The sequence below is a fragment of the Aquarana catesbeiana genome, linkage group LG06 (assembly GCF_042186555.1).
Source record: "Aquarana catesbeiana isolate 2022-GZ linkage group LG06, ASM4218655v1, whole genome shotgun sequence".
Lineage (NCBI taxonomy): Eukaryota > Metazoa > Chordata > Amphibia > Anura > Ranidae > Aquarana > Aquarana catesbeiana.
This window is the reverse complement of record NC_133329.1, coordinates 55,243,590-55,365,485: the sequence shown is the minus strand read 5'-3', so window position 1 is coordinate 55,365,485 and position 121,896 is coordinate 55,243,590. Positions and strand designations below refer to the sequence as shown.

The following is a 121,896-nucleotide window of genomic DNA, read 5'->3' as shown; positions in this document are numbered from 1 at the left end:
GTGGACCCTGATATAAGGGTGGACTCTTAAGGGAACCCTGATGTAAGGGGGACTCTAATAAGGATTCTGATGTAAGGGGGAGTCTAATAGGGACCCTGATGTAAGGGGGGACTCTAATTGGGGCCCCGATGTAAGGGGGGTCTAATGGGGACCCTGATGTAAGGGAGGACTCTAATTGGGGCCCCGATGTAAGGGGGGGTCTAATGGGGATCCTGATGTAAAAGGAAATCTAATGGGGATTAGACATCCTCAAAAGGTCCCTCAAAATATTTGGGGGACCTTTTCAGGGGTCTGTGTGCCATTTCTTTATTTTAAATAGAAGCCATATGGGAAATGTCATTTGCCATCAGTTAAAAAACATTTTTCCTTTGTACCAGTCACTTCTCCCGGCCCAGTGGAAGTTTTACATGTTGTTCTGCACTGGTACACGTTCCCAGGGCAGTGCCCTGAGCCAGAGCCGGTACAAGGCGGATGCCCTGGGTGGTACAATTTGCAGGAGGGAGGGGGGCACAGGTTAAGTGTCGGCAGTGTGTTTCACAGAAAGCACTAGCCGGTGATGCTAATAGCTGTGCCTGTACTGTAGTCATCTATACCTGTCTCTGTAACAATGTGCCAAGTACGCTCGTACACCCAGCACAAGCCTAGACAGAGACAGACCGCACCAGCCCTTCCCTGTCAGCACTTCACTCCCCTATGAAGATGATTCGTAGTCCCCTCCCGGCGGCGTGACGTCACTCACGGCCAGAGGTGGGATGGGAGGAGCATAGAGAGCTGCTGCTGAAGCTGCGACCTGGAGGTGGAGGTGCTGCCGAGGGGGAACCAGGTCAGCAAAGTGTGTATATGATTGCACCAAATTAAGCACCAAACATAATGATTGCCAAATGCCATCTGCAGATTAATAAATGAACTGTCTGGTTCAGATGAGGGGAGGAGGCTGAGGGGGGATAATTACCAATGCTACCTATTTTTAATTTCGGTAATATACAGCATGGGGGGGTTAATGTACTGCCACTGGTCACTGATGCATTAGTGGCTGACCGGTGGCAGTACATTAACCCCCCCATGCTTCATATTACAGAAATTAAAAATAGCAATGGTAATTCACCCCCCCAGCCTCCTTCCCTCCCCCATTCAGATCCAGACAGTTAATTTATTAATCTGCAGCAGGTTCATAAACAAACTGTCTGGATCCGATTGGGTTTGAGGAGAAGGCATCTGGCAGCAGGTAACGATGGCAAATGACACATGGCATCTGGAAATGGGTGACAGTGGTAAGTGACATGTTGCATCTAAGGGCAGGTGATGGTGGTGAATGACACGTTGCATCTCGCAGCAGGTGATGTTGGCAAATGACACGTGGTATCTACCAGCAGGTGATGATGGCAAATGACACGTGGCATCTACCAGCAGGTGACGATGGCAAATGTCACATGACATCTAGCAGCAGGTGACAGTGGTAAGTGACATGTTGCATCTGGCAGCAGGTGATGTTGGAAAGTGACATCTGGTTAGAAGCTAAACAGTGTGGACCTTGAGTGGAGAGTGAACAAGTCTTGCTTTTTGACTGCTGGTGATTGCTGGGTTGCATTTTTAGGTTCTTTTTGTGGATTTTCCTTGTAGCTTTTTAACACCCTTTTCTGATACTTTTAAACAGTTTTTTTTCCTTTGCTTCCTGCAGCCTACTATTCAAGGGGAGTGGTTAATTGGTCACAGGTCCTTGAGGCCTATATAACCTTGTGTAGAACTCATTGTGAGCCTGCTCATCTTTGAGTCTGCTGGAACTGTGTCCAAGTGGAACTGGTCTAAGTGGTGCGTTAAAACCAGAGTTGGTGGAACTGGTCTAAAGCCGCGTACACACGAGCGGACTTTCCGGCATACTTGGTCCGGCAGACCAGAGTCCGCCAAACAATCCAATCTTGTGTAGGCTCCGGCGAACTTTTTTTTCCCAAAAGTCCGCCGTACCTAGATTTGAAACATGTTTCAAATCTTAGTCCGCCGGACTCTGTTCCTGACGGAAAGTCTGTTCGTCTGTATGCTGGTCCGACGGACAGGGTATTGCATCTCGCGCTTGCTGCAATAGAAAAAACTAATTTTCCTATTGCGGCAAACGCGGGGCATCCCAGGCCCTTAGGTCTGGTATGGATTTTAAGGGGAACCCCCAACACCGAAAAAACTGCGTGGGGTCCCCCCTAAAATCCATACCAGAGCCTGATCCGAGAACGCAGCCCGGCCGATCAGGAAAGGGGGTGGGGACAAGCCCCCCCTCCTGAACGGTACCAGGCAGCATGCCCTCAACATGGGGCTGGGTGCTTTGGGGGAGGGGGTGCCCTGCAGGGCCTCCCCACCCCAAAGCACCTTGTCCCCATGTTGATGAGGAAAAGGGCCTCTTCCCGACAACCCTGGCTGTTGGTTGTCAGGGTCTGCGGGTGGGGGGCTTATCGGAATCCGGGAGCCCCCTATAATAAGAGGGCCCCCAGATCCCAGCCCCCCACCCTATGTGAATGAGTATGGGGTACATGGTACCCCTACCCATTTACCTAGGGAAAAAGTGTCAATAATAAAACACACTACACAGGTTTTTAAAATAATTTATTAGATTAGGGGTTAATTTATTAGGGGTCTTCTTCCAGCTTCGGTGGTCCCTCCGGTTCCTCTTCTCCCGGTGTCCGGTTGGTTCTTCTGCGCTCTCGCTGGTCTCTTCTTCCGGTATTCCAGTTCTCCTGCCGGCTCCTCCGCTGTGTTCATGCCACTCTTTTGCCAGCGGAGGCCCTGACTTTTGGCTTCTTGTCTTCTTGGCTTCTTCCCTCTTCTCCAGATGTTGACACGACGGTCTCTCTGGCTGGACTGCTCTCTGAGCGCTCCGCTGTGACTTATATAGGTGGAGACCCCGCCCCCTTATGCCGTCACAGTCCCTGGGCATGCTGGGATTGTGACGTTTTAGGGGGTGTGGTCAACATCACCCGGTGACCACGCCCCCTAAAACGTCACAGTCCCAGCATGCTCAGGGACTGTGAAGGCATAAGGGGGCGGGGTCTCCGCCTATATAAGTCACAGCGGAGCGCTCAGAGAGCAGTCCAGCCGGAGAGACCGTTGTGTCAACATCTGGAGAAGAGAAGAGGGAAGAAGCCAAGAAGACAAGAAGCCAAAAGTCCGGGCCTCCGCTGGCAAAAGAGCGGCATGAAGACAGCGGAGGAGCCGGCAGAAGAACTGGAACACCGGGAGAAAAAAACCTGTGTAGTGTGTTTTATTATTGACACTTTTTCCCTAGGTAAATGGGTAGGGGTACCATGTGTAGTAAGAATATTCCTGCGCTACTCAATTGGAAAAAGAAAAAAAGAAAAAGCAGAGAAAACAAAAAATGCAGGAAAAAGGCTGGAGCGCACGTATGCGACTAGACAGCTGCATGTACCAAAAAAGGGCCAAACATAAACCCAAAATAAGACAGAAATGTAAGAGGGGAGGGGTGCTGCGCTAACCAGAAAAATGCTGCAAATTTCCGTATGTGGTCAATTCATAGTGCTGACTACCCATAACACATAGAATCGCATAATAAAGAAAACGCATAAATTGGTGTTGGCACTAAAACACTAATAGAACTATTTCACTATTTCATATTGCTGGATACACAACGAGCTCCCTGCTCGTAGGAGACAGGCTCTCTCTTCACAGTTTTTATGTGAGTACATGAAGCGCTATCTGGTTGTAGCATACTTCACTATCAAGTACCTTTGTACTGCATATTTCTGTTTATATACACCTGAGATGTGGAGGCTGAGCTAGGACCCGCGCTGGTCCAGGACTCCAGCTAGGACCATAGCCACTTGTAACCAGTTGCCATTAGGATTATTCAACGCCGGCAAGCATGGACATAGGGACGCGATTGAGGCTCAGGACCTGGCGGTTTAGCTACATTTTTGCGGTTGACCTAGCACCGCTAGGTAAGGGGCCACTACTTACATGAGTGTTTTATGCACGAAGAGGACACAGAGTGAATTGCATCCCAGACACCCCACTGTCGTTTGATTGAAACACCAAGAACCTGTTTATGCACCTTAAATGACTTTTACACTGGCACTTTAATTTACTGCACTTATTGGCATGTTATTTACAATTTTTTTGCAGACTAGCACAGTATTCTAATATCACCATTGTTGGGATATTTTACTATATTGATTTACACCATTCATTATTTATATATTGTTTTGGATTAATTTGTTTGAATGGAGATATCCAGATCACCTTAAAGCACTGGCACTATATATTTTGCACAATTTATAAGGACACGTTTCTGATTTTTATATGTATTTAATGTATTTTGTAGATTTTCACATATAGATATCTTTACTTATTTCTTCTCACTAATATGTGATGCTGATTATCACGATTTTAATAGTTCTATTAGTGTTTTAGTGCCAACACCAATTTATGCGATTTATTTATTATGCGATTCTATGTGTTATGGGTAGTCAGCACTATGAATTGACCACATACGGAAATTTACAGGGGTACCATTTACCCCATACTCATTCACATAGGTGGGGGGCCAGGATCTGGGGGCCCTCTTATTATAGGGGGCTCCCGGATTCCGATAAGCCCCCCCCCCGCAGACCCTGACAACCAACAGCCAGGGTTGTCGGGAAGACGCCCTTGTCCTCATCAACATGGGGACAAGATGCTATGGGGTGGGGGGCCCTGCAGGGTGCCCCCCCTCCCCCAAAGCACCCACCCCCATGTTAAGGGCATGCGGCCTGGTACAGTTCAGGGGGGTCGCTCGCTTGTCCCCACCCCCTTTCCTGACCGGCCGGGCTGCGTGCTCAGATCGGGGTCTGGTATGGATTTTAGGGGGGACCCCATGCTGTTTTTTTGGTGTTGGGGGTTCCCGTTAAAATCCATACCAGACCTAACGGCCTGGGATGCCCCGCGACGGGGCTCGCAAGGTGTCAATCTCACCAATAAATGCGGCGAGATTCACTTCCTTTTCGAGTCCCGTCGTACCCGAGTCACATTCAAAATGAACAGACTTGTGTGGGCAAGTCCGTTCATTCTGAAAGTCCGCCGTAACTCCGGCGAAAGTCCGTCGGAAAGACGGGCGGACCTAGCCTGCTGGAAAGTCCGGTCGTGTGTAGGCAAGTCCGTCCGTTCAGGTAGTCCGGCGGAAAGACTGTCGGACCAAGTCTGCTGGAAAGTCCGGTCGTGTGTACGAGGCAAACGTGGTGAGTTAAAATCAGAGTTGGTGGAACTGGTCTAAGTGGTGAGTTAAAACCAGAGTTGGTGGAACTGGTCTAAGTGGTGAGTTAAAACCAGATTTTAAAACAGGAGGTTATAACAGGGGTCATAGTACCTGTGTAGTTTGAGTACCTGAGTAGTGTGTGTGGATCTTTAGTACTTGTGTATTGTGTACTGTATACTTGTGTGTTGTGAGTAGGGATGAGTTTCGTGTTCGAATCGAACGCATGTTCAACTCGAACATCGCCTGTTCAATCGTTCGCCGAATTACAAGCGATATGGGCCGTTCACGCCAAATTCGAGTGGCGCGCCACGGCCCATAATTCACTGTGGCATCGCAGTGCATTGCTGGCTGGTGATTGGCTAAGTATGCACTATGACCCACATGCTTGGCCAATCACAGCGCCGTCTGTACAGAGAGCCGTAATTGGCCAAAGCCAGGGTAGCTTTGGCCAATTATGGCTCAGGGGGTTTAGTACACACCCCACACTATATAAGGCCGCCTGCACGGCCGCCCTGTGTAGTGTGTTCCGGCATTGAGAAAAAGATAGACAGTGTCATTAGATTTAAGTTAGATAGAGTAGGCAGGCGAGTCAGTTAGCTGCACTTACAGTGTATTGTGTGTATATATATATATATATATATATATATATATATATATATATATATATACACATCCTAGGTGTTATATATATTACACACACACTGTATTCAGTTTAGCTAGATCCGTTCCTGTTATTCTCTTCCTACTACTGACAGGCATGCAGGTGTTTTCACAGTATTTACAGCTACCTGAAGAAAATTGCTGGTGTTCTTCTGATCCTATCAGTCCTATTAGCTACAGTATTTATAGTTAGTGTAGTGCGTCCTCTGCACAGTGTGCATCTAAAGCTACCTGAAGAAAATTAGTGTTCTTCTGATCCTATTAGTACAGTACCGCAGGCAGCTGCAGTATTTACAAGTTAGTTTAGTGCGTCCTCTGCACAGTGTGCACCTAAAGCTACCTAAACAAAATTAGTGGTGTTCTTCTGATCCTATTAGTACAGTACCGCAGACAGCTGCAGTATTTACAAGTTAGTTTAGTGCGTCCTCTGCACAGTGTGCACCTAAAGCTACCTAAACAAAATTAGTGGTGTTCTTCTGATCCTATTAGTACAGTACCGCAGGCAGCTGCAGTATTTACAAGTTAGTGTAGTGCGTCCTCTGCACAGTGTGCACCTAAAGCTACCTGAGGAAATGAGTGGTGTTCTTCTGATCCTTTTAGTACAGTACCGCAGGCAGCTGCAGTATTTACAATTTAGTGTAGTGCGTCCCCTGCACAGTGTGCACCTAAAGCTACCTAAAGAAAATTAGTGGTGTTCTTCTGATCCTATTAATACCACAGGCAGGCAGCTACAGTATTTACAGTTAGTGTACTGTGTCCTCTGCACAGTGTGCACCTAAGGCTACCTTAGGGAAATTAGTGGTGTTCTTCTGATCCTGTTAATACCACAGGCAGGCAGCTAGAGCATTTACAGTTAGTGTAGTGCATGCTCTGCACAGTGTGCTCCTAAAGCTACCTGGAGACAATTGCTGTTGTTCTGCTCCTATTAATACTACAGGCAGGCAGCTACAGTATTTACAGTTAGTGTACTGTGTCCTCTGCCATAGTGTGCACCTAAAGCTACCTGAATGAAATTGGTGGTATTCTTCTGATCCTATATTAATACCACAGGCAGCTACAGTATTTACAGTTATTGTACTGTGTCCTCTGCACAGTGTGCACCTAAAGCTACCTGAATAAAATTGGTGGTGTTCTTCTGATCCTATATTAATTCCACAGGCAGGCAGCTACAGTATTTACAGTTATTGTACTGTGTCCTCTGCACAGTGTGCACCTAAAGCTACCTGAATAAAATAGGTGGTGTTCTTCTGATCCTATTAATACCACAGGCAGGCAGTTACAGTATTGCAGTTAGTGTACTGTGTCCTCCGCACAGTGTGCACCTAAAGCTACCTGAAGACAATTGCTGGTGTTCTCATACTAATACTACAGGCAGGCAGTTGATTCTGCTAGCTGCAGTATCAGTATATATATAGTGTACTGCTTTGCTCAGCTACATCGCACTGCAGGCCATTAGTAGGGATGAGCTTCGCGTTTGAGTCGAACCCATGTTCGACTCGAACATCGTCTGTTCAATCGTTCGCCGAATTGCGAACAATATGGGCCGTTCGCGCCAAATTCGTGTGGCATGTCATGGCCCATAATTCACTGCAGCATCGCAGTGCATTGCTGGCTGATGACTGGCCAAACATGCACTATGACCCGCATGCTTGGCCAATCACAGCGCTGTCAGTAGAGAGAGCTGTAATTGGCCAAAGGCCAAAGTGTTCCGGCGTGCTTAGAGAGAGAGAGAGAGAGAGAGACAGTGTCATTTCATTTGAGATAGCTAGATTAGGCAGGACAGTCAGTGAGTTAGCTGCACTTACAGTGTATTGTGTATATATATGCAACCCAGGTGTTGTGTGTATATATATATATATATATATATATATATATATATATATATATATATATACACATATATACACACTGTATTCAGTTTACTGACAGGCAGTCTTGTCTTGTTACAGTGTTTACAGCTACCTGAAGAAAATTGCCGGTGTTCTTTTGATCCTATTAGTACCACAGTCAGGCAGCTAGACTATTTACAGTTAGTGTAGTGCGTCCTCCTCACAGTGTTCAGCTAAAGCTACAAGTTAGTTTAGTGTGACCTCTGCACAGTGTTCAGCTAAAACTACAAGTTAGTGTAGTGCGTCCTCCTCACAGTGTTCAGCTAAAGCTACAAGTTAGTTTAGTGTGACCTCTGCACAGTGTTCAGCTAAAACTACAAGTTAGTGTAGTGCGACCTCTGCACAGTGTTCAGCTAAAGCTACAAATTAGTGTAGTGCGTCCTCACAGACAGTGTTCAGCTAAAACTACAAGTTAGTTTAGTGTGACCTCTGCACAGTGTTCAGCTAAAGCTACAAGTTAGGGTAGTGCGTCCTCCTCACAGTATTCCGCTAAAGCTTCAAGTTAGTGTAGTGCGTCCTCCTCACAGTGTTCAGCTAAAACTACAAGTTAGTGTAGTGCGACCTCTGCACAGTGTTCAGCTAAAGCTACAAGTTAGTGTAGTGCGTCCTCCTCACAGTGTTCAGCTAAAGCTGCAAGTTAGTTTAGTGTGACCTCTGCACAGTATTCAGCTAAAGCTACAAGTTAGGGTAGTGCATCCTTCTCACAGTGTTCAGCTAAAGCTACAAGTTAGTGTAGTGCGTCCTCCTCACAGTGTTCAGCTAAAACTACAAGTTAGTGTAGTGTGTCCTCTGAACAGTGTTCAGCTAAAGCTACAAGTTAGTGTAGTGCGTCCTCCCCACAGTGTTCAGCTAAAACTACAGGTTAGTGTAGTGCGACCTCTGCACAGTGTTCAGCTAAAGCTACAAGTTAGGGTAGTGCATCCTCCTCACAGTGTTCAGCTAAAGCTACAAGTTAGTGTAGTGCGTCCTCCTCACAGTGTTCAGCTAAAACTACAAGTTAGTGTAGTGCGACCTCTGTACAGTGTTCAGCTAAAGCTACAAGTTATGGTAGTGCATCCTCCTCACAGTGTTCTGCTAAAGCTACAAGTTAGTGTAGTGCGTCCTCCTCACAGTGTTCAGCTAAAACTACAAGTTAGTTTTTTGCGAGCTCTGCATAGTGTTCAGCTAAAGATACCTGTAGAAGGTTGGTGGTGTTTTCCTGATCCTATCACTACCGCAGGCAGCTAAATAAGCTACAAGTTAGTATTTTGCAAGCTCTGCACAGTGTTCAGCTAAAGCTACAAGTTAGTGTAGTGCATCCTCCTCACAGTGTTCAGCTAAAACTACAAGTTAGTGTAGTGCGACCTCTGCACAGTGTTCAGCTAAAGCTACAAGTTAGTGTAGTGCGTCCTCCTCACAGTGTTCAGCTAAAACTACAAGTTAGTGTAGTGCGACCTCTGCACAGTGTTCAGCTAAAGCTACAAGTTAGTGTAGTGCGTCCTCCTCACAGTGTTCAGCTAAAACTACAAATTAGTGTAGTGCGACCTCTGCATAGTGTTCAGCTAAAGCTACAAGTTAGTGTAGGGCGTCCTCCTCACAGTGTTCAGCTAAAGCTACAAGTTAGGATAGTGCGTCCTCCTCACAGTGTTCAGCTAAAACTACAAGTTAGTGTAGTGCGACCTCTGCACAGTGTTCAGCTAAAGCTACAAGTTAGTGTAGTGCGTCCTTCTCACAGTGTTCAGCTAAAGCTACAAGTTAGTGTAGTGCGTCTTCTGAACAGTGTTCAGCTAAAGCTACAAGTTAGGGTAGTGCGTCCTCCTCACAGTGTTCAGCTAAAACTACAAGTTAGTGTAGTGCGTCCTCCTCTCAGTGTTTAGCTAAAACTACAAGTTATTTTTTTGCGAGCTCTGCACAGTGTTCAGCTAAAGCTACAAGTTAGTGTAGTTCAGCTAAAACTACAAGTTAGTGTAGTGCGACCTCTGCACAGTGTTCAGCTAAAGCTACAAGTTAGTGTAGTGCGTCATCTGAATAGTGTTCAGCTAAAGCTACAAGTTAGTGTAGTGCACCCTCCTCTCCGTGTTTAGCTAAAACTACAAGTTAGTTTTTTGCGAGCTCTGCACAGTGTTCAGCTAAAGCTACCTGTAGAAGGTTGGTGGTGTTTTCCTGATCCTATCACGACCGCAGGCAGCTAAATAAGCTTCAAGTTAGTTTTTTGCAAGTTCTGCACAGTGTTCAGCTAAAGCTACAAGTTAGTGTAGTGCGTACTCTGAACAGTGTTCAGCTAAAACTCCAATTTAGTGTAGTGCGACCTCTGCACAGTGTTCAGCTAAAGCTACAAGTTAGTGTAGTGCGCCCTCGTCACAGTGTTCAGCTAAAACTATAAGTTAGTGTAGTGCGACCTCTGAACAGTGTTCAGCTAAAGCTACAAGTTAGTGTAGTGCGTCCTCTGAACAGTGTTCAGCTAAAGCTACAAGTTAGTGTAGTGCGTCCTCCTCACAGTGTTCAGCTAAAACTACAAGTTAGTTTTTTGCGAGCTCTGCACAGTGTTCAGCTAAAGCTACCTGTAGAAGGTTGGTGATGTTTTCCTGATCCTATCACTACCGCAGGCAGCTAAATAAGCTACAAGTTATTTTTTTGCGAGCTCTGCACAGTGTTCACCTAAAGCTACCTGTAGAAGGTTGGTGGTGTTTTCCTGATCCTATCACTACCGCAGGCAGCTAAATAAGCTACAAGTTAGTTTTTTGCGAGCTCTGCACAGTGTTCAGCTAAAGCTACCTGTAGAAGGTTGGTGGTGTTCTCATACTATAGGCAGGCAGTTGATTTTGCTAGATGCAGTATCAGTATATATATATACATATACACACACACACACACACACACACACACACACACACACACACACACATATATATATATATATATATATATATATATATCCCAGCTTAGAAGGTCAACAAAGAGAGGCAGACAGTCACAAGCCAATAAAAGAGGGCAAGCAGGCTCTGCTTCTAGAGGCAACAGTGCTGGTCATCGAGAAGGTGCATCCTCATCAACACATGGCTGTGGAATACGCTTGGCCTTTTTTTCGACAGCTGGCCGTGTTGAGCCGCAACATGCGGAAGACTTGGTCGAGTGGATGACCAAGATGTCCTCATCCTCCTCATCCTCTCTCACCCATGCTCAGGGTACTTTGTCTGGCAAAGCAGCTGCAAACGCGGCCTCTTCCCTCGGCTCAATGGCATCAGTGACTCCTTCCCTAGCCCCACCATGTCCTCCTGAGGAGTCCTTCGAACTGTTTGACCAGAGTGTTGGGTATATGCTCCAGGAGGATGCCCAGCATTTAGAAGGCTCTAATGATGATACTGAGCTAGATGAAGGCAGTAACGTGAGCACGGACAGAGGGGGTGCCCAAGAAGGACAGCAATCTGGCAGTCATGCTCTGCCTGCTGCAGCATACTGCCAGGTTTGCTCCAGTGATGAGGAGGGAGGGGATGTTGAGGTCACTGACTCAACGTGGGTGCCTGATAGGAGAGAGGAGGAGGAGGAGGCACATCACCAACGAGGCAGGATGACCTCCAGGGGCCAGCCTAAGGGCAACACACTGACTGCATCACACCCCAAAGCTCCGCAAGTGCAGGGCGCTGCTGTCTCTGTGCGTTATTCCAATAGTTCTTTGGTGTGGGCCTTTTTTGAGAAGAGTGCATCAGATCACACCGCTGCTATTTGCAACATATGTCTCAAGCGTATCTCGCGTGGCCAAAACATCTCCCGCTTGGGCACCACATGCTTGACCAGACATATGTTGACCTGCTATGCAGTTCTGAAAGATTGGAGGGTTATTAGATCTCATCACAGGATGGACTGTGGAGGTCTCATATGTAGAGCAGTGCCAACGTCCTATTTTAAGTCTTAGAAAAAAGGAAGGGGGGTAAAAATACCCAGGAGAACGAAACAGATGGACTTTGTAGGCACCAATCATAAAAATCAACGTAAACTTTTATTTATACACAAATTTAAAAGGAATTACATAAACGTAAACATTTTTTAAAAAACACAGTACATTGCGGAAATTGGTATTATATGTCACTACATAAATGTATGAGAACGGATCGGGGAATAGCCCCTATACCAGAGGGGGGGATAAACCCCTTCCCTTCCCATTAAATAACCTCAAACTGATATAGCTCGGTATGGCTCTACATGTTTCGCAAATTTGAATGCTTCTTCAGGAGAATGTTTGGGTTACCTGTAATGGGAAATAGAGAAGGACATACACCAAAAAACAAAAAAACAAACATACAGTAGCATATTAATATTATTTTTGCATAAAGACTTTTCAATAGTGCGTCTCAATCAGAACCACTGAGTACCGTGAGGAAGCGATCCCAAAGGCCCAAGATTCAACTCGCATATGGTGACCTGTGATAACATGCGGGGGACGTGTCTGGTAAAGAGATTTATATCACCAGTAGACTCAAGGGGGGTAGTGAGCTAGAAAATCCCAACTGTCCAAAAAAGGGGGGTAATAATAACCAATGTACATCTGTGGTAAAACCGGAACATTCATATGTAGAAGAGAGCATAAAGGCACAACTAGATGGGGGGTGGGGGTCAGGGAGGGAAGGAAAGAGAGAGAGGCAAGGAAAGGGGGGGAGGGGGGAAGGGAGAGAGAAAGGAGAAACCAAAAAGGGGGAATAGACAGAGGAACTGGGATATAGCAAGTAATGTACCAGCCAGAGTAAATGGCTCCGTCTTCAGATCAGATAGAGGTTATGGATAATTGAAAAGCCATGCATTCAGAGACAAAGCCTCCAATGACCAAGGTGCATAAGGGAATCCAGAAACTGTAATCTGAAGATGTAGATAATATCTAATTAGCCAATATTGAGACCAGCTCCTTATAGTGTGCCGTTATACCGATAAATCAAATGGCATAAACAGATCCTCATATACATGCTAAGTACAGGTATGCCTATAGGGTTAAATAATTGCACATGAAGGACTGCTCCTACCTTGTAGGGTAATACAGGTGAGCAGGTCTTGTAAACAGCATAAATCAGCTACTTGCTTGTAAACCTGGCACAAAATAGATCTTGACTAACATGGCTGCAATAGAGCTCTGATCCTATCCCAGCAATAGGGATGAGCCGAACACCCCCCTGTTCGGTTCGCACCAGAACATGCGAACAGGAAAAAAGTTCGTTCGAACATGCGAACACCGTTAAAGTCTATGGGACACGAACATGAATAATCAAAAGTGCTAATTTTCAAGGCTTATATGCAAGTTATTGTCATAAAAAGTGTTTGGGGACCTGGGTCCTGCCCCAGGGGACATGGATCAATGCAAAAAAAAGTTTTAAAAACGGCCGTTTTTTCAGGAGCAGTGATTTTAATAATGCTTAAAGTCAAACAATAAAAGTGTAATATCCCTTTAAATTTCGTACCTGGGGGGTGTCTATAGTGTGCCTGTAAAGGGGCGCATGTTTCCTGTGTTTAGAACAGTCTGACAGCAAAATGACATTTTGAAGGAAAAAACTCATTTAAAACTACCCGCGGCTATTGCATTGCCGACAATACACATAGAAGTTCATTGATAAAAACGGCATGGGAATTCCCCAAAGGGGAACCCCGAACCAAAATTTAAAAAAAAAATGACGTGGGGGTCCCCCTAAATTCCATACCAGGCCCTTCAGGTCTGGTATGGATATTAAGGGGAACCCCGGCCAAAATTTAAAAAAAAAAATGACGTGGGGTTCCCCCTAAATTCCATACCAGACCCTTCAGGTCTGGTATGGATTTTAAGGGGAACCCCGCGCCAAAAAAAAAAAAAAAACGGCGTGGGGTCCCCCCAAAAATCCATACCAGACCCTTATCCGAGCACGCAACCTGGCAGGCCGCAGGAAAAGAGGGGGGGACGAGAGTGCGGCCCCCCCTCCCTCCTGAACCGTACCAGGCCACATGCCCTCAACATTGGGAGGGTGCTTTGGGGTAGCCCCCCAAAACACCTTGTCCCCATGTTGATGAGGACAAGGGCCTCATCCCCACAACCGTGGCCGGTGGTTGTGGGGGTCTGCGGGCGGGGGGCTTATCGGAATCTGGAAGCCCCCTTTAACAAGGTGACCCCCAGATCCCGGCCCCCCCCCTGTGTGAAATGGTAAGGGGGTACATAAGTACCCCTACCATTTCACGAAAAAAGTGTCAAAAATGTTAAAAATGACAAGAGACAGTTTTTGACAATTCCTTTATTTAAATGCTTCTTCTTTCTTCTATCTTGCTTCATCTTCTGGTTCTTCTGGCTCTTCTGGTTCTTCTGGTTCTTCCTCCGGCGTTCTCGTCCAGCATCTCCTCCGCGGCGTCTTCTGTCTTCTTCTCCTCGGGCCGCTCCGCACCCATGGCATGGGGGGGAGGCTCCCGCTCTTCTCTTCTTCTCTTCTTCTTTTCTTCTCTTCTTCTCTTCTTCTCTTCTTCTTCATTTTCTTCTCCGGGCCGCTCCGCAATCCATGCTGGCATGGAGGGAGGCTCCCGCTGTGTGACGGCGCTCCTCGTCTGACAGTTCTTAAATAACGGGGGGGCGGGGCCACCCGATGACCCCGCCCCCCTCTGACGCACGGTGACTTGACGGGACTTCCCTGTGACGTCACGGGGAATGCCACAGGGAAGTCCCATCAAGTCACCGTGCGTCAGAGGGGGGCGGGGTCACCGGGTGGCCCCGCCCCCCCCCCGTTATTTAAGAACTGTCAGACGAGGAGCACCGTCACACAGCGGGAGCCTCCCTCCATGCCAGCATGGATTGCGGAGCGGCCCGGAAAAGAAAATGAAGAAGAAGAGAAGAAGAGAAGAAAAGAAGAAAAGAAGAAGAGAAGAAGAGAAGAGCGGGAGCCTCCCCCCCATGCCATGGGTGCGGAGCGGCCCGAGGAGAAGAAGACAGAAGACGCCGCGGAGGAGATGCTGGACGAGAACGCCGGAGGAAGAACCAGAAGAACCAGAAGAGCCAGAAGAACCAGAAGATGAAGCAAGATAGAAGAAAGAAGAAGCATTTAAATAAAGGAATTGTCAAAAACTGTCTCTTGTCATTTTTAACATTTTTGACACTTTTTTCGTGAAATGGTAGGGGTACTTATGTACCCCCTTACCATTTCACACAGGGGGGGGGCCGGGATCTGGGGGTCACCTTGTTAAAGGGGGCTTCCAGATTCCGATAAGCCCCCCGCCCGCAGACCCCCACAACCACCGGCCAGGGTTGTGGGGATGAGGCCCTTGTCCTCATCAACATGGGGACAAGGTGTTTTGGGGGGCTACCCCAAAGCACCCTCCCAATGTTGAGGGCATGTGGCCTGGTACGGTTCAGGAGGGAGGGGGGGCCGCACTCTTGTCCCCCCCTCTTTTCCTGCGGCCTGCCAGGTTGCGTGCTCGGATAAGGGTCTGGTATGGATTTTTGGGGGGACCCCACGCCGTTTTTTTTTTTTTTTTTGGCGCGGGGTTCCCCTTAAAATCCATACCAGACCTGAAGGGTCTGGTATGGAATTTAGGGGGAACCCCACGTCATTTTTTTTTTTTAATTTTGGCCGGGGTTCCCCTTAATATCCATACCAGACCTGAAGGGCCTGGTATGGAATTTAGGGGGACCCCCACGTCATTTTTTTTTTTTTAATTTTGGTTCGGGGTTCCCCTTTGGGGAATTCCCATGCCGTTTTTATCAATGAACTTCTATGTGTATTGTCGGCAATGCAATAGCCGCGGGTAGTTTTAAATGAGTTTTTTCCTTCAAAATGTCATTTTGCTGTCAGACTGTTCTAAACACAGGAAACATGCGCCCCTTTACAGGCACACTATAGACACCCCCCAGGTACGAAATTTAAAGGGATATTACACTTTTATTGATTGACTTTAAGTATTATTAAAATCACTGCTCCTGAAAAAACGGCCGTTTTTAAAACTTTTTTTTGCATTGATCCATGTCCCCTGGGGCAGGACCCAGGTCCCCAAACACTTTTTATGACAATAACTTGCATATTAGCCTTTAAAATTAGCACTTTTGATTTCTCCCATAGACTTTTAAAGGGTGTTCCGCGGCATTCGAATTTGCCGCGAACACCCCAAATTGTTCGCTGTTCGGTGAACTTGCGAACAGCCAATGTTCGAGTCGAACATGAGTTCGACTCGAACTCGAAGCTCATCCCTACCCAGCAAGGAGCTATCTAATAAGCTCCCAGGACCGCCATCTATATCAGGGAGTAAGAGAAACATCAGGTTTCATCTAGTTGCACAAACAGAGTACAGCTACAGAGCATTTAGTTTAGATTTGTATAAATCCAGCATACTCTTACCAGACAGCTTGTTTTGTTCAACAGGTGACACCCAGGCATCAGAGCGCCATGGAGGGTAGTGGCGTGGTATAAGGCTGTTACTGACAGCCTTAAATACACGTCCCAATCAGGTGTGTAGGACATGCATCACCTGATTCGGCTGAACGGAGCTGCGCACGCACTCACATCCCATCGCACATGCTCAGTGGTCAGACAGGCCTCTGTCATGGAAAACGATGTGAGGAGGGAGAGCAGTCCTATAGGTAATAGATCTATGAGCTCCCCCTAGTGGTTCCTCCTAGATACAGCGTGTAAAGCGCTGTAAAGGCTGGGACCAACAGATGGAAAGTCTGGAGATATCAACGCACACATCATGGAGTGTGCATTGTAAATCCAGGGGGAGAGGGGTAGATCTACACCGAACACCGCAGACACCATCCCCCAAAGAGCAAGGGGAGGGCAGAATGCGGCTTACCAACGAGCAACTTAGCAGCCACACCATGAGGTGTTGGTATGGCTAAGATACATCGATGACATTTTCATCATATGGACCGGGTCCCAACAAACACTGGCTTCTTTTGTAGATCATCTAAATAACAATACGTTTAATTTAAAGTTCACTTACAATAGCGACTTACACAAAATTTTGTTTTTAGATCTAACGATCTACAAGGACGCCAATCTATGTCTGGCCACTACACTTTACCGCAAAGAGACGGCAGGGAATATGATACTTCATGCCTCTAGCGCCCACCCGTCCACCCTGGTACGAAGTATCCCCTATGCACAGTACATCCGCCTTAGGAGGAATTGTACTACTGATAATGATTTCAAACACCATGCGGACTTACTGAGGGAACGTCTCCTTAAACGGGGATACTCCAAGTCCCTACTCCGCAAAGCCTTTAATAAAGCCTGTGACCAATCTAGAAATGCACTCCTTTTCTCCAAGGAACCCAGGGGGAGGAACATTCAACGACGAAATTCATCACACAATACTCGCACCAACAGTACCAATTACGCAATATACTACAGCAACACTGGCATATTTTATCTGAGGACCCCATCCTAAAGAAATATATCAGTGACCACCCTGAGATCATTTTTAAAAAAGCACCATCCTTGCGTGATAAGCTGACTAGGAGCCATTTTGCATCCTCACAGGCTCAAACGACCAATAGAATGGGTATATACACTTGCGGACACTGCTCTTTTTGCCCCTGGGTATCCACAGGCCACAAATTCCAATTGCCCAACGGTGAGACATTCTGTCCACGTTTTCGGGCAGACTGTAACACCCAAGGTGTAATATACTTGATGACGTGTAGATGTGGGATATTCTATGTGGGTAAGACCATCCGCCACTTATGGCAAAGGATACGTGACCACGTATATTACTCAACAAATGGGAAAATGCTTAGTCCCATTAGTAGACATCTCGATTTATGCCACAGATTCGACACCTCTGTTGCGACTTTTATTGTCCTAGCAGTAATTCCTCAAGACCCAAGGGGGGGTGATTGGGACAGGAGGATACTCCAACAAGAGGCCAAGTGGATTGAACGCCTGAATGCCACACGGTGGCCAGGCATTAATGAAGTACAATCCTATAAATCCTTTCTTGGATAAAAATTTAGGGTTGACCTATATGACAACCAACTAAGGCCGAATGATTTATAGCAATTAGGTAACACGCAGTTTACCATAGTCTATAGTCCCTAGAAATTTGCACTATCAATCCACTGGCCCCTCCCTCTTCAGGACAGGAGATCCCCCTGTCCACTGCTCTGTCCATCACGGGCACTTCTGCAGCTAAACACAGTCTATTATACCCCTTGCTAGTGTTGTGTATGGATATTAGTGGTCTTACCGAGTTTAAGTATTATTTAATTGCAGGAAATCGCAAACTTGTAATCACACTGTTATTTGCAAAATGTATATGCGTATTGTATTTCTTCTATCAGCATTAACTATTAGTATGCATTTGTAAGTTGTATCACCATGAATGGAGTCATTCCCTTCATGGTAACGAATATTTTAATCATGTAGACTGGCCTTGCGTCTCAGGCCAGTTACAAGTACTGAGGTAAGCTGACCCCGGTCCCTATCAACTTGCTGGTGTCTGGATCACATGTGCGGCCGGTAAGCCGCATTCTGCCAACCCCTTGCTCTTTGGGGGATGGTGTCTGCGGCGTTCGGTGTAGATCTACCCCTCTCCCCCTGGATTTACAATGCACACTCCATGATGTGTGCGTTGATATCTCCAGACTTTCCATCTGTTGGTCCCAGCCTTTACAGCGCTTTACACGCTGTATCTAGGAGGAACCACTAGGGGGAGCTCATAGATCTATTACCTATAGGACTGCTCTCCCTCCTCACATCGTTTTCCATGACAGAGGCCTGTCTGACCACTGAGCATGTGCGATGGGATGTGAGTGCGTGCGCAGCTCCGTTCGGCCGAATCAGGTGATGCATGTCCTACACACCTGATTGGGACGTGTATTTAAGGCTGTCAGTAACAGCCTTATACCATGCCACTACCCTCCATGGTGCTCTGATGCCTGGGTGTCACCTGTTGAACAAAACAAGCTGTCTGGTAAGAGTATGCTGGATTTATACAAATCTAAACTAAATGCTCTGTAGCTGTACTCTGTTTGTGCAACTAGATGAAACCTGATGTTTCTCTCACTCCCTGATATAGATGGCGGTCCTGGGAGCTTATTAGATAGCTCCTTGCCGGGATAGGATCAGAGCTCTATTGCAGCCATGTTAGTCAAGATCTATTTTGTGCCATGTTTACAAGCAAGTAGCTGATTTATGCTGTTTACAAGACCTGCTCACCTGTATTACCCTACAAGGTAGGAGCAGTCCTTCATGTGCAATTATTTAACCCTATAGGCATACCTGTACTTAGCATGTATATGAGGATCTGTTTATGCCATTTGATTTATTGGTATAACGGCACACTATAAGGAGCTGGTTTCAATATTGGCTAATTAGATATTATCTACATCTTCAGATTACAGTTTCTGGATTCCCTTATGCACCTTGGTCATTGGAGGCTTTGTCTCTGAATGCATGGCTTTTCAATTATCCATAACCTCTACCTGATCTGAAGACGGATCCATTTACTCTGGCTGGTACATTACTTGCTATATCCCAGTTCCTCTGTCTATTCCCCTTTTTGGTTTCTCCTTTCTCTCTCCCTTCCCCCCCTTCCCTCCCCCCCTTTTTCTTTCCCCCCTCAACCCCTTTCCTTGCCTCTCTCTCTTTCCTTCCCTCCCTGACCCCCACCCCCCATCTAGTTGTGCCTTATGCTCTCTTCTACATATGAATGTTCCGGTTTTACCACAGATGTACATTGGTTATTATTACCCCCCTTTTTTGGACAGTTGGGATTCTCTAGCTCACTACCCCCCTTGAGTCTACTGGTGATATAAATCTCTTTACCAGACATGTCCCCGCATGTTATCACAGGTCACCATATGCGAGTTGAATCTTGGGCCTTTGGGATCGCTTCCTCACGGTACTCAGTGGTTCTGATTGAGACGCACTATTGAAAAGTCTTTATGCAAAAATAATATTAATATGCTACTGTATGTTTTTTTTGTTTTTTGGTGTATGTCCTTCTCTATTATTTCCCATTACAGGTAACCCAAACAAGCTCCTGAAGAAGCATTCAAATTTGCGAAACATGTAGAGCCATACTGAGCTATATCAGTTTGAGGTTATTTAATGGGAACGGAAGGAGTTTATCCCCCCCTCTGGTATAGGGGCTATTCCCCGATCCGTTCTCATACATTTATGTAGTGACATATAATACCAATTTCCGCAATGTACTGTGTTTTTTAAAAAATGTTTACGTTTATATGATTCTTTTTAAATTTGTGTATAAATAAAAGTTTACATTGATTTTTATGATTGGTGCCTACAAAGTCCATCTGTTTCGTTCTCCTGGGTATTTTTACCCCCCCCTTCCTTTTTTATAAGACTGCTATCCAGTTCGTTGGTAAGCCTATCTAAAAGACCCACCCCTTCCGTGAGTTTGTGGAATGTGCGGTTCCTCAGTGGCAGGTACCCAAACGCCACTTTTTCTCACGGAAGGCGATTCCGGCTCTCTACCGGCATGTGGAAGGCAATGTCTTGGCCTCGCTGGACAGGGCGGTCAGCGGTAAGGTGCATATTACCGCTGACTCATGGTCCAGCAGGCATGGACAGGGACGTTACCTAAGTTTCACCATGCATTTGGTGACTCTGCTGGCAGCTGGGAAGGATGCAGGACAAGGTGCAGTAGTGTTGGAGGTTGTTCCGCCACCACGCCTCCAAAATGCCACTACTAATGATTTTGACACACCTCTCTCCTCCACCCCCTCCTCTTCTTCTTCCTCCATGGCCTCTTCATGTGCTTTGTCCTCAGAACCAGCAGTGCTCCGTAGCCATTCAAGGGGCTACGCAAGTATGCAGGCCAAAATATGCCATGCGATGCTTGAGCTGATGTGCTTGGGGGACAGGAGCCACACTGGGGCAGAGGTTCTGTCAGCTCTGCAGGGGCAGGTTCAGAGGTGGTTGACGCCACGCCAACTTAAGGCAGGAATGGTGGTTTGCGACAATGGCACCAACCTCCTCTCTGCCCTCCGACAGGGACAAATGACCCATGTGCCCTGTTTGGCTCACGTCCTTAACTTGGTGGTGCAGCGGTTCTTGGGCAGGTATCCGGGCTTACAGGATGTCCTGAGGCAGGCCAGGAAAGTCTGTGTGCATTTCCACAGATTTTTCATATAATGCCAGTGCTCGGCTGGCAGACCTCCAAAAGGAGTTTAACCTGCCCAAGAACCGCCTAATCTATGACATGCCCAACAGGTGGAACTTAACGTTGGCCATGCTGCAGCGGCTGCACATGCAGCAGAGGGCCATCAATGAGTACCTCTGCGACTATGGCACCAGGACAGGGTCAGGGGATCTTGTTTTTTTTTTCCCCACGCCAGTGGGCCATGATCAGGGATGCATGCACTGTCCTGTCACCATTTGAAGAGGCCAGGAGGATGGTGAGCAGTGACAGTGCATGCATCAGTGACACTGTCCCCCCTTGTCCACCTGTTGGAGCACATGCTGCATGGAATAATGGACAGGGCACTTGAGGCAGAACAGAGGCAGGAAGAGGAGGACTTCCTTAGCTCTCAAGGCCCCCTTTATTCAGACAGTGTTCCTGCATGCCCGCCGATCACACAGGAAGAGGAGGAGGATTGTGTCAGTATGGAGGTGGAGCCTGGCACTCAGCATCAGCAGCAGTCTTTAAGGGATAAGTCCCAAGAAACACATGGACTTGTACGTGGCTGGGAGGAGGTGGCTGCGGACCATGTCGTCCTTAGTGACCCAGAGGACTCCGGACTGAATGCCTCAGCAAACCTACGCTGCATGGCCTCCCTGATCCTGCAAAGCCTGCGTAAGGATCCTCATATTCGTGGTATCAAGGAGAAGGACCAATACTGGCTGGCAACCCTCCTTGATCCATGTTACAAGGATAAGGTTGCGGACCTTATCTTGCCATCGCAAGAGGGAGCAGAGGATGATACATCTTCGGGAGGCCTTGCAGAAAGGTCTGTGCAACACGTTCCCAGAGACTGGGAGGTTACAAACTCCTGTTTCTGGACAACGTGTTGCTGAGGCTTCGGTCAGTCAAAGAAGGAGCAGTGGAGAAGGTGGCCGTATGACCGATGCGTTCAGACAATTTTTTAGTCCGCTGGAACCAAGGTATGATCGGTTCCAGCAACCATCGCCAGCGTCTGTTTTACATGGTGCAGGAATACCTAGGGGCAAGATCTGACTTGGACACCTTTCCCCCCCGAAAATCCTCTGGGATATTGGGTCTTGAGGATGGATCACTGGCCAGAGCATGCACAGTATGCAATTGAGCTACTGGCCTGTCTTGCGTCCAGTGTTCTTTCGGAACGCACATTCAGTGCTGCTGGAGGCTTTGTAACCTATCACAGGGTGCGTCTGTCCACCGACTCGGTCGATCGACTGACCTTCATAAAAATGAATCAGTCTTGGATCACCACCAGCTACCAAGCACCTGATGCTCATGTAACCAAATATTTTTTTTGAATTGTAAATTCCCATTAAGACTGCCTATGCTGATGCTGAGTGACTATCCTGTTATGCCGAGTGACTATCCCCATCCTCCTCAATGATCATGCTGATAGCTTGTAAGAATATTTTTGGTTCTGGGCGCCGCCACCAGTGGCTAAGGCCCAATTTTTCAGCCCCTGTTTATCAGGGGCATGTAATTGCAATTTTTGATGCAATACTTTGCAGAGGGGCTCGTTCCTGCGTTCCAACTAGAGTATCTGTGAGGGATTGCAGTGTTGTGGCACCAGCACCAGTGTCTAAGGCCCAATTTTTCTGCCCCTGTTCAACAGGTGCATGTAATTACAATTCTTGATCTAATATTTCACAGCAGGGCCCGTTCCAGCTCCCACCAAGAGTAACTGTGAGGGCTTACAGTTCTGTTGCAACACCACCACCACTAGGGATGAGCCGAACACCCCCCTGTTCGGTTCGCACCAGAACATGCGAACAGGAAAAAAGTTTGTTCGAACACGTGAACACCGTTAAAGTCTATGGGACACGAACATGAATAATCAAAAGTGCTAATTTTTAAAGGCTTATATGCAAGTTATTGTCATAAAAAGTGTTTGGGGACCTGGGTCCTGCCCCAGGGGACATGGATCAATGCAAAAAAAAGTTTTAAAAACGGACGTTTTTTCAGGAACAGTGATTTTAATAATGCTTAAAGTCAAACAATAAAAGTGTAATATCCCTTTAAATTTTGTAGCTGGGGGGGTGTCTATAGTATGCCTGTAAAGGGGCGCATGTTCCTCGTGTTTAGAACAGTCTGACAGCAAAATTACATTTCGAAGGAAAAAAGCCATTTAAAACTACTCGCGGCTATTGCATTGCCGGTCCGACAATACACATAGAAGTTCATTGATAAAAACGGCATGGGAATTCCCCAAAGGGGAACCCCGAAGCAAAAAAAAAAAAAAAAAAATGACGTGGGGTCCCCCTAAATTCCATACCAGACCCTTCAGGTCTGGTACGGATTTTAAGGGGAACCCCGCTCAAAAAAAAAAAAAAACGGTGTGGGGTCCCCCCAAAAATCCATACTAGACCCTTATCCGAGCACACAACCTGGCAGGCCGCAGGAAAAGAGGGGGGGACAAGAGAGTGTCCCCCCTCCTGAACCGTACCAGGCCACATGCCCTCAACATTGGGAGGGTGCTTTGGGGTAGCCCCCCAAAACACCTTGTCCCCATGTTGATGAGGACAAGGGCCTCATCCCCACAACCCTGGCCGGTGGTTGTGGGGATCTGCGGGCGGGGGGCTTATCGGAATCTGGAAGCCCCCTTTAACAAGGGGACCCTCAGATCCCGCCCCCCCTGTGTGAAATGGTAAGGGGGTACAAAAGTACCCCTACCATTTCACTAAAAAACTGTCAAAATTGTTAAAAGTGACAAGAGACAGTTTTTGACAGTTCCTTTCTTCTATCTTCCTTCATCTTCTTCTGGTTCTTCCTCCCGCGTTCTCATCCAGCATCTCCTCCACGGCGTCTTCTATCTTCTTCTCCTCGGGCCGCTCCGCACCCATGGCATGGGGGGAAGCTCCTGCTCTTCTCTTCATCTTCTTCCTCTTCTTCTTCTCTTCTTCATTTTCTTCTCCGGGCCGTTCCGCATCCATGCTGGCATGGAGGGAGGCTACCGCTGTGTGACGGCGTCTCCTCGTCTGACGGTTCTTAAATAATGAGGGATGGGGCCACCCGGTGACCCCGCCCCCCTCTGACGCACGGTGACTTGATGGGACTTCCCTGTGACGTCACGGGGAATGCCACAGGGAAGTCCCGCCATGTCCCGTGCGTCAGAGGGGGGCGGGGTCACCGGGTGGCCCTGCCCCCCGTTATTTAAGAACCGTCAGACGAGGAGACGCCGTCACACAGCGGGAGCCTCCCTCCATGCCAGCATGGATGCGGAGCGGCCCGGAGAAAAAGAGAAGAAGATAAGATGATAAGAAGATGAAGAGAAGAGCGGGAACCTCCCCCCCATGCCATGGGTGTGGAGCCGCTCAAGGAGAAGAAGATGGAAGACGCCACGGAGGAGATGCTGGACGAGAATGCCAGGGGAAGAACCAGAAGAGCCAGAAGAAGAAGATGAAGGAAGATAGAAGAAAGAAGAATAAATAAAGGAATTGTCAAAAACTGTCTCTTGTCATTTTTAACATTTTTTGACAGTTTTTTAGTGAAATGGTAGGGTACCCCCTTACCATTTCACACGGGGGGGCGGGATCTGGGGGTCCCCTTGTTAAAGGGGGCTTCCAGATTCCGATAAGCCTCCCCACCCGCAGACCCCCACAACCACCAGCCAGGGTTGTGGGGATGAGGCCCTTGTCCTCCTCAACACGGGGACAAAGTGTTTTGGGGGGCTACCCCAAAGCACCCTCCCAATGTTGAGGGCATGTGGCCTGGTACGGTTCAGGAGGGGGACGCTCTCTTGTCCCCCCCCTCTTTTCCTGCGGCCTGCCAGGTTGCGTGCTCAGATAAGGGTCTGGTATTGAATCTTTGGGGGGACCCCACACCTTTTTTTTTTTTTTTTTTTTTTTTTTTTTTTTTTTTTTGGCGCGGGGTTCCCCTTAAAATCCGGTATGGAATTTAGGGGGACCCCCACGTCATTTTTTTAAAAATCTTGGTTCGGGGTTCCCCTGTGGGGAATTCCCATGCCGTTTTTATCAATGAACTTCTATGTGTATTGTCGGACCGGCAATGCAATAGCCGCGAGTAGTTTTAAATGGCTTTTTTCCTTCGAAATGTAATTTTGCTGTCAGACTGTTCTAAACACGGGAAACATGCGCCCCTTTACAGGCATACTATAGACACCCCCCAGCTACGAAATTTAAAGGGATATTACACTTTTATTGTTTGACTTTAAGCCTTATTAAAATCACTGTTCCTGAAAAAACGTCCGTTTTTAAAACTTTTTTTTGCATTGATCCATGTCCCCTGGGGCAGGACCCAGGTCCCCAAACACTTTTTATGACAATAACTTGCATATAAGCCTTTAAAATTAGCACTTTTGATTTCTCCCATATACTTTTAAAGGGTGTTCCGCGGCATTCGAATTTGCCGCGAACACCCCAAATTGTTCGCTGTTCGGCAAACTTGCGAACAGCCAATGTTCGACTCAAAGCTCATCCCTAACCACCACCACCAAAGGCCCAATTTTTCTGACCCTGTTCAACAGGGGCATGTAATTACAATTCTTGATCTAATACGTTCCTGCACCCACCAAGAATAACTGAGAGGGCTTGTGGCAACACCAACACCTAAGGCCCCAATTTCTGCAGAGTATATAGGGCAGGCCCCTACTTTCAAGCATCCAACTTACAAACGACTCCTACTTGCAAATGGAAGGAGACAACAGGAAGTGAGATGAAGTCTACCCCTAGGAAGGGAAATTCTCTCCTGTAATGCCCCGTACACACGGTCGGATTTTCCGACGGAAAATATGTGATAGGACCTTGTTGTCGGAAATTCCGACCGTGTGTAAGCTCCAACACACATTTTTCATCGGATTTTCCGACACACAAAGTTTGAGAGCAGGATATAAAATTTTCCGACAACAAAATCCGTTGTCGGAAATTCCGATCGTGTGTACACAAATCCGATGGACAAAGTGCCACGCATGCTCAGAATAAATAAAGAGATGAAAGCTATTGGCCACTGCCCCATTTTTAGTCCCGACGTACGTGTTTTACGTCACCGCGTTTAGAACGATCGGATTTTCCGACAACTTTGTGTGACCGTATGTATGCAAGACAAGTTTGAGCCACCATCCGTCGGAAAAAATTCTAGGATTTTGTTGTCGGAATGTCCGAACAAAGTCCGACCGTGTGTACGGGGCATAAGAGTTAATATGGGAAAAACGTGTCTCCTTTCCACTGATGCTTTATCACCAATCCTTGTTTCACTAAAAACCCCAAATTTTCAAAAAACATTTGTCATTGGGACAGAAAGTGAGGTAAAATCTTCTGAAGAGGAGCACAGACAGCAAAACAAATGTCACAGTATTATAATAACCCTTCCCTATGTTTTCCAAAAAGCTTAAAAATAGATTTTTTGGCTGGAGCTACACTTTAAAAATGTGCCAGTTCAAAATTAAAAACAGATTCTACTTAACAACAAACCTACAGTCCCTGTCTTGTTTGCACCGCCTGTATACTGCTGTTCAGGGGGCCTGGGGCCCCACGCCTTTCTTTTTTTTTAGTTTGGGTGCAGGGTTCCCCTTTAATATCCATACAAGACCCAAAGGGCCTGGTAATGGACTGGGGGGGTACCCATGCCATTTGTCTCACTGATTTTCATCCATATTACCGGGACCGGACATTAAATTAAGGCCGTAAGCAGTTTTAACTGACTTTTATTACTTTAAAAATGTAATTTTGTGCAGGGACTGTTCTAAGCACGGGAAACATGTGCCACTTTACAGGCATACTATAGTCACCCCCCAGGTACGATATTTAAAGGAATATTTCACTTTTTTTTTCTCACTTTAAGCATCATTAAAATCACTGCTCCCGAAAAAACATCAGTTTTTAAAACTTTTGTTTGCATTGATACATGTCCCCTGGGGCAGGACCCGGGTCCCCAAACACTTTTTAGGACAATACCATGCAAATTAGCATTTAAAATTAGTACTTTTGATTTCGAACGTTCGAGTCCCATAGACTTCAATGGGGTTCTAACGTTTGCGGGTTCTGGTGCGAACCGAACCGGGGGGTGTTCGGCTCATCCCTAGTTGTGAGTGCACGTAGGTCTGCGTGTGCACGTAGGTCTGCGTGTGCACTTAGGTCTGTGAGTGCACATAGTTCTGCGAGTGGATGTAGTTCTGCGAGTGGACGTAGTTCTGTGAGTGGTCTGTGAGTGCACGTAGGTCTGCGAGTACCTGTGTATTGTCTTGTTGAGTACCTGTGTATTGTCTTGAGTATTGGTGTCAGGAAGCTAGTTGTTAGGTAATATGGACAGGGTATAATCCCCAATCCTCATTAAATTTAATAGGTACGATGCCCAGCGGGTGTGGAGAGGCGACTTGTTGTACATCTTGCGGCATGTATGCGTTCCTTGATCATCCGATCAAGGGTGAATACTGCTGTGCAAAATGTAAGCACATTGTTTCCCTGGAAGCCCAGGTTCTGAATCTGGGGAAACAACTGTCAGCACTGAGAAGTCCCTCCACACTAAAGGAGAGCCAGGAACGTACACGGCAGGTGCCAGCACAGAGGTGGGTGGAGACAAAGAGGTGCAGGCAATAGCAAAGAGTAGATGAGTGACAGTCAGGAAGGGTAGAGGGGGAAGTCTAAGGAAGGCTGATCAAGGGCTGGAGCATCCCAATAAGTACGTTCCATTGAGTGACATTGGTGAAACCAGTCAGGGATCTGCACTGCTGGAACTGAGGGACTCTCCTAGCTGACGGGGAAAGAACTCCTCCAGTGAGAATGGGGGGAAGCGAAGGGGAAGGAAAGACAGATTCTGGTGGTAGGGGACTCAATTCTTAGACGGACAGAGAGGCCAATCTGTAACAAAGACCTGAAGCGCCGAAAGGTATGTTGTCTACCGGGCGCTCGGGTTCTGCACATCATGGATCTGGTGGACAGATTACTGGGAGGGGGAAGACCCAGCTGTCATGGTGCACGTTGGCACCAATGACAAGGTCAGAGGCAGATGAAGTGTCCTAAAGAACGATTTTAGGGACTTAGGAGCTAAATTGAGGAAAAGGACCTCCAAGGTAGTATTCTCAGGAATACTACCAGTACATTGAGCCACACCAGAAAGGCAGAGGGAGATTAGGGAAGTAAACAAGTGGCTAAGGAGCTGGTGTAGTAAGGAGGGGTTTGGGTTCCTGGAGAACTGGGCTGACTTTTCAGTCGATAACCAGTACAGTACTATAGAAGGGACGGACTGCACCTAAATGAGGAGGGTGCAGGTCAGCTGGGAATAAAGATGGCCAAAAAGTTAGAGGAGTTTTTAAACTAGGTGATAGGGGGAGGGTCCAGAGGTAGAGCTAGTCAGTGTGGAACATATTCCAGAGGGTAGTATTGGGGGCATTAGTGGTAGGTTGACCAAAGCGCATAAACCCAAGGTAAGTATAGTAGCAAGTCCTAGTTGCAATCTCGGAACACCCAATAAGAGGATAATATGTGACCGCTCGAAACTACGTGGCATGTTCACCAATGCCAGGAGCCTGGCGGACAAGATGGGCTAACTAGAGATACTGTTGCACGAAGAGGATTTGGATTTTGTGGGAATTTCAGAGACCTGGTTCAACAGCTCTCATAATTGGCTGGCAAACATTCAAGGGTATACCCTTTATCGCAAGGATAGAGAGGGTAAAAAAAGGGGGGTATGCCTATATATCAAGAATAATATATAAGTGAATGTGAGAGATGCCATCACTAAGGGAGCTAGGGAGGAGGTGGAATCTTTATGGGTAGAGCTCCAAATGGATGAAGCTAAGGGGGAAATAATACTGGGAGTATGCTATAGGCCCCCTAACCTGAGGGAGGAAGTGGAGACAGATCTCCTATCACAATTTGGATTAGCAGCAAGGATGGGAAGTTTTATCATAATGGGGGATTTTAATTATCCAGACATAGACCGGGCGGAGGGAACCGCGCATTCATCTAACACTTGCCAGTTCCTAAATGTCTTGCAGGACAATTGTATTGGTCAGATGGTAGACGCACCAACTAGAAATAAAGCGTTACTGGATCTACTGATTACCAACAATACAGACCTGATCACGGATGTGGAAATTTAGGTAACCGCAATCACAGGTCGATTGGCTTCAGTATAAATCACACAAATAGGAAACATAAGGGGAATACAAAGACACTGAATTTCAAAAGAGACAACTTCCCTAAACTTCAAACCTTGCTAGGACAAAATCTTAGGATCAAAGAATAAGGAGGAGAGATGGGTTTGCTTTAAAAGCATATTAAATAAGAGGCATTAGCCAATGCATCCCATTGGGTAATAAATGTAAAAGAGCGAACAAAAGTCCTGGATGACATAACTCCAATGTAAAAATGCATATAAAAGCAAAGGAGAAGGCCTTCAAAAAATACAAGGTTGAGGGATCATCATCAGTATTCAGACTTTATAAAGAATGCAACAAGAAATGTAAGGGTGCAATAAGGATGGCTAAGATAGAACAGGAAAGATACAAAGCGGAGGAGAGCAAAAAAAAATTCTTTAAGTATGTAAACAGCAAAAAAGGGAGGACAGACCATATTGGCCCCATAAAGATTGAAGAAGGACATCTGGTTACAAAGGTAGGGGAGATGGCGAAGGTTTTGAATTTGTTCTTCTCCTCAGGCTTCACGAAAGAATCAGGGGGGCTTCAGTAACCAAAAGTGCAGTGTTTATCCTCTAGACACATCACAGGAAGCACCTCCATGGTTAACAGAGGACAGAATTAAAATTAAGACTTGGGAAACTTAACATTAATAAATCACCGGGACCAGATGGCTTGCATCCGAGGGTACTTAGGGAACTCAGTCAAGTAATTGCCAGACCATTGTTCCTAATTTTACTGACAGTCTACTGACTGGAATGGTACCAGAAAAGCCAATGTAGCACCAATTTTTAAAAAGGGCCCAAAATACATCCCTGGGAATAGTATGTAAACTCTTGGAGGGGATGATAAGGGACTATATACAAGATTTTAGTAATGAGAACGGTATCATTCGCAGTAATCAGCATGTATTCATGAAGAATCGTTCTTGCCAAACCAATCTATTAACCTTCTATGAGGAGGTGAGTTGCCATCTAGATAAAGGAAGGCCTGTAGACGTGGTGTATCTGGATTTTGCAAAAGCATTTGACACAGTTCCCCATAAACGTTTACTGTACAAAATAAGGTCCATTGGCATGGACCATAGGGTGAGTACATGGATTGAAAACTGGCTACAAGGGCGAGTTCAGAGGGTGGTGATAAATGGGGAGTACTCGGAATGATCAGGGGTGGGTAGTGGGGTACCCCAGAGTTCTGTACTGGGACCAATCCTATTTAAATTGTTCATAAATGACCTGGAGGATGGGGTAAACAGTTCAATCTCTGTATTTGCGGACGGTACTAAGCTAAGCAGGGCAATCACTTCTCCGCAGGATGTGGAAACCTTGCAAGAAGATCTGAACAAATGAATGGGGTGGGCAACTACATGTCAAATGAGGTTCAATGTAGAAAAATGTAAAATAATGCATTTGGGTGGCAAAAATATTAATGCAATCTATACACTGGGGGGGAGAACCTCTGGGGGAATCTAGGATGGAAAAGGACCTGGGGGTCCTAGTTCCATGCAATGCCAAGCTGCTGCTAACAAAGCAACCAGAATATTGGGATGCATGAAAAAGGGGATTAACTCCAGAGATAAAACAATAATTCTCCCCCTCTACAAGACTCTGGTCCGGCCGCACCTAGAGTATGCTGTCCAGTTCTGGGCAACAGTCCTCAGGAAGGATGTACTGGAAATGGAGCGAGTACAAAGAAGGGCAACAAGGCTGATAAAGGGTCTGGAGGATAATAGTTATGAGGAAAAGTTGCGAGCGCTGAACTTATTCTCTCTAGAGAAGAGACCCTTGAGAGGGGATATGATTTCAATTTACAAATACTGTACTGGTGACCCCACAATAGGGATAAAACTTTTTTGCAGAAGGGAGTTTAACAAGACTCGTGGCAAGTCATTAAAATTAGAAGAAAAGAGGTTTAACCTTAAACTACGTAGAGGGTTCTTTACTGTAAGAGCGGGAAGGATGTGGAATTCCCTTCCACAGGCGGTGGTCTCAGCGGGGAGCATTGATCGTTTCAAGAAACTATTAGATAAGCACCTGAACGACCGCAACATACAGGGATATACAACGTAATACTGACATATAATCACACACATAGGTTGGACTTGTGTCTTTTTTCAACCTCACCTACTATGTAACATGCCGAATCTGGCAACAAGTGCTGGTGGCAAATGACAAATGGCATCTGGCAGCAGGTGACAGTGATAAGTGACATGCTGAGTCTGGCAGCAGGTGACAGTGATAAGTGACACGTGGCATCTGGCAGCAGGTGACAGTGATAAGTGACATGTTAAAAACTGTAGGTGAACAAATATAAACCGCCCAAGAAATCTGTCCTACCACCACTGCGCTGTAAATGGAAAGAAATGAAGATAAATGAAACAAATAAAACTAAAAAGCTGCCACTTAAAATAGAAAATATATAAAGACTGAATTTCCCCCTACGGTGGAGATGGAAAAGTGGCGCTGGCCCTACTACTTGTGGGATGAATCCTAGTGACGTTTATAGTGCTAAGATTATACTTTAAGCAATACAAAAAATGCAACAATAGGTATAATGGATAACACCTCTACAGTCGCATCTTAGTGTGAATAATGAAAAAAACTGAAGAAAAAAACTGAAAAAACAAAATATAGTGAGTCAATATATAATGTGCAAAAAATACAAAAAATATATAAAAAGTGAGAAGTGAAAGTTCACACATAATGTGAAAAATAAGAGAGCAATTCCAAAGATAAAAGTGTCTCCACTTGATAGTGCTGCAAATCCAAGTGTCCACCACACCTCAGTGATGTGATTCCACTCCCTTGTGAATTTCCAACTCACCAGCTGTAAAGGCCTCCCACTCTCGTGTTTGGCCAAAATAAGCCTCAACCCACTCTTATAGGGTTTAAACAGCGCCACTGTTATCCACCGTTATATATTACAGACTCTCTCCTTAGGATGAAGTTTTCACATAAAGGATGAGAAGAAATGCTCCAATAGTGTAGTACCGTTTTAAAAGAATTTATTCAAAACCAAAACAAACGCCAATACACTCACATGGTGAATAAAATCAATGGGCAAATCGATACATGGCAGCCAGATAACATCACAGCGAAACATGCAGCAGTGATTCAACAATACATGGCCATGGCGGATCCAGGGAGTATGAACGCCGATGACAGTCTCACCAGCCCGCAGCAGACAATCCTCCGCGTCCATACACTGACCCTCGCTCCGTGCCCATCTCTCCTTCCTCCTTCACTCTCCCTTCTAACTCACATATAAGATTGCCGTGTAGCCACGCCCCGACATGTTTTGTCACTGGGACTTAGTCATGGGGTTGGCTACTCGGCATGGCAATCACAAATTTATGTTAATTGACAGCTCAGGTGGGCGGGCGTCAATCGCTATGCGTCTACACGCTCCCTGTGTCCCCGTGTTCATGATTCAACACAGAACAATTCCTCATTAAACTCAGGTGGATAAATGTAATTCTAATCTCTATAAAAACAACAAAAGAGCCAAGATCTTTGTGGCTTCAAATTGCCAATGCATATAATACAATAAAAAACCTACAGATAGATAAATAAAATTAAAAGATTCAATGCAAGAGCCAATCATAGTGAACTCAGATGCGACTAAAGCACTGAATCCCAAATGATCAGATAAATATAATTCTAATCTTTATGAGACTTTATGGCTACACAATGCCAATGCATGTAATCTAATTAAAAAAGCATACAAATAAATCAATGGAAATAGAAAAAATGAAAAAAATATATACATATAAAAATAATTTTTTATATATATGCAAGAACAATTCATAATGGATCCAGATGCAACTATAACACTGGGTCCCATATGAACAGAATCAATAAGCTGCAGTCTCAAAGACTACGGATTGATTAGAAATAGAAAAAATAAAAACTAAAATAATTAATAAATAAATTACAATATCATTGTCAATCCCAAAATAGAACTTACATCGGCTAAACATTGTAACTTAGGGCAGGACTCTCGTCTCTACACCTAAAAAACAGTTCCCAGAACGGGTAAATTTAGTTAATAACTGTCCTTAAGTAGGTTCAACAGCTGGATCTGAACTGAACCATATCAAACTAACTAAAAATTACTAATAAAGCAATTCAAATCCAGCTCAATGTTCATTCCTCTAGGAAATAAGCTTTTGAGGAGGAAGATCCATCGGGTTTCTCTCTGGGAGAGATCCCTAACCCGATTTGAGCCTCTGCATGATTGATGAACCACATCAAGACCATAAAACTGTAAAAGGCTTGAATCCTGATTGTGCTTCTCCTTAAAATGGAGAGACACACTATGATACTGGAAACCTTTTGTAATATTCGCTTAATGCTTAGCAATTCGCACCTTTAGTAATCTCTTAGTGCGTCCCACATAGAACAATCCACAGGGACACCACAAGAGATACACTACAAACAGGAATTGCGCGATATGAACTCCCTGATCTTAAATGTTTAATTCTCAGCATTAGTAATTTGAGTGGTACCTCTATTGATCACCCGTACTGTTCTACAGCAGATACATTTCTACATGCATAAAACCCCCTTAGGTCGATTCTAAAGGTTTGATGGTCTGGTTGGTTCAAAATTTTCTTAACTACCCTATGGCCGAAGTTCGGTGCCTGTCTATATATAAATTTCAGGCAGTTGGGCAGAACCTCCCCCAAATGCCTATCTTTGCACAAAATGTGCCAATGTTTCTTAAAGATGATTTCAACATCTCTATACTGGTGATGGAAATTCAAAATAAACCCCAACTGATGCTGACTCGTTGGTGGTCCAGTGTCCCTCCCCTTCAAACACTGTTCTCTAGAAGTATTTGCAACTTCCTGGATGATGCCATTAATCGTGTTATTATCATAACCTTTTTGGTGAAATCTCTCTTTGAGTATATGGGCTTGAGAAATATATGTGCTCAAATTCGAACAATTCCGTCGGACTCTAAGCATTTGTCCTTTCAGTATGTTTTTTATCCAGGTGGGATGGTGCCCACTCCTGATAGAGAGATAACTATTACAGTCTGTGACCTTGAAAAAACTTTTGTACTTATGATACTATTAGTCTTAAGTATGGTGACATCTAAAAAATTGACCATAGTATCGCTAATGACATAGTCCAATCGGATATTGTTGGAGTTGTCATTCAGGTGGGTTATAAAGTCTATTCCAGATTCCCTCGACCCCTCCCAAATGAACAGGAGGTAATTTATGAACCTGCGGTAGAAAAGCAATTGTGGTTGTCTCCAATTGAATACTTGTCTTTCCTCCCATTCAGCGAGAAATAAGTGGCGAGGCTGGGAGCATACTTCGCTCCCATAGCCACGCCAACTCGTTGTGAAAAGAAGTCTCAATTATACCAGAAATAATTATGTGTCATGCAGAAGTCTAAAGCATGACCTACAAAGACCTTCTGCATGTGTGGGATGTCATCTCTCTTACTAAGCGCCCAGTTAAGTGCTAGTGCCGCATCCTCATGCTGAATAACGGTGTATAACGAGGCCACAGCAGCCGTTACCAAGTATGAGTCTGAGGATAGGTTTAATCTGACCTTTTGTAGGGAAAGGAGAAGGTCAGTGGTATCCTTCAAATAAGCTTTAGTAGCTTTCATGCTAGGTTGGAGGAACTTGTCTAAAAATTCTCCCAATCTAGCAGTAACTGACTGTATCCCATTCACAATGGGCCGTGCTGGTGGCACTCTGCTGTCTTTGTGAATTTTGGGCAGAGTATAAATTATAGGAATCTGACATGAACTAGGAACAAGATAACATTTCCCCTTCAAATTTAGAGCATTAATGCCAAACCTCCACTCAACCAAAGCGCTTAATTGCGTTCTATAGCTATTGGTAGGATCTGATGGTAATTTACAGTAAGTGATTTGATCACTCAACATCTTCAACAATTGGTTATGATAAAAGTCTTTTTCCAAAATAATAACCCCTCCCCCTTATCCGCTGGTCGGATGATTATGTCATTTCTCTCTTCTAATGCCCCGTACACACGGTCGGATTTTCCGATGGAAAATATCCGATCGGAGCGTGTTGTCGGAAATTCCGACCGTGTGTGGGCTCTATCGGACATTTTCCATTGGATTTTCCGACACACAAAGTTGGACAGCAGGAGATAAAATTTTCCGACAACAAAATCCGATCGCGTCAATTCCGACCGTGTGTGGCCTGTTCCGACGCACAAAGTGCCACGCATGCTCAGAAGAAATTCCAAGACGGAACAGCTCGTTCTGGTAAACTTAGCGTTCGCAATGGATACAGCACTTTCGTCACGCTGCAATGTTAAAAATGGTTTAATACAGCGCACTCTCTTCTTCTTTATAATGTGACAAGAATTAAGTAGTTTTGCTGTTCATTTTCACACACACTTCTCACAAAGTTTTATTTTGTTTTTTTTATTGGGATTCCCTGAATATATTGTTATTAGTTGTCACATCTGACAGTATTTTGTTTTTTTTATTTAATTTTTTGGGGGATTTTAAGCCTTTTTTTTGGATTTAATGTTTGTATTTTTTCAAAGGCTGATCTTTGTTCAATGTTATTTTTATTTTTACTCCAGAATATGTTTGTGTGTGTTTTGTGTGTCAAGTTACCCCAACACCATTGATATCTTTTATTATTTAATCTCCAGGAGATTGTTTGTTGTTGATGTCCCTTGTTCATTTCACATTTTATATTTGAAATGTACCTGAATCCTCACAAACTGTCCTTTTTGAAGTAAAACACATAGGAGAGTATAATTCAAAACAAAAATCCTTTATTAAGGGCTCAGAACCAAACAAAGAGGGAGGCAACACTGGATCAACAGGAGAAATTAGCGAAGCCTGGGACCCCCATGGCAGACATCAATTCTTGAACATCAAAATTGGTGGCCTGAGGAGTCCATATGTAAGGGAGGGCAGTCTGGTTCAGAATTCGCAGAGATCCGGATAGCAGCAGATGACATGTGTGTCCCCAGGCTGTGGTACCACAAGAGGCTGCATTTTTTGGCCGACCAGACTGGATCCAGGGTCCTCACTTTCTGGTCTTCCTTTCACGCTTCATTCCCGGCTGTGGCTGTGCAGTTGGAGATGTGGCAGGAGGAGGAGTAGGACCTGGAGGAGGACTGGGAGGACGAGGAGGAGGACCTGCAGGAGGAGGAGGAGGACCATTGCAAAGGTGTGTCTGAGCTGTCATTTGGCCCTTCATACCTTTGTTAAGAGCCTTCAATATGAGCGCCTCACACAAGACTTGTTGGCCCTCCTCCATCCTCTGCATTTTATATGCAATGACGGCAGCAATGTCCTCCTCCACGGTCTGTTGTGCTCCCAGGACCTCTGTAGCCCTCCAAAAGAGTCCTCCGGTAGCCTCCTCTAGGGCACTCCTCCTACTGCCACTTTCTCTTTCCAGGGGGAGTGGAGGGACCTGCAGATCAGCCAGCCAGCTCGGCCCGGTCACCTCCTGGCTGAGACTTCCCTGTGTATGAAAAAGGGACATGGTTGTAATGTTTTGCTTCATCAATCACAATCCTAAATTAGTACTCCCAACTAACATCTAGTTAACATCATTGATTGGACAAGCAGAAATATTTAGAGGAATGCTATACCTGGCTCAATCTGGGCTCCTCCACATGTGGCCTGGAAGGCCCAGGTTGGGCGTCAGAAGCCTCAGCCGGGGGGGAAGGAAGCATGGTAGGAAGACTGGAGAGGGATGGCCTGGGTTCAGTCTGGCCTGCCAGAAAATGCAGCCTGTCGTAGTACAACATCCTGGGGACATAGATGTCATCTGCTGCTCCGGATCTCTGTGAATTGAGGACTTTCTTGTGCTCCCTCAGATATGTGCTCCTCAGGCCACCAATTAATATCTTTAAATAGGTGATGTCTGCCGTGGGGATCACCTGCTTCACAATTTCACACAATTGCACCAGTGCTGCCTTCCTCTTTGTTTGGTTCTTGAAATGGGGGTGTTTAATCTCCCACAGACAGGGCAGCTCCCTTAAGATATCTATGAATACTGACATGAAGTCATTGTCTTTCAGTAAGATATCCATGTTCACTGCAAGACACAACACAAGACAAAGCCTAATGTCAGACAAAACTCTCCTAATCTTGTTACAATATAGGCTTCAATGTAGAAGCAGTATAGGCACAAGTTTGTCTCTTACCTTCGTTCTTACGATCGGCGCGTCCAATGCTCCTTCCTCCGCTCACAGAGCGTACGTAATACGCACGCGTGTTACGCTTTATACACACTGCGCATGCGTGTAACTCCGCCCGCCGCTGACGTTCTTTCTAATCTATTCCCCGCCCCTTTTCGTTCGGCGCAGTGGGTGAAGAGCACATGGCGGAGTTACAGCAGGTGTGTACTAATTATAGCAACGAGGAGGAGGAAAGCCCGGATCCGGACACGTCCCGATCCAGAAGGAGACGTTTTAAGGCCACAAATATGTCCTTTGGGGAGATGTTGGAGATGGTCGACATCATGAAGAAGTCCGACTATGACGGAAAGTATGGGTCTTACCCCAACCCCAACATCAGAAAGGCAAAGATCATGGCGAAAGTGGTCAAAAGCCTTCACAAGAATTTCGGGGTACGAAGATCGAAAGATCAGCTCAGGAAGCGGTGGTCGGACCTGAAGTTAAGAGAGCCAGAGCAGTACCGAAAGATCCGGAGAGTGCTGCAAAAAAGTAAGTAGTTGTGCTGTGTTCCTATTCTTTCTGTCTTTATTCCGTGCTGCTCCATATGCTTCTCTTAATTGTAACGTTTAAAAGGGCAACTTTAATGTTCATGGGCCCATTAATCGTTCGTATCAAACATTTTTCTTTCGGGCCTCTAAAACACCATTGTTTAGGCCATATGCATTTTCCCACATTTTTTTTGGCCTACTTGGATGCCAAATATTTGTTTGTGTAGATGGGTTTGTTACTAGAATGAAATGCAAACTAGATTGTGTGTAAGGAGAGGACACTGAGCAGCTGTTTTCACATCTGGACACTGGAGCACTAGTGTGGGACACCAGAACACCATTTTTATTAGGGGGCCACACAGGTGTTCCAGTGTATACTATAGGGGGGGCTCCATCTGTGAAGCTTGTACTAAACAGGTAAAGTATTGCAGCTTGACAAAGGGCAATAAAAAAAATACATCTTGGAACTCTGCTAAAATAGACAATTGTACCCCACTTTCAAGCAATGTTTCCTATTTCTAGTTCTGCCATCAAATATCTGTGTGCTAATTATACCATTTTTGTTTTACATAGGGGAGAAAAGACTCGGAGGACACCCCTCATCCGAGGAGACCAGAGACCCCCCACCTCTGGAAGAAGGTGAAATACCCCAAAACCAAGCGGAGCAGGAGGAAGAAGAAGATGTGGTGGAGATTGGCACCACAACAGGTGAGTGTCTGCGACCACAGGCTCAGGTAAAAGAGATGGATGCTGGCAGATTTTTGAGACATGTTTTTTTTTCTTTCTCTCTTTTTAGGTGATTGTGATGTTGTGGATCCAGAACGTTTCACATCAGAAAGTGCCCAGATCCTGATCGGGGAGATCATGGGGTGTAATGCCGAACTGCAAAACATACAGCAAAAAATCAATGATGTTATTAAAAAAAAATAATAACATCATTGATGTTTTGGGGCGAATTTAAAATCACTTTTTGTATTGTGGTCCAATCTTTTAAATTTTTTTTGCAATGTTTTGAAAAGCCAAATTTGGAGGATGCACACAGTGTGCCAACATGTGCTATCTGCCATCACGGGAGATCAATGGACGCGTTTTGGGGAAGCAACCCCTTCCTCAATTATAAAGTCGTGTTGAGGAAGGGCTTGCTCCCCCAAAACACGTCCCTTGATCCCCCCTGATGGCAGATAGCACATGTTGACATTCGTAAATTGGTGTGCATCTTTCAAATTTGGCTTTTCCAGGGGTGATTTCCCCCCATCTGAACGCTATATCAAACCCAGTTCCTAAATACTGATGTCTGATATAGCCTTCAGGTTTTACCTAATGTGAACTTTGTAAGTTCAAGTTTTTTGTCTTTCTTGTTGGTTTTAACCAGGCCTGTTTTATCTGAAATGGACATTTCTATTTTTGATAATGCTACTGCAAAAATTGTTATACAACAAACATGTTGGTTTGTTTTAAAAACCTTTGGTAAATGCACATGTGATTGTGCAGGTATAAAAAAGTTGCTTACTCAAGAATGTGTGGATTATTGTGTCAACACTACAATACAACACTTTTGGGGTGATGTAATTGTTGTTTTCTGAGAAAATGGGGGTTATTTCCTAAGGGCAAATCCTCTTTGCACTACAAGTGCAGGTTCCGTGCAGTTGCAAGTGCACTTGTAGTGAAATGTGTTTTTGCATTTAGGAAATAACAGCCAACAGTGCTTTGTATAAGGTTACACAATCACGACATTTTCTGGACTCAACACATTTCTGTCAGGGTCAGCTAAAACAAACACAAGCAGTAAATGTCCACCAAGAATTTATTTTTTTTTTTATTATAAAAAGGCATCACATATTGTCTGGCATATTGATAGCCCCCCTACCCGCAAAGAACTCCAGGTAGCGTAACCGGACATCACGGGCACTCAGGGAGGGCAAGCCAGGACGGCCACTTTCAAGCGCCGTCAGTGTGGTTTGATGTAGGATTCCGGCCTCAGGCCCAACTGAGCCAGCATAGTTGGCCGAATGTTTCCTTAAAAAGTTATGGAGAACACAGCACGTCAGTATAATATGGTTCAGTTTACACTCCGCCATATGGATGGGTGTCAGAAATAGTCGGAACCGGCTGGCCAGGATTCCAAATGTGTTCTTCACCACTCTTCGGGCTCTGGCCAGCCGGTAATTAAAAACCCTCTGTTCCGGGGTGAGGGTCTTCATTGGGAATGGCCGCATCAGGTGGTCCCCCAGCGCAAACGCTTCATCAGCAACAAACACGAATGGGAGTCCTTCCACATTGTCCTCTGGAGCTGGCAAGTCCAAGCTGCCATTCTGGAGACGCCTGTAGAACTCCGTCTGGGCGATGACTCCACCATCGGACATCCGGCCATTCTTCCCCACGTCCACATACAAGAAGTCGTAATTAGCCGACACCACCGCCAACATCACTATACTATTAAACCCCTTGTAATTATAATAGTACTTCCCCGAGTTGGGTGGTGGGATGATGTGGACGTGTTTCCCCATCAATTGCCCCTCCGCAGTTAGGAAAGTCCCACCGCTCGGCAAAGTGGGAGGCCACAGTCTGCCATTCCTGTGGTATGGAAGGAAACTGTTGAGGAAAAAACAATAAACATTACTATTTTTACTCTGAAACATGGCAAGCAGATTAGACACAAACATTACGGGGCAACCTCCAGATAGCATTTATTAAGGGGAATTTACCAACACCAAAGTATAAGGTACACCTATCATACCCCCCCCTCTCATGGGCCATTTCTAACATTATAGGGGGGTTGAAATCTTGGACAGGTAACCCTCTTCACTTCATTGAGAGATGAATGCCTAAATAATGTGTATTACTTGGAACAGCCCCTCCTTAGTTACACTATTGGCAGACCACTGGACAGGTAAGAAGTGTCATAATACAAAGATATAAATACACACTGTACACATTTGAGGACATTTGGACATTCTGCTATTACCTATCAAGATAATAATAGGATACAAAAACTTGAAACAGTACCATTGGAAAGTATACAGGCAGGCCCTTGCACTACATGCTTTGGGGAATTCATCCATAAATCTGAGCACTAAAGAGGTGGGTATAGTGTGTATGGGTTTGGCAAAGTCAGCAGATAGATGATTGAGGATACATAGAGAATTGGGATCAGCTGACTTAGCAGTTGGGGGAGGGAGGGTTACTAAAAATTATTTAGAGACACCACAAAAAAAACCTCTGGCACTCTGCCTGAATTTAAAACTAAAATAACATTTCCAAACATTTTAGGGGGTGTTTGGGGTAAAGCACTACTATGGAGCTGATAAAATACATTGTTAAGTGACTACATGAGGTGAATATAGGGCAGGAGACACCATGCTGGGGAGGTTATTGAAGGGCAAATATGTATGAAGGACATAAAATAATAATGACATAAAAATCCAGCATGCATGAGGACAAAGGGGACATTCACAGCATATTACAATCATGGTAATTAGGGAATGAGGAAAGAAATACAATATATTAGCAAACATTCAATACAAAAAAATGTGATATTAAAGGATAAAAATCTTACCTTCATATACTCCTTCTGCAGGACCTGTATGATGGCAGAACAGGTCTCTGGGATGATGATACCCAGAGCCTGGGGGGAGATGCCTGTCGAGAACTTCAAGTCCTGCAGACTTCTCCCTGTCGCCAAATACCGCAGGGTAGCGACCAGCCTCTGCTCCGGAGTGATGGCTTGCCTCATGGAGGTATCCTGCCTGCTGATATAGGGGGTCAGCGAAGTGAAACACGGGGTCCGTCTTCCTGAGAAAGTTCCTGAAATCATCAGGATTATTCTCACGGATCTCACGGAGCAAAGGCATATGAGAGAACTGGTCACGCTGAAGCAACCAATTCTTGGTCCATGAACTCCTCCCCACCCTGTTCATGGACTGGACTTGTGTCAAGGTCAGGACCCCAACACCAAGCCCCCACACAGCACGAACTCTACGAGGAGTACGCATACGAAACATGGCTAGAAAACGGTCGGCTGCTCAGAACGAAGTAACAGAACGCACTGAAGAACAGCAAGGCCTGTGAAGAGCGACCTGAAAACCAGTAACGAACGAACAAGAATACAATGACTACCTAAAGTCACGCGGAACTTGCTTGCACGCACTGAAGAGCAGATACAAATCCACAAGCACAAACTGAACGGCAGAAAACGATCTGAAAGCCACGAGTCTGAAAAAGCGCGAATCGTCTCTCACCAAACTTTTACTAACACGAGATTAGCAAAAGGAGCCCAAAGGGTGCCGCGCTTGGTTCTGAACCGGCCTTTTCTAGTCTCGTTGTATGTGGTGTACGTGACCGCGTGGTTGGCGATCGTAAATTCCGACAACTTTGTGCGACCGTGTGTAGACAAAATAAGTTTGAGCCAACATCCGTCGGAAAAAATCCTAGGATTTTGTTGTCGGAATGTCCGAACAAAGTCCGACCATGTGTACACCCTATAATGCTTTAATACTATTCATAATATAGTCAGGATTGACTCTTTTAATTGGGTTCAATTGTTCTAAATCACTTAAAACGAAATTCTTAAACACTTCAATGAAGTGGTTATTCGAGTTTTGGGGGTTGAATAATGATTTATTCTTCAGACCTGTATCTAATCTGGTAGAATTGGTACTAGATCCCCCTCTCGGGGCTGTTGGGTGACTGAGAAAATGTTTTTTAATATTTAAAGTGCGGATAAATTTATGGGTGTCTATAACTTGTTAATAGGTTTCCTTGGTGCACATTTCAGACCTAAACTTAAAATATTTATTTCATTATTGTTGAGTTGTACCTTACTTAAATTGAAGATCCCATCCTTCAAGTGTCCCTCAATCTCTTTCTTGGGTTGTTTGCGTCTGCCTGCTCTACAGCCCCTTCTTCTCTTGGGAACGGTATAGGATCTCTGTTTGGATACTGATCCATTCCATTCCTCCCTCCCTTGTTGCTGAACGGGTGGGTGTTCCCTCTCGGGGTCCCACCACCCCTACCCCGATGTCCTAAAAAAGGTGCCGGACCCGATGTTGGATAATTATAATATTGCCCATTGGGGTCATAATCCATCAAGGGGGCATACCTATTCTGAGTAGAAATATGATCTCCCCTATCTGAGTAGTAGTCATGGGGTGGAGTGGGATACCCCTCTTGATAGGGTTGGGGGTATTGATGAGTATTGTAATTGGCAGACTCGTTGGTTCTGTGTGGTTGTCCCTGGCGCAATTGAGGATATTGATAATGTTGTTGTCGATATCCACCCCTGGCTCCATTCAGAGGCCTTGGTGAGCGGTATCCCTCCCCTTGTTGGTGGCCAACAAATTGACAGCCACCCCCATATTGCGACCGTGGGACTCCACGATTATATCCCAGTGTGTTCTGCTCGACTTTACCCTTCCCACTCCTAGTACCTGAAGATTTCTCATGTGGGTTCACATGTGAGGAATTGGGGACTGTAATCTCTTTGTTGGATTCCATGGGCTCATTGCTCCCCGAGATGGAGTTCTGCCACAGGTAAATTTTATTATTTTTGAAATCTGAAGAGTCTCTAATATATTTTTTAACTTTTTTCTTTTGTACCTCACGATCTAACTTTTCCATTTTTTTATTCATACTGTTATTAAATTCAATGATGGGATTAGTATCTTTAATAGGTTCTAATTTCCTTTCTATAATATTAATCTGTTCATTAATTTTCGCTAATTTGAACTTTTTCCTAGTTAAAACTAGATCCTGCACCGCCCCCCAGTCCTGCAGAGCATCGCACCTCAAACACTGCACAGCACCGCCCCCAGTCCTGCAGAGCATCGCACCTCAAACACCGCACAGCACCGCCGCCAGTCCTGCAGAGCATCGCACCTCAAACACCGCACAGCACCGCCCCCAGTCCTGCAGAGCATCACACCTCAAACACCGCACAGCACCGCCCCCAGTATGAAGAAGAAGAAAAAGATTGAGGTAATGCCAGGAGTTTTCTGGTACGACTTCTTGAAGTTTAGCACTTGGAGGCAAAAGTGCTTCTTTGCAAGCGGATCTCACAAGATTCATCACTGTAATTATGGACTTTTAAAGTGAAGTTGTTGTTTTATTCATCTGAAACACTGAAAGCTCATTATACAGTTTTAATTAGCGCTACACCATTTATTACATCAATTACTGTGCAATCCTCGCATGTTGTGTTAGCTGCTTTTACATTAATCTTTCCTATTTTTATGATTCCAGTGCAACAAAATTGTGTCCTTTCTATTCTGGGTCTATGCTAAGGAGCTAATGAGCGGAGCAAGTTGTTTTGGGGGGGAAAAAACAATTTCCTTCAATGATATGTTCATCCCTGCTGAGCATTACACCCAGCCATAATTATCAGTGGACTGTCCCTTTAAATCATCTTGTATAACGTTCATTTATCAGATCACTGCAGAATATTACTGCTCATGCAGATTATCTCATGCTCCATACAATACATTATACCCTGTGCTACATTTAGACATCACACCGCTCTAGGCAGGTCTCAATATTAATGCCCTTTTGTACAAGCTCCGCCCCCTGCTTCATGAGATGAGTCCAATCAAATTTTATAATGCCCTCATGTTGTAAATCACTGCGCAAATTGTTGGCGCTATATAAATCTGGTATATTAATAAAAATAATAATAATGTGCTATTGGAGACATCATGGGGTCTGTCCCATATACAGAAATATTTGTTAAACTATAGAGACCACCAAATCGGAAAGAAAAAATAGATTTATGTTTCCCAAACTTCAGTGAGTCTCCTGACTCCTCTCAGCACCCCCTTTCCCTGAACAGTTTACTGACTGAATGCAATCACAAATGTCCAAAATCAGCCAAAAAAGAGAAACAAAACATTTCAACTGCATATTTAAAGGATTGAGCTGTAGATATAATTTTTTTTTTTTTTTCAAATATGTAAAATGGGGGCAAAATTGAATGTTATTATGAGGCAATTTACTCTCCATGTCAAATGTTATTCATTTGTTAACAATAGAGTTTTAGGGGAACATATCGCATTATGGCCACTAGATGGCGCTGATGATCATAGTAAATAAGTAGCTAGTTGAATATGGGGATAGGGGATTATAACGGTGCTAGGGTCAAAATAATACAAAGAGGAAGAGAGAGTTTAAAATGGCAAAATTACAAAAATTATTTTTATTCGTAGAAATGTAACAAACATGAAAACACATTCGAATGATTGACAATAAAAACAGACTTATATATTGCGTACGACCCAAGATGCAGTGAAGTAGGCCAGATGGAGAAGGCTTAACGAAATGGGGGCTCGGTTTCCTACATGTTTCGCCAAGGCATTGGCTTCCTCAGGGAACAAGAGCTCAAATTAGGTATGGGAAAGTCTGTACATAAGGGTAAAGAAAACGATATATAGACAAAAATATTAACAATATGATATTAAATGCACAACTGAATAATATAATAATCAAATATTGTGGCTGGGCAATCACACAGAGAGGTGGCTCCAGTATCCCCTGTAACGCAAACGTACCTGAGAGACTGACAACCAGGGGGGGCACGAAAAGCGCCGCCACAACGGGGAAGGGCAAGCTGCGCCGTATATTGTGCCTGCAGGGGGTACGCAGTAAACCTGGCAAGGGAATGCATTGGGAATAGGTGAGTGGATGTTAAATATATATTGAACGTTGCGTTTAAGAATACTGGGGGTGATGCAGTTATGCATCGATTGCAAAAAACAAAAAAGTTTTTAATGATAAGTAACTCACGCTATAGATTAAAAACAGTTGATTGAGGGAAGGGAGAGGTGCCTGTAGGAAAAGGCGCACACACAGCAGGGCAGTTGGGAGAGTTGGCAATCAATAGGCCTCTATGGAAAAATAAATGGATTTGCTTAACCGATGGGCCTGGTATCACTCACCGAAATGGGGGAAAAAAATGCACAGAAAAAAAGCTTACCTAGTAAGATATATAGCCAACCAAATAACTCATTTGGATGTTTTTATATATTGTATTCATAAAACAAGGTCTTTTTTTGAACATGCAGTTTCCGGGGTGCCGCACTGCGCACATGCGCGGACGCCCTTTACTTGCGTCCGCACACCTGATCACTATCTGATCAGGTGTGGGGGGTACTTTAGGAACCGGCCAGTCCCTCGGTTTACACGCTGGACGAGGGACGTGCCTGTACTTGCTCTCACACACATGAATCAGGTAACTGCAATTTTCATCATACTAATAATACTTTCAACTCCACTCTTTGCTTAGCCCTGAATTATTCCTCTTTAGGTGCTATCATCTTGGAGCTACCATCCATCTCCTGGATAATCATTAATATTGACCCCTTTGGAGTTATATACTTTGCTACACGGCCTATCAGGTAATTATTCCTGGTTTTTCCAACTAGTTTTTCAGTCCCCTTCAGCACAGTCCCTTAATCCTTAATACATTTTCTTTGATCTATTCCCCTTTAGGACTCACTGCCTCTGTTTTCTCTTCAAAAAAAGACCTTGTTTTATGAATACAATATATAAAAACATCCAAATGAGTTATTTGGTTGGCTATATATCTTACTAGGTAAGCTTTTTTTCTGTGCATTTTTTTCCCCCACTTCGGTGAGTAATACCAGGCCCATCGATTAAGCAAATCCATTTATTTTTCCATAGAGGCCTATTGATTGCCAACTCTCCCAACTGCCCTGCTGTGTGTGCGCCTTTTCCTACAGGAACCTCTCCCTTCCTTCAATCAACTGTTTTTAATCTATAGCGTGAGTTACTTATCATTAAAAACTTTTTTGTTTTTTGCAATCGATGCATAACTGCATCACCCCCAGTATTCTTAAACGCAACGTTAAATATATATTTAACATCCACTCACCTATTCCCAATGCATTCCCTTGCCAGGTTTACTGCGTACCCCCTGCAGGCACAATATACGGCGCAGCTTGCCCTTCCCCGTTGTGGCGGCGCTTTTCGTGCCCCCCCTGGTTGTCGGTCTCTCAGGTACGTTTGCGTTACAGGGGATACTGGAGCCATCTCTCTGTGTGATTGCCCAGCCACAATATTTGATTATTATATTATTCAGTTGTGCATTTAATATCATATTGTTAATATTTTTGTCTATATATATCGTTTTCTTTACCCTTATGTACAGACTTTCCCATATCTAATTTGAGCTCTTGTTCCCTGAGGAAGCCAATGCCTTGGCGAAACATGTAGGAAACCGAGCCCCCATTTCGTTAAGCCTTCTCCATCTGGCCTACTTCACTGCATCTTGGGTCGTACGCAATATATAAGTCTGTTTTTATTGTCAATCATTCGAATGTGTTTTCATGTTTGTTACATTTCTACGAATAAAAATAATTTTTGTAATTTTGCCATTTTAAACTCTCTCTTCCTCTTTGTATTATTTTGACCCTAGCACCGTTATAATCCCCTATCCCCATATTCAACTAGCTATTTAATCATTTTGGGATGAGGTGCTGCATCCAATTGTACCATCTAGCCACAACCATATTTTTCTAACCATAAAAGCTTCAATGCTTATTGTTCTCGTGGCTAGATTAGGTCCTCCGTATTCATATTGAGTATATTTTTTTGTCTTTTGTTATTTTTCTCATTTTGCATTGTTGTTCATTTACGTATACTTTTTCAAGTATCTGATCTACCTAGCAATTCAGTAAATCACTACCTATTGCTACTTTTACTCATTGTTTTCAAACCCTATTTCCACCCATTTAGTGCGGTTCAGGGATCTATCGATTGTTGCCATGGCAGACTTCTGTGGAGAGGCCTGGGAAGGTCTCATGACGCGTATCCAGGCATCTCAAAATGCTTCTACCATCACTGATGCTGAACTGGACAGGGCATTCATTCGACTACAACGCCTTCTAGAAAAAAAAGTCAGAATTTATTGGCACAAAATTTATTTTGAAAAATATGCAGAACACAAGATCATCCCTTGGGGACTAAGAATTCAGTTATTCCCTAACATCAAAAAAATCAATGACTCACTGAAAGCATCTTGGGAGAGCAATCTACAGTTATGCTCCCTCAATATGCTTTCCATACTATGTAACGAATATACCAGCGAGTTGGAACAACTTGATGTTGCGATAAATCGGTGGTATACAGATCATGCACAAGGCATGTCTTCCCCCAGATACAGTAAACGGGATAAGGCCCTGCGAGCTCACCTGGAGGAATATACACTTACAACAATCAACGATAAGGAGAGCAAATTTCTAAGAGACCTAGCTGCCCACGAAAACGGCTACGCCTATAAGTGGGAAAATACTAAGGAAACCAAACCCAGAAGTAAGCCTTTCTCCTCCAATGTACCCACCTCTAATAATCCTCTATCTAACACTCTGTCTGCTTCCTTTTCTTCCAGCACCTCCACCGTATACCATGATCTGACACAGGAACAACTGGCTAAGAGAAGAAAAGGTGACCCATCGGCCACGTCCTCGGAATCACTGCACCGCACGCTTGGACCCACTCCTCTTTCTCATCCACCCACGGTTCACTCTAAGATTTCTCATGTATCTACTCCCTTCACAAAAGCACAATCCAAGATGTCAGTGATACCAAAATCATCCACTATTAAGGCACCTTCGGTCACACTGGCACTTTCTCACTCTCAAACGTACACTGCCACCAGGAGGGTAAGTGAACCCACAATCACTTCTATGTTTCCAGCCAATGCACCACTGGCTGATCCAAAACTTGCACCTATTTTTTTAGGACAGGGCCAGGATTCCCCCTCGAGTCCAACCCCCAACCCACAAACACAAACTCTGGGGACTCACGAAGATCATCCACCCCTGATGTAATTAACTTATCATCAGTCCCACTTAACACAGATCAAATACACGTACTTCAACTCGGTCTTACTTTCTGTCCATCCAACGATTTTGATAAATTTGCCCTTATCAAAGATATTCATCTCTTTGCACGCAAATTGCTGTACAAAGTGATTTATGATAAATCTCCTTCCAGTACATCGTCTTTCCAAGCTACAAGGCCCTCCCAACAGGTCCCCACTTTGGCTGAAATTCAAGCCCTTGAGGAGCTCATGTCACTCTGGGAGGAGGGGGACACTGACGGCGACGATTTTCCGGACTCCCTTGACTCCGGCGTCGCCGCCCTTGGTGTCCCCTTCCCCCCTCCCACTTCCTTCAAACCCAAATCAAGCAACTTCCCTAATTTAGCCACGAACCCCAATATTTGGGCTTTTGTCCAACAAGTTACCACTACCAGCCAAGGATTCAATTCCATCTCCCCTGCCTCCTCTAATCTAACTCCGGCCCTGACCAAAGCTATGAAATCTCTCCAAAATCATCCTGAATTAATCATCAAGCCAGCCGACAAGGGCGGCAACGTGGTGGTGATGGATGTGATCTTTTACGAACAAATGTGTCTTGACATCCTTAATAACTGTGATTGGTATAGACCAATCTCTAAATCCCTTATCGATCACTATATATCCGAATACCAACAGTTGATATTTGGAGCTTATCAAAAGGGTACCATTGATTCCAACACATGGAAATTTCTAAATGTCAGCCAACCCACAACTCCCACTTTCTATTCCCTCCCCAAACTTCATAAGTCTCTTGATCACCCCCCAGGCCGTCCCATTGTGTCTGGATGGCAATGCCTCACCGAACCTGCTAGTGCTTTGGTTGACAAATACCTGGCACCCCATGTAGTTGCGTTGCCTTCATACATAAAAGATACCATCCATCTTCTCCGCTTATTAGATAGCCAATCCTTACCAAAAAACACATGGCTGGTAGCTCTAGACGTGGAAAGTCTATATAACATCATTCCACACAATAGAGGCGTTGCAGTGATTGAAAAATTAATTAGAGAAAGAGGCCCCAAATACGATGCATACGGGGACTTCGTTCTAGAATTATTGAGGTTCATACTAACACGCAACTACTTTATGTTCGGCCCCTCCCACTACCTCCAGGTGCAGGGTGTGGCTATGGGGACCAAGTGTGCCCCTGCCTATGCCAACCTGTACCTGGGGGGGTGGGAGAGGGAACCATTCGATGCGGCTCATCCCATTCCTTACCTGTCCAAGGTCTTATCTTGGTACAGGTATATAGACGATATACTGTTGTTTTGGTCCGGTACCAAAGATGAACTCGTTTCGTTTGTTCAGCACCTCACCCAGAATACTTTCAATCTTAAATTCACCATGGAGTGCAGCCAGTCGCAGATCCATTTTTTGGATCTGGAGATTGGTTTGCGCCCCAATGGTCAAATTTACACTGTTCTTTATCGCAAGCCCTCTTCGGGCAACACTATACTGCATGCCCACAGTGGCCACCCCAGACCCCTCCTCAGAAGCATCCCGTTCAGCCAATATCTTAGAATAAAAAGGAACTGCACTTTTGAGGAAGATTTCCTTAAAGCAGCACATGAACTCTACAATAGACTCTTAGCCAGAGGCTACAGCCATTCTCTTTTGAAAAAAGCCTTTAACAAGGCGAGGAAATTAAATAGAAAGGACCTTGTCTTCTCTGACAAACCGCCTGATACCAGACAACCGATACGTTTAATTACTCAATACTCAAATCAGCACGCCCAAATCAAATATATCCTTAATCAATTTTGGCCTTTACTAACGGCAGATCCCGTAATCGCCAAATATATCAAAACATACCCTGATATTACATATCGTCGATCCCCTTCACTTCGCGATCGCCTTATCAAAAGTCATCACGCAACGGACACTTCATGTGTGCCCACTGCCACAGGTACATATCAATGTGGCAGGTGCGACGTTTGTGCCTTTGTTACCAACTCCAGAACAGTGACCCTGCCTGATGGAAACGTTCACACCATCAGACATCGGGTCACTTGTGCCACCGTAGGTGTCGTTTATTTGGCTCAATGCCAATGCGGCTCGTACTACGTTGGCAAAACTAAGCGTCCTTTCCAGATTCGGATCCGAGATCACATAAAACCATTATACAAATACACTACCACCACTGCCATTAACCGGCACATTGCTGCTCAGCACAATTTTGATCCCCACGTTATTCTGTTTTCCGCACTCGAACATGTGCCCTTACATGTCAGAGGTGGAAGCATAGATAACAAATTACTACAGCTCGAAACCAAATGGATTCACACATTAAATGCCACTAATTTCCCCGGGCTTAATGAACATATAAGTTTTAAACCTTTCTTATGAACCTGTATATATATATATATATTTTTTTTTCAGCCACATCTACAAATACGCTGTGCATCTTAATTTTTCATTTTTGTTTTCAAGCCCATGTCGCTCAGTCGGCATCTCGGCCCTTCTTCGCTCCTTCTTTTCCCATTCTTCTTTCCCTTTCTCTTGGTCCCTTTTTCCTTACACCCTCCCCTCCCCTTCCCCCTCTTTTGCTTTTCCCACTTTTCTGCCATGGCTACTTTTGTGTTTTCCCTTGCACAGTGCCCTCCATATCATTTTCATTTTATCAGTATTTAAGCCCTTGCCAGAAAAGATTTGTTATAGACTGGACTCAAATATGCTTTTTTTGCTATTTGGACTTTTGGTAATATTGTTATCTGTTGATGCTTGAATTGTATGATTTATATATCAATATATCTTTTTGTATTCATCTGTACCATTTTTTTCAGTTATATTCAAAAAAATCTTTTTTATTATAGGCTCTCAGTGCAACTAGGACCCTGTGGTTCTCTATGTCCAGTATGTACTTTGTGGCTGGACACTGTGGGCCGACGCGCAAGCATGTTCCCGCTATCCCCATTGACCCTTGGGGACCGTCGGGCTAGTGGGGGTCTCGTCCCCTCTTTCATGTGCCTCCGCCCACATTTTAATTCCGCACTGAGGTGAATCCATCCCTGGATTGTTTCTGATGCCTGGCTCTCCTGCATCCCGCGGGGGGATGCGATCATGCCCCCCCCCGGTGGGTGTCTCGTTAGCGCTGTTCGTGCCTGTACGGATGCCCGGAACCTTTCTGTCTGCCTCGGGTGTCCGCGCTTTGCTCACACCTTCTGGCCCCCCCATTCCATCGGCAGATGAGTTTCTATGGCGCCTTGGGACCACCCATTCCATGGCGTCATGCCTTCTCATTGGCCACGTGTTGGCCGTAGTGTCTGCGCATGCGCGTGCGGTGCACGCCGGAACATGTAGTTTCCAGGGCGCCGCACTGCGCACATGCGCGGACGCCCTTTACTTGCATCCGCACACCTGATCACTATCTGATCAGGTGTGGGGGGTACTTTAGGAACCGGCCAGTCCCTCGGTTTACACGCTGGACGAGGGACGTGCCTGTACTTGCTCTCACACACATGAATCAGGTAACTGGAATTTTCCTTGTCAAAAGAAGTTTATTGAGTATACAATATTATAAAGATACATAAAGTAAGTTTACACGGATCTATAAAGTAAGCTCATTGTTTTACAGTAGGGTTTATATAGGTAAATATCATGAAATTTCAAATATTAAACATTGGGTTCACGTAAACCTAAATTAAAGATATATATCATTTCCTTAGTTACTTTTGTAGGTATTTAAATGATTTATACCTACTATACATATTGTTTACAGGTAGAGTGTATATTGGTCAAATAAATTCTGATAATGAGCTTTAATCGTAAGGTGGAGAAAAGGAAAGAGAAAGAAGAAAAAGGGTAGAAAGGTAGAGGTATGGTCCACAAGGTTGTCCCGCTCGTCAGTTTATTATTCTTTTTAGTTCTCTTTGAAGCCTTAGAATGGGTGTCTCTGTAAGTCATTTAATCTGTTACTGGAATTTTCATCATACTAATAATACTTTCAACTCCACTCTTTGCTTAGCCCTGAATTATTCCTCTTTAGGTGCTATCATCTTGGAGCTACCATCCATCTCCTGGATAATCATTAATATTGACCCCTTTGGAGTTATATACTTTGCTACACGGCCTATCAGGTAATTATTCCTGGTTTTTCCAACTAGTTTTTCAGTCCCCTTCAGCACAGTCCCTTAATCCTTAATACATTTTCTTTGATCTATTCCCCTTTAGGACTCACTGCCTCTGTTTTCTCTTCAAAAAAAGACCTTGTTTTATGAATACAATATATAAAAACATCCAAATGAGTTATTTGGTTGGCTTTATATCTTACTAGGTAAGCTTTTTTTCTGTGCATTTTTTTCCCCCATTTCGGTGAGTAATACCAGGCCCATCGATTAAGCAAATCCATTTATTTTTCCATAAAGGCCTATTGATTGCCAACTCTCCCAACTGCCCTGCTGTGTGTGCACCTTTTCCTACAGGCACCTCTCCCTTCCTTCAATCAACTGTTTTTAATCTATAGCGTGAGTTACTTATCATTAAAAACTTTTTTGTTTTTTGCAATCGATGCATAACTGCATCACCCCCAGTATTCTTAAACGCAACGTTCAATATATATTTAACATCCACTCACCTATTCCCAATGCATTCCCTTGCCAGGTTTACTGCGTACCCCCTGCAGGCACAATATACGGCGCAGCTTGCCCTTCCCCGTTGTGGCAGCGCTTTTCGTGCCCCCCCTGGTTGTCGGTCTCTCAGGTACGTTTGCGTTACAGGGGATACTGGAGCCACCTCTCTGTGTGATTGCCCAGCCACAATATTTGATTAATATATTATTCAGTTGTGCATTTAATATCATATTGTTAATATTTTTGTCTATATATCGTTTTCTTTACCCTTATGTACAGACTTTCCCATACCTAATTTGAGCTCTTGTTCCCTGAGGAAGCCAATGCCTTGGCGAAACATGTAGGAAACCGAGCCCCCATTTCGTTAAGCCTTCTCCATCTGGCCTACTTCACTGCATCTTGGGTCGTACGCAATATATAAGTCTGTTTTTATTGTCAATCATTCGAATGTGTTTTCATGTTTGTTACATTTCTACGAATAAAAATAATTTTTGTAATTTTGCCATTTTAAACTCTCTCTTCCTCTTTGTATTATTTTGACCCTAGCACCATTATAATCCCCTATCCCCATATTCAACTAGCTATTTAATCATTTTGGGATGAGGTGCTGCATCCAATTGTACCACCTAGCCACAACCATATATTTCATAGTAAATAAGTGTTTAAAGCCGAACTGCAGTCTGCTCACATAATTTGTAAAAATCTTTGCCATTCTGAAGCTTCCCCCTGAACCACTTTGCATATTATTTCATATATACTGTGATTCTGTACTTGCCAAATATGCTGCAGAAATCTCCTTCCACTGAGTCTGACTGCAACCATTTTAACTTGGGGCAGCTGAAGCTGCTGCCTGTTCACTTCCTGTAGTTACACAGAGGCACACCTCCAGCTCTGAAGTTCTCATTGGTCCTCTTATGACTCATGCCCCCTCCATTCTTTGGAAAACTCCCTCTCTCTCTCGAGAGAGAGAGAGAGAGCTGTGCATGATGTCCTAAGCCTAGGCTAATGACCAGACAAGAAACAGGAAGTATATAAGAGATTTACTGGCAGAAAAAAAATGTTTTACTATCTAAGTCGGCTTCATCAGGAAAAGGACGAAGGCGTTCAGGTATTAAAAATTAAAACCAATGGCTTGTAAAGAGCCTTAGGTGTATAAACAGAAAACAAAAAATTAAAATTAATTAACATATCACAATACACAGAAAAAAAAATCAATTTTAACACGATATAGCATTGTAAGTGCATGATTCACGTTGGTATGAAATAATAAAATTTGAAAAACCATAGAGGCCCTGTATAACTCAATCCCACATGCTAGAGGGGTTGGAGTTGTGCGGGACTTTCTCTGTGAACGTGACCTTGACTCTTGGAAATATAACAAATTTGTTATTGAGTTGTTGGAATTTATCTTATCACACAATGTTTTTGTATTTAAAGGTTCCCACTACCTCCAGGTGCAGGGTGTTGCTATGGGGGCCAAGTGTACCCCCTCTTAGGCAAACCTGTACCTGGGGGGTGGGAACGTGACCTGTTTTCGGATGAGTCAACGTCGGTGGATATTGGTCAAATTATTTCATGGCATCGTTACATCGACGATGTATTCATTGTATGGGCAGGATCAAAAGAAATCTTGCAAAAATTCTTGGAAAGTCTACAAGTAAATACATACAGTGGGGACAGAAAGTATTCAGACCCCCTTTAAATTTTTCTCTCTGTTATATTGCAGCCATTTGCTAAAATCATTTAAGTTAATTTTTTTTCCTCATTAATGTACACACAGCACCCCATATTGACAGAAAAAAACAGAATTGTTGACATTTTTGCAGATTTATTAAAAAAGAAAAACTGAAATATCACATGGTCCTAAGTATTCAGACCCTTTGCTCGGTATTTAGTAGAAGCACCCTTTTGATCTAATACAGCCATGAGTCTTTTTGGGAAAGATGCAACAAGTTTTTCACACCTGGATTAGGGGATCCTCTTCAGTTCTGTCAGGTTGGATGGTAAACATTGGTGGACGGCCATTTTTAGGTCTCTCCAGAGATGTTCAATTGGATTTAAGTCAGAGCTCTGGCTGGGCCATTCAAGATCAGTCACGGAGTTGTTGTGAAGCCACTCCTTCGTTATTTTAGCTGTGTGCTTAGGGTCATTGTCTTGTTGGAAGGTAAACCTTCGGTCCAGAGCACTCTGGAGAAGGTTTTCGTCCAGGATATCCCTGTACTTGGCCGCATTCATCTTTCCCTCGATTGCAACCAGTCGTCCTGTCCCTGCAGCTGAAAAACACCCTCACAGCATTATGCTGCCATCACCATGCTTCACTGTTGGGACTGTATTGGACAACTGATGAGCAGTGCCTGGTTTTCTCCACACATACCACTTAGAATTAAGGCCAAAAAGTTCTATCTTTATCTCATCAGACCAGAGAATCTTATTTCTCACCATCTTGGAGTCCTTCGGGTGTTTTTTAGCAAACTCCATGCAGGCTTTCATGTGTCTTGCACTGAGGAGAGGCTTCCGTCGGGCCACTCTGCCATAAAGCCCCAACTGGTGGAGGGCTGCAGTGATGGTTGACTTTCTACAACTTTCTCCCATCTCCTGACGGCATCTCTGGAGCTCAGCCACAGTGATCTTTGGGTTGTTCTTTACCTCTCTCACCAAGGCTCTTCTCCCCCGATAGCTCAGTTTGGCTGGACGGCCAGCTCTTGGAAGGGTTCTAGTCATCCCAAACATCTTCTATTTAAGGATTATGGAGGTCACTGTGCTCTTAGGAACCTTAAGTGCAGCAGACATTTTTTTGTAACCTTGGCCAGATTGTGGCCTTGCCACAATTCTGTCTCTGAGCTCTTCAGGCAGTTCCTTTGACCTCATGATTCTCATTTGCTCTGACATGCACTGTAAACTGTAAGGTCTTACATAGACAGGTGTGTGGCTTTCCTAATCAAGTCCAATCAGTATAATCAAACACAGCTGGACTCAAATGAAGGTGTAGAACCTTATCAAGGATGATCAGAAGAAATGGACAGCACCTGAGTTAAATATATGAGTGTCACAGCAAAGGGTCTGAATACTTAGGACCATGTGATATTTCAGTTTTATTTTGATAATAAATCTGCAAAAATGTCAACAATTCTGTGTTTTTCTGTCAATATGGGGTGCTGTGTGTATATTAATGAGGAAAAAAATGAACTTAAATGGTTTTAGCAAATGGCTGCAATATAACAAAGAGTGAACAATTTAAGGGGGTCTGAATTCTTTCCATCTCCATTGTATAATTTAAAATTCACATACACATTTGACCAATCAAGAATAACCTTGCTGGATGTGGAAATCTTTACAGACGATACAGGGATGAATTGTTCTACCCTGTTTAGGAAACCATCGGCAGGAAATAGTTTGCTACACGCTAGTAGTTCACATCCTGAAAAACTGATCAAAAGCATACCGTACAGTAAATTCTTAAGACTTGAACATAACTGCACACATGATGCAGATTTTCAAAGGGAAGCCAAAGCTTTATGCGATCGCCTTTTGATTAGGGGTTATAGCAGCACATGCCTAAGGAAAGCGTTCAATCGAGTGAGAAATCTTACTAGACATAGGCTGCTGTACAAACCCAGGCAAGACAAATCCTCTACATCAACACGAATCATTATGAAATATAACCGACAACATGCTAAGATACGCAAAATTTATAACAAATACTGGTATCTATTGACTGCTGATCAAAAAGTCTGTAAATTTATTAAACCTTATCCATAAATAACCTATAGGAGATCCCGTTGACTTAGAGACACTCTGGTCACTAGCCACTAAAGCAGTACAAATATGGTTAAAAATAAGTCCCCCGGGACTTACCCATGCGGCAAATATAACTTTTGCTGATTTATCACTGCAGGAAGGAGCATTGAGCTCCCCAACGGAAATCTATGGACTCCAAAACACAGAACCAACCGTCAGTCGGTTGGCTCTGTGTATTTAATGCAATGCCATTGTGGAGCCTTTTACATGGGTAAAATGAAGCGCCCACTGTTTTGTAGAATCAGGGACCATGTATCCCTGATTTCAAAACATAAAATGGAGACATCCATAAGCCGCCATGTTGGATTGTATCATAACTTCAATCTCAAGTCAATTGGCTTTTTCAGCCTGGAACATCTACCTCAACATGAACATGGGGGGGACATTGACAACAAGCTTCTCCAGCTGGAGACCAGGTGGATCTACACGCTACAGGCCACCCACTCTCCAGGTTTGAATGAGGGGATTAGTTACAAGCCTTTTCTGTGAATTGTGTCCCCCCTTTTTTTTTCTTGGTAGCAGCCATGTTTGCATCTTGAGCCCTCCTGACCACAGTTTCTCTGTCATTCATGGTTTTTCTTTTCCTTTATGCCATCTTTTTGGGTCCTCTGGTGATCCTGTGTACCTGTGCCCTGGCATTGGCCTAGCTGCTACATACTAGATGGTGTTGTTGGCCACTAACTCGCCGGGTAGCAAATGGAAATCTAATTTATCAAATGATACATGTGATACAATTGTGTATAGATTTTTATCACTTGTCTACTTTGATTGAGTATTGATAAATGGAAAGTATATGCATGGCCTTGTTGGGTTTGGATGTTATTTTGAGGGGTTGGTGGGTGGGTTTTTTTTTTTATCTGTCACATCGTTCCTCTGGCTGGGGCCTGTCCTGTCCCTGTCTTTTGACTCCCGTACGGACGCCCAAGGGTGTGCATTGGGAGTAGTAATGCACCTGTATGGGTGACACTGTCCCGATGCATGCCCGCCCCGAGGTGCATTTTCTTTCACGGCATCCCAGCTGTATATTACATCTGCAGGACAGCTTTCCTGTCCTGCACTGTCTGCAGGGTCTGTCTTTCACCCTGCTAGATGGAAACTGGATGCAGTCATCGTTTCCGGTTTCTGGATGTCAGTCCGTGCTGCATGCACCTCCTCCTTTGCGTCCGTGGGGCGTACGTGCGGCGGGGCGTCACACGCCCGCTTTTGCACTGGGGGGGATATTTTAACCACAGATTACGCAGATGCATGTTGACACAGCCCGGGAGCTCATGGTACTTGACAGCGGGGTTTTTGTAAGGTAATCTTTTCATTTTGGCTCTGTGACTGCCTGTGTTCCCACTTGGAAATCTGAGGGATTCCATATTGATCCTGATACACTCTTTATGTTGCAGAGATCGCCTCCAGCCTTCTTTCCTTTTTGGCAATTTGGCTTTGTGCTTCTCTGCCACCCCCATGCATTTTCTCATTTTTTGTGCCTATTGAGGACGGGATTAGCTTAAGCATCAGTCATTTTGAGGTGAGAATACCTCTTATTCTATGTACACTTTTTGCATTATGAGATGGGGGTTGGGTGTTTTCGTAGAAGACAATGTCAGATAGATGCCTATATGTCTTAGTTGTGTAGATGATGTGAAGCTTACCATACGAAGTGAATCTATTGATGTCGTTAATGACTGCCCTGTTCGCATGAGCTCTGGGCGTGTACACTATTATACTTATAGAGATATGGGAGTGTGGTGAGTACGGTTCATTTACTATTGGTCATGGACTGGTGCTTCCCCTACCCTCAAGCTGTTTTATAATTACTTATACTTTGATGTATAATTCGTTGCAGATATTGCTGCACTGCTTACCTGTTTGATCTAAGTGAAAACCAAATCCCCCCTACGGGAAGTCTGACACTATAGGGACTGGTCTGGGGTCCAGGCGGTGGGGGCATGTGACTCCCCTTCTCCCCCCCTCCTCCCGGCGGTGCTCACTCCGGGACCCATCAGGGTACGGGGCAAGGGTTCCGGGTTGTGGGGGTTGGGTTGTTTTATTTTATTTTTTTTATTTTATTATTTCATACCAACGTGGATCATGCACTTACAATGCTATATCATGTTAAAATTGAATTTTTTTCTCTGTGTATTGTGATATGTTAATTAATTTCAATTTTTTGTTTTCTGCTTATACACCTAAGTCATTGGTTTTAATTTTTAATACATGAATGCGTTCATCCTTTTCCTGATGAAGCCGACTTGGCGAAACATGTCGTAATTTAAGGACGCAGGAACTCTGTATTTGCAACTCCAGTTTTTTCATTAGGTCAGGACCAAGACTGTAACTGTGGTTGCATATTTTATTGTGTCTTAAATGTGTATATTTTTTCTTTGAATAAATGATTTATACTTTTATTAAATTGTTTTTCTGTGTATACATGAAGTACCTTTAACCACTTCCGGACCGCCGCACGCCAATGTATGTCCAAACTTTGAAGGGGGATATCGTTGTTATGGCAGCAGCTAGCTGCCATAACCCCGGTATCCTCGTTTTCGTGCGGCGGCTGGCTTTCTGATAAAAGTGGTCCCTGCAGTGGATTCGCAGCGAGATCACTTTTATCGGTGGCGGGAGAGGGACACCCCCTCCCGCCGCAATCTGGTGCCCTCCGCCGCTTACCGGAGCCGTCGGTAGCGGTGGAGGCGATCGCGTCCTACTCCGTCCTGTGCCTGGAGACAAGTGAAGCTAAGATGGTGCCCACTCGTCTCCATGACACTGCTGGGTGGAAGCGACGTCAAAATTAAAGGCATATTTTTTCAATGTAATTTTTTTACATGACTTTTTTTTTTTTTATTGCATTTTAGTGTAAATATGAGATCTGAGGTCTTTTTGACCCCAGATCTCATATTTAAGAGGTCCTGTCATGCTTTTTCTATTACAAGGGATGTTTACATTCCTTGTAATAGGAATAAAAGTGACACAATTTTATTTTAAAAAACAGTGTAAAAATAAATAAAATATTGTAAAATAAATAATAAAAATAAAAAAAAAAAAATTTAAAAACCCCCCGTCCCGACGAGCTTGTGCGCAGAAGCGAATGGATATGCGAGTAGCTCCCGTATATGAAAACGGTGGTCAAACCACACATGTGAGGAATCGCCGCGACCGGTAGAGCGAGAGCAATAATTCTAGCCCTAGACCTCCTCTGTAATGCAAAACATGCAACCTGTAGAATTTTTTAAACGTCGCCTATGGAGATTTTTGAGGGTAAAAGTTTGACGCCATTCCACGAGTGGGCGCAATTTTGAAGCCTGACATGTTGGGTATCAATTTACTTGGCGTAACATTATATTTCACAATATTAAAAAAAATGGGCTAACTTAACTGTTGTCTTATTTTTTTTTTTTTCAAAAAAGTGAATTTTTTCCAAAAAAGTATGACCGCTGCACAAATACGGTGCAAAAAAAAAGTTTTGCAATGACTGCCAGTCTATTCTCTAGGGTGTTAGAAAAAAAACATATATAATGTTTGGGGTTCTAAGTAATTTTCTAGCTAAAAAAAAAAAACCTGTTTTAAACATGTAAACATCTAACATCCAATACGAGTTTGGTCCTTAAGTGGTTAAAGTCCCATTCAGAATAAATTTTCTCTTTACCACTATAATCTGCTAGTTAGTTTAAGTTCTGTATTCTCAGACTGTGACAGACTGTAACAGTTTTTGCAAGGCACACATATAAGAAAATATAGCTTACAGCAGCATCTTTGCTCTGTACCTTTCTATATAAAGCTTATGTGGTGTAGAGCAGTCTGGGACATTGTCCTTTGTAAAGGGGAACACCAAAGGCATGACTAGGAGTCATGGAAGCAGATGGCATGGTTACTATAGTTGCTATGTCAGCCATGTTTAAGGGGTTGGGCATTTGAGTATTAATAATATGTAATGATATGTAATGATATGAAATGTACACCCCTCTATTGACCACCCCCTTGTTCCCTATTATGATTGGCTAATAATAACGTATATAAGTGGTATACCCGCCCAGAATGAAATCAGATAGCTTTGAACATTTAGACTTTGCAGTCATCTCTTTTGTGTTCACCAAGAAGCTATCTCCTCAGTACTGAGAGGGTCTTGTGGGTGTGGTAATTGCTGTGAATATACCCAGCTGGTCTTGTCAGGTATATAGAAATACCGTTTGATTCCACTTCACTTTACATTGTAGCAAAGTGTCATTTCTTCAGTGTTGTCACATGAAAAGATAGAAGAAAATATTTACAGAAATGTGAGGGGTGTACTTACTTTTGTGAGATACTGTATGTTAAGTCTATGAATGGTAAGTAATGTCAGTGTAATATTTTCAGGCATTTATTAGCTCTCACAGAGATCACAGGACACCTCCTGACAACCTTTAATCTGCTTTTCTCTCCAGAAGGATGACGCCATGTTTATTCAGGCACCCTTCAGGGTCACCATCTACTTCTTGGGCTGAGATGCCAGCTTAGAGATGACACAATCATGTAAATCCTGGTGCCTGTGCAGTTCCTGGCTGTGTTCACAAATGTCTTGGGACAGATCAGCCACTTCTACGAATTCTTGTGAGTCTTCCAAGTCTTCCTTGTGACTTGCTACAAAGTTACAATGTTTGCTTTTTTTGAAAAACAATACTGTTGCTGTCTATTATGTCCTCTCAGGAATTTCTTCATGCAGACTTATGAAGTTACCAAAAGCTGTATAATATGGAAGTAAACCATATAAGAGAGGCGATGTACCCTAAAGACCCTCTAATTTCTCTTGTCCAGCATTATATTAACCCCTCCAGTCCAGGTTTGAAGAGGTATATTGGATCTGAAAACAAATTTATTCTCTCTCCTATTTTTAGTTAGAAACTCTGCCACATCGATCCAGCCACAAGATTCGGAGAAGACATTCGCCCCCCAAGCAGCCCCGGCTATCTTTAGAGCCATTTCTTTAGAAAATAATACTTTTGCTAAAATCTTTAGGTGACTCTCTGTGTGCTGCACTCATTGGACTGTGGAGACCCCTCCTTGCCACATCCTGTATTGCAGGTAATCATACGCATCCCATCGTTAGCCGCTTGACCTCTGGAAGATTTACCCCCCCCCTTCCTTACCAAGCCATTTTTTGCAATACTGCACTGCGCTACTTTAACTGACAACTGCGCGGCCGTACGACGCTGTACCTAGATAAAATTGATGTCTGTTTTTTACCCACAAATAGAGCTTTCTTTTGGAAGTATTTAATCACCTCTGCGTTTTGTTTTGTTTTTGGATTATAAACAAAGAAAGACTGACAATTTTGAAAAAAAAAAATTATATTTTTCACTTTCTGCTATAAAACACATCCAATTAAAAAAAAATGTAAAAAAATCTAATTTCTTAAATTTTTCAATCAATTTAGGCTAATATGTATTCTGCTACATATTTTTGGTAAAAAAAAAAAATCCCAATAAGCTTATAATGATGTTATAACGTCTACAAACTATTGCTACGTACACACGATCGGATTTTCTGACAACAAATGTTCGATGGGAGCATTTTGTTAGAAATTCCGACCGTGTGTAGTTTCCATCGGACATTTTTTGTCAGAATTTCCGACAACAAAAATTTGAGAGCTGGTTCTCAAATTTTACGACAACAATATCCGAATCCGTTGTTGGAAATTCACAAAGTACACAATTCTGACGCACAAAGTTCCACGCATGCTCAGAATCAAACAGAAGAGCCGCACTAGCTATTGAACTTCATTTTTCTCGGCTTATTGTACGTGTTGTAGGTCACCGCATGACGTTCGGAATTTCCGACAACATTTGTGTGACCGTGTGTATACAAGACAAGCTTGAGCCAACATCCATCGGAAAAAAAATCCCAGGATTTTGTTTTCGGAATGTCCGATCATGTGTACGCAGCATATGGGTTATTTTTCTTTATATTTTTTTCTTTCTTTTTTTTTTACTAGTAATGGTGGCGATCAGAAACTTATAGCGGGCCTGCGATATTGCAGCGGACAAATCTGACACTTTTTTGGGAACAATGACACTAATACAGAGATCAGTGCTACAAAATATGCACTGTCACTGTACTAATGACACTGGCTTGGAAGGGGTTAATATCAGGGGCAACCAAAGGGTTAAATGTGGGCCTAGCCAGTGTTTCAGTGTAGTGGGGGAGGTGCTTTTTACTAGGGGAAGGCATGGATCAGTGTTTCTGCTTTACAGGAACACAGGATCCGTGTCCTCTGTACTGACAGAATGACAATCTGCCTTGTTTACATAAGCAGACTGCTGTTCTGGCTGTGTACAGAGTGATCAGCGGGTGACAGGGGACGTTGGGTCCGGGGGACCTGCTGATCAGCTCCTGCTGTGAACACGTCATCATTTTTCTAGGTAAATATGTTTCTAAAGGTGCTGTTGACATGAAATTTTCACCACATGTCAGTAACAACCCATGCAATCCATACATACAAAGCAGTGGTGGCCTGTCCATTAGGGGCCCCTATGCCTGCGTCCGGGACCCTAATCTACATGCGGGGCACTGGACGCATGGATTCTAATCAAGTTTTTTTTTTTTAGAAGCATATGATTAGAGCCTGAGGCTCTAATGGGCTTCAAAAAAGGATGGGCTTGTGCGCAAAGCATTGCGCCCTGAGCCCACCCGGTTGTGAGACCCGTTTCCCAATTGGTGGAAAGGAGAAGCAAGTCCATTGACCTAGGAGGAGGAGGAGGAGGAGGAAGGGGAAGGTATGGCGGCAGGCTCTTGCCGCTCTGTCCTTGGAAAATGTGTACAGCATGGCCAAGAGCCTGGGCTCCAAGCTGCAGAGCCTCACCGAGCAGCAGTGGCATCGCTAGGGGGTGGCTATTGATGTAACAGCCCTGAATCTGGGTCCCGTAGTCCCGAGTCTCTTGCCGCAGGGTCCCTGCCTAACCAGCGGGTCATGGCTGTGGTGGGTGGGCAGGCGGTTTGCATTAGAGGCAAGTGGGCGGACGAGCAGAGATGATATCATCTCTCACTGCCGTTCCCCCCAAAAAAAATTGCAACCAGGAGCAAGTGGTATGGGATCCTGATTACATGACCACATGACAACCAATCACAGGGTTCATATGATGGAGAATTTTCTTCCATTACCATGCACTTAAAGGGCCACCAGGTGGCAGCAGCAAGGAGTTATGGGTTCATTTACATTTCTGGATTGCGGTCACAAGTGTACAGTATGTTATGAATGGCACCCAGCACACTAGAGCAGTGGTCTCCAAATTGTGGGCCCTTTGCTTTCCTTTATCTGGCCCTTGGGGCACTATTGCTCCTACTGACACCAACAATGGGGGCATAATTCTTGCCACTGACACAAACAACAGAGCACTATTCCACTGACACCAATGATGGGCATCCTTCCACCTACTGACACCAATGATGGGTCACTATTCCTTCCACTGACACTAACGATCGGGAATTATTTTTCCCACTTGCACAAATAATGGCAACAATGATGGGGCACTATTGATCTTTTATTAAAAGAATCAAGCAACCAATTTTATACAAAAGTAAAAAACAAAACCATAGTACAAAACGTCAACAGAAATCCAAGGAATACACATCCATGTTCAGAATATATACAATATATACATAATCCACTACCAAAACATTTTTAGAAAACTATTTACATAAAGCAGCAGAGAGGGCCTAAGAGGCACAACCCATCACCTATGTACGCAGCCATTTATCAAAAATTAATCCAAAATAATAATCTAGGGTGATAAGAGACAGACAGCCACACCCGGGAAAGAGACTCCTGGCAGTCAGGGAGGCCTGAAACCCCTCCACGCCTTCAACCAAGCCCCCTGACTCCGCTTGTCTCTCTCAAGCACCCGAATCTTCTCCACCTCATGCAAAATGTCATACACCACCACCTGAACAGGAAGGATTTTACGCCGAATGCTGACCTGACACCGTGCATTCCAAGTGAAAAAACGGACTACTAGGCTAACTAAAAAAAGTGTATCCAAACAAAAAACACCACCGGTATTGAATGCTCCATACACCCACTCAGCATAACCCAGCCTGGAGAGGAAAGGGACACAGAGGGCCCGCCCCACCTGTTTGTACACCTCTATGTTAAAAGGGCAATGAAGCAGAAAATGGTCCATAGTCTCCTCCTCACCTGCACACTCCTCCCGAGGACAGCTACGATCCATCCCACTGCGGAATTTCAATTTGCCCCTAACATAGAGCCTCCCATGGAAGCACAACCAGGCCAGATCCCTAAATTTAGGGGGTACTCTGTCCAAATTAATAAGTCTTAACCCTGCCCTCAAAACTGGGCCTGGGCAATCCCTTAAGGCCAGTGGGTCATGAAAGACTTCGCTCAAGACTCGACTCATAAGGACTTTCCTCGGAACCGATCTGAGATCTTCAGCCGACAATCGCCGCTGCCGTAATAACTTCAGGCACGGAGCGACATAGGCTGGTAGCTGACCACGATAACCCCTGAGATTCTTCACTTGGCCACCTTCTTCCCAAAGTCGCAGAAAAGGCCTAAACCAAGATCTAAATATGCCTACCCATCCAGGAGGTTCCACTGCAAGCATATTACCAATATTAAGCTTGAGAAAAAGCAGTGAAAAGAAAAGAACTGGGTTGACCATACCTAAGCCACCCTCCCTCCTGGATAGATAGGTGACATTCCTCTTGATGGGGTTCAGTCTGTTCCCCCACAACATCTGGAAGAACACACTACAGACCCTAGCATAGAGAGACACTGGCAAGATGCAGACTAGGGATGAGCCGAACACCCCCCTGTTCGGTTCGCACCAGAACATGCGAACAGGAAAAAAGTTCGCTCGAACACGCGAACACCGTTAAAGTCTATGGGACACGAACATGAATAATCAAAAGTGCTAATTTTAAAGGCTTATATGCAAGTTATTGTCATAAAAAGTGTTTGGGGACCTGGGTCCTGCCCCAGGGGACATGGATCAATGCAAAAAAAAGTTTTAAAAACGGCCGTTTTTTCAGGAGCAGTGATTTTAATAATGCTTAAAGTCAAACAATAAAAGTGTAATATCCCTTTAAATTTCGTACCTGGGGGGTGTCTATAGTATGCCTGTAAAGGGGCGCATGTTTCCCGTGTTTAGAACAGTCTGACAGCAAAATGACATTTGGAAGGAAAAAACACATTTAAAACTACCCGCGGCTATTGCATTGCCGACAATACACATAGAAGTTCATTGATAAAAACGGCATGGGAATTCCCCCCAGGGAAACCCCGAACCAAAATTAAAAAAAAAAAAAATGACGTGGGGGGGTCCCCCTAAATTCCATACCAGGCCCTTCAGGTCTGGTATGGATATTAAGGGGAACCCCGGCCAAAATTTAAAAAAAAAATGACGTGGGGTTCCCCCTAAATTCCATACCAGACCCTTATCCGAGCACGCAACCTGGCAGGCCGCAGGAAAAGAGGGGGGGACGAGAGTGCGGCCCCCCCCCTCCTGAACCGTACCAGGCCACATGCCCTCAACATTGGGAGGGTGCTTTGGGGTAGCCCCCCAAAACACCTTGTCCCCATGTTGATGAGGACAAGGGCCTCATCCCCACAACCGTGGCCGGTGGTTGTGGGGGTCTGCGGGCGGGGGGCTTATCGGAATCTGGAAGCCCCCTTTAACAAGGGGACCCCCAGATCCCGGCCCCCCCCCTGTGTGAAATGGTAAGGGGGTACTTACCCCTACCATTTCACTAAAAAACTGTCAAAATAGTTAAAAATGACAAGAGACAGTTTTTGACAATTCCTTTATTTAAATGCTTCTTCTATCTTCCTTCATCTTCTTCTTCTTCTGGTTCTTCTGACTCTTCTGGTTCTTCCTCCGGCGTTCTCGTCCAGCATCTTCTCCGCGGCGTCTTCTATCTTCTTCTCCTCGGGCCGCTCCGCACCCATGGCATGAGGGGAGGCTCCCGCTCTTCTCTTCATCTTCTTCTTCATCCTCTTCTCTTCTTCATCTTCTTCATCTTCTTCATCTTCATCTTCTCTTCTTTTCTTCTCCGGGCCGCTCCGCATCCATGCATGGAGGGAGGCTCCCGCTGTGTGACGGCGTCTCCTCGTCTGACGGTTCTTAAATAACGGGGGGCGGGGCCACCCGGTGACCCCGCCCCCCTCTGACGCACGGTGACTTGACGGGACTTCCCTGTGACGTCACGGGGAATGCCACAGGGAAGTCCCGTCATGTCCCGTGCGTCAGAGGGGGGCGGGGTCACCGGGTGGCCCCGCCCCCCGTTATTTAAGAACCGTCAGACGAGGAGACGCCGTCACACAGCGGGAGCCTCCCTCCATGCATGGATGCGGAGCGGCCCGCAGAAGAAAAGAAGAGAAGATGAAGATGAAGAAGATGAAGATGAAGAAGAGAAGAGGATGAAGAAGAAGATGAAGAGAAGAGCGGGAGCCTCCCCTCATGCCATGGGTGCGGAGCGGCCCGAGGAGAAGAAGATAGAAGACGCCGCGGAGAAGATGCTGGACGAGAACGCCGGAGGAAGAACCAGAAGAGCCAGAAGAACCAGAAGAAGAAGAAGATGAAGGAAGATAGAAGAAGCATTTAAATAAATGAATTGTCAAAAACTGTCTCTTGTCATTTTTAACTATTTTGACAGTTTTTTAGTGAAATGGTAGGGGTAAGTACCCCCTTAACATTTCACACAGGGGGGGGCCGGGATCTGGGGGTCCCCTTGTTAAAGGGGGCTTCCAGATTCCGATAAGCCCCCCGCCCGCAGACCCCCACAACCACCGGCCACGGTTGTGGGGATGAGGCCCTTGTCCTCATCAACATAGGGACAAGGTGTTTTGGGGGGCTACCCCAAAGCACCCTCCCAATGTTGAGGGCATGTGGCCTGGTACGGTTCAGGAGGGGGGGGGCCGCACTCTCGTCCCCCCTCTTTTCCTGCAGCCTGCCAGGTTGCGTGCTCGGATAAGGGTCTGGTATGGATTTTTGGGGGAACCCCACGCCGTTTTTTTTTTTTTTTTTGGCGCGGGGTTCCCCTTAATATCCATACCAGACCTGAAGGGCCTGGTATGAAATTTAGGGGGACCCCCCACGTCATTTATTTTTTTTTTAATTTTGGTTCGGGGTTTCCCTGGGGGGAATTCCCATGCCGTTTTTATCAATGAACTTCTAAGTGTATTGTCGGCAATGCAATAGCCGCGGGTAGTTTTAAATGTGTTTTTTCCTTCCAAATGTCATTTTGCTGTCAGACTGTTCTAAACACGGGAAACATGCGCCCCTTTACAGGCATACTATAGACACCCCCCAGGTACGAAATTTAAAGGGATATTACACTTTTATTGATTGACTTTAAGCATTATTAAAATCACTGCTCCTGAAAAAACGGCCGTTTTTAAAACTTTTTTTTGCATTGATCCATGTCCCCTGGGGCAGGACCCAGGTCCCCCAAACACTTTTTATGACAATAACTTGCATATAAGCCTTTAAAATTAGCACTTTTGATTTCTCCCATAGACTTTTAAAGGGTGTTCCGCGGCATTCGAATTTGCCGCGAACACCCCAAATTGTTCGGTGTTCGGCGAACTTGCGAACAGCTAATGTTCGAGTCGAACATGAGTTCGACTCGAACTCGAAGCTCATCCCTAATGCAGACAAAGCTGACATACAAGAAGATCGGAATCAGGTAAGTCTTAATCAGATCAACCCTTTCCCTCATAGATAACTTCCATCTCTTCCAGCTGACCACCTTAGTATTGGCAATTTCCAGTCTGCCTTCCCAGTTTTTGAGGCCATAATCGCCGGGTCCAAATTCAATGCCTAGAATCTTAATTCTTTCCTGGGGCACTGGAAAGGTATCCGGGAGATCAAAACCCTCACCTTCCTTTCCCATCCAGAAAACTTCACTCTTTTCCTGATTGATCTTGGAGCCTGATGCTTCAGAATACCGTGATGTCAGAGAGACCACCTCCTCTACTTCATCCGCCCCAGTGACAATCACGGACACATCGTCCGCATAGGCAACAACCCTCAAAGGCGGCTCACCCGGTAGCCCCACTGGCACCACACACAACATGATGCTCTCTAGTCTCCTGATGAAGGGGTCGATTGCAAACACATAGAGCGGGGGACTCAGGGGACAACCCTGGCGCACCCCGGAGCCAACCTCAAAGGACTGCCCAACCCAACCATTAACAAGAGGAAAGCTTTCTGCCCCCTTATACAAGACTTTTAACCAATCGACAAAACCACCCGGCAGACCATACTTACTAAGGAGCAACCACAGGTACTCATGGTTAACACGATCAAAAGCTTTTGCCTGATCCAATGTCAGCAAATACTTTCCCCAGCCTGCAGCCCTGCATCGCTCCAAGGCCTCCCGGACAGCTAAAACTGCTGTGAAGGTGCACCTACCCTGGACCGAACAGTGCTGATGGCGAGAAAGCAAAGACTCTGCTACTGACGATAGGCGCCAGAAAAATATCTTTGCCAGTATCTTCCTATCGACATTAAGAAGGCTGATGGGGCGCCAATTCTCAATCATCGAAGGATCTTTACCCTTTGATAGAAGAATCACAGCTGAGTGCCTCATGGAAGGGGGAAGTACCCCCTCAGCAAGGCAACTGTTAAAAACCTCTACCAAATGTGGGGCCAGAATAGACTTAAAAACTTTGTAAAACTCAGCCGTCAACCATCCGGTCCAGGTGACTTTTTGATGGCAAGCTGTTCAATTGCCCTTATCACCTCTTCAACTGTGATCTCCTCTGTCAAATTCATCAATGGGACATCTTCATCATTTAGACCTGGAGTAGAGTCCAAAAAGCTTTCCATCTTGTCATGGTCAAGCTCTTTCCTCCCAAGAAGGTCAGCATAAAAGGACCTCACGACCTCCAGAATCCCTGACCTGGACTTTGTCAAGGAACCTGTACTATCCTTAAGGCCAACGACCGTTTTAACAGCTACACCTTGCTTGCAGTTCTGGTAAGGGTCAGGCGAGTGGTACTTCCCATAGTCCCTCTCCAGAACCAAAGAGGCATGCCGGTCATATTGACACTTCCTGAGAAGGAGTTTAACTTCGGAGATTTCCCCAGGATCTCCTCCTCTCGAGACAAGAATATCCAGCTTCCTCCGTAAACGTTGGTAGGTCATGTATTTATTAAACTGTTTTCTATTGGCTAGGCCCCTGAAGAATCCAGCGTTCCTCTTTTTGGTCAGCTCCCACCACTCAACCTTGCTGCTACAAAAGTCCAGGATGGTCACCTGTGCCTGAAAGAATTCCTCAAAGGATTGTCTAACATGTTCTTCCTTGAGTAGAGTCGAATTCAATCTCCAGATGCCCTTGCCCCTCTGAGGGGCGTCTGAAGCATTCAGGACCACAGATAGCATACAGTGATCAGAGAACTCTACTGCCTGCACCACTGGGGGCGAGAAAGCTGAGGTCTCCTTCAAAAAACCTATCTATCCTACTCTGACTATTACCTCGATGAAAGGTGAACCCAGTGTCATCCGGGAGGTGCTTAATGTGCACATCCACAAGACCAGCATCCCTAACCATACTATTTAAAAAAACGCTATCATATCCCAGCCTGTCCTTGAAGTCCTATCTGTCCTTGGGCCTAGTTACTGTATTAAAGTCACCTCCAAAGACCACTTGCCGGGATGTAAAAAGAAATGGCTTGATCCTTGTAAAAAGGCACTTCCTGTCCCACTTTGTGTGCGCCCCATAGACATTAATTAGGCGCAGGTCCTGCCCTCCCACGAGGACGTCTAAGACCATACATCTCCCAATCTCCACCTCAATAACCCGCCAGACAGTTACCATGCCGGTTTTAAACAACACCGCCACACCGCCGTAACGCTCAGCCGCAAGAGACCAGTAAGATGGACCATACCTCCACTCTCTCTTGGCCATATGAATATCTGCCAAGGAGGTGAGCCTAGTCTCTTGCAAAAATAAAATTTCAGCGTCTAATTGGCTGAACAAAAAGAAGGCCATAGAACGAGCTCTTACTGACTTAATGCTGCCGACATTTATTGTCACCACCTTTAACGGAGGGGGAACCGCCATTTGGGTTATTGGGTGGATTGCTTCTTAGCTTCCCTCTGCTGCTCATCACCAGAAGCCTCTCTCTTTCTTGAGGCCGCCTCAAACTCCATCTCAGAATCGGAACTTCACTCTGAAGAAGCTCCAGATGAAGAAATATCCCACTTAGAGGGCCGATGACAGTTGGAGACAGGCACTGGAGCCTGTTCCGTCCTCACCACCTGCTTCTTCCGCTTTCCAACCTTCCTTCTCTCCTCCAGGTACTGCAAGTCTGCTTCAGAGATGCCCTCATCTCTTGTTTTTTTCTTTGAAGTCTTTACAGAAGACTCCTTTAGAGAGGAAGAAGCGACCTTTTTAGTACCCACTACCACTCCTTGTGGGGGGGTGCTCCCTTTGAATCAGACTTAGGAGGGGTAGACTCCTGGGGGGAACTGACTTGGGGGGCACAGACTTGGAAGGTTCTGACACATGAGGAGAGGGTACAGTAGGCTGGGGGGGACACAGAGACAGATACAGAAGGAATACTTACAGACACAGGTGGGGTGGCTACAGGAACTGGGGAGGGATCCTGAGCAGGACCAGGAGAGTCAGTCACCGCAGAGGAGGATGGTACACCAGGGGCCTCACCCTCCATCCTGTCCAGCCTTGACATGTCATCAATTACCTCCTTCTCCATATTGTGCCAGGCTTCAGGACATCTGCTGTAGGGGTGGCCAAGGCGCAGGCACAGGTTGCACCTGATCATCTCGGTGCAGTCCTTAGCCATATGACTCTGACCCCAACACACTGAACATATCAAGGCTGAACAGGAAGAGCACAAATACCACTTTTCTCCACAGCGGTGACACAGCTTCGGCTGACCAGGGTAGAAAATAGTCATCCTATCCCTCCCTATAAAAGCTGAGGAGGGCAGGTGACGGACAACATTCCCATCCCTGGCCAACCTGACTGTTACTGACCAACCCCCAGTCCAGATGTTACGCTCATCAAGGATTTTGCTGGGCTTAGTCAAAACCTCACCATAGTTCCTTAACCAGACCTCTAGGTCCCGAGCAGGAACACTCTCATTGGTGAGTATGATGGTTATCTTTTTCACCGTTGACCTTTGCGAAACCGAAACTGGGGCCAGACCTTCCCATTCAGGTCTTGACCTGCACCAAGCCTCATATCGCTCCCAGAACAGGTCAAGACCCTCTGGCCTGGTGAAACTAATGGTATAATCCCGTGTCCCAGCTACATGTATTAGAGCATACAGGTCATTTGCCCCAAAACCCATCTCTAAAATCAAATCCACCACTGCACGCCGTGCTGGAGGGATTGCACCACCTTCCCATTTGAGAATTACCACATTTCTTCTCGGACCCCCAGCAGAAGCCAGAGACCCAAGACCAGATCCTGGGGTGCCCAAAGTGGTAGGCTGCAGGGGGAAAACCCGCTTGGGAGGCGGAGCTACCAGGAGCAGAGCGTACCACCTGAACAAATGTAGGTTTATCAGGGCCAAGGCCCCACATTGAAGTCACAGTAGTCTGTTCATTATTATTATTTGCTTGGACTGAGATGGGACGATTGTCCATCACACTTGCACAATTGCTATCAGTCACACACACATTCAATTTCCCATCAGGAATGGTCACAGTTGCTGCAATACCAGCTGTCTCCTGATGCTGCACTGTAGAGTCTCCAGCAGCTGTGGGGCAAACAGCTTTAGACTCAGCCAAAGGAGAGTTAATAGGCTCTGCTGACACCTGTAATTCCTTTTCAGAAATGTCATTTTTTAAATGCAGCTCTTGCTGCGCTGCAGCATTAGCAGGTACAACATTGCTACACATTGCATTAGAAACTTGATTGTCACTGGGCACACTTTCAACATTGCTCATGGTGTTAGATGACACAAAAACAGATTCATTCCCTGCTTGGGGCTTGACATTATCAGGCACATTATCAGTTATGTCCTCATCACCGCCAGCTGATCCCCCCGCATAGGAGACTCCATTACCTGGATGGCCCTGAGCATGCCTCCTGAGTCCTGGGAAGGCATGGGGCTGCTTACCTCTCCCTGAGGGGGCAGGGGGTCAGAACTGGGGGTCTCCTCCTCCACCTCCATCTTTGTCATCCTCGCAAACCTTTTATCATTGTAAAACTTTTCCTTAAATGGCCCATCTCTTCCTTCCATGATGGACACAATGGTCTCCTGATGTTCCACCCGGACCTTGGCCAGTTGGATCCCCGGATCCATGGATCCACGTTTCTGGCTGTGTAAGCCCTCACGCTGCCTTCTCATGCGCTTCAGCTTTGCTCTCAGTTTATACAGCTTGTCTCTCTCCCTATTCAGGACCTTAATCCCGGCCACCACTCGCTCCTGAATTGCCTCTGAGCCTTCATGCTTACCAGGGGCAGAAAGATCACAAGCCATGGTTTGTACAGAGGAAGGCATGTCACCCGATGGCCCAGGAGATGGCTGAGAGCTTCCAGCAGGAGAGGCCCCGCTGTCCACCATGGCTTCCCCAGAAAGGGGCCAGGAGGGCTGGGAGAGATTTCACCACCACTCCCCTCTCACACGGATCACCTGGAGCAGCTCCAGAGACACCTTCCTCCTGACACACCTGTGCTCCAATGATGGGTGAGGCCAGTGGTGTATTTAGGTTTTGTGCTGCCCTAGGCCTGACTAAGCTCGCGCACCCCCCTAATTTAACTATGACCCACCCCTTCCTGTCAAGGCCACACCCCTTCCTTTTTAAGATCCGCCCTGTCATCTTCATGGGAGGACAGAGGGATGCCACGGGAAGAGGACAAAGGGACGCCGCGGGAGGAGGACAGTGAGCGATACAGCATCTTTTCATTTGGGGGTAAGGGGATATGTGCTGGGTGCTTTGGGAGGTTCTTGCACTGAAGTCGTGTCCCTCCTCTGTGGCTCCTCCTCCTCCTGGCTGTGTACTGAGTGTGTGTGGCTGACAGTGGGGAGAGAGGTGTGGGCTGCTACTGAAAGCCCATCGACGCTTGTGGGACTCAGGGCGGCAGATGTCCTGGGTGTCCACGCTGGCGCATCCCTGTCTGGCCAGTTACCGAAACTCAGTGCCGTAACTTGTTTTGGGCTCTGGGACAGTGGTGTCACTAGGGTTGGCCTAGAGGATATCAGATTAGGTACTTCCTAATGGCTCAGTTCCTGGGAACAGTAATGTATAATGGCCAACAGGCTCTCTTACCAGATCTGGTGAAACTGCAACAGTGATTCCTCCGGCTGGACGTTCACTCACTCTGGGTTGCCCAGGCCAACTCTAGTCAGTAGTGTAGCATCTCTACCCTGGCAGTGGCTTTATCTTTCTCCCCCTCTGGTGGTGCGGGTACAGCGTGGCTCTCTGGTGGTGCGGGTACAGCGTGGCTCTCTGGTGGTGCGGGTACAGCGTGGCTCTCTGGTGGTGCGGGTACAGCGTGGCTCTCTGGTGGTGCGGGTACAGCGTGGCTCTCTGGTGGTGCGGGTACAGCGTGGCTCTCTGGTGGTGCGGGTACAGCGTGGCTCTCTGGTGGTGCGGGTACAGCGTGGCTCTCTGGTGGTGCGGGTACAGCATGGCTCTCTGGTGGTGCGGGTACAGCTTGGCTCTCTGGTGGTGCGGGTACAGCATGGCTCTGGGGTTGTGGGAACAACGTCTCTCTGGTGATGCGGGAACAACGTGGCTCTCTCTCTGGTGGTGCGGGAACAGCGTGGCTCTCTCTCTGGTGGTGCGGGTACAGCGTGGCTCTCTGGTGGTGCAGGTACAGTGTGGCTCTGGTGGTGCAGGTACAGTGTGGCTCTGGTGGTGCAGGTACAGTGTGGCTCTGGTGGTGCGGGTACAGTGTGGCTCTGGTGGTGCGGGTACAGCGTGGCTTTCTGGTGGTGCGGGTACAGCGTGGCTCCCTATCTGGCTTCCCCAGCACAGTACTCTCTTTTTCTCCTCCTGTAACCCCCCCCCCAGCAGAGTGCATTCATGCTGGGGGCTGTAGCATGATGTCTGTGGACACACAGGGCTGCCATTCTTCAGGGATTACTCTTCCCATGATGCCCCCCAGAGTCTTCTGATTGGCCCTCTGCTGTGGCCAATTATGGGGTGAGAAACAGCAGTCAGGAAGCTGGGCAGCGGCACAGGGAAACCAATTAGAGCCGCTCTCTCTCTTCTCTCTTCGGCTGACAGAAAGAGGAGGGGGCGAGCGGGGGAGATACACAGACAGCCCGCGTCTCTCCTCTCCCTGTCACAGCGCTGCTCCATTTACCAGAGAACTCCCCCGCTCGCCCCCCCTCCCCTTTCTGTCAGCTGAACAGAGAAGAGAGAAGAAAGAGAGAGAGCGGCTCTAATTGGTTTTGCCGTGCCGCCGCCCAGCTTCCTCCCTGCTGTTTCCCTCCCCATGATTGGCCACATCAGAGAGAGAGAATCACAGCTTTACAGGGGCGGCTTGACAGCTCCTGATTTAACTGCTTCCTGGCCCCATCTGCAGCCGCTGCACTCCCAAGCTGTACTCTCTTGATGTGCCCTGCTGTGCGGGAGGAGAGCGGGTGCCGTTTTGGGGGGGGGGCGGCTTTTTGCCGCCCCCCACAAAGTGCCGCCCTAGGCCTGGGCCTTGTTGGCCTAGGCCAGGGGTGTCCAATCTTTTTTCCAAGAGGGCCAGATTTGATGAATAGAACATGCTTGAGGGCCGACCATTTTGCCTGACATTCTTAAACCATTAAAATTTGGTCTAAGTGTGTCCATCCGAGCACTAATACACGGCCCAACAAGAATTCTCTTGCCTTTGTGCTGTGTGTGGTGAATAGATGAGCTTGGGCGTGTTATTTGGATATACCGGATTTAATCTGCTTATAACACGCACCTTCACTTTAAAAATGAAGTTTCAGGAAAAAAAATCTTAAATTTTAAATAAAGAACTGTGAAGCAAAATAAGGGTCAGTGCCCATCAATGCAGCCTAATCAGTGCCCATCTGCGGCCCCCACTCCATTGCCATGAATGTGGCCCCCACTGTATTGACATGAATGCAGCCCCCACCGTATTGACATGAATGCAGCCCCCACCACATTAACATGAATGCAGCCCCCACCACATTAACATGAATGCAGCCCCCACCGTATTGACATGAATGCAGCCCCCACCGTATTGACATGAATGCAGCCCCCACCACATTCACATGAATGCAGCCCCCACCACATTCACATGAATGCAGCCCCCACCGTATTGACATGAATGCAGCCCCCACCGTATTGACATGAATGCAGCCCCCACCGTATTGACATGAATGCAGCCCCCACCGTATTGACATGAATGCAGCCCCCACCACATTGACATGAATGCAGCCCCCACCGTATTGACATGAATGCAGCCCCCACCGTATTGACATGAATGCAGCCCCCACCACATTCACATGAATGCAGCCCCCACCACATTCACATGAATGCAGCCCCCACCACATTCACATGAATGCAGCCCCCACATTGACATGAATGCAGCCCCCACCACATTCACATGAATGCAGCCCCCACCACATTGACATAAATACGGCAGCCCCCACCACATTGACATGAATGCAGACTCACCATTGCTGTCAGTGCAGCCTGATTCATGTCCATCTGCAGCCTTGGAGGAGACAGGGAGGGGGCGGGACGAGCGCCAACAGATATACAGGAGAAATTCCTGTTTACACGGCGGCCTCTTTAATTGAAAGTCCCGCCTCCTATGATGGACAAAACAATTGTCCAATGGCAGCGCAGGAGACGGGACTTCCTTTTACACAGGACGCCGTGTAAACAGGAAATTCTCCTGTATCCTGTACGGCGCTTGTCCCGCCCCCTCCAAGGCAGCCAGCATATCTATCTTTTATGGCCCCCGGCGCTCGGGGATTCGTTGGGGGCCACAAAAGATATATATGTCAAAATTACCAGGCGGGCCGTCCGAAACCGGACCGCGGGCCGCGATTGGCCCGCGGGCCGGACTTTGGACATGCCTGGCCTAGGCCAAAACACAGCACTGGGTGGGACACTATTCCTCCCACTGACACTAATTATTGGGCACAATTCCTCCCACTGAGACAAAAGATGGGGCACAATTCCTCCCACTGACACCAATGATGGGGCCCTATTCCTCCCACTAACACCAATGATGGAGCCCTATTCCTCCCACTGACACCAATGATGGGGCACTATTCCTCCCACTGACACCAATGATGGGGCCCTATTCCTCCCACTGACACTAATTATTGGGCACTATTCCTCCCACTGAGACCAAAGATGGGGAGCTATTCCTCCCATTGACACCAATGATGGGGCTCTATTCCTTCCACTGACACCAATGATGGGGCTCTATTCTTCCCACTAAAGATTTGGCATTATTTACGACCACTGACACCAGGATATTTTCTACTACCAATGGCCACAGTCCGGCCCCCCTTAAGTCTGAAGGACAGTAAACTGACCCTTTGTTTAGACAGTTTGGAGATTCCTGTACTAGAGGCAACACACCTGTGTTGAAATGATTCGCAGCGCACACTGGTGCCTTGTGGAGTTTTAAAAATGGGTCGTGTTTTTTTTAGTAAGTTGAGGTGTGTTGACAGCATGCAAGGAAACACATGTTAACGTGCCACAAAAAAGAAAATGGGCCCTTTATATATACTATGTTGTCAAAAGTATTGGGACACCTGCCTTTACACGCAAATGAACTTTAATGGTATCCCAGTCTTAGTCCGGAGGGTTCAATATTGAGTTGGCCCACCCTTTGCAGCTATAATAGCAAATAACAAATAGCAAATAACGCAATCTGCACTCTAATTCTTCCCAAAGGTGTTCTTTTGGGTTGAGGTCAGGAGTCTGTGCAGGCCAGATAAGTTCCTCCACCCCAAACTCGCTCATCCATGTCTCTATGGACCTTGCTTTGTGCACTGGTGGGCAGTCATGTTGGAACAGGAAGGAGCCATTCTTCAGACTAAGACTGGGATGCTATTAAAGTTCTTGTGTGTGTAAAGGCAGGTGTCCCAATACTTTTGGTAATGTAGTGTAGTCTATCATTTTTGTTTTAATATAAAAGAATCAGACAGGCATTGTAGCTGCAGATTTTATTATGAGGAGAGGATACACAGAATATTGGGTGCTGATACAGATGGGGGGTAAGGTAGACAAATGACAGACGGGGGGCGATACTCTGCAGCTCAGGTCGGCACAGCGGTCTGGAAATTACTTGTTGCAGTGGACGCAGTTGCTGGATAGTCCCAGTGGAAGCCGATGGCGTTGATGGCGGAGTTGGAGCGTCCGCTGATGTATCTCAGGAAGGTGCCGGGCAACACAGGGGAGCTGCTGAAGGCAGTTCCGATATCTTTGCCGAAACTGGACAAACACCTCTTGTTGGTGAAAAATACCAGCTGGCGGACGGTGGAGGTATAGCTTCCATTTACCCGGCTAATGTGCTCTCCGGGGGAAAGGAGAATTTCCTCCAGATCACCCGATGTGCCCCCGCGGTACTCTGACCACGTCGTCCCATATCGCATCTGGATCCTGTGGAGGGAACAAACCCATGTCATTCTTCAGAAGAGAAATAGAGAAAGAATATCTAAAATCGTAACATAAGATAAATAATATGAATAAAACTGACATAAGCAGGACAGGACTTAGGGTGGTCGGGCCCCCTGGGCTTGAGTCACTTTCGGGCCCTACCCTTCTATACATATGCACAGCTCTATAAAACAGAAATAGAAAAGGACAAGGTGCGCCAGACTCAGTGCAGTATTAAAGAACTTCTGTTTAATTGGACAAGACAAAACAGGAAAATGGCTACTCACAAAAGTAGATAATATATAAGCGTATAAGTGGGGGATACTGTACTGGTATTCGTCCTGGGTCCATGATTAATAAAAGCAATAAAAATGGATAAAATGATCATTACCGTATTTATCAGCGTATGACACGCACCGGCATTTAATACGCACCCCAAGTTTAGGAGGGAATTTTAAGGAAAAAACTTTTAGGAGGGAAGTTTAAGGAAAAAAACTTACATTTAAATGCCCATCAATGCAGCCTTGTCAGTGTCCATCTGCGGACTTGTCAGTGTAGCCTTTCATGTCCAGTGTATCTCAGTGGCTTTCGGCCACACTCGGCGGCTTTCGAAAAGGGCCGGGGCCCACGAGCTTGAGCCAAGTCAAGCCCAATGGTAAGTCCGGCTCTGGCCATAAGCCCAACGCCAGCCTTAGATTACCTGGCAAAAAAAAAACAAATGCCATGGCATCCGATTCCCATTGCTGCCAGTGCCGCAGCTATTTCCCCCAAAAATCACAAGATTTATGCATTGGTTTAACCACTTCAATACTGGTCGATATTACCCCCTTTCACTGATGGGCACAGATAAGGCACCACTGATGGGCGCTGATAGGAGGCACTAATATGCTGCACTGATGAATACTGATTGTTACTGATGAGGTGGCACAAATAGGCACTGATGAGGCAGCACTGATGAGCATTGATAAGGCTGCACTGATGGGCACTGATGAGGCGGCACTAATAGGCACCAATGAGACCGTACTGATGAGGCTGCACTAATAGGCACTGATGAGGCGGCACTGATGGGGTGGCACTGATGAGGCAGCACTGATGAGCACTGATGAGGAAGCACTGGTGGACACTAATTAGCACGAATGAGGTTGCACTGATTGTCACTGAAGAGGTTGCATGGATGGGCACTGATGAGGCAGCACTGGTGGGCAATGATTAGCACTGCACTGATGGGGCAGCACTGATGGGCACTAATGAGGTGGCATTGATTGTTACTGAAGAGGCTGCACTGATAGGCACTGATGAGGTGGCACTGGTGGGCACCAATGATACTGCACTGATAGGCACTGATGAGGCTGCACTGATGGGCACTGATGAGGCGGCACTAAAAATGACTTTACACATGTAACAATGAAATACAATGAAATAACAATGAAATACACGAAATAAAACACAAATGCAAAAATCAAAAAATTACAGAGCAGTTCCTCTATCGAAATTGCATGTACTGTACATTCATCCTGTGTGAATGGGGCAAGATCAAATGTTCTTCAGTCTATTTTCTCTGCAATTCGAATGTGTGAATGGGGAAAATACCACATTATGGCCACAAGATGGTGATGAGGAGCACAATTATTTCTCAATAGTCATGTCATAGTCCTAAATCAGGGATCTCCAAACTACACCACATCTGGCCCTCTGCAAGGTCTTATCCAGCCCACTGCTAGGGTCAGTGAGGTATACTCAGTGTGCACTGATTGAGGATTCAGGTCAGCAGAGGTCACCCATGGTCTCCACTTTAACCCCCCCAACGCGCACCCAGACTTTGTAAAGGGTGACTCTAATGGGGACCCTGATGTAAGGGGCATTATGATGGGGACTCTGATAGGGACTCAGGTGTAAAGGGGGTCTCTGATGTAAGAAGGGCCCCAATGTAACAGGGAACCCTGACTTATGGGAGGACTCTAATGGGGACCCTGATGTAACAGGGAATTCTAACGGGTACCCTGACTTAAGGGTGGGCTCTAATATAATCCCTCATGTAAGGGGGACTCTAATGAAGACCCTGGGGTAAAGGTGGACTCTGACAGGGACCCTGATGTAAGGGGCACTCTAATGGGGACCCTGATGTAAGGGTAGACTCCAATAGGGACCCTGATGTAAGGGGGGACTGTAATAGAGATCCTGATGTAAGGGGTGAGTCTCAGGGCTTTTTTCAGCGGGAACGCAGTTCCGGCACCTCCTGTACTAACTGTATGTAATGGTAAGGGGTGCTGGGGTGTGTTGCAGGGTATTGACGCTCACTGCTGGGGGATCTATTCTAGCTGGAGGGGATATATTTTGCAGGGCGGGTCTATTGTTGCTAAGGGGGTCTATTGTTGCTGGTGGGGGACCTATTGTTGCTGGGGGTGGGTCTAATGTTGCTGGGGGGTCAGTTGTTGCTGAAAGAGATCTACTGTTGGGGGGGAAGGGTCTATTGTTGATGGCTGCCAGAGAGTCTTTTAATGCTGGGTGTGCGGAGATCTGTTCATGCTGTTGGGAGTCTATTGTTTTTTTTTTTTTTTCTTCCCACTTCAGTGACTTCATTAGGGAGGGTTATTTCAACTTCCCAGTTCAAATTTTTATCTCTTCCCATTTTCACATCATTGTGGGATTTTCCATTATTTTATACATTTATTTAGAAAAGAAAGAAAAATATTTATTTTAAGTTTTATAAACTACGAAAAGACCTCCTTTCCCCAATCGAACTTTTCACCCTCCCTCCCCCCACAGGTTTGTTTCAGTCTATCCCCCGTCTTCCTGCCTCAGGGCCCTGTGCCTTCTAACATCTTCCCCCAGTATTTGTCCGAGGTTTTGAATTTATTCCATACACCCCAGATGTTATTACATTTTTCGATTTGGTCTTTGTCTCTACTCCTAGGAAATTCCACTTTGCTATAATAATCCACTTGTTTGAACCAATCTCTTATATCTGGTCCTTCGCTGCCTAGCCACCTCTTTGGGATCAGTCCCTTTGCAGCATGCAACAACTTTGGAATTATTGTTTTTATGTATTGTTTCCTTGGGGTTTTAGAGATGTGGAATAAACATGTCAACACATTAGACATAGGCATTCGTTTTCGTCCGAATGCATTTTCGTCCGAATTTCAGGTATTTACGTTATCGTTTTAACAAACGATAACGAAAGTGCAGAATCCGAAAAACGAAAGATCCGACATAAACAAATTTATTTATTTTCATTTTCGTGGCTACAACAGTTCGATATAGATAGGAGATTTGACATGATAATGACAATAACAATCTGTGTCCATCAAACCTTTGGTCGAATGTGCCTAACCTTAACTCTATTAGTCCAAGATTATTCTACATAGAGAGAAACGATTCAACGTAGGGAAGAAAAGATTCAACGTAGGGGAGAAAAGATAAAGAAAAATAATGATGATGATGAATGTTATTGGCTGATTGTAACCAAAGAGGAGGAGCAGTAAAATAGCTAGAACTAAGTACACACGTACTTTGGCTTATGGTGTCTGTTGAAAGTTCTAAGAAGATTCGACGGAGCAGGTAAACTATACGGCGTCGTACAGTTTAGCTGCTCCGTCGAATCTTCTTTGAACATTCGTCAGACACCATAAGCCTTCAATGACAGATTCGACCTTAATTTGGATTTTTGGAAGAATGCAATTTTTAACGAAAAACAAAATAAGTAAAAACGAATTTCGGGAGTAACTAAATCAATTTATTTTTCGGACGAAAACAAATCCTGAAACAAAATATTTCAGTGTGCACATGTCTACAACACATTATAGTCTATCTTCTCTTCTGTTATCTCATTTATAAGATCGACTATTTCCAGCCAATATTTCTTTATTTTTGGACATTCCCACCAAATATGTGTCATCGTAGCTCTCCCTCCACAGTTTCTCCAACAACATGGCGAGCTATCCGGTTGGTATTTCTGAATTCTCACTGGGGTTAGATACCACCTCGCCAGGAATTTATAGTTCATCTCGATGGTGTTCATGTCCCAGGCGTGGTCGTATCCGGCCCCGATCATCCTCTCGACCTGCTGTTCTTCAAATTTAATATCCAGTTCTTTTTCCCATCTTTCTATATAGGAGGGTCTTCCTAATCCTTCAAGGTCTGTCAGTATTCCATAGATTTTTGAGATTCCATTTTTCAGTGGAATTTGTGTGGCGCACAGTTTTTCCAATGGGTTTAGCTCTCCTCTGTCTCCAATTGGTTGCGGCAACGAATTTACAAAGTGATGTAATTGAAATAGTTCCCATTCTCTCATCTTCCACCCATTCGTGACTTCTAATTCTAGTGCTGTTTTCTTCTTCCCTTTTACAGTGATGTCTTTAACTTGTGGATTTTTTGTTTCAAATTTAAAAATATTTCTTTTCCGGGTATAAAAAAATTTGTTCCTGTGAGCGAGATCAAGGGTGAGTTGTATACCCATTTTTCCTTCCGATGAAGTGCGTCCCATACTTTAAATATGTTTTTAGTCAGTTCGTGTGATTCTAAATCCAGTGTTCTAAACTTACTTGGTGTCCAAATATTTTTGTGCAATGTGGTTCTATTAAAGTGTTTTCTATCTCACCCCACTTTTTTTCCCTATTTTCTTTTGTCCACTGTACCATACGTGCTAATATTACCGCCTTATATTACCTTATTATATCTGGAGAAGCTAAACCACCGTGCTTTCTCTTCCTGATCATTAGTGTATAATTTACTCTTGGCTTTTTATTATGCCATATATATTTTATCTGCATTTTTTTTATTATATTGAAAAAGCTCTGAGGGATCGCAATAGGTAACATCTGGAAGTTGTACATTATTTTCGGTAATATCACCATTTTGTACATATTTAATCTACCCATCCAGGATGTTGCTTGTAGACTTATCTTTTTTATTTCTTCCTTTATCTTGTTTATTAATGGGATGTAATTTGCCGGGTATATTCTCTCATAGTTTGATGTTATTTTGATTCCCAGATATGATAGTTCGCCTTTTACCCACGTAAATGGATATTCTCTTTGAAGAGCAAGAACTTCATTTTTTCCCAATCCAATATTTAGTATTTCTGTTTTTATAGGGTTAATTTTGAAATTAGAGAGTTCTCCATAATCTTTTATTTCTTTAATTATATTCGCCAGCGTTGCCTTAGGGTTTGTTACGTAGATTAAAATATCATCAGCATACGCCGCAATTTTATATTCTTTATCCCCCACTCTTGCTCCCCCTATCCCCTGGTTGTTTCGCAGGGTCACCAAAAAAGGGTTCCAATGACAGGACATTTAGGAGTGGCGAGAGCGTGCAGCCTTGGCGCGTTCCATTGTACATCTCAAAAATTGGTGAGAGTCTCCCGTTAACCTTAACCATTGCCGTGGGCCCATTATATAAATTTTTGATCCACTTCATGATTTTAGGACCCAGTCCGAGATGCTGCATCCTATCCATCATAAATCCCCAGTCTACCCTGTCGAATGCTTTCTCTGCATCAATCGACAGGAGTAGTACTGGGGATCCAGTCTTCTTCTTTCGCAGCATCAATAATGTTTTAATACTGTTGTCTCTGCCTTCTCTGCCCGGAATAAATCAGGTCTGGTCCGGGTCTATCCAAAGTGTCATGAGTTTTTTTAATCTACTGCCTAAGATTTTTGCGTAAATTTTTGTATCCGCATTTAATAAGGCTATGGGCCTGTAGCTAGAGCAATTGGTTTTATCTTTTCCCTCCTTGGGGATTATTGTTATATATGCTAGTAATGTTTCTCTTCTTACCTCTTCATCTTCTCCAATTTTGTTCAAATACTCGCAGAACCTTGGTATCAACTGTTCCTGGAATTTTTTATAATATTTAATCGTGAACCCGTCTGGCCCAGGACTTTTTCCTGAAGGTGTATCTTTTATGGCCGTCCTGATTTCATCTTGCGTTATCTTTTTTTCCAACTCTCTCAGTTGTTCAGATGTGGTTTGTGGTAAATTAGCTCTTTTTAAATAGGTTTGAATCTTCTTCCTTCTTGCTTCTTTTTCGGATTGTGGTTCTTGTTTTTTTATTGAATAAAGTGAACTATAATATTGCGAAAAGGCTTGCGCGATATCTGTTGTCGTGTGTTTTATTTCTCCCTTATCGTTTTTTATTTTCTCTATATAATTTAGAGTCTTCCATCCTTATATCTATTTTGCAATACCCTGTTATGTTCTTTTCTCTCTTCGTGTTCCATTAGTTCTTTTAATTGATCTCTTTTTAGGGTCAAAGCCCTATATGTTTCTTTTTCAACTTGGTTTTTGTGTCTTTGTTCCAGGTTATGAATTTCTTTTATCAATCGCATCATGTTTTTGTTTCTTTCTTTCTTTTTTTCTACCCCAATCGATATTAGTTTGCCCCTAATAACTGATTTATGTGCTTCCCATATAGTTGCTCTTGACAAATCAGGGGTGTCATTCTCCGCAAAGTAATTTTCAATCTCTTCCGTTATAATTTTTTCGGTTTCGCTGTCGTCTAATAGAGCTTCATTAATTCTCCATGTGCCTCGCCCCATGGATTCCCAAAGTATTTTCATCTTCAACCTTACAGGGGAATGATCTGATATTGTTGTGACTCCTATTGTTGTTTCTATTACCTCCTCTGAGCTTCTGTGTTCCACCATGATGTAATCCAATCTGGAGTACGTTCCATGGACTGTAGAGTAATATGTGTAGTCTGTTATGCTCGGATGTTGCACCCGCCATGCGTCCACTAATTGATATTCAAACAATTTCTTTTTGATCTTCCCTAGTTGTGATGCTTCTCTTTCCTGTGCTTCTGACGTACTGTCTAATTTGTGGTCCATGGGGAAGTTGAAGTCTCCAGCCAGTATCAGTTTACCCTGTTTGAACTCTGTCAGATCTTTCAATACTTCCTTTAGATAATTTTTGGGGTTTTTGTTGGGGCAATAGACATTGGCTAGTGTAAATCTCATACCCAGTATTGTCCCTATGAGGAAGAGAAAGCGTCCTGGTCAGTTTTTCTCTTCTCTGTTACAAAACAGATGTTATTCCTAAATCCTATTGTGACTCCTTTTGCCTTTCTGATTGGTGAAGCTCCATAATACCACGTTGGGATATTTTTAGAACATTTGACATTTGATTCCTGAGTGATATGTGTTTCCTGTAGAAAAATTATTCCGGCCATACTTCTTTATAGTTCTTGTAGTATTATCCGTCTCTTTTTAGGTGAATTCAAAGCTGGGAGTCTATTGTTGCTGGGGGGGGATTTTGTTGTGGGTTGCTCCATTGTTGTTAGGGGGATCTATTGTTGCTGGCTGCAGGGGATCCATTTTACTGCTTTTCTTGATATCATTACAAAATTCCATACAAATTACTTAGCAACACAAAATGATACTTGGTTCTGTATTGTCTAAAAGGGGCGGTACTGGGAGGTGGGTAGGGGATTGAACCAAGAGATGGTGCTCGGAGGTGGGTAGGGATGGAGAAAAGGGGTGCCTCGGAAAGGGGGAGTTCCTGCATTTATTGTCTGAGAAAAAAAGCCCTGGTGAGTCTAATGCAGACTCTGATGTAAGGGATACTCTAATGGGTACCCTGGTGTAAGGTAGGGACTCCAATGGGGATCCTGATGTAAATGGGGGAGTCTAATGGGGATCCTGTTGTAAGGAGGGAGTCTAATGGGGATCCTGATGTAAGGTAGGGACTCTAATGGGGATCCTGATGTAAAGGGGGAGTCTAATGGGGATCCTGGTGTAAGGGGGAGTCTAATGGGGATCCTGATGTAAGGTAGGGACTCTAATAGAGATCTTGATGTAAAAGGGGGAGTCTAATGGGGATCCTGATGTAAAGGGGGAGTCTAATGGGGATGCTGATGTAAATGGGGGAGTCTAATGGGGATCCTGTTGTAAGGGGGGAGTCTAATGGGGATCCTGATGTAAGGTAGGGACTCTAATAGGGATCCTGATGTAAAGGGGGAGTCTAATGGGGATCCTGTTGTAAGGGGGAGTCTAATGGGGATCCTGATGTAAGGTAGGGACTCTAATAGGGATCTTGATGTAAAAGGGGGAGTCTAATGGGGATCCTGATGTAAAGGGGGAGTCTAATGGGGATCCTGGTGTAAGGGGGGAGTCTAATGGGGATCCTGATGTAAGGTAGGTACTCTAATAGGGACCCTGACGTAAAAGGGGAGTCTAATGGGGATTCTGATGTAAAGGGGGAGTCTAATGGGGATCCTGATGTAAAGGGGGGAGTCTAATGGGGATCCTGGTGTAAGGGGGGGGTCTAATGGGGATCCTGATGTAAAAGGGGGAGTCTAATGGGGATCCTGATGTAAAGGGGGAGTCTAATGGGGATCCTGATGTAAGGGTGGAGTCTGATGTGGACCCTGATATAAGGGTGGACTCTTAAGGTTACCCTGATGTAAGGGGGACTCTAATAAGGATTCGGATGTAAGGGGGAGTCTAATGGGGACCCTGATGTAAGGGGGAACTCTAATTGGGGCCCCGATGTAAGGGGGGTCTAATGGGGACCCTGATGTAAGGGAGGTCTAATGGGGACCCTGATGTAATGGAGGTCTAATGGGGACCCTGATGTAAGGGGGGAGTCCAATAGGGATCCTGATGTGAAAGGCAATCTAATGGGGATTAGACATCCTCCAAAGGTCCCTCAAAAATTTTGGGGGACCTTTTCAGGGGTTTGTGTGCCATTTCTTTATTTTAAATAGAAGCCATATGGGAAATGCCATTTGCCATCAGTTAAAAAACATTTTTCCTTTGTACCAGTCACTGCTCCTGGCCCAGTGGAAGTTTTAAATGTTGTTCTGCACTGTTACACGTTCCCAGGGCAGTGCCCCGAGCCAGAGCCGGTACAAGGCAGGGGCGGAAGGGGCGGATGCCCTGGGCGGTACAATTTGCAGGAGGGAGGGGGGCGCAGGTGAAGTGTCAGCAGTGTGTTTCACAGAAAGCACTAGCCGGTGCCGCTAATAGCTGTGCTAGGTACCTTCCTGCACCCGGCACAAGCCTAGACAGAGACAGACCCCACCAGCCCTTCCCTGTCAGCACTTCACTCCCCTATGAAGACGATTCATAGTCCCATCCCGGCGGCGTGATGTCACTCACGGCCAGAGGCAGGATGGGAGGAGCATAGAGAGCTGCTGCTGAAGCTGCGACCTGGAGGTGGAGGTGCCGCTGAGGAGGAACCAGGTCAGCAAAGTGTGTATATGATTGCACCAAACTAAGCACTAAACAGATAATGATTTCCAAATGCCATCTGCAGATTAATACATGAACTGTCTGGATCAGATGAGGGGAGGAGGCTGAGGGGGGGATAATTACCAATGCTACCTATTTTTAATTTCGGTAATATGCAGTATGGGGGGTTAATGTACTGCCACTGGTCACTGACGCATTAGTGGCTGACCAGTGGCAGTACATCAACCCCCCTCCATGCTGCATATTACAGAAATGAAAAATAGCAATGGTAATTAACCCCCCCAGCCTCCTTCCCTCCCCCATTTGGATCCAGACAGTTAATTTATTAATCTGCAGGAGGTTCATAAACAAACTCTCTGGATCCAATTGGGGGAGGGGAGGAGGCATCTGGCAACAGGTGACAGTGGTAAGTGACATGTTGCATCTAGCAGCAGGTGACGGTGCTTCCTTCAGCCTGCTAATTAAGGGGAGTGGTTAATTGGTCACAGGTGCTTGAGGCTTATATAACCTTGTGTAGAACTCATTGTGAGCCTGCTCATTTTTGAGTCTGCTGGAACTCTGTCCAAGTGGAACTGGTCTAAGTGGTGAGTTAAAACCAAAGTTGGTGGAACTGGTCTAAGTGGCGAGTTAAAACCAAAGTTGGTGGAACTGGTCTAAGTGGTGAGTTAAAACTAAAGCTGGTGCAACTGGTCTAAGTGGTGAGTTAAAACCAGAGTTTAAAACAGGATATTATAACAGGGGTCATAGTACCTGTGTAGTGTAAGTACCTGAGTGTTGTCTGAGTAGTGTGTGTGGATCGTTAGTACTTGTGTATTGTGTACTGTATACTTGTGTGTTGCGAGTGGTCTGCGAGTGCACGTAGTTCTGCGAGTGCACGTAGGTCTGCGAGTGCACGTAGGTCTGCGAGTACCTGTGTATTGTCTTGCGTATTAGTGTCAGGAAGCTAGTTGTTAGGTAATTTGGACAGGGTATAATCCCCAATCCTCATTAAATTTAATAGGTACGATGTCCGGCGGGTGTGGAGAAACAACTCTTTGTACATCTTGCGGCATGTATGCGTTCCTTAATCATCCGATCGAGGGTGAATACTGCTGTGCAAAATGTAAGAGCATTGTTTCCCTGGAAGCCCAGGTTCTGAATCTGAGGAAGCAACTGTCAGCACTGAGAAGTCCCTCCATACTAAAGGAGAGCCAGGAACGTACACGGCATGTGTCGGCAGGGGCCAGCACAGAGGTGGGTGGAGACAAAGAGGTGCAGGCACTAGCAAAGAGTAGATGGGTGACAGTCAGGAAGGGTAGAGGGGGGAGTCTAAGGGAGGCCAACCCAGGGCTGGAGCATCCCAATAAATACACCCCATTGAGTGACATTGGTGAAACCAGTCAGGGACCAGCACTGCTGAGGTGAGGTGCTCTCCTAGCTGCAGGGGAAAGAACTCCTCCAGTGAGAATGGGGGGAAAGGAAGTGAAAGGAAAGACAGATTCTGGTGGTAGGGGATTCAATTCTTAGAAGGACAGAGAGGACGATCTGTAACAAAGACCTGAAGTGCCGAACAGTATGTTGTCTACCGGGCGCTCGGGTTCGGCACATCATGGATCTGGTGGACAGGTTACTGGGAGGGGCTGGGGAAGACCCGGCTGTCATGGTGCACGTTGGCACCAATGACAAGGTCAGAGGCAGATGGAGTGTCCTAAAGAACAATTTTAGGAACTTAGGAGCTAAATTGAGGAAAAGGACCTCCAAGGTAGTATCCTCGGGAATACTACCGGTACAGTGAGCCACACCAGAAAGGCAGAGGGAGATTAGGGAAGTAAACAATTGGCTGAAGAGCTGGTGTAGTAAGGAGGGGTTTGGGTTCCTGGAGAACTGGGCTGACTTCTCGATAACCAGTACTGTAGAAGGGACGGACTGCACCTAAATGAGAAGGGTGCAGATCAGCTGGGAATGAAGATGGACAAAAAGTTAGAGGGGTTTTTAAACTAGGTGATGGGGGGAGGGTCCAGAGGTAGAGCTAGTCAGTGCAGAACATATTCCAGAGGGTAGTATTGGCGGCATTAGTAGTAGGTTGACCAAAGCGCATAAACCCAAGGTAAGTATAGTAGCAAGTCCTAGTTGCAATCTCGGAACACCCAATAAGAGGATAATATGTGACCGGTCCAAACTACGTGACAATAAACTATCAATGCCTGGAGCCTGGTGGACAAGATGGGTGAACTAGAGATACTGTTTTACAAAGAGGATTTGGATTTTGTGGGAATTTCAGAGACCTGGTTCAACAGCTCTCATGATTGGCTGGCAAACATTCAAGGGTATACCCTTTATCGCAAGGATAGAGAGGGTAAAAAAGGGGGAGGGGTATGCCTATATATCAAGAATAATGTACAAGTGAATGTGAGAGATGACATCACTAAGGGAGCTAGGGAAGAGGTGGAATCCTTATGGGTAAAGCTCCAAAGGGATGAAGCTAAGGGGAAAATAATACTGGGAGCATGCTATAGCCCCCCTAACCTGAGGGAGGAAGGGGAGACAGACCTCCTATCACAATTTGGATTAGCAGCAAGGATGGGAAGTGTTATCATAATGAGGGATTTTAATAATACAGACATAGACTGGGTGGAGGGAACCACGCATTCTTCTAAGGCTCGCCAGTTACTATATGTCTTGCAGGACAATTGTATGGGTCAGATTGTAGACGCACCAACTAGAAATAAAGCGTTACTTAATCTACTGATTACCAACAATACAGACCTGATCACGGATGTGGAAATACAGGGCAATTTAGGTAACAGCGATCACAGGTCAATTGGCTTCAATATAAATCACACAAATAGGAAACATAAGGGGAATACAAAGATACTGAATTTCAAAAGAGCCAACTTCCCTAAACTACAAACCTTGCTAGAAGGCATAAATTGGGACAAAATCTTAGGAACAAAGAACACGGAGGAGAGATGGGTTTGCTTTAAGAGCATATTAAATAAGGGCATTAGCCAATGTATCCCATTGGGTAATAAATTTAAGAGCGAACAAATGTCCTGGATGGCTTAACTCCAAAGTAAAAATGCATATAAAAGCAAAGGAGAAGGCCTTCAAAAAATACAAGGTTGAGGGATCATCATCAGCATTCAGACTTTATAAAGAATGCAACAAGAAATGTAAGGGTGCAATAAGGACGGCTAAGATAAAACATGAAAGACGCATAGCGGAGGAGAGCAAAAAAAATTCCCAAGAAATTCCTTAAGTATGTAAACAGTAAAAAAGGGAGGACAGACCATATTGGCCCCATAAAGAATGAGGAAGGACATCTGGTTACAAAGGATGGGGAGATGGCGAAGGTATTGAATGTATTCTTCTCCTCAGTCTACACGAGGGAATCGGGGGGCTTCAGTACCCAAAAGTGCAGTGTTTATCCTCATGACACAACACAGGAAGCACCTCCATGGTTAACAGAGAACAGAATTAAAATTAGACTTGAGAAACTTAACATTAATAAATCACCGGGACCAGATGGCTTGCACTCGAGCGTACTTGGGGAGCTCAGTCAAGTAATTGCCAGACCATTGTTCCTAATTTTTACTGATGGTCTACTGACTGGAATGGTACCAGCTGCTTGGAGAAAAGCCAATGTAGCACCAATATTTAAAAAGGTCCCAAAATACATCCCTGGGAATTCCAGACCAGTTAGCCTAACATCAATAGTATGTAAGCCCTTGGAGGGGATGATAAGGGACTATATACAAGATTTTAGTAATGAAAACGGTATAATTTGCAGTAATCGGCATGTATTCATGAAGAATCGTTCTTGCCAAACCAATCTACTAACCTTCTAGGAGGAGGTGAGTTGCTATCTAGATAAAGGAAGGCCCGTAGACGTGGTGTATCTGGATTTTGCAAAAGTATTTGACACAGTTCCCCATAAACGTTTCCTGTACAAAATAAGGTCTGTTGGCATAGACCATAGGGTGAGTACATGGATTGAAAACTGGCTACAAGGGTGAGTTCAGAGGGTGGTGATAAATGGGGAGTACTCGGAATGGTCAGGGGTGAGTAGTGAGGTCCCCCAGGGTTCTGTGCTGGGACCAATCCTGTTTAATTTGTTCAAAAACGACCTGGAGGATGGGATAAACAGTTCAATCTCTGTATTTGTGGACAAAACTAAGCTAAGCAGGGCAATAACTTCTCCACAGGATGTGGAAACCTTGCAAGAAGATCTGAACAAATTAATGGGGTGGGCAACTACATGGCAAATGAGGTTCAATGTAGAAAAATGTAAAATAATGCATTTGGGTGGCAAAAATATGAATGCAATCTATACACTAGGGGGAGAATTTCTGGGGGAATCTAGGATGGAAAAGGACCTGGGGGTCCTAGTAGATGATAGGCTCAGCAATGGCATGCAATGCCAAGCTGCTGCAAGCAAAGCAAACAGAATATTGGCATGCATTAAAAAGGGGATCATCCCCAGAGATAAATGCTAATTCTCCCGCTCTACAAGACCCCGGGGCCGGCCGCACCTGGAGTATGCTGTCCAGTTCTGGGCACCAGTCCTCAGGAAGGATGTACTGGAAATGGAGCGAGTACAAAGAAGGGCAACAAAGCTAATAAAGGGTCTGGAGGATATTAGTTATGAGGAAAGGTTGCGAGCACTGAACTTATTCTCTCTGGAGAAGAGATGCTTGAGAGGGGATATGATTTTAATATGCAAATACTGTACTGGTGACCCCACAATAGGGATAAAACTTTTTCGCAGAAGGTAGTTTAACAAGACTCGTGGCCACTCATTAACCACTTGAGCCCCGGACCATTATGCTGCCTAAGGACCAGAGGTCTTTTTCCAATTTGGCACTGCGTCGCTTTAACTGCTAATTGCGCGGTCATGCAATGCTGTACCCAAACGAAATTTGCGTCCTTTTCTTCCCACAAATAGAGCTTTCTTTTGATGGTATTTGATCACCTCTGCAGTTTTTATTTTTTGCGCTATAAACGGAAATAGACCGAAAATTTTGAAAAAAAATGATATTTTCTACTTTTTGTTATAAAAAAAATCCAATAAACGAAATTTTAGTCATACATTTAGGCCAAAATGTATTCGGCCACATGTCTTTGGTAAAAAAAATGTCAATAAGCGTATATTTATTGGTTTGCGCAAAAGTTATAGCGTCTACAAACTAGGGTACATTTTCTGTAATTTACACAGCTTTTAGTTTATGACTGCCTATGTCATTTCTTGAGGTGCTAAAATGGCAGGGCAGTACAAACCCCCCCAAATGACCCCATTTTGGAAAGTAGACACCCCAAGGAAATTGCTGAGAGGCATGTTGAACCCATTGAATATTTATTTTTTTTGTCCCAAGTGATTGAATAATGACAAAAAGTTGTCACTAAATGATATATTGCTCACACAGGCCATGGGCCTATGTGGAATTGCACCCCAAAATACATTCAGCTGCTTCTCCTGAGTACGGGGATACCACATGTGTGGGACTTTTTGGGAGCTTAGCCGCGTACGGGGCCCCGAAAACCAAGCACCGCCTTCAGGATTTCTAAGGGTGTAAATTTTTGATTTCACTCTTCACTGCCTATCACAGTTTCGGAGGCCATGGAATGCCCAGGTGGCACAAAACCCCCCCAAATAACCCCATTTTGGAAAGTAGACACCCCAAGCTATTTGCTGAGAGGCATATTGAGTCCATGGAATATTTTATATTTTGACACAAGTTGCGGGAAAGTGACACTTTTTTTTTTTTTTTTTTGCACAAAGTTGTCACTAAATGATATATTGCTCACACAGGCCATGGGCCTATGTGGAATTGCACCCCAAAATACATTTAGCTGCTTCTCCTGAGTATGGGGATACCACATGTGTGGGACTTTTTGGGAGCCTAGCCGCGTACGGGGCCCCGAAATCCAATCACCGCCTTCAGGATTTCTAAGGGTGAAAATTTTTGATTTCACTCTTCACTGCCTATCACAGTTTCGGAGGCCATGGAATGCCCAGGTGGCACAAACCCCCCCCAAATGACCCCATTTTGGAAAGTAGACACCCCAAGCTATTTGCTGAGAGGCATGGTGAGTATTTTGCAGCTCTCATTTGTTTTTGAAAATGAAGAAAGACAAGAAAAAACATTTTTTTTTCTTTTTTCAATTTTCAAAACTTTGTGACAAAAAGTGAGGTCTGCAAAATACTCACTATACCTCTCAGCAAATAGCTTTGGGTGTCTACTTTCCAAAATGGGGTCATTTGGGGGGGTTTTGTGCCACCTGGGCTTTCCATGGCCTCCGAAACTGTGATAGGCAGTGAAGAGTGAAATCAAAAATTCACGCCCTTAGAAAGCCTGAAGGCGGTGCTTGGTTTTCGGGGTCCCGTACGCGGCTAGGCTCCCAAAAAGTCTCACACATGTGGTATCCCCGTACTCAGGAGAAGCAGCAGAATGTATTTTGGGGTGTAATTTTTTTTTTTTTTTTTTTTTTTCTATAAGGGGAGAATTTCACATATTCCATGGCATGTTTGAGCAATATATCATTTAGTGACAACTTTGTGCAAAAAAAAAAAAAAATTTGTCTCTTTCCCGCAACTTATGTCGCAATATAAAATATTCCATGGACTCGACGTGCCTCTCAGCAAATAGCTTGGGGTGTCTACTTTCCAAAATGGGGTCATTTGGGGGGGTTTTGAACTGTCCTGGCATTTTATGCACAACATTTAGAAGCTTATGTCACACATCACTCACTCTTCTAACCACTTGAAGACAAAGCCCTTTCTGACACTCATTGTTTACATGAAAAAGTTATTTTTTTTTGCAAAAAAATTACTTTGAACCCCCAAACATTATATATTTTTTTAAAGCAAATGCCCTACAGATTAAAATGGTGGGTGTTTCATTTTTTTTTTTCACACAGTATTTGCGCAGCGATTTTTCAAACGCATTTTTTGGGGTAAAAACACACAAATTTTAATGCATTAAAACACACTATATTGGCCAAATGTTTGATGAAATAAAAAAGATGATCTTAGGCCGAGTACATGGATACCAAACATGACATGCTTTAAAATTGCGCACAAACGTGCAGTGGCAACAAAATAAATACATTTTTAAAAGCCTTTAAAAGCCTTTACAGGTTACCACTTTAGATTTACAGAGGAAGTCTACTGCAAAAATTATTGCCCTCGATCTGACCTTCGCGGCAATACCTCACATGCATGGTGCAATTGCTGTTTACGTTTGATGACAGACCGCCGCTTGCGTTCGCCTTAGCGCGAGAGCAGGGGGCGACAGGGGTGCTTTTTTTTTTTTTTTTGCTTTTTTTTTTTTTGCTTTTTTATCTTATTTTTAAACTGTTCCTTTCATTTTTTTTTTTAATCATTTTTATTGTTATCTCGGGGAATGTAAATATCCCCTATGATAGCAATAGGTAGTGACAGGTACTCTTTTTTGAAAAAATTGGGGTCTATTAGACCCTAGATCTCTCCTCTGCCCTCAAAGCATCTGACGACACCAAGATCGGTGTGATAAAATGCTTTCCCAATTTCCCAATGGCGCTATTTACATCCGGCGAAATCTAAGTCATAAAATGCTCGTAGCTTCCTGTTTCTTAGGCCATAGAGATGTTTGGAGCCACTCTGGTCTCTGATCAGCTCTATGGTCAGCTGGCTGAATCACCAGCTGCATTCTCAGGTTCCCTGTTGAGACAGGAGAGCCAGAGAAAAACACGGAAGACAGTGGGGGGGGGGGGCATTCCCTCCCACGGCTTGTAAAAGCAGTCTAGAGGCTAATTAGCCACTAGGATTGCTTTTACATGAAAGCCGACCGCTGGCTGAAAAGAATGATACCAAGATGATACCTAAACCTGCAGGCATCATTCTGGTATAACCATTCAAAGTCGTGAATGGCGTACCTGAAGATAAAAAAATGGTTAACAATAAAGCACAGTAAACGGCAAAGTATAAAAAATTGCATACCTGAAAAGCAAACATGATAAAACATAATAACAATAAAACATTGCAGAATAGAATACAGTAAAAAAGAGCAGAACAATAGAGAGAGAGAATAGAGAGAGAGAGAGAACAATGAAACGACAACTATTTTTTTTTATTTTATATATTTTTTTTTTTTTTTACACTTTTTTTGTAACTAACTTTTATAACGGTAACCGGTTCTAGGTTCGGGTCTCTCAAAATGCGATGGCATCTTGGGAGACCCTGTGAAAGTGTGCCTAGTCTGTGCAATGCTGTACCCTACGCTAATACTCAACTAATGAATGGTAGCGTTCAAAACATTCACCAATGCAAAGACCAGGATTGTCAGGACAGGAGGGACAATAATAGCGGGTGTCATGCCTATATGCGCGCTTGCTGCAGACACAACATCTTTTTTGGGGGGGTTCGTTGGGTAGGGATACTCGGGAGGACATAAAGAAAATGCCTCTCATGCAGCCAACTGCATTTGGTTGGGGATGTGAATGGGGTAAGTACGGGCGCTGCAGAAGCGGTGGGTTCCCAATTAGGATTGGCGAATGCAGCAGGAAGGGCATTATGGGCACGATGGGCCTGTGTTTGTCTTCTTGGTGGCAGCGCGACACTACTTGTGCTTGCCACCTCACCAGCTTGAGCCGCACTTATGGGACTCGCCACGTCACCAAGTGTTACTGCAGTGCTGGTTTGACTACGACCGGGGTGTACTAGGCCGCTGGCGCTTGCCAGTTCAATAAAAAGCTACCAAAAAAACTGTTAGCGATCACAGGGATCAGGCCTGACTCTGCGAATGCTGCAGTTATGCATTAAGTGTTTTGTAAGTGACAGTGATCGATCGATACTGCACTTGGGTGGGCTGGGCCAGGCGGAGGGGCAAAATGCAGGTGCTAGCAGGTATCTGGGCTGATCCCGCTAACACTGCGTTTTTGGGAACCCTAAACTGCTGAGGACGCCAGTATAGATCTGATCGGATCAGATATTGATCCGTTCAGATACTATACCACTAAGGGAGGCGTATGCTGCGTGCATGGGTGTTAGTGGTACTGGCGCTAATCTGACGCTGCTTGGGGCTGGTGCTTGCCAGTTCACCAAAATACTACCAAAAAAACTGTTAGCGATCGCAGGGATCAGGCCTGACTCTGCGAACGCTGCAGTTATGCATTTAGTGTTTTGTAAGTGTCAGTGATCGATCGATACTGCACTTGGGTGGGCTGGGCTGGGCCGGGCGGAGGGGCAAAATGCAGGTGCTAGCAGGTATCTGGGCTGATCCCGCTAACACTGCGTTTTTGGGAACCCTAAACTGCTGGGGACGCTAGTATAGATCTGATCGGACCAGATATTGATCCGTTCAGATACTATACCACTAAGGGAGCTGTACGGTGCGCGCATGGGTGCTAGCGCTACTGGCGCTAACCTGACGCTGCCTGGGGCTGGTGCTTGCCAGTTCACCAAAATGCTACCAAAAAAACTGTTAGCGATCGCAGGGATCAGGCCTGACTCTGCGAACGCTGCAGTTATGTGTTTAGTGTTTTGTAAGTGACAGTGATCGATCGATACTGCACTTGGGTGGGCTGGGCGGAGGGGCAAAACGCAGGTGCTAGCAGGTATCTGGGCTGATCCCGCTAACACTGTGTTTTTGGGAACCCTAAACTGCTGGGGACACTAGTATAGATCTGATCGGATCAGATATTGATCCGATCAGATACTATACCACTAAGGGAGGCGTATGCTGCGTGCGTGGGTGTTAGCGGTACTGGCGCTAATCTGACGCTGCCTGGGGCGACGCATATCACCGCCGGGCGATCAGGGGGCTAAACCTTTATTCGGTAATAAATGGCGGGTGCCCTGACACTATAAAAAATAAACAAACTAACCAGCGTCACCCGTAACAGTTATACGGTGATCAGTGGTGAAAGGGTTAACTAGGGGGCCATCAAGGGGTTAAAACATTTATTCGGTAGTATATGGGGGTCCCTGTCGCTATAAAACGCTGACGGCGAACCTAAATATTTAGGTCCCTAACTAGCGTCACCAGCGACACTAATACAGCGATCAGAAAAATGATCACTTAGCGACACTGGTGACAGGGGGTGATCAAGGGGTTAAAACTTTATTAGGGGGGTTAGGGGGGTATCCTAGACCTACAGGGGGGTAATACTAACTGTCCCAACACTGTAACTGTCACAAACTGACACCAATGCAGTAATCAGAAAAAAAAAAAACTGCTGGTGTCAGTTTGTGACAGGGGGGTGATTGGGGGGGGCGATCGGGGGGGGGGGGGGTCGGGGTGTTTTGTGTGCCTGGCATGTTCTACTGTGTGTGTGTAGTGTTGTGCACTCACATACCTGTCTTCTCTCCTCGGGCCGGAACGGAAATTACCGAGCCGAGGAGAGATGACATCATTTCCTTTGCTGCTGTTTAGCATACAGCAGCAAAGGAATGATTCGATTGGCCGGCGGCGATCGCGAGGGGGGGCCACGAATGGATGGCCTCCCCCTCACCTCCGATCGCCGTGGGACAAAAGGCGACCGCCTCGGGCACCGGGGGGGGTCCGATCGGACCCCCCACCCGTGGAAGGCAAATCACGTATATGTACGTGATTTTGCCTGTCCGTGCCACCTTGCCGACGTACATCGGCGTGAGGCGGTCGTCAAGTGGTTAAAATTAGAAGAAAAGAGGTTTAACCATAAACTACGTAGAGGGTTCTTTACTGTAAGAGTGGCAAGGATGTAGAATTCCCTTCCACAGGAGGTTGTCTCAGCGGGGAGCGTTGATAGTTTCAAAAAACTATTAAATAAGCACCTGAACGACCACAACATACAGGGATATACAATGTAATACTGGCACATAATCACACACATAGGTTGGACTTGATGGACTTGTGTCTTTTTTCAACCTCACCTACTATGTAACATGCTGAATCTGGCAGTGGTAAATGACACGTGGCACCTGGCAGCAGGTGATGGTGGCAAGTGACATGCTGAATCTGGCAGCAGGTGATAGTGATAAATGACACGTGGCATCTGGCAGCAGGTGACGTTGGTAAGTGACATGTTGCTCTGAGCCCTGTGCTGATAATTAATACAGGGCTCTTTACAGAGGGAATAATCTCTTTTTTCTTTTCCCTGCAAAGCAGGAAGAAGAACAAATTGATCTGCAGTAAAAAGCAGCACACACAGGAAACATAGCTGATTCCCACTGACACTGACTCTTTCTTTACACCCGGGGCGCACAGTTTGCCGTCTTTGCCCTGGGCACCGAAAGACCTTGTCCCGGCACTGCCCTGAGCATTTTTATTGGACAGATTTGGCTCCCATTGGGTTCGGCATCTGAACTTCTTTGAAGTTTGCCAAACTGTTCTCTAAACCCGGAGCAGCTGAGCTCAGTGGTAATATAGAATAGGGACAGACACTGAGAATCCCCCCAATATACACATGTATTAGTATGAAGCTGGAGAGAAAAGGAAAAAGTGTGTCTCACCCGGTGATGTATCGACGGTTGCGACGAACTCTCAAGGCTGTGATTTCTCCATCCAGTTGGTTTCCAGACTGTGAAAATTGCTTTCCATCCATACCGCCATGTTCACCGGAGTACAAGGAGCTGCGCTGCTGAGCTGAGGTATAAAGGAGGCAAAACAGCTGTGACATCACTATTCTCTGTATATAATATATTACACAGGAGTGACATCACCACTCTCCAGATATAAGATATACTATAGAAGAGTGACATCACTATTTTTTATATATAATATATTACACAGGAGTGACATCACCACTCTCCAGATATAAGAAGAGTGATATGAGATATGAATATATCAGATGAGAGAAGAGGATCTCTTACCTGCAGCGATGGCGCACACACTGACAAGGATCCACAGCAACATTCTGTTATAAAACAAAATTTACATTATTATATAATACATATGCAGCAGAGCATTGCACCTCAAATACCGCACAACACTGTCCATAATACTGAAAGTATTGCCCCTCAAATACTGAACAGTACTGTCCCCAGTACTGCAGAGCATCGCACCTCAAATACTGCGTAGATTTGCCCTCAGTAGTGCAGAGCATTGTAGCTTCAATACTGCACAACACTATCTTTAATACTGCATAGCACCACCCCCAGTCCTGCAGAGCATCGCACCTCAAACACCGCACAGCACTGCCCCCAGTCCTGCAGAGCATCACACCTCAAACACCTCACAGCACCGCCCCCAGTATGAAGAAGAAGAAAAAGATTGAGGTAATGCCAGGGGTTTTCTGGTACGACTTCTTGAAGTTTAACACTTGGAGGCAAAAGTGCTTCTTTGCAAGCGGATCTCACAAGATTCATCACTGTAATTATGGGCTAAAGTGAAGTTGTGGTTTTATTCATTTGAAACACTGAAAGCTCATTATACAGTTTTAATTAGCGCTACACCATTTATTATATCAATTACTGTGCAATCCTCGCATGTTGTGTTAGCTGCTTTAACATTAATCTTTCCTATTTTTATGATTCCAGCGCAACAAAATTGTGTCCTTTCTATTCTGGGTCTATGCTAAGGAGCTAATGAGCGGAGCAAGTTGTTTTGGGGGGGCAAAATCAATTTCCTTCAATGATATGTTCATCCCTGCTGAGCATTACAACCATCCATAATTATCAGTGGACTGTCCCTTTAAATCATCTTGTATAACGTTCATTTATCAGATCACTGCAGAATATTACTGCTCATGCAGATTATCTCATGCTCCATACAATACATTATACCCTGTGCTACATTTAGACATCACACCGCTCTAGGCAAGTCTCAATATTAACACCCTTTTGTACAAGCTCTCTCTCTCTCTCTCTCTCTCTCTCTCTCTCTCTCTCTCTCTCTCTCTCTCTCTCTCTCTCTCTCTTTCTCTCTCTCCCTCTCTCTCTCTGAAATAAATGGCTTAATATTGTATAAAAAGCCTTCAATAATGATGATTTCTCGTGAGACGAATTTTGGAATTATATCTGCTTGAGTCAGCTTAAATCAAACCGTGTGTTTTATTGTACACACATAAACTTGGAAAATACTTACAAAAATAGTACAGTCATATTCAGAATTAGTGTTGTTTCATATATGCAAAAAATGTTCAAATATAGTTCGTTTGTTTCAAAGATCTGGAAAAAAAGTTCTTAAAGTCATTAGACCATGTGCTTCCCTTTGTCATGGCCTATTAAAGATGGCCGATTAACTTCTTGTGTCCTGAAAGAAATTCTGTATGCATAGAATAGCTGTGTGTCTTGAAGAGGGAGATGTGTCTAGCTTTGAAGCAGAAGGTAGCAAGAGACAGAAGACTGGATTCCTTGTGATTATATGAACTCAGTCTTTCAAATTCGCACCCAAACACAAATCCTTCCCATACACTCCCCTTTCTCCTCCTTCCTAAGAGTGGGGGCTAACAGAGAGCAACATCTGTTTTTAACTTTACCAAACCTTCTAAACATGAAACAAGATATATGTGTGAGAGAAACCTTCAGACTAAACATCAGACCATTTAAAACATAAACGCATATATCAAACAGAGTATCAGTTACATAGGAAGATTTTTAACCCATACATATATTATTTACAAAATCCATCAAATTCTGACAGGGTCTTGACCTGCAGTCTTAGTCAATGAGTTGCCATCTGAATATCACTAGCTCAAAGTCTTATCATTCACACAATTATGGAAAATGCATATTCTTTTTAATAAAGCCAGTTAAAATTTAGATATTAAGAATATAACATTCCCCTCTGAAATATGAATAGCAATCATATTTTCAAGGTTTAAATCCATACATAGCATACATGTCTCATTCATACTGACTTTGATCCAATAACTCCAAATGTATTTCCATCATTAACCGAGTCTGCAATACCAAAACCCATCTTTCTCTTAAGCTTATTTTGCAATAAATCATCTCCTTTCTTGATTTCATTTCTAATTTGATAATATAATTTTTTCATTCTAAACATCAAACATAACTGGAATATAATGAATAACATAATAATAAAAAAAAGAATAACTATAGGATGTGATAAAATATTTCCTGCTGCTGAGGTTATTGAAGCTTTTCCCCAAATTGATACACTATTACTGAATTTTTTCCACCAATTACTTCCTGAAAATTCTGACCATTGATGAGATATCTCTTGCAAATTACCTTGTTCATGTTTAAACAATATTTCTGCATTCTGAAGTTCCTTAGCCAAAGCTATCAATAAACCTTTATCCTTATGAATTACATTTGCCCATTCTTCCTAAGGAAATTCATCTATCTGAGATATTTTATATTGTGTGGGAAGAGCACTTATATTTTTCATAAGCATATTTGTTAAATTTGTTCTAAACCCATTAATACTTATTGCTACAATGTCTCCTTCTATACAATACAAGCCTTGATTTAGGTTTTCTGTATTTGTACAAGAAGAGAAAAAAGTTTTAACCCTTTCTGTATCTGACATGATCTGAAAACAAACCTTCTTTTTATCTACACGAGTAATTAATTCAGAAATTGTTTCAACTTTTTCTATTCTTGCTGAACATAATGTATGATTATGATAATAAGAATGAAAAATACTTTTATCTTGATTAGGTAAACTGATCACTTTAGACTGAAATTGTAAACATGATGACAAATCTAATTGTTCTAATTCAGAATTTTCATTGTTAAATGCAAAATCTGTATACTGTAATTTATAATACAATAATTGTGTATTGCTGACGGGTAATCCCAAGACAGTGATTGGAACCAAAATTTGTTCTTGTCCTGCTATTGGAATCATAGAAGAACTATAACAAACATCCTGTTTACACCCTATCCATTTATTTACCCATAAATCTGTATGATTTATAGCATATACATATTCTCTGGGTAAATTCTGTAAAATGCCAAGAGGGCTTATTCCACTCTGAAATGCTTGTGCAATTATTTTAAAATTAGTGGAATATTCAGTCTGGATCTCTAAACATGCTCTGGCAATATGAGAATGTTGTTCACTTAACATTAAATCAAGAGTAATATTTTGAAGATGTAAAATAGATGGACCCATTATATTAGCTGTTTTAATAACCATATTTTCTAAAATTTCATTTAAATTTCTCTGTATTTTAATCCCGTTACTACCCACTAAACCAGCTGTCTCAAGATCAGACTTTAAAGTATTGATGTCCATACTATTAGTAATACTCCCAATTGTGCCAATCACTCCTAAAATACCTTCAACAATACCACGCTTGTTTCTGTTATGATTTCTATTATTAATTCCAAACCATCTTTCAATACCCAATTCCATATTAACCAAATGTCCTTGACATTGTGGAAACCTTGTAGAAATTTTCCATTCTGAAACATTAAAGTTCCACAATATAATGACAAACTTTCCCTCTCTCAAAAGAGTTCTGGATTGGAAATGGTTAATCTGAAATGGATTTGCTGAGACACTTTTCTTACCAACACATGGAGTTTTCCTAGGAGACATTACAACAACACTTGCCTTCGCACATTTCACCGGATAATTTCCGATATGTTTAAAAAGGTCTCAAATAAGACTAAACAGAAAAGCAGCCGTTTAAAATTACAGAGAAATCATCATAAATAGTGGCATACCATAATCAACAAAATGATCATTATATCACACTAGAACAGTGCTAATGTTGAGCTAAACGGATAATGTGGCCAACTTCACATGCAAAAAAAGTCCTTAAAGAGAGAAGAGCAGTAAGCAAAATGGTTCAGAAAGTGTCCATAGGTGATCAGAGTACAGAGGTTCAGCGTGCACCTTCCACCGATCCTTCCACTTCCACCCTGTGAGAACACACTCCCCTTAGGGGGTTAAACTCACCAAAGGCCTAATAAATATAAGCATCCAAAAGAGGAGACATCCAAGCCACCAGCCACTGTCAGCAACGCTCCAGAGAGATCCAAGATGATCAAGGCTCATAAATCACCAGACAACAAAAGAAAAACGTACATAGCGTAATCCTGTTTATTAGATAAAAGCCCTTCACATCACACAAAGACCCCCCTTCAAACATTATACGTACATTGTAAAAAGCAGTCAAAAGAGCACATCAGAGGAAGAGTTTTAGACACAGCACTTCACCATAATCAGCTCCAGCCGGTTCCGCTTTCCAAGCAGCAATCGCTCACTTCCTGGTTGCAGCACAGGCTGTGGTGGAGCGCAAACGTCACTTCCGGCGTTGTGTAGGTCACGCCCTGACGCGTTTCGTCATATCCTGACTTCAACAGAGGGCGTGCCTACACGACTGACGGACCAGACTATAATGTCCCGCCCCAGCCACCCCAGCCAATCAGACAGTCGTTCGGCGTGACGGCAGGTGCAAGTCGTCCGCCGAAAACCAAACTGACGGTTTCTCTACAAGGGAGGGGGAAGGCATATAGCTGCTCTGCACATCAGCTCGCATCAGCGAGTCAACACACTCACAGGATAAACACCGTGAGCCAGTGAATACACATCATATAAAATACGACATTGCACATTATGATATTTTTTAAAAAGAAAGAAAAAAAGAAAGAAAACGGGGAGGTAGACAAAATGCCAACACATGCAGTCAGCACATACACTGGATCCATCATCTTTAACCTGCCGACATGCATAAACATGCAGCAGCAATCAATCAAGGTGAACGCTGCACGTTACCATAGCAAATCAGGCGGTCAGTGTAGAGTGATCACTGCATGTCAGCTCAGCAGAATAAAAATAGAACATTTGGCAGATACAGAACATATACCTGATATAATTCAATGAATCATTAAATGTAACATTGAATGTACATGATGAATGAGCAATCAAAAACATATAATAATAAATAATAATATAATATAATTTTCTGGATGTAAGCATTTTTAGACAGGGTGATAAGTTGGGTACTAGGGTCTATTTTAAACCTACAGACTCGAATAGTTACTTGCCCATTGACAGTGGTCATCACCCTATGTGGTTAAAGAATATTCCGAAGGGACAGCTTACTAGGGTGAAAAGGAACTGTTCAGAAGACGTAGATTTCTTGGCACAGGCGCAGATTGTAAAGAAAAAATTTATTGAAAAAGGATACCATGAGGAAGCGCTAGATTCCATTATTCAGGAACTATCTACACAACCTAGAGGTAACTTTTTAGAAAATGGCCCTCTGGTCCCTAATAGGAACAATCATGAATGGAGCTTTATTTCAAGCTTTCATTCTCAGTACAAAGAAGTGGAACGCATTTTTGCCGCCCACTGGCATGTGCTGTGTATGGACAAAGCGCTACAATCAGTCCTGCTCTCTAGGCCTCAGTTTATATATAGAAGGGCCCAGAGTTTCTCAGACAAAATAGTACGAAAAGTGCTGAACCCTCCGGCCAGGCCCCTGACTTTTTGGAACAAGAATGGCTTTTATAGTTGTAGGAGGTGTCGGGCTTGTAAGGATGTTGAAAGACCACTAAGAGCATTGGAGAGTTTCACATCCACCTCTAATAATAAGGAGTTTACCATCAAAGAGCTCATTACGTGCAACACCTCCCATGTTGTCTATGCCCTCCAATGTCCATGTGGGCTCATGTATATAGGCCGTACTAAGAGGCTTTTAAGAATTAGGATCGCAGAGCACATAACCAACATAAAAATTGGTTTTAAAGACCATAGTGTCTCGCTCCATTTCAAATTGAAACATAACCAAGACCCCTCTGGCCTCAGATTTTGGGGCATTGACCATCTAAAACCAAACTGGAGGGGTTCAAATTTGGTCCGTGAACTGTCTAAGAGAGAGACCCAGTGGATCTTCTTGGCGGACACATTATCGCCAAGAGGGTTGAACGTGGAGTTGGATATTAACTGCTTTATAAGCGATTCCTAATTCTTTATTTTGGTGTAGAGATGGTTAGTTGTTTTTGATAGCCTTATTTTTACCTCTATATCTTATGTTTTATACAGTTGTCTTTTGCGCACAGTGTATAGTGCCTGGAGAATACCGATTTTGCTGTTATACCCTATGCTATATATAGTTGATGATAGCGCAAAGTTGAGGCTTACAGCCTTGGTCTGTATCTTATATAGTGTAAGCTTATAGTCCTATTTTTTACCATTTTATCTCATTCTTTTTTATTTTTATTGATATATGTCGTTTTAGACGTCTTTGGTTTTATTTAACCTAAAAGGGTCCTGTTTTTATAAATTAGTTGCCCAGTATTGGTCTCTTTTAATCTATTGTGGTTGGAAAGATATAATGGGATTGTTTTTATTATTATATGTTTTTGATTGCTCATTCATCATGTACATTCAATGTTACATTTAATGATTGATGCGAGCTGATGTGCAGAGCAGCTATATGCCTTCCCCCTCCCTTGTAGAGAAGCCGTCAGTTTGGTTTTCGGCAGACGACTTGCACCTGCCGTCACGCCGAACGACTGTCTGATTGGCTGGGGCGGGACATTATAGTCTGGTCCGTCAGTCGTGTAGGCACGCCCTCTGTTGAAGTCAGGATATGACGAAACGCGTCAGGGCGTGACCTACACAACGCCGGAAGTGACGTTTGCGCTCCACCACAGCCTGTGCTGCAACCAGGAAGTGAGCGATTGCTGCTTGGAAAGCGGAACCGGCTGGAGCTGATTATGGTGAAGTGCTGTGTCTAAAACTCTTCCTCTGATGTGCTCTTTTGACTGCTTTTTACAATGTACGTATAATGTTTGAAGGGGGGTCTTTGTGTGATGTGAAGGGCTTTTATCTAATAAACAGGATTACGCTATGTACGTTTTTCTTTTGTTGTCTGGTGATTTATGAGCCTTGATCATCTTGGATCTCTCTGGAGCGTTGCTGACAGTGGCTGGTGGCTTGGATGTCTCCTCTTTTGGATGCTTATATTTATTAGGCCTTTGGTGAGTTTAACCCCCTAAGGGGAGTGTGTTCTCACAGGATGGAAGTGGAAGGATCGGTGGAAGGTGCACGCTGAACCTCTGTACTCTGATCACCTATGGACACTTTCTGAACCATTTTGCTTACTGCTCTTCTCTCTTTAAGGACTTTTTTTGCATGTGAAGTTGGCCACATTATCCGTTTAGCTCAACATTAGCGCTGTTCTAGTGTGATATAATGATCATTTTGTTGATTATGGTATGCCACTATTTATGATGATTCATATATACCAGTATCATTCTAAGATACTCTCATTTGTTGATAAACAAATGTATCATTGATCCAATTCACACTACCATAAATTCCTTTATGAATTATCATAGCAGAACTGTGAAGAAAACTTCCCAAAAATTCATCGTTCCTTTTCCAAGTTACCAATGAATCTTGAGGTACATATATTTTTGTTTTACATATCAAATGCAAACTATCATTATCTTCAAAAATGTTCAAAGATTGTGGGAAAATATAAATTTCCAGAATAATCATGTTGACCACAGAAATACTAATTTTAACCCTTATTTGTGTTAATTGTCTTGTTACTTTAAAATCCCATGTTCTTACAACATCCCCTTTTTCATCTCCAATTATATTTAAATGTTCTGGATCTAATATTTTTAGGAAACTTTGAAAAAGGTAATAAAAATGATCTAGGGGGTAAAATACTTTCCCAGATCTTGACATAGTATTAGTAACATCTCCAGACCAAATTGTTGAGTCATTACCCTTTAAGTATATAGCCCAGAAACTCCTCAACAATATATTGCATTCAAAACTTCCAGTTTTGTTGTTTAGTCTATAAGATCCCTGCATTTTAACAAAATTTGTTTTAGATTCTATTTTAACGTTGACCTCAATATTATTGCTATGAATGAAATACAATTGCAGACAGCAATCATATCCCTGACCTACACAGACATATCCATACAAATCTTCAGCTGTATCAATATCAACATATCTAAAATCATGATTCTTGTCAAATGCATTAATATCAATAACTCTCTCATTTTTGTCCTTTCTATTGATATTAGTGTTTTTATCATTTTGTTCCTCTGAATTGACATCAATGTCTACATCTCTTTTGTTTCTGAATAATGTAATGTCTTTGTTGTGTAATTTTTCAATCCCGTTAACCTCTGCATAGCTGGAACAGTTGGTGATATATTTTACCACAGATAAAATTGTCACGAGAGAAAAGATGAATTCTGTGATGATGATGAATTTTCTCTCTCTAAAACCTTTTTGTTGAGCTGACATCTTTTCTTCCTTTTGGAATCCACAATTTCTCCAGGTTAAATTTTTGTAATTCATTCCTGGAAAAAGAAATGCAGCATCATTATCTCGGATTATAAAGTTTGTATTGATCAGTGTGCACCCACGTTTTTTGTTGTCTACGTGCATTTTTCACTGAATTGAGGGGCCTTTGTACCTGTACCATTACCCCTTGAACATCCAAGATGTCAAATGGACCTTCCCAATTACTTTGCCACGGTCCACTTTTCCTGAAACTTTTTACCATTAGCTGACCTCCTTTCTCAAACTTAGAAGTATGTGGAGGGACCATTTTTTGCATACAAGTAGCTGCATGTGGCAAAATACTATTCAAATTGTCCTGCAACATCTGCAACCATTTTGATTTCTCTATTGCCTCCCTTTGAGGTGTAGACAAAAAAGGTCCATATGGAAAGACAAGCGGCATTTTCCTCCCTGTCATTAATTCAAAAGGAGAATACTTTGTAGCAGCAGAAGTTGTGCTTCTTACACTCATTAAAATAAAAGGAATAACATCAACCCAAGTATTTCCTCTGTCTAACAACATTTTTGCAATTCTAGATTTGATAGTCCTATTCATCCGTTCAACAATTCCTGCAGACTGTGGATGATATGGTACATGAAATCTCTGTTCAATTCCCAAAATTTTACACATTACTTGCATGATTTTACCTGTAAAATGGGATCCTCTGTCACTACTGAGGTTTGCTGGTATACCCCAAACTGGAAAAACATGATTAACCAACATCCTAGCAGTTGTTAAAGCATCATCTTTGCGTACTGGAAGAATCTCAATCCACTTTGAGAAAATGTCAACTAAAACCGATGCAAATCTGAATCCATTTTTTCCTGATGGTAATGGCCCTATATAATCTATTTGTATAGAAGACCAAGGTCCATCTGCTGGAGGAATTCTTTGTAAAGGAGGTTTCTGACCTTTTGGTCTAGGATTCACTTGTGCACAAATCAGACAAGATTTGATTACACTGTCCACAGTCTCTTCCATTTTGTCCCAATAGAATTTCTGTTTAAGAATTTCAAGCAATTTTTGCTTACCAATGTGACCTAAACTGTCATGGTTAAATTTAGTGAATTCCACCTGTAGGTGTTGTGGCATAACAGGACACAATAAACCGCCTGCGTCGTGACATAGGATCCCGTTTTCATAAACCAAGGAAAATCCTAAACCATCCGATGAAGGGCAAGAGATGGACTTGTCTCTCTCTCGTTCCTCAGAAAACGAAGGTAAATGTGTGTCTGTCTTTTTTACAACATTAATTGAGACCGTTTCAGGTTGAATTACTAACTCTCCATGCAAAGCTGCTTCCTTTGATAATGTGTCTGCCTTTCTATTGCCTACAGATAGCTCACTATTATCTTTTTTATGTGATGGAATTTTTACAATCGCATATGCAAGAGGATTACTTTCTGCAAGGTCAAAAACTGATTCTAATGTCTCTTTCTGCACAAGAGTCTTGTTGGATGAATCTACAAAACCTCTTAGTTTCCAAATAGGTAAATAATCAGTAAGAGAACGAACAACATATGAGCTATCACTATAAATCACTAGTGAGCCTCTATTCTCTTCCTTGTCAATTGTCAATACAGTTTTTACTGCTTCAAGTTCTGCTCGTTGAGCTGAAAAATGTCCTGGCAACTTGTGTTGTATGGGAAGATTACGCTTTGGATACCAAATTGCATACCCACTGTAATAATTACCTGACATACAATATCTCGAACCATCAACAAATACAGGTTCATCATTTTCCTCTGCCTCTCTACGAAAAAGAGGAGAATGTGTTTCATGGACTTCACACAAACATTCATGTTCTAGCCCATTGTATTCCATCAACTGAGGAAGGATATACTTGGCATTGTGTTCAACCTGTATTTGTTTAGGTGACAGAGCCACTAACCATTGAGAAAATCTTTGGTTAGAGACTCCAGGAACATTTTTCTCAAAAAGGAACTTCAAGGTACTATGTGGGGTTTGCAGAATGATTTTGTTAAATCCTACAATATGCTCTGTTGCTTTTACTGCATAATGCACACCCACTAATTGTCGAACACATTCATCAAGTCCTCTCTCCACTGGGGTAATTAAACGTGAAAAATACCCAAGAGTTCTCCAATATTCTCCCTGTTTCTGAAGCAAAACAGCTGAGATGGCAATCTCTGAAGCATGCACTTGCAAAGCAAATGGTGCTTGTTTATCCACTGTCGCTAATGCAGGGGCTGACTGTAAATCATTTTTCAACATTTCAAAAGCTTTTTGCTGGACTTCAGTCCAAGGACCAAATTCACTATCCTCTGTATGTTTTAATAAGTCATATAGCGGTTTCGCCTTCTCTGCAAATGACTCGATAAAATCTCTGGAAAAATTTACCAATCCCAAAAATTGTCTCAATGCTTTGAATGTTGTTGGTACAGGTAAAGATGCAATAGCCTCTATACGTTCCTGTAAAGGCTGCTTCTTCCCTGGGCCAATCAAAATTCCTAGAAATTTTACCTCACTTTTCATAAGCTGAACTTTGCGTGTATTCAGCTTGAGACCTTCTTCTTGCAGAAGTGTGAACAATTCTGCCAGAAGAGTCAAATGCTCCTCCTCATTTTCACTTGAAAGAAGTATGTCATCTACATACTGAATTAAACAATCAGGTCTAGAGAATCTTGATAAAACATTTGCCAACGCCTGATGAAATATAGACGGGGAACTATGAAATCCTTGAGGAAGTCTTGTAAAAACGTAAGAAACATTTTTATACACAAATGAAAATTTGTATTGACAGTTCTTGGCCAAAGAAATGCTAAAAAATCCATTTGCAATGTCTAATACAGAAAACACGTTTGCATTAGCATTTAATTGTGACATGATATCTGTTGTTTCCGCTACAATAGGCGAACAACATGGTATGTATTTGTTTAGCATTCTTAGGTCAATCAAAAGTCTGTATGCACTAGGATCATCTCGTTTAGCCACAACCCATAAAGGATTATTTGTTACAGAATTTGCTTTCCTGATGATACCCTGTTCCAAAAACTCTTGAATGATCAATGAGACAGGTTCATCAGAATCTGGTGGTAATTTATATGGCTTCACGAAAGGATGATCCTTGCCTTCAACATTAACTTCAATGCCTTTAAATAATCCAACATCATTCTTTTTTTGACTCCAAAGCTTTTTGTGTGACTGTACCACTTGTTTTAACTTCAAATTCTCTCCTGTATCAGGCCATTTGTAATCATTGCAAAGTAATAGTATATATAAACAATAAAAGTAAACATACACTACAAACAGCGCTATTGTTGAGCAAAAACATATAAATAAAAATCATTCGGCCAACTACGCACAAAAGTGATTAAACAGAGAGGTAAAGAGTCTGTGAAGTGATCAGGAAAATGTCCATAAGTGATATTACAGCTGAATCACAGCAGGCGCCTTCCACCGGTCAGTAGGACTTCACCCTGTGTTGACACTCTCCCCCTAGGGGGTCAAACTCACCAAATATGCAAGTTAAAAAAGCCTCCAAGAGAAAAAGAACTCCTTAGCACATCTCTCTCAGTACCACTCCAGGGGATTCAGGGGGGGGTCACAACTCCAAACAAATAGATGACAAAAAAAGAAAGTATGCACATAGCGTAATTCTGTTTATTAAGATGAACCCCACAATCATCACAAAACACCCCTCAACCAATATACGTACAAAATAAAAGCAGTCAATCAAGCAAAAAGGAGTATCGCGTATCACCGTTCAGAAGATCAGCCGACTCGGTATCCAGGAGAACAGATCACTTCCTGGTTTGTGGATCAGGCTGAGGTGGAACGCATACCTCACTTCCGGCGTCGTGTAAGCCACGCCCTGACGCGTTTCGTCATATCCTGACTTCGACAGAGGGCGTGGCTACACGGCGTAGTGAGAGGTTTATATCGCCCACCCCACTCCAAGCCACCAATCACAGAGCATCCAGCCCGACGTCAGCCCGGGTACTCAGCGGCGGCTCAGCACAAGGAGAAGAGGGGGGCGTACTCAACCTCACTGCACAAAATGACAGTGCCAATGTGTCAGGATCCATGAGCGATCACTCATCTCATAATCCCACACAAAGCACACGCCTATAGAGTCATCAGCCGGCATGCGTAATATTAGACAAACGGATGCCGCTGCAGTTAATTAAAATAAACATAGTTACATGCATTGTAAAAGCAATATTGAACATGGTAAGATCCTAATGGTGCAATCAACGCTTGTAAACTATGATTGCATAGATATTAACAAGCACAAACCGTTGGGCAGTATGCATTAAAAAACACACCCTCATAAAGGGGTATGTAGGTCAGATTTAAACCAACTAATAGTAAACAAGTGTTTAAAAATATACATAAGTAAACATATATCATAGCAAAATATCACACACATAAATATTAAACATCATATTGGGGGTCATAATAGATAATTGACATTATAAATAAATAAATGACATAGGTTAAGAGACTCTATTCAAGAGATAGTCCTTGCTCATCTAATAGACACCGTCATAAAATCACTAAAAAATAATAAAAAATTAATTTTTAAAAAAATTACTTTAAGAATCACTGATAAAACAATTGATGTCTAGGTCAACATTTAACCCCTTTGGCGTTAAAGAGTCCACCAAAAATATCCACTGGGTCTCTCTTTGTGAGAGATCCCGGACCAGATTGGAACCCCTCCATTTCGGCTTAAGATGGTCAATACCCCAAAACTTAATACCTGACGAGTCCTGATTGTGCATAAGCTTAAAATGGAGAGACACGTTGTGGTCTTTAAAGCCCAGTTTGATGTTGGCTATATGCTCTGCAATTCTTATTCTCAGAAGCCTTTTTGTGCGGCCAATATAAATCAGACCGCATGGACATTGCAGAGAAAAAATTATAGTTAGGAGCCTTAGGTGGGATGTAGTTCCCCAAGATGGGCTGGACGATCCAGAGTCCATGAAAGAGTGGTATGATTTTTTTTTACGGGTATGGGATTTAAGTTGCAGAATTTGGTTCTTGCACGTAAGCGAAAGAAGATGTCTATCTTAGAGGGTAAAATCAATGAGTTTCGTTTGCAATTAGATCCAATTAAAGACTTACAACAAGTGGTGGATTTCAATATCCGTATTAAAAAGAAACTTGAAAAGGTTGATAAGGATACACAGAAAAAGAAAGCCAAGAAGTTCCAGAGAGATTTGGCTGACTTCAGGTCGGGCTCTGTGTATCTTTGGCAACAAGATAAGAACAATGAGAAGGCTAATTTTAGGGGAGGGTCTGTACAAACAATACACCCCTCAAACAATTTACCAAGCACCTTACCATCTGGGGTGGATGGAGGAAGGGAAGATGTATCTAATCGTCCCCCCCATGCCTATTCTACCCCAGCTAGGGGCAGTATGGGACATGGGGGAGCAGATGACAGGAGAAATATACCTAGTAATCCCCATTACCCTGCACCCTCTAACAGTCAGTACCAAGTCCCTGTATATAACAGGTATGAACCCTTGAGGGATGATGGGGAAAGAACTAATTACCAGTCCCCTTGTCCTTTTTTAGGGAGGGGCTGGCAGAAACGTGGTCGGGGTTACCCTCAACGTAGGGGGAGGCCCCCCTCCCATCCACAACCGAGACAGACATATGTGGAACCACAGTGGATGGAGTACCCCCAATGGGAGAGGGATTATGCCCGACATCCCAATTCATGGAGAGGAGAACAAGGGGCTGCAGGGCAGGACGAAGGGTCCAGAAAAAGAAGGAGAGAGCAGGATTAGGAGGCATCTTTAATTTGAGCAGTGCAGTTTTATCACACAAGGAAATGAATATCTTGCATTTGGGTTTAAAATGCGGCCTAAAAAGGCCGATCAATAAATTTAATGTTTTCATTGATGTACACAAGTACATCAGAAAGATAAATATTAAAAAATATTTTTTGATTAAAAATTCCCAACCTGTTAGTGCTACAGCTATGGCCTCGGCGCCAATTGATAGTGGACTAAGGAATAAGTCCCTGTTTAACCCTTTGAATAGTGCGAACCAGAATATTGATGTGTTTAAAGGACTAGTGACGCGTGACCTAGAGCGTATAGTACCGAAAAAGAATGTAAACCCTCAATATATATTAGATGGGATCACTATGCTGGAAAAAAGGAAGGAAATTGTTATTAGGCCTGCCGATAAGGGAGGAGGGGTTGTGATTTTAGATAAGCAGTTTTATCACAATCAGCTTACTGAAATGCTGAACGACAGCAATACTTATGTGAAATTGTCAAAAGACCCTTCCGTACAGTATGAGAAGGATTTGAGAAATCTGGTTGAAAGTGGTTATGCTTTAGGTGTACTATCTAGTCGTGAGAAAAAGTATCTTGTGCCAAGTAGTAGTAGGATCCCTACGATCTACACTCTACCGAAGATTCATAAAGATCTGAACAACCCCCCAGGCAGGCCAATCGTGAACGGGATTGGCTCAATTACATCCCGTATGGGCCAATATCTGGATCATTTCCTGCAAGACAGCGTTATATGCACCAAGGCATATCTTAGGGACACTAAAAGCCTTCTGCAAATTCTCCAGCAGATAGACTTAACAGGGAAACAAGAAGTTTACTTAGTAACTGCAGATGTTGCATCACTGTATTCAGTGATCCAACACGATGACACTCTTTTAGCCCTGAATTGGGCTTTGTCCCAGCGTGATGACTTGCCACACAGTCATAAAGTCTTTATTAGAAATGCCTTAGATTTTTGTTTAGGCCACAACTTTTTTTGGTTTAATGACCAGTTTTACTCCCAATGTAGAGGTGTAGCTATGGGAGCAAAATTTGCCCCTAGTATAGCTAATTTGTTCATGAGTGAGTGGGAGGACAAAACCATTTTCTCGGTCGCCCGTCACCAACTACTGCTATACAGGAGGTATATTGACGATTTATTCTTTATCTGGGACGGTACTAGCGATAGTCTCCAAGAATTTCTGAGAGAACTCAATTCTAATACGAATAATATTGTATTGACCAGTGAGGCTAGTCAGAGTGACATACACTTTCTTGATGTCACCATTTTCAGGAAAGGGAATTGTTTAGCAACTAAAGTATATTTTAAGCCCACTGATTCCAACAGCTACTTACCCACCACTAGCGGCCATTACCCGATGTGGCTTAAGAACATCCCTAAGGGACAACTCACAAGAGTAAAAAGGAACTGTTCGGAAGACATCGACTTTTTGATACAAGCTCAAGTTATAAAGAAAAAATTCATGGAGAAGGGTTATCAAGAGAGGGTGTTGGACTCCATTATCCACGAATTGGCTTTACAACCAAGATCTTCTTTACTGGATGAAGCCCCACGTCCAGCGGCTAGAGAAAGTCAAGAATGGAGTTTTTTTTCAGAATTCCACTCCCAGTATAGGGAGGTGGAGGGCATCATTTCGGCCCACTGGCATGTATTGTTGATGGATAAAGTTCTTCATTCTGTCTTGCCACATAGACCCAAATTTATTTATAGAAGGTCGCTTAGCTTTGCTGACAAAATAGTGCAGAAAGTTCTTGACCCTCCGTCCAGGTTGCCCACTTTCTGGGATAGAAAAGGTTTTTTTAGTTGCAGAAGATGTCGGGCGTGCAGAGAGGTCAGCAGGCCCCTGAGGGCCGTTGAAAATTTCGTGTCAACTTCCAATGATAGGGAATTCGCTATTGGCGAATTCATCACATGCAATACCTCACATGTGGTCTATGCTCTGCAATGTCCGTGCGGTCTGATTTATATTGGGCGCACAAAAAGGCTTCTGAGAATAAGAATTGCAGAGCATATAGCCAACATCAAACTGGGCTTTAAAGACCACAACGTGTCTCTCCATTTTAAGCTTATGCACAATCAGGACCCGTCAGGTCTTAAGTTTTGGGGTATTGACCATCTTAAGCCGAAATGGAGGGGTTCCAATCTGGTCCAGGATCTCTCACAAAGAGAGACCCAGTGGATATTTTTGGTGGACTCTTTAACGCCAAAGGGGTTAAATGTTGACCTAGACATCAATTGTTTTATCAGTGATTCTTAAAGTAATTTTTTTAAAAATTAATTTTTTATTATTTTTTAGTGATTTTATGATGACAGTGTCTATTAGATGAGCAAGGACTATCTCTTGAATAGAGTCTCTTAACCTATGTCATTTATTTATTTATAATGTCAATTATCTATTATGACCCCCAATATGATGTTTAATATTTATGTGTGTGATATTTTGCTATGATATATGTTTACTTATGTATATTTTTAAACACTTGTTTACTATTAGTTGGTTTAAATCTGACCTACATACCCCTTTATGAGGGTGTGTTTTTTAATGCATACTGCCCAACGGTTTGTGCTTGTTAATATCTATGCAATCATAGTTTACAAGCGTTGATTGCACCATTAGGATCTTACCATGTTCAATATTGCTTTTACAATGCATGTAACTATGTTTATTTTAATTAACTGCAGCGGCATCCGTTTGTCTAATATTACGCATGCCGGCTGATGACTCTATAGGCGTGTGCTTTGTGTGGGATTATGAGATGAGTGATCGCTCATGGATCCTGACACATTGGCACTGTCATTTTGTGCAGTGAGGTTGAGTACGCCCCCCTCTTCTCCTTGTGCTGAGCCGCCGCTGAGTACCCGGGCTGACGTCGTGCGCCTGACGTCGGGCTGGATGCTCTGTGATTGGTGGCTTGGAGTGGGGTGGGCGATATAAACCTCTCACTACGCCGTGTAGCCACGCCCTCTGTCGAAGTCAGGATATGACGAAACGCGTCAGGGCGTGGCTTACACGACGCCGGAAGTGAGGTATGCGTTCCACCTCAGCCTGATCCACAAACCAGGAAGTGATCTGTTCTCCTGGATACCGAGTCGGCTGATCTTCTGAACGGTGATACGCGATACTCCTTTTTGCTTGATTGACTGCTTTTATTTTGTACGTATATTGGTTGAGGGGTGTTTTGTGATGATTGTGGGGTTCATCTTAACCACTTGACGACCGCCTCACGCCGATGTACGTCGGCAAGGTGGCACGGACAGGCAAAATCACGTACAGGGTACATGATTTGCCTTCCGCGGGTGGGGGGTCCGATCGGACCCCCCCCCGCCGCCCGAGGCGGTCCCGTTCTGTCCCCCGGCGATCAGAGACGAGGGGGAGGCCATCCGTTCGTGGCCCCCCCCTCGCGATCGCCGCCGGCCAATGGGAACACTCCTTTGCTGCTGTATGCTAAACAGCAGCAAAGGAAGTGATGTATTCTCCCCTCGGGTCGGTAGTTTCCGTTCCGGCCCGAGGAGAGACGGCATGTGAGTGACTGCACTAACACACACACACACAGTAGAACATGCCAGGCACACATTACACCCCGATCCCCCCCCCGATCGCCCCCCGATCCCCCCCCAATCACCCCCCCCCCTGTCACAAACTGACACCAGCAGTTTTTTTTTTTTTTTTTTTTTTCTGATTACTGCTGTGTCAGTTTGTGACAGTTACAGTGTTAGCACAGTTACTGTTACCCCCCTGTAGGTCTAGGGTACCCCCCTAACCCCCCCTAATAAAGTTTTAACCCCTTGATCACCCCCTGTCACCAGTGTCGCTAAGCGATCATTTTTCTGATCGCTGTATTAGTGTCGCTGGTGACGCTAGTTAGTGAGGTAAATATTTAGGTTCGCCGTCAGCGTTTTATAGCGACAGGGACCCCCATATACTACCTAATAAATGTTTTAACCCCTTGATTGCCCCCTAGTTAACCCTTTCACCACTGATCACCGTATAACCGTTACGGTTGACGCTGGTTAGTTTTTTTTTTTTTTATAGTGTCAGGGCACCCGCCGTTTATTACCGAATAAAGGTTTAGCCCCCGATCGCCCGGCGGTGATATGCGTCGCCCCAGGCAGCGTCAGATTAGCGCCAGTACCGCTAACACCCACGCACACAGCATGCGCCTCCCTTAGTGGTATAGTATCTGATCGGATCAATATCTGATCCGATCAGATCTATACTAGCGTCCCCAGCAGTTTAGGGTTCCCAAAAACGCAGTGTTAGCGGGATCAGCCCAGATACCTGCTAGCACCTGCGTTTTGCCCCTCTGCCCGGCCCAGCCCAGCGCACCCAAGTGCAGTATCGATTGATCACTGTCACTTACAGAACACTAAACGCATAACTGCAGCGTTCGCAGAGTCAGGCCTGATCCCTGCGATCGCTAACAGTTTTTTTTGTAGCGTTTTGGTGAACTGGCAAGCACCAGCCCCAGGCAGCGTCAGGTTAGCGCCAGTACCGCTAACACCCACGCACGCACCGTACACCTCCCTTAGTGGTATAGTATCTGATCGCATCAATATCTGATCCGATCAGATCTATACTAGCGTCACCAGCAGTTTAGGGTTCCCAAAAACGCAGTGTTAGCGGGATCAGCCCAGATACCTGCTAGCACCTGCGTTTTGCCCCTCCGCCCGGCCCAGCCCACCCAAGTGCAGTATCGATCGATCACTGTCACTTACAAAACACTAAACGCATAACTGCAGCGTTCGCAGAGTCAGGCCTGATCCCTGCGATCGCTAACAGTTTTTGGTAGCGTTTTGGGGAATTGGCAAGCACCAGCGGCCTAGTACACCCCGGTCGTAGTCAAACCAGCACTGCAGTAACACGTGGTGACGTGGCGAGTCCCATAAGTGCAGTTCAAGCTGGTGAGGTGGCAAGCACAAGTAGTGTCCCGCTGCCACCAAAAAGACAAACACAGGCCCGTCATGCCCATAATGCCCTTCCTGCTGCATTCGCCAATCCTAATTGGGAACCCACCACTTCTGCAGCGCCCGTACTTCCCCCATTCACATCCCCAACCAAATGCAGTCGGCTGCATGAGAGGCATTTTCTTTATGTCCTCCCGAGTACCCCTACCCAGCGAACCCCCCAAAAAAGATGTTGTGTCTGCAGCAAGCGCGGATATAGGCGTGACACCCGCTATTATTGTCCCTCCTGTCCTGACAATCCTGGTCTTTGCATTGGTGAATGTTTTGAACGCTACCATTCACTAGTTGAGTATTAGCGTAGAGTACAGCATTGCACAGACTAGGCACACTTTCACAGGGTCTCCCAAGATGCCATCGCATTTTGAGAGACCCGAACCTGGAACCGGTTACCGTTATAAAAGTTAGTTACAAAAAAAGTGTAAAAAAAAAAAAAAAAATATGAAATAAAAAAAAAATAGTTGTCGTTTTATTGTTCTCTCTCTCTCTATTCTCTCTCTCTATTGTTCTGCTCTTTTTTACTGTATTCTATTCTGCAATGTTTTATTGTTATTGTTATTGTTATTATGTTTTATCATGTTTGTTTTTCAGGTGTGTAATTATTTATACTTTACTGTTTACTGTGCTTTATTGTTAACCATTGTTAACCATTTTTTTGTCTTCAGGTACGCCATTCACGACTTTGAGTGGTTATACCAGAATGATGCTTGCAGGTTTAGGTATTATCTTGGTATCATTCTTTTCAGCCAGCGGTCGGCTTTCATGTAAAAGCAATCCTAGTGGCTAATTAGCCTCTAGACTGCCTTTACAAGCCGTGGGAGGGAATGCCCCCCCCACCCCCACCGTCTTCCGTGTTTTTCTCTGGCTCTCCTGTCTCAACAGGGAACCTGAGAATGCAGCCGGTGATTCAGCCAGCTGACCATAGAGCTGATCAGAGACCAGAGTGGCTCCAAACATCTCTATGGCCTAAGAAACTGGAAGCTACGAGTATTTCATGACTTAGATTTCGCCGGATGTAAATAGCGCCATTGGGAAATTGGGGAAGCATTTTATCACACCGATCTTGGTGTGGTCAGATGCTTTGAGGGCAGAGGAGAGATCTAGGGTCTAATAGACCACAATTTTTTCAAAAAAGAGTACCTGTCACTACCTATTGCTATCATAGGGGATATTTACATTCCCCGAGATAACAATAAAAATGATTAAAAAAAAAAATATGAAAGGAACAGTTTAAAAGTAAGATTAAAAAAGCAAAAAAATAATAAAGAAAAAAAAAAAAAAAAAAAAAGCACCCCTGTCGCCCCCTGCTCTCGCGCTAAGGCGAACGCAAGCGGCGGTCTGGCGTCATATGTAAACAGCAATTGCACCATGCATGTGAGGTATCACCGTGAAGGCCAGATCGAGTGCAGTAATTTTTCCAGTAGACCTCCTCTGTAAATCTAAAGTGGTAACCTGTAAAGGCTTTTGAAGGCTTTTAAACATGTATTTATTTTGTTGCCACTGCACGTTTGTGCGCAATTTTAAAGCATGTCATGTTTGGTATCCATGTACTCGGCCTAAGATCATCTTTTTTATTTCATCAAACATTTGGGCAATATAGTGTGTTTTAGTGCATTAAAATTTAAAAAAGTGTGTTTTTTCCCCAAAAAATGCGTTTGAAAAATTGCTGCGCAATTACTGTGTGAAAAAAAAAAAATGAAACACCCACCATTTTAATCTGTAGGGCATTTGCTTTAAAAAAATATATAATGTTTGGGGGTTCAAAGTAATTTTTTTGCAAAAAAAAAAAACTTTTTCATGTAAACAATAAGTGTCAGAAAGGGCTTTGTCTTCAAGTGGTTAGAAGAGTGGGTGATGTGTGACATAAGCTTCTAAATGTTGTGCATAAAATGCCAGGACAGTTCAAAACCCCCCCAAATGACCCCATTTTGGAAAGTAGACACCCCAAGCTATTTGCTGAGAGGCATGTCGAGTCCATGGAATATTTTATATTGCGACACAAGTTGCGGGAAAGAGACACATTTTTTTTTTTTTTGCACAAAGTTGTCACTAAATGATATATTGCTCAAACATGCCTTGGGAATATGTGAAATTACACCCCAAAATACATTCTGCTGCTTCTCCTGAGTACGGGGATACCACATGTGTGAGACTTTTTGGGAGCCTAGCCGCGTACGGGACCCCGAAAACCAAGCACCGCCTTCAGGCTTTCTAAGGGCGTTAATTTTTGATTTCACTCTTCACTGCCTATCACAGTTTCGGAGGCCATGGAATGCCCAGGTGGCACAAAACCCCCCCAAATGACCCCATTTTGAAAAGTAGACACCCCAAGCTATTTGCTGAGAGGTATAGTGAGTATTTTGCAGACCTCACTTTTTGTCACAAAGTTTTGAAAATTGAAAAAAGAAAAAAAAAAAAGTTTTTTCTTGTCTTTCTTCATTTTCAAAAACAAATGAGAGCTGCAAAATACTCACCATGCCTCTCAGCAAATAGCTTGGGGTGTCTACTTTCCAAAATGGGGTCATTTGGGGGGGTTTTATGCCACCTGGGCATTCCATGGCCTCCAAAACTGTGATAGGCAGTAAAGAGTGAAATCAAAAATTTTCACCCTTAGAAATCCTGAAGGCAGTGATTGGTTTTCGGGGTCCCGTACGCGGCTAGGCTCCCAAAAAGTCCCACACATGTGGTATCCCCATACTCAGGAGAAGCAGCTAAATGTATTTTGGGGTGCAATTCCACATAGGCCCATGGCCTGTGTGAGCAATATATCATTTAGTGACAACTTTATGAAAAAAAAAAAAAAAAAAAAGTGTCACTTTCCCGCAACTTGTGTCAAAATATAAAATATTCCATGGACTTAATATGCCTCTCAGCAAATAGCTTGGGGTGTCTACTTTCCAAAATGGGGTCATTTTGGGGGGTTTTGTGCCACCTGGGCATTCCATGGCCTCCGAAACTGTGATAGGCAGTGAAGAGTGAAAGCAAAAATTTACACCCTTAGAAATCCTGAAGGCGGTGCTTGGTTTTCGGGGTCCCGTACGCGGCTAGGCTCCCAAAAAGTCCCACACATGTGGTATCCCCATACTCAGGAGAAGCAGCTGAATGTATTTTGGGGTGCAATTCCACATAGGCCCATGGCCTGTGTGAGCAATATATCATTTAGTGACAACTTTTTGTAAATATTTTTTTTTTTTGTCATTTTTCAATCACTTGGGACAAAAAAAATGAATATTCAATGGGCTCAACATGCCTCTCAGCAATTTCCTTGGGGTGTCTACTTTCCAAAATGGGGTCATTTGTGGGGGTTTTGTACTGCCCTGTCATTTTAGCACCTCAAGAAATGACATAGGCAGTCATAAACTAAAAGCTGTGTAAA

The 121,896-nt window shown here is 44.3% G+C and overlaps 1 long non-coding RNA gene and 1 pseudogene across 6 annotated transcripts; one reads left to right on the top strand and one right to left on the bottom strand.

The window, feature by feature from the left end:
* The first annotated feature begins 708 nt into the window (after window positions 1-708).
* On the top strand, window positions 709-53,598 carry LOC141148440 (uncharacterized). 6 transcript variants are annotated; one of them, XR_012245209.1, is made up of 6 exons: window positions 18,397-18,660; window positions 18,766-18,922; window positions 19,084-19,204; window positions 43,387-43,624; window positions 48,045-48,318; window positions 53,407-53,598. It is a non-coding gene; the product is annotated as an uncharacterized lncRNA (long non-coding RNA). The 6 variants fall into 6 exon arrangements; XR_012245211.1 differs by lacking the exon at window positions 19,084-19,204 and having other exon boundaries at window positions 18,528-18,660; XR_012245206.1 differs by lacking the exons at window positions 18,397-18,660; window positions 18,766-18,922; window positions 19,084-19,204 and adding an exon at window positions 709-823.
* Window positions 53,599-77,960: 24,362 nt separating this feature from the next.
* On the bottom strand, window positions 77,961-99,935 carry LOC141148435 (zymogen granule membrane protein 16-like; annotated as a pseudogene).
* Window positions 99,936-121,896: the final 21,961 nt, after the last annotated feature.